This window comes from Nycticebus coucang, chromosome 2, assembly GCF_027406575.1.
Source record: "Nycticebus coucang isolate mNycCou1 chromosome 2, mNycCou1.pri, whole genome shotgun sequence".
Classification (NCBI taxonomy): Eukaryota; Metazoa; Chordata; class Mammalia; order Primates; family Lorisidae; genus Nycticebus; species Nycticebus coucang.
In genome coordinates, this window is record NC_069781.1 from 93390022 (window position 1) to 93534200 (window position 144179).

General features: G+C 41.9%; 2 protein-coding genes and 1 pseudogene across 12 annotated transcripts; 1 reads left to right on the forward strand and 2 right to left on the reverse strand.

Annotated features, from left to right (window-relative positions):
- Window positions 1–9400: 9400 nt before the first annotated feature.
- Window positions 9401–10040, reverse strand: LOC128566839 (myosin light chain 6B-like). Its single transcript, XM_053563913.1, has one exon. It carries the CDS (start codon window positions 10016–10018, stop codon window positions 9407–9409), a length of 612 nt encoding a protein of 203 aa, XP_053419888.1. The 5' UTR covers window positions 10019–10040; the 3' UTR covers window positions 9401–9406.
- A 4699-nt stretch (window positions 10041–14739) lies between these two features.
- Window positions 14740–110698, reverse strand: TLE1 (TLE family member 1, transcriptional corepressor). Of its 11 annotated transcripts, none has more exons than XM_053576164.1 (21): window positions 110557–110698; window positions 109702–109802; window positions 108193–108256; window positions 108038–108082; window positions 81068–81130; window positions 79355–79429; window positions 63627–63831; window positions 62875–62891; window positions 50101–50217; window positions 43235–43288; window positions 42580–42732; window positions 41068–41212; window positions 40364–40465; window positions 39848–40038; window positions 37451–37527; window positions 24349–24598; window positions 21812–22059; window positions 18763–18910; window positions 16554–16704; window positions 15491–15567; window positions 14740–15352 (listed from the first exon to the last, which is right to left on the reverse strand). In XM_053576164.1, the coding sequence occupies exons 1-21, from the start codon at window positions 110578–110580 to the stop codon at window positions 15245–15247; spliced, it is 2415 nt and encodes an 804-aa protein (XP_053432139.1). In that variant the 5' UTR covers window positions 110581–110698; the 3' UTR covers window positions 14740–15244. The 11 variants fall into 11 exon arrangements, with proteins under 11 accessions (XP_053432139.1, XP_053432130.1, XP_053432120.1 ...); XM_053576155.1 differs by having other exon boundaries at window positions 39848–40035; window positions 79325–79429; XM_053576145.1 differs by having other exon boundaries at window positions 79325–79429.
- A 7289-nt stretch (window positions 110699–117987) lies between these two features.
- LOC128575018 (mitochondrial carrier homolog 2-like) lies at window positions 117988–118887 on the forward strand (annotated as a pseudogene).
- Window positions 118888–144179: the final 25292 nt, after the last annotated feature.

Here is a 144179-nt window from a genome sequence, read left to right on the forward strand (position 1 = left end):
TAACCTGCAAATCTAACAAATGCAAAATGGACAAATTATAGATGGTAAAGTCAACACTGTGAGCTCTGGATGATAAAGAAAAATAAAATGAAAAGTAGGTAGAGCAGTAAAATTAAGACTTTGGAGTTCCCAGACCCCTCAGAAATCCAAAAAAACAGGGGGGAGGAGACAAGATACCTGACTGAAGCCAGCTTTCCACAGAGGCTCCCATCCAGGAGGAGAGTTAAAGGACAAAAATTTAGCAAGTAACCTGGTGGATTTGAGCTGCACTAAGAGAGAAGGTTGAAGAACGCACGTCAACCCCGCTGAGGCAACCTGCGACCACAAGGATACAAACAAAAGGTACAAAATCCATCACCAAGAGGACGGGACTCCCCTCCCCCATGAGAACGGCTCAGAGTGCCCCACAAACAACCGGGAAGAGTTCAAAGGTCCTCCCACTACACTCCATGGGAGAGACCCTCTAAAAACTGGACCTACCTCCCCTGCTAGGGTGTCACGGCGTCCTCCTGCCAGGCATAAAACTGTATAAACTGTATATAGTCTCTACTGGAATTCTGAGCTCCCAGCGCTCCCCTTCACTCACAGAGGTCTGGAGGCCAGTCCCAGTGGGCGGAGAGGGGACCGCACGGGAGTGGCTGTTCCCTGAGGCGCAGTGCGACAGCCGTCTTTTGGTGACAATACAGCCAGGCATAAAACTGTGTAAAGCTGTGTGTGTTCTCTGCCCACAACCCCAGGCTCCCAGCGCTCCCCTCTGCTCTCGCTCCAAGGTCTGAAGGCCTGTTCCCCCAGGGGTCCAGATTCTTGGGCGATTGCTCAAGGGATGCAGACAGTGCTGGCCTGCAGCCGGTCGGTGCAGACTCTGGGGTACCGGAGCAGAGAGAGGACGGTTGGCTGGAAGGGAGCTACACCGGAGCAGCGGTTGCCTGACCAATAAAACAGCAGCCCTCTTTTGCTAGCAATACGGCTCACTACCGAATATTCTGAAGCCACACCCCCTGTCTCCCTGGGCAACCAGAGACTCCGAGTATAGGATTTGCCTAAGGCAACTCCAACTTGCAAACTGGGTAAACTCCCAGGGCGGGGTTGACCCAGAGGTCCACTTTACTAAACCTAAGACGCACCTGGCCCTCAGGGGATCGTCAGCCTACAGATGATACAAGAGCAAAGACAAGCTGATTTGGAACTCAATTCAGCTTCTCTTCTGCAGGGGAACTGCAGTTGTTTTGTTCTGTTCTGCCAGTAACATTAATCAGGGACGAGACTGGAGCTGAGTGAAAACCCCCCAACCTTCATCAAGCGCCCGAGGTTGTCAGGCCTCACCTCCTCCTGCTAGAGAGAGGCAGAGCGCAGCGGCCTGGCAGACTTCCTTGTGATTCAGGCAGGTGCAAACTCCTGGAGTACCGATTCACTACAGGCAACTGGGTCAGCCAACTGTAGGGCTATCAGTGACTGGGTGTGACAGTGGTACAAGATGAGGTAGGAAGCAGCAACCTTCCCAGACTGATCTATTGGCTGGGTGGCTCCTCCTGACTCCACGCAGCACTGGAGCAAGCCACACCAGAGTAGTCACCAGACCCCTGTGATCCAGTTCCCAGAGACCTCTTAAACTCTCTCACCTGAGACAGGTGCAGACTGAGACAATTGATTTGGACTTTTTTAACTGAACCAATTGCCTCAGGACAAATCAGGTGGTGCCCTGGGTGCACGGTGGTAGGAAGGTTTGATTTTTCTTTTCCAATTGTTTGCCTGTGGGGGGTGGGGTGACTTAATTGCTGATATTTCTCCACAGCTGAGACTTCAATCCAGAGTATCTGTTTCACTGGGGTGGAACAGAAACCAGCTGAAAACAAGACAGAACCACTTAGCCCCACCACACCAGACAGGGCCCCAGTTTCTCAGGCTACAACACTGTACAGGCCCTCGACAAACCCCCAGGGGAAAAAAATCAAAGGGAGTAAAACAACCATGGAGTGGAATCAGTGGAAAAACTCTGGTAACATGAATAACCAGAATAGATCAACCCCCCTCCCAATGAAAGATACGGCAGATGTAATTGAAGATCCTATACATAAACAATTGGCTGAGATGTCAGAAATCGAATTCAGAATTTGGATTGCAGACGAGATTAACAAAGTGGAATTAGGAATTCAAGGAGAAATTCAAAAGTTGTCTCAAGAATTTAACGAATTTAAAGACAAAACCACCAAAGACTTAGACACACTGAAGCAAGAATTTGCAGCCCTCAAAGATATGAAAAATACAGTAGAATCCCTCAGCAACAGAATAGACCAAGCACAAGAAAGGATTTCTGACATTGAAGATAAAACCTTTGAATGTTCCCAAACTCTCAAAGAGGAAGAGAAATGGAGAGCAAAAACGGATCATTCTCTCAGAGAGCTCTGGGATAATTCGAAGAAGGCTAATATCCAAATCATTGGAGTTCCAGAAACAAATGAAGTGGCCTCACTGGGAACAGAGGCCCTTCTGCATGAAATTATGAAAGAGAATTTTCCAGACATGACAAGAGATTCTGAAGTTCAGATAGCGGACAGCTTCAGAACCCCAGCACGACTCAACCCCAATTAAGACATCGCCAGGCATATCATAATTAACTTCATTAAAGTTAATATGAAGGAGAAAATCTTCAAAGCTGGCAGGAGAAAGAAAACCATTACCTTCAAAGGGAAGAATATTAGAATGACTGCAGATCTCTCTGCTGAAACTTTTCAACCCAGAAGAGGGTGGTCACCGACTTTTAATCTCCTAAAGCAAAATAACTTTCAACCCTGGATCTTGTACCCAGCTAAACTGAGTTTCATTTATGATGGAGAAATTAAATACTTTAATGACATTAATTTGTTTAAGAAATTTGCCATAACAAAACCAGCTCTTCAGGATATTCTCAGACCATTCCTCCATAATGACCAACCCAATCCTATACCTCAAAAGTAAACTCACTCAGAAACTTCGGATCAAACTCCAATTTCCACACTGGCGAAAGGATTAAAAATGCCCACTGGACTTTTGAAAAACTCGATACCCAAAACTTCACCACACTTATCAATATTCTCCATTAATGTGAACAGCTTAAACTGTCCTCTAACGAGGCATAGGTTAGCTGACTTGATACAAAAACTCAGGCCAGATATTTGTTGCATACAAGAGTCACATCTTAACTTAAAAGACAAATACAGACTCAGGGTGAAAGGATGGTTATCCATATTTCAGGCAAACGTTAATCAGAAAAAAGCAGGTGTTCCAATTTTATTTGCAGATACAATAGGCTTTAAATCAACAAAAGTAAGGAAGGACAAGAATGGTCACTTCATATTTGTTAAGGGTAATACTCAATATGATGAGATCTCAATTATTAATATCTATGCACCCAACCAGAATGCACCTCAATTTATAAGAGAAACTCTAACAGTCATGAGCAACTTGATTTCCTTCAGCTCCATAATAGTCGGAGATTTCAACACTCCTTTGGCAGTGTTGGATCGGACCTCCAACAAGAACCCGAGCAAAGAAATCTTAGATTTAAACCTAACCATCCAACACTTGGATTTAGCAGACATCTACAGAACATTTCATCCCAACAAAACTGAATACACATACTTCTCATCAGCCCATGAACTTACTCCAAATTCGATCACATCTTAGGTCACAAGTCTAACCTCAGGAAATTTAAAGGAATAGAAATAATTCCATGCATCTTCTCAGACCACCATGGAATAAAACTTGAGCTAAGTAACAACAGGAATCTGCATACTCATACAAAAACATGGAAGTTAAATAACCTTATGCTGAATGATAGCTGGGTCAGAGATGAGATTAAGAAAGAAATCGCCAATTTTTTGGAACAAAATGACAATGAAGACGAACTATCAGAACCTCTGGGACACCGCAAAGGCAGTTCTAAAGGGAAATTTATTGCACTGCAAGCCTTCCTCAAGAGAACAGAAAGAGAGGAAGTTAACAACTTAATGGAACATCTCAAGCAACTAGAAAAGGAAGACTATTCCAACCCCAAACCCAGTAGAAGAAAAGAAATAACCAAAATTAGAGCAGAATTCAATGAAATTGAAAACAAAAGAATAATACAACAGACCAATAAATCAAAAAGTTGGTTTTTCGAAAAGGTCAATAAAATAGATAAACCTTTGGCCAACCTAATCAGGAAAAAAAGAGTAAAATCTCTAATCTCATCAGTCAGAAACAACAAAGATGAAATAACAACAGACTCCTCAGAAATCCAAAAAATCCTTAATGAATATTACAAGAAACTGTATTCTCAGAAATATGAAAATCTGAAGGAAATTGACCGATACTTGGAAGCACGTCACCTTCCAAGACTTAGCCAGAATCAAGTGGAAATGTTGACCAGGCCCATATCAAGTTCGGAAATAGCATCAACCATACAAAACCTCCCTAAAAAGAAAAGCCCGGGACCAGATGGGTTCATGTAGAATTCTACCAAACTTTTAAAGAGGAATTAGTACCTATATTACTCAACCTGTTCCAAAAGGTAGAAAAGGAAGGAAGACTACCCAACACGTTCTATGAAGCAAACATCACCTTGATCCCCAAACCAGGAAAAGACCCAACAAGAAAAGAAAATTATAGACCGATATCACTTATGAATATAGATGCAAAAATATTCAACAAGATCCTAACAAACAGAATCCAGCAACACATCAAACAAATTATACATCATGACCAAGTTGGTTTCATCCCAGGGTGTCAAGGCTGGTTCAATATACGTAAATCTATAAATGTAATTCAGCACATAAACAAATTAAAAAACAAAGACCATATGATTCTCTCAATTGATGCAGAAAAAGCTTTTGATAATATCCAGCATCCCTTCATGATCAACACTTAAGAAAATTGGTATAGAAGGGACATTTCTTAAACTGATAGAGACCATCTACAGCAAACCCACAGCCAATATCATATTGAATGGAGTTAAATTGGAATCATTTCCACTGAGATCAGGAACCAGACAAGGCTGTCCATTGTCTCCATTGCTTTTTAACATTGTAATGGAAGTTTTAGCCACTGCAATTAGGGAAGAAAAGGCAATCAAGGGTATCCATATAGGGTTAGAAGAGATCAAACTTTCGCTCTTCGCAGATGATATGATAGTATATCTGGAAAACACTAGGGACTCTACTACAAAACTCTTAGAAGTGATCAAGGAATACAGCAGCGTCTCAGGTTACAAAATCAACATTCATAAATTGGTAGCCTTTATATATACCAACAATAGTCAAGTTGAAAAAACAGTTAAGGACACTATTCCATTCACAGTAGTGCCAAAGAAGATGAAATATTTGGGAATTTATCTAACAAAGGACGTGAAAGATCTCTATAAAGAGAACTATGAAACTGTAAGAAAAGAAATAGCTGAAAATATTAACAAATGGAAAAACATACCATGCTCATGGCTGGGAAGAATCAACATTGTTAAAATGTCCATACTACCCAAAGCAATATATAATTTCAATGCAATCCCTATTAAAGCTCCACTGTCATACTTTAAAGATCTTGAAAAACCAATACTTCGTTTTATATGGAATCAGAAAAAACCTCGAATAGCCAAGACATTACTCAGAAATAAAAACAAAGCAGGAGGAATTATGCTACCAGACTTCAGACTATACTACAAATCGACAGTGATCAAAACAGCATGGTATTGGCACAAAACCAGAGAAGTAGATGTCTGGAACAGAATAGAGAACCAAGAGATGAATCCAGATACTTACCGTTATTTAATCTTTGACAAGCCAATTAAAAACATTCAGTGGGGAAAAGATTCCCTATTTAACAAATGGTGCTGAGTGAACTGACTGGCAACCTGTAGAAGACTGAAACTGGACCCACACCTTTCACCATTAACTAAGATAGACTCTCACTGGATCAAAGATTTAAACTTGAGACATGAAACAATGAAAATACTAGAGAAGAGTGCAGGGAAAACCCTTGAAGAAATCGCGATGGGCGAGTATTTTATGAGGAGGACCCCCCGGGCAATTGAAGCAGCTTCAAAAATACACTACTGGGACTTGATCAAACTAAACAGCTTCTGCACAGCCAAGAACACAGTAAGTAAAGCAAGCAAACAGCCCTCAGAATGGGAGAAGATATTTGCAGGTTATGTCTCTGACAAAGGTTTAATAACCAGAATCCACAGAGAACTCAAATGCATTAGCAAGAATAGAACAAGGGATCCCATTGCAGGCTGGGCAAGGGATTTGAAGAGAAACTGCTCTGAAGAAGACAGGCACGCGGCCTTCAGACATATGAAAAAATGCTCATTATCTTTAATCATCAGAGAAATGCAAATCAAAACTACTTTGAGATACCATCTAACTCCAGAGAGACTAGCCTATATCACAAAATCCCAAGACCAGAGATGTTGGCGTGGATGTGGAGAAAAGGGAACACTTTTGCACTGTTGGTGGGAATGCAAATTAATACATTCCTTTTGGAAAGAGATATGGAGAACACTTAGAGATCTAAAAATAGATCTGCCATTCAATCCTGTAATCCCTCTACTGGGCATATACCCAGAAGACCAAAAATTACATCCTAATAAAGATGTCTGTACCAGAATGTTTATTGCAGCTCAATTCATAATTTCTAAGTCATGGAAGAAGCCCAAGTGCCCATAGACCCACGAATGGATTAATAAATTGTGGTATATGTACACCATGGAATATTATGCAGCCTTAAAGAAAGATGGAGACTTTACCTCTTTCATGTTTACATGGAAGGAGCTGGAACATATTCTTCTTAGCAAAGTATCTCTAGAATGGAAATAAAAGTATCCAATATACTCAGCCCTACTATGAAGCTAATTTATAGCTTTCACATGAAGGCTATAACCCAACTATAACACAAGAATATGGGGAAAGGGCCAAGGGAAGGGAGAGGTTAGGGTGGAGGGAAGATAATAGGTGGGTCCACAACTACAGTGCATCTTAGAATGGGTACAGGCGAAACTTACTAAATGCAGAATACAAATGTCTATATACAATAACTAAGAAAATGCCATGAAGGCTACGTTGAACAGTTTGATGAGATTATTTCAGATTATATATGAAACCAGCACATTGTACCCCTTGATTGCACTAATGTACATAGGTATGATTTAACAATAAAAAAAAAAAAAAAAAAGACTTTGGAGTTTGACCATCTGGGTTAAAATCTGACTCTATAATTGCTGCGCAATGTCAAGTTAGTTACCTAATCTTTGTGTACCTCCATTTCCTGTGCATTGATCTGACCATTTCATTGCCAAGTGAAAAGGGGACATCCTTGAGAAGTGAATGTTCAGCAAACATGAACTGACTACCTCATCGGGCTTTTGTGAAGATTTAGTGAGGTAATACAAAGTGCTTAAATTGTCCTTTGACATGCACTCAACACTCAACAAATTGTCAGCAACTATTAATAATTGAGATTATATCTGACCTGAGTGACAGAAACTGATAATACAGTTGTAGGTGGAAAAATTATGGGCTATTTTCTTTATTGTGCCATGTAGTATTTCCCAAATTAAAAAAAAATGGAGGTGTATGATCCTTTTATAATTGAAAAAAAGTATCACTTAAAAAAAAAAAAACAAAGGGAAATGTTTTTATTAGTACATGGGCACATCTAGTAATTAAATGTAATTAAATGCAAGGACATATGGCAGCCCTTGGCATAGTGCCCAGCACACAACAGTCCCTCCAAACACTTGCTGGAATGGCACCAGTGGGTGTCCCAGCCAAGGGCCAGCCAGTTGGTAACTCACATCCAAGATTGCTGAGAGCTGCCTGCCCATCCTTACTGTTGGTTTCCTCAGGAAAGTGCCTCACTCACCTCCTCCTCTCCATTATCATTGCGGACTCTTCCCCAGGCTCCTCTGCTTAGAATAATTCCATCTTAGTCACCAGGCCAGGGGCCACTTCCTCAATAAATTCTGGTTGGTTGACTGATTCTAATATGATAATTTAAAGAATAAAACACTCTATAAAGTCAGCAGCTTATTATTTCACAGGGTTAAGTATTCAAATTTTCAAAGAATGATTTCTAACTTTTCACTATGCAACACCACTCCCATTAAACGCCACACACATTCCTGCGGCCTCTACTACGTGAAGTCATTGTGGGATGCCTTCTGAGCCTTCCAAACTGACACTTTTTGTTGTTGTTGGAAAAAAATCTTCAAATGTACAGAGTTGTTTTTCTTGGCAATTAAAAAATACATAACAACTTAAAAGGAATGCACATTGAGTGCCTTATCCTTACTATAAAACTGTTATTTTAAGGAACGGCTGCATTCAGTTAAAAACCTAATGAACACCAAGAACCTTTCCTGGCTTGTTTTTCTGATCAGAATTACTATGCAATTTTGTTACCTTTTTAAAAATGCTTAGAAAAATTATAATATTGTAGTTTACATAAAGCCCTTTAAAAATCTCATCATATTGCTTTTTATGACTAAGCAAAGCAACTTTAAGAATTCAAACCCAGGGGCGGAGTCTGTGGCTTAAAGGAGTAGGGCGCCAGCCTCATATACTGTATATACCTGGCAGTGGCGGGCTCAAACCCAGCCTGGCCAAAAACTGCAAAAAAAAAAAAAAAGAATTCAAACTCAGTTTAGAACTATTTTAATACTCTACTTCAAAAGCTAGTTTTGGGAACAAAGACTATTCAAAGAACAAATATCAAGTAACTTCAAAACAGTAAGTCTTGTTTTCACTTTTCTTTTAATCCTTAGTCCCCAAACTTAAAATATGGGAGGGTGCCAGTCCTAAGAAAATATGAATAGCCTCTAATTGTTTTTTTTTTTTTTCCTCAATACTTCACTTCCCAGTTTATTTTTATTTCAGGTTAAAGTGAGGGTACAAATAACCAAATCACAATATTTGAATTTGTTAGGTAGATTCCCTTTTGTAGGTAAGTCCTGCACCCAGGAAGCGTGCCATGCACCATGTTGTGCTCATTCAGTGGCAGCACCCCAAAGCTCCCTTCCCCTTTCCCTCCTCTCATTCCTCTTCCCTCCAGTTTAAATTGAAATGAGTTTTTCTCCTATGTGGATGTGAATTAGATTATCTACTGGCCTCATATTAGTATTGAGTACATTGGATACTTGCTTTTCCATTTTTGTTTTCTTTCAAAGGAGGAACCGCATCTTTATTTTGAAACAGTAAGTGGCCTCCTGGTGGCTGGACCGTGCTTCCGCGTGCAGGGGCCCGCTTGGTCTGTGGGGAAAAAAAGAAGTTGCCAAGCCCTGGTGCTAGCTCAGCAACCCCACAAGAAAATGCACTGCCTTGGTTTCTCTGCGGGCTGAGGGAAGGGATGGGGACTTGCCTCTCAAGACAGGAGGGGTGGGAGGGCTCACCCGCAGAGCTCAGATGCTTAGGATGTGTTTCAGGAAGGCCTCATAGTTGATGCAACCATTGCTGTCCTCATGTCCTGCCAGAACAGTCTCCACCTCCTCCTCAGTCATCTTCTCCCCCAGGGTGGTGAGGACATGTATGAGCTCTGCTCCTATGACTTTGCCATTCCCCTCCTTGTCAAACACACGAAGCCCCTCCAAGTAGTCTTGATATGTGCCTTGGTCCTGGTTCTTGGCCACTACCTGGAGCATGGGCAGCAAAGTCTCAAAGTCCACACGCCGGGACTTCAGCTCGTCACTTTTGGGGTTCCCCAGGATCTTGAGCACCTCGGCGTTGGTGTGGTTCTGGCCCAGGGCTCTCATCACATCCCCACACTGGCTGTACAGGATCTTACCATCTCCTACTCCGTCAAACAGCTCAAATGCTTCTTTGAACTCCTCCAGCTGGTCCTTATTAAACTCGATCACAACTTTGGAGAGATTGATAGGGGGCTCCTGGGTTTTCTGAGGAGCTTGGGGAACAGCTGGCTCAGCCTTAGTCTTGACTGGAGGGGCCCCTGCTGCTGGCCTGGAGATGAGGGGCCCTGCTGGTTTCTTCACTGGAACATCCTTCTTGGGAGGCATGATGTCCGGTGGCCAAAGGACAGTGTGTGGATGGGGGTACCCATCTCTTGCAAGGGGCGCTTGAAGAAGGGTCCAATTGAGGGCATTTGGGAATGGGGAGGGGTTGCTGGCTACTTTTGTTCCTGCAGGGTCCACATAGGGGAAGGGGATGGGGTGCAGCACAGTGCCCTGCCCTGAAGAGTTCTGCTTTTCCATTCTTGTGATACTTTACTGAAAAGAATATGTTTCAGCTTATCCAGGTTAATACAAAAGATGTGATGTTACCATCTTTTCAATGGCTGAATAGTATTCCATGGTATACATATACCACAGTTTACTTATCTATTCCTCAGTTGATGGGCATTTAGGTTGTTTGAACATCTTGGTGATTGTAAATTAAGCTCCCATGAACAATCTAGTGCCCATGTTCTTATGATAAAATGATTTTTTCCTTCTGAGTAGATGCCTAGTAGTGGGATTGTGGGATCAAATGAGGGATCTAATAGTTTTTATTAAATTGTTAATTCTACTGTAAAGATTATTACCTAGACCAGCACTTCTCAAAGTGTGGTCCCTAGACCAATAGTCTCAGGATTAGCTGGGAACTTGCTTGTTTTAGAAGTGCAAATTCTTAAGTCTCACCCTGGTCTAGTGATCAGAAGAAACGCTGGGAGTCAGGCCTACAAATCTGAATTTTAACTGGTCTTCCCAGGAATGCAGATACAGACTGAAGTTTGATGTCAACTTCTCTAGAAACTCAAACCTTGTGAAGAATAAAACATTTAACTGTTATTAAGTGCTAGTTTAAGTATGCAGGCAAAGATGATTTGTCAATCTGTATAGAAAATGCCCTGGGGGCAGAACATGACCCTTACACAAACTTCACCTTGCTCTGGGAAGCCTGAAAATATGGTGACCTGATTTCACTGCCAGTGGAGAGGACAGCAATATCCTCCAGAAGTAAACGATCCACAGGCCCAGAGCAGCTTTGAAAAGTCACCATTTAATTTCCTTCCAAAGATGACAGAGGCAGCGGTCTTCTGATGGAATTAACAAAAAATGCTGAAATTAAGACTTCGATCTCTCTCTGATCTGCTGGAAAATTTGAGGAAAATCAAATTTTTAAATCCCTATTTGAATGTGCTACAGCTCTGAAGCCAGTTGCTACTTGCTGGTCATGGTATCTTAAGATTTTTTGTTTTTTGTTTTGTTTTTTTGAGACTCTCAATCTGTTGTTCTGGGTAGAATGCTAGGGCTTCATCATAGCTCAAAGCAACCTCCAAGTACTGGGCTTAAAGCGATCCTCTTACCTCTGCCTCCTGAGTAGCTGGGACCATAGGTCCCTGCCACAATGCCCGCCTACTTTTTCTACTTTAATTTTAGTAGAAATAGGGTCTCGCTCTTGCTTAGGCTGGTCTTGAACTCTGAGCTCAAGCAATCCACCCACCTTGGCCTCCCAGAGTGCTAAGATTATAGGCATGAGCCACTGTGGCTGACCCAGTATCTTAGGATAATCCTCTGGGTGGCTGAGCGGGATTTTTGGTGGGTATCTTAAGAGTTAACCTACCAGGGTGGCACCTGTGGCTCAGTCAGTAGGGTGCTAGCCCCATATAACAAGGGTGGCGGGCTTAAGCCCAGCCCTGGCCACACTGCATTAAAAAATAGCTGTGCGTTGTGGCAAGTGCCTGTGGTCTCAGCTACTCGGGAGACTGAGGCAAGAGAATTGCCTAAGCCCAGGTGTTGGAAGTTGCTGTGAGCTGTGACACCACTGCACTCTACCTAGGGCGACAAAGTGAGACTCTGTCGCTTAAAAAAAAAAAGTTAACCTACCAAAAAATCTCATGGCTCAGCCACCAAGAGATTATCATAACTCATGACAAACCCTATCACCTCGCAAATAACAGAAACATAATAAATGTTAACGATCATATCAATAGATCAGAGCAATAAAACATTTTTGTGCTTAATTATAGAATAAGTACTAGAAACATCTAGCTGTGAAAAAAGCATTACAAAACTAATCTCTCTAGGACCTTGATATTTTAAAATTTAATTCCACAGAATTACATGATAGAAATGTACATACAAGGTCTAAGACTATGAGTGATTAAAAAACCATTATTAAGGCGGCACCTGTGGTTCAAAGGAGTAGGGCGCCAGCCCCATATACTGGAGGTGGTGGGTTCAAACCCAGCCTCAGCCAAAAACTGCAAAAAACCCCCCCAATATTAGATATGTTTTGTTGATTTAAAAAAATGAGAAAAACAAATGTTTATACTAAGTTATAAATCAGTGAACACAAACCTATCTATGCACCTGTAATATTGCACAGAGGTGGCACAGAAGGGCCCTGTGCAATCACTGTCCACTCTATGAGATTTGAAAGAACCCCAACAAGGTTTGTAGTAAAACCTGAGTTTGGTCTATCTCTCTTGAGACCAAGGGGACACAGCTTCCCTGACCTTTGGTTAAATAGGGATAATGATAATCATCTCCCCACACATTTCTATGTGAAACTGCCTCACATACAGAGGCACACAGAGGGCAACAGTGATGAGCTGAACCTAAATGTGCTGTATCCTGCTATGTAACCATGTTCAGGGCAAGAACTATCTGGCTTATTGGGTGTCAAAAAGTGGTGTGGTTCCAATCTCCTGGGGTAGTGGCAACACCTACAGTCACAGCTGAGGAGGAAAGGAGCGCTCATTTGTGGGGTCTATTACACACCTAAATGACAGGAATATTCAGAATGAGTCCTGCAGCCTTCAGGAGGAAACATGCATGATTGCAGCTCACAGCTCTGTGCATACCCCCACTGCTGAGTCTCGACCCGGAAAGGCAGGCATGGCGACTTTCTTTGTTCCTGTCTTCCAAGGGGGAACCCCCAATTGTCTGGACAATTCCCCCCAAGATTCTAATGCCCTGGTCATTGAAGATTCCACTAGAAAACCCCTTCCAGGACTCTTGCCACCAACCCAGTGTCTCATCTAAAATCAAACGGAACTGGCTTCATCAGATTTGAGATGATCTACGAGTCGGTAAAGCCCACCTGAGCCTCTCAGAAAAACCCCATTGGAGAAAGACTATCAAAAGCTTGGGAAACTATAAAGCATGAAGGGAAATAAAGGGAGAAATGCTACCAACAGAAAATAGGACTTTCACCCATACTCCATAAGCACGTAGCTACACAGCAGAACATAGCATTTTCCAAGCTCTGTTGTAACCACCATGTGACAAAGTCCCCACCAATGGACTGGCAGATGGAAGTGATGGAACTAATTCCAGTCACCTGCTTGGAAGCATTTCCTTTAACTGGACTTCCACTGTTTTCCCTGTTGCTGGCTGGAAGTGGGGGCAAGCAGAGCCAAATGGCTGGCCTGGGTCCCCAGGTCCTAGGTGGGAGGGAGAGAAACCCTGGTGGTCTTTAAGTCACCGCGTTTTTAGGTCTCTAACATTCTTCTATTAGAGAAAATAGTGAAGTCAGGCAGGGAAGGAGAGAACAGAAAAAGTAAACACTCCATTAATAAGCCATTTGAGTCTGTAGGATAGAAAGCTACTTCATTATACAAGGAAGGGATGAGAGCAAAATCAGCTTCAGTAATTAGGGGTTTGCCATTTGCTTAATGAGAAGTGAAAATATTTAACAAACTCCGTACATAAACAATTTTTTTTTTTTTTTGGCAAAAAGCAAACGAAGTAATGTTTTTAAATATACAAAAAACAAGAAGGTCTCAGTAACAAAAAAGATGAAGACAAACTGCCAACAACTTGCTGGATCGTAAGAAAACAAGAACATTAAAAATTCCTTAGGTGCTATTTTTAAACAGCCAGGAAAATTGGCTTGAAATTATTAGCCATTATTTTCTAAAATATAACAATAAGTAATAGGAACACAAAGAATGAACCATGTAGCTTTCAGGAAGAAACCATGCACAGTAACTTCTGAAAAGCCCAGGGTTACAGATTTCATCTCATCAACTTCGTAAAAGCTTGTCCACAAAGATACAGAAAAATAACAGATAACAATGGCTGAAGCTGCCAGGAAAGCCTTAATGGGAAGAACAGAGGGAAGGGCTGGCTATGGTTGGCTGAAGTATATTAATACCCTGTTTCCCCGAAAATAAGACATCCTCTGAAAATAAGACCTACTTACAGGAAAGATAAGACGTCCTCTGAAAATAAGACCTAGCACATCTTGGGAGCACACCTTAATATAAGACACTGTCCTATTTTCAGGGAAACAGGGTATAATAGATCAAATAAGTATTAGTGAAGACACAACCAGCTGACTTCCCACCTTTTTTCTGCAGGGTAATGCACTCCACAGCTTTCTGAGCATCACAGGTCATAACACAAAACCCAAGTGAAGCTAGTAAAGAATGAATATAGATTTGAAAAGATTGGGGCCTTCTTAGAGAAAAGAATATTCTGCCTTCTAATGAATCAATAGGAAAAAGTAGAGCTTTAACTTGTGAACTTGAATCAGAAGAGTATCACAACAAAAGAAAGAATCTTGATGGAGTAATTTTAGTTTCCTAAATAAAACACCTTTAATTACTTACAGTTCCTAGCCAGAAATGTTTGATGAATTAGGTTCAAGTACAATAGGCGTCTGCAATCAAATATAATTAAACCTAAGAAGTGTGTTTCAAAACTTCCCCTATAAATGTATAGACTTATAAAACCCACATCGATGATCTCAAAGCTTTGATAAAAACCATAAAGAAGGAAGAGGAAAACCATTTATTGGTACTAAAGCCTTTACTGTAATAAACCAAATATATTTACAATTTATACAAATGTTTAACCTTCAACAAAAATACAAAAAAACATTTCACAAGATGCAAAACCAGGAAACAAGGTCATTGGAGACACCACTGCTCTACGAAGGACGGAACGTGAGGTGAACTGCAAGGAACAGAAAGGTAATCTCACACTCGGGCAAGGCGTGATCAATAGATCACCCAGGAAGAGAGGGCTCTGACAGGTCAGCCATCCCTCCATCCCACAACCCTTGGCCCTCTGTCCACTTGGCCTCGGTGCTCCATCTGGTCTAGGTAGACAGGTGACCTTTTGCTGATGGACTCGTCCACACGTCTTTGTAGACTCAAAGTAGTTTTGTGTCAAGGTTTGGAAACAGGTTTTTCTAGGTGTTTTTTTTTCTTTTAAAGTTACAACTTTTCTATTTCTACAAATTCAAAACATTTTGGCCCAATTCAACTATAAATGTTAAACCACATAATGTTTTCAGTAGATGACTTCATAGACTGTAGCCTTCTTGTCCCCTGAGCCAGTGACGATGTACTTATCATCCACAGAGATGTCACAGCTCAGCACCGACGAGGACTCTTTGGACTGGAAGAAAAATAATGGGGGTGTGTTCAATGTGGAATAAGGACACTCTGGGGCCCTGCTCCCTCAGAGGCACCCTTATTTTCTAGCTTCAAAAGTGACACCATGGTTAAACTGTCATTCCAGGTAAGGGGCACCTACCTGGAATATGCTGGCTCCGTAGGGGGTCCGCCAGGCATTGAGGAGGTTATCTTTTCCAGTACTCACAAACCATTTACCTACAATTACAAAGGCATATGCAGTCTCAGCAAGATTAAAATTCATGCTATGTCCAGCCTGGGCAACATGGCAAGACCCCATCTCTTACAATAAGCAAATAAATAAATAATTCCTACTATACTATTAGTAAGTTGGACTTAACCAAACTGACAGCATTTTTAATGCATGAACTATTATGCCCAAAGGGTTGGTCTAGGACATGAGCAGAGGTTTTAAATTTGGACTCCTCAGTAAATCTCCTGTGTGATCTTAGACATAATTCACGAGATCTTGGCCTTATTAGCCACTTAAGACCAATAACATCACATCCAACACACAGTAGGCCCTTAGATATGTAGCACTGAATCGCTGATGTCGTTCTACTTTAGTCAGACTTCTCACGATAAAAATGGGATTAGGAAGAATTAAATATCTTAGTAAGATGCCAGTCACATCATATGGCATACAGAAGGCGCTCAGTACGTGACAACTACTCATCCATGATATTCACACATTCATCTATCTTCTGAACAAGTATCTGACCACCTGCAGTACAGGAATAGTCTCCACATGAATGTCTCCCCTCTTAATCCTCACTGCAGACTGTATGAGTCTGGAGCCAGCTAAATGCCCCACTTTCTGACCCTAGGTCCCTCATCCTGGCCAGTTCATAATTTCCACTGCTCCTGTCCTATTCTATAAATCCCCTCCCACCCCTCTTCAGAGTGATAAATAATTCCCCCCACCATGCCCATTAAAAACAAGCATGTGTCCAAAACTTGTATAAGACAATTTCATTGCCTGCTGACTTTTCTCAAATTAGTAAAACAAACTGAAATAGACATTCCTGTGCTCTGAAGAACATGTTAAATAAAACAATAGAATTATTGCGTCCAGCTGCTCAGAGAACATTTTTTCCGATACGATCTCTACTATATATTTTATTTTACAAGTATTTTCCATTTAGGCCATCAATGGCCTCCAGTTTCCTTCCAGCTGAACTCACCACAATAAGCGAATTTCAGGGACAGCACACAGCTCTCGTGGAGGTGCAGCTGGTACTTGTCAGGCTTATTCACGTGCAGCACCTCCACATTGCTGCTCTCCATGCCCACGGCCAGCCACTCCCCGGTGGGGCAGTATCCCAGGGAGAAGATCTGTAAGAGGCAGAACAGGCTCCTTGGTTATTTTGTCCAATAATGCTTGGAAGTGAAAAGGCAATAAGAAAGGTGGTGGGGGGGAGGGACAGCAAGAAATGGTGTGTGTGTGTGTGGGTGTGTGTGGGGGGTGGTGGGAAGGAGCAGATCAGCCAAATCTGGACCGTGGGGACGTCTACAGGGTAAGAGGCTCAATCCAGAGGAACCAAGTGTCAAAAAGCTTTATGAAACAACTAAAAAAGTTGGAATGTTTCCACCCTAAGTGGGCAAAATTAAGAAATTATTCCTAATAGCAATGATACTTGTGTGTGCGTTTTAAAGGAGGCCTTATTTTGCAGAGATACTAACTGCAATACAGTCATGCATCACTAAACAATGAGGATAGGAAAATGTTCTAAAGAAATGGCTGTGAGGTGATTTCGTCGTTGCATGAGCACCAGAGTACACTTACATGCACCTAGACAGCAGAGCCCACTGCACACGCTGAGGATACATAGCGCAGGCTACGGCTCCTAGGCTAGAAACCTGGCACTTAGCACTGTGCTCGACTAGGACTCAGTGGTAAAGTATCTGTGTATTTAAACATAAGTAAACATAGAAGTGGTATGGTAAAAATACACTGTTAACTGTTGCAAACAGTCTACTATTGATCCAAATGCTGCTGTGTGACACATGACTATACTTAGGGATAAAATGATGTCTGAGATTTACTTTAAAATACCCCAGTTTGGGGGCATGGGGATGATAGAACAGATGAGATAAGAATGGCCATGTGCTGATAACCATTAGAGTTGGTGACAAGCATATGGGGTCTATTGTACAATTTTCCATACTTTTATATATGCTTCAATGTTTTCTGGATATATTTGAGAAATTCCATAAAAAGTTCCTTAAAAAACAAAACAACAAAAAAAAAAAAAACCCAACCAAAAATAGTATCTCACTTATGTTGGGAAAAAGAGAGAACATGGAAAACTCTGAGAAGCTCAATAAAATGTTAATATCAAAATTAAATTTAGTAGTGTGTGTATATATATGTATGTATATGTATGTGTGTATATGTGTGTGTTTTCTTCCATTCTGTCTGAAGTTTTCTGAGTCAAATTGTTTTTATTACCAAAAAATAAGGTAAATAAATGGCAAATCATGATGAAAAAAACAACTCTACTGTCAGAAAGCACTTACAATGGCAAGCACTATCTTTCCCAAAATATGTGACTCAATTTCCAAATATTTTCACAAGCCACAAAGTTACCATTTATACTATTCCAAAACTCTGTAAATCTAGTCAGCCATGAGTTTGTTTTTTAAGGGATGAGGAATAAAGAGGGCATCCATGGAGATACCTCTGCATTTTTTCTATTAAAGCTCCCTGATACTACCCAGTACTTTCAGGGAGAAGGACTGGAGCTCAGGGTTGGAGACCAGCCTGAGCAAGAGTGAAATCCTGTCTCTAATAAAAATATAAAAACTAGCCAGGCATTCTGGTGGGTACCTGTAGTCCCAACTACTTGGAAGGCTGAGACAGGAGGATCACCTGAACCCAGGAGTTTGAGGTTGCTGTGAGCTCGGCTGACACCACAGTACTCTACTCTAGGCAACAGAGTGAGATTCTCTTAAGAGCAGAGGGGGACTCGCTAATGCAAGTGAATAAACTTTCAGAGCCGTTGTGATTTTTCTCTACTCCTAGCACTATCACTGCACACTTCTCAAGCTCTATTTACATGGGAATCAAATAGTCATCCCTCACTCTGCATCAGGTGATGACAGCATGCACAGCAAATCAAACACTGCTAAAGGAAACCTGCATGTTGTCACTCGTATCAACTCGTATGTAAATAAAACAGCCAGCACGCCTTAACCTGCAGGATTTTTAAAACCATTAAGAGTTTGAGGGTTGTTTTTGTTTGTGTCATTTCAAGAATCAGTTATCTCTAATTTTCACCCTGATCTGTTTGTCTCTAGCTACTATTACCCTGGGTGGGAAGGGAGGGAGACAAGGGCAGCACACCCAGGCCACCTCACAGCTTCTGGGCCAGGAGAAAGCCAGCTGGTCACCTGGGAGGTGAAGTCGTGCTGTTGCAGCTGCCGGCCCTCGCGCAGGTCCCAGGACCTGACCGTGTTGTCCAAGCCACCCGTCCAGAGCTTGGTGCCATCATTGGAAATGTCAATACAGCTGGCTCCGTCTGTGTGGCCCTGGAATTGCCTGATAAAACAAACCAGATTGAATAATTATTTCCTGCCAGAGCTCAAGGTAAACACTGTTGTGTTGTTAGGTTTGGACCCTGTGCATGCGTGTCATCTCGCCAGCGTCTGCTGATGTGCAAGATCAAACTAACCTTCCCTGGAGGAAGACAGGAAACGGCACCTGCAGATTGTCTTTTTCCACAATCTGAGTGTGAAAGAAATGGAATGCCACCGCAGGTCACTGCCCAGAAGTTAAGCATGCTACTCTGACAAATCCATCTGGAAGGTAAACTCCTTCCAGGTCTGGAAGTTGTTTAAGTGTTAAAAGGAAATAAAGGACAAACAGACAAAATCCCAAGTGTAGCCCTTAAGAAAAGATAAAGGCCTGCCCTGCAATTGTGAGGCTTGAGTTCTCGAGAGAAAAAAGTAGCTACATTATAAGCTGTGGATGCATTCCTGTCTTTGTGAATCAACACGGCAATGCCCTTCGTGCCAAGAGAGCATGAGCTCATGTATTTACTCAACCTTGCCTTCTGTGTTATAAAGAGCCCAGCATTAGGAAATCTGGACTCCCAGAGACAATGGGTCATGCATGCCGGCCTCCTGTCCTCAGAGGCATTGAGCAGAGACAAAGGTAACTGCTCAGGCAGATCCCATGGGACCCTCAGTGAGACCCTGCCTCTAACCTGAGCACAAGGCTATTCTTTAATAGGAAATCTTGTGCTTCATCCAAAAAACACCACCAAAAACAATTGCCCAGCAGGGATTTGCTGAGCAAAGTCTGGTGGAAGGAGGTCATTGTAAGTCACTGGAGGGCTGGTGGTTGTTCAGGACTCAGGGACCTGGTGTGAGAGTGGACGGAAAAGATGAGTGAGGTCTGGACCCACCCTCAGAACCAGACAGATGAACTGCTAGGGAATTTCAATACGGAGGAAGGTCTCCATGGCTTTTCTGCCTCTTGGCTCCCCCAACATTATAACCACAGAACTCCAAACTTTAAATCTGAGATTGGAATTTAAAAGAGTGCAAGGGAAGGAACAAGCAACACTGTTGCCCTAAATTATGGGCCAAGAGTGAACCATCACTTCAAAAACTTTCCCCCAGTAAGCTATCCCAACTTCTGCAATTCAGCATCAGGCTCAGTCCTCTCCTCCACTCCTCAACTGTTCCCTCTGAACTTCCCCACAGGTCACACAGACCTGGTACAGTCCCTGCTTCACTGTTCCAAAGTACCACTTTTCTCTCCTTCAAACAGATCAGGAGAGTCAATGATCTCCTCTTCACCCTCTGACTTCTTTTGACCTTTCTGACTCACTGCATGTTCTTACTCCTTGGCTAAAGACATCCTTCCCTGCTGACGTTCGGCACTGGGTGGGTGTCCCTCTGTCCCTTCCCCCATACCCGCCATCCATACAACTTAGCATCACTGAGGCAGAGCCTATGACTATGCACCAGGGTACAGTAGTCAAAGACACCCAATAGGCTTTACGTCGCCCTGTCACACAGAACAGCCACCTGTGGCCTGTCCAAATTTAGAAAGATCTATAAAGTGCTACTCCATCATATCCAACAGGACTTTACTCCCTGGGAGCTGACACAGAGTGGGGGTGGGGTATAGGGCACAGGGTGCAGGTAAGAAAGCAGAACACCTGGGCTCCCATCTCAGGTCCAGTGACATCACGTGGAGCGAGTACTGTGACCTCTCTGTGCCTCAGTTTCCTCATCTGTAAGGTGGGGAGAACTCCAGTACAGATGTTATGAGGATGTGATGGAGCAGTATTTGAAAAGCTCTTAAAATTAATATTTTGAAAGAGCTATTTATTAAGTTAAAGAAAGAAAAAGAAAACCAAGTAGTTTCTGGTAGGCTAAAAGGTCAAAGGAACTTTCAGCTCTGGCTCCATTATTCCATTTTGTTCACTCTGCTCCACGCAGCAAGTGGTAAGAGGAAAATCACTGCTGCACCGTCACCAGTGTGCAGAGATAGGGGTTGGCTCAATGACACTTAATGGGTTTCCACAGAGGAGGTTTGAAGAGCAAGTAAGCTGTCGTGACGACTTTTACGGGCCATCCCTTCTCTTTGCACGTGGCCCTGGAGCATGACAGGAAGCTTGCCAAGTAAGCCACAGGCCTCAGACTGCAGCAGACATAGAGATGGTTTCTGAGCCAAGATGAAATGTGAAACAAAAGGAGACACATGCTAATTTTATCACTGACGTTTCATTAGTGCTTACTTTTAAAAAAGACTTTTCTAAGAACATCTCTGGTGTGAGCACTGATTTCTATAGGGGGCACGTGGTGGAGGAGCCAAGGACAAAGAGCCATGGCAGCGGCGAAGGTTAGGAGAGAAGATTGTAGGAAGATACCCCTAGCTCGTGGGTGCAATGACCCTTGGGCAGGACTCTTATTTCATTATTGAGAAACACAGGAACTTCAAAACCATTCTGTGGGTAAAATTCATGGTATCTCCTCTTCCCGTGTCTCTTTGTTGATTTTCTATTCTCTCTCATCAGTCGGTTCCTGTTTGCACAAACAAGGTGCTAGCCAAACCAAAAACATGTAGCACCGAGGGCCCTTCATACTGTCATGCAATACACAACAGGCTCTCCTTGGCAAATGCCAGAAAATTTTTTAAACATGGTGGGTGGGTGTGTGTGTGGGGGGGGAGGGCAAAGGACTAGAATATTAAGGGAAAAAAAAGTCTCATGATACCGAGCATAGCAGCACAACTGTAAGCCTCCCAAAAGCAGAAACACAACTTTATCTCTGCACCTTAGCGCCTAGCTCCAAGCCTGGCATACAATAGGCTTCCCGAGGGCAAGCTTAGCACCTGCAGGGCAGCCAGAGAAACAGAGGTCACAGGAGATCTTCTGGCCCTGCTACTCCAGGGGGAAGCCTCCCTCAGACAACCATTTTTGCTCACCTCACCAGCGTCTGGTTGTGCAGATCCCACACGGCGATGTTACCGTCACTGCAGCATGAGAAGCAGACCTTGGAGTCGGGGCTGATGGCCAGGGCATAGCAGGCAGGGGCTGAGGATGTCAACTCCGCCTTGATGCGTGGGGTTGGAGCCGCCAGGTCCCAAATGGACAGAGTGCTGGCTTCCCCTCCAACTATGAGAGTGCAGCCATCAGGGAGCAATTTACAGGAACGGATGTAGTTGTCTCTGTTCTGTGAAATAAACATGATCCAACTGTTACAATAATGAATTAGTAAGCAATAACAAGCACTGTATTTCTAACTGCTGTACTGACTTGACTTAAGGAGTGGTATTTCACAGATACTCTAACAAAGCAAGAATTCTGTAACAAGACCAGGGTCTGACTACAAATGTCTCCTTTAAAATAGTAAACAAAACAAACTCCCTATACTGCCCGGGCATGGTGAAAGCTTAGATTACTATTCCTTATGTTGAGCTTCACAGACAGAATTGACCTGGGTGTTAAGGTGGGTGAATGTGTACTTCTCGATGAAGAAACCATTTTTCAAAAGTTTAAGAGGGGCGGCGCCTGTGGCTCAAGGAGTAGGGCGCCGGCCCCATATACTGGAGGTGACGGGTTCAAACCCAGCCCTGGACAAAAACTGCAAAAAAAAAAAAAAAAAAAAAGAAGTTTAAGAGGCCGGGCGTGGTGGCTCATGGTTATAATCCTAGCACTCTGGAGGTCAACGTGGGAAGTTTGCTGGAGTTCAGGAATTTGAGACCAGCCTGAGCAAGAGTGAGACTCCTTCTCTACTAAAAATAGAAATATTAACCAGCTGGTGCTGTGTGCATATAGTTCCAGATACTCAGGAAGCTGAGGCAGGAGGATTGCTTGAACCCAGAAGTTGGACAGTAAGCTAGAATGACGTCACTGCACTCTATCCAGGGTGACTAACCAAGACTCTGTGCCTCAAATACTTAAAAAAAAAAAGGTAGTTTCTGAATTTTTTGCCTCCATTATTTACTGTTTGGGAATTGCAGAACACTGTCTATGTTTTGGTTTTCATTATTCTGAATACTCTACTCAGTGGTAGATTGTGTCTTCATTAGTCAGGACTCTTATCTAAAGATCCATCAACACCTGTGAAGGGGAGTGAGACCTATACACCCCCAAATAATCACTATCCTCCAACTTAAACCCAAATACCCAAATAAGTACGGCTGAGTTCTCTTACATGCTTTAATAATGGCCTATCTTTCAAATAGAAACTTCAAGCACATAACTTCACAAAAGGATACTCCTACTACTACAGAATGCTGAGCTGTATTTAAGTATGAGTTTCATTAATAGAGATATTTTTTAAGTTATCTGATTTTTTAAAAGTACACTAATAACTACCCACAAAGTCTCTGTGTCTCAACAACACTGCCACTTTTTGGGAACACTGTATTTGGAATCCTTACAACTCCAAGCAGGCAGTGGCAAATGGCACCACGTAGGACAGCACAGCACGGGCGGACACCATCCCAGGGGCAGGGGCAGCTGAGACTCTGCTTAAGGCCAACGCTATGTGGTCTGTAAATCCCGGGGTTATAGTTTAGAGATTGGGACGTGCCCTGGTGTGTTCTATGTTCCTGAAAAATGCAAAATAGTATTCTCAGAGGCTGGGAAGAGGCGGCATAGGTGTCTTGGGAAAGCTTTCTCACTGTTCCTGGTTTACTGACGGCTGCCCTGATTTTTTTGCAGTGAGATCTTTTAACTCTTTTTTGAAGTTAAGATACTAAAACCAGCTCTCTTAGGTCTCCGTTAAAAATACAGACCCTGTTCAGAATGGGTTTTTTTTGTGTGTGTGTGTGATTTTATAATTTTATTTGATATGTCTTGACAATCACCAGTTAGTTCTCATCCACATTGACTGTCTGTAGATTTTTGAAAGTAGTAACAGGTACATAGGTAACCAAAGTATAGAGCTTGTTTGGTGAATCTTCATCTTCATTGCGTTTTCTGGATAACCGCACACGGATAGGTATGGGACCTTCCTTATGCCTTTGGCCCAGACAGCTTTGTTAAGCCTGGTATCAATGCGCACATCTGGAGTTCCCATCTCTTTCATGGCAAATTTCCAGAATGGGTTTTATGCCACACTATCAGACGTTTACTTTTCAATATTTATTTGAAGGTTGTAGGGAAATTAAAAATGGAGTAGATGGGAAAAATCAGGGTCCAGGCCTAGCTGTGCCTTACCATCCATTAAATGGTAAACCCTTTCTATTCCACATCCACACAAGGAAAGTTGCAAACCACTGTAAGAAACACTTAAAAAAAGAAATCCATCAAGTCTGGGTCTTACCACTGCAGTCGCAACAAATAAAACGCTCACATTTGTGGAGGGGGTGGAAGTGGTTTAAATAGCCGACACAGGAAACAGAAGGGGCTTCCATTTCCTCATAATGGGAATAAAACCCAGACCTGGACAGCTATTTCCTTATTGAGTCTCCAGGGAGAAATTACCCTTGTGCACCAGTTCCTGTTCACTCACCAGACAGTCAAGCTGAGAGACAGGACTCTTATTGCCAGGGTGGCTGATATCCCAGACCTTGACACAGCCTTTCCCACCCGTATACACGTGTCTCGTGGGGTTGCTGATGGTCACTGCACACACCACCTCCCCGTGGTTGAGGGTGTTGATCTGGCGAGCGTGTCGGGGGATTCCGGGTCCAATGAGGGCATCGGGAGGAAAAGGGACAGGCTGCATCTGACCATCGGCAGTGACATGGAAGGAGTATGCACTTTTGGAGAGGGATCATAGAAGAGAGGAGGACAGGAGAAAAGACAAAAAACACATTTATCACAAAGGAAACAGTCATTACCCCAACGCTGTTCTAGGAGAAAGATGAAGAAAAGAGAAGATACTTGTGTTATGGTTCCTTATGAAATCAATACAAGTTGAAGGTTTACTGATGGAACAGGTTTAAAATAAATACCAGTGGAAATCTAGGGTATACCAAATGACACATGTATTGACTTGTATTTTACATTTTTTTAATATTTAAAAAATTATACTTATCTGTTCTAAAGCATTCCTTCAAATCTTCTTATAAAACACTTATTGTGCTTCCAAATTAACATAAAATACCTCCTTCCATATACCCTGTATAATTTCTTAATTCATTTAAAATGTTTCCAGAGCTTAATAAGAAACCCTTAAAATCTTATAAACAGTCAACAGTGTATTTCAACACTAATAACAACAACAAACAGCATTCTAATCCCCAGTTGAAGCTTGGACTTGAAACTCTCTTTTATATAAACAAGAAAATAAAAGAGATTCTATTAAGTCAGATGATTCTGTAACAGATTTTTAAGTTTCCCACTCAACTGTCTCCCTTCCCTACCTTGGTCATGAATACCAGTTTTACCTACGGCAGCAAAGTTTCCAGCTAATAGACTACTCTTCCCAGACAACTGGAGTTCCTGCAGCCCTTTGGGGACACAAGGTCACTCTGATGATGGAAAGAGACTGCTGGGGGATACAGAACAGAAAGGCAGGATGCAGAGGCCCTGGTGACACCACAGGCTGTGATACCTGCCCTAGGCTGCTGACAATCAGTACCCTTTATAAGAGAAATAAACTTCCATAATATTTAAGCTACTGCTTTCTTCCCCTGTTAAATACAAACAAATCTAACCTAGTTGCACACTTCTATCTCCACACCAAAATTTGAAACATATTTTTTTCCATTGAACTAAATTTAAACTCCAAGAGCTAATATACTGCAGACGTTAACAAAACATACACAAAGAAAAGACATTTTAGAAGACAGAGAAGTGCTAGTATTTTCACTGCTAATATTTTCCTATTATCCCAATTGATAGAATTGTACATATCCCACTTTGAAGACTACTACTTTTATTTTCTTATCTGAGACATCACCAGGAGATCTAGAATTTCAAACCATAAACAGTCGATAAAGCACGTACTGTTTATCTTTCTCGTAACTCTCAAGGATAAGTCTGGACCCTTTTTGGAACTTGTCATTGGCACCTTTACATACATAAACACCATGAGTACGAACACATAGCTTCAATTTTCATTTTAATACTAACTCAAATTTTGTACAGTAACTTAGCAGGCACAAAATTGAAAACTGATACCAGGTATCAGGGCTCTATTTCTCTAAACTTAAAACTCACAAACTTTTTCTTGAAAATAAAATACATGCTATTATTTTTCCCTCCTTAAAAGCAAAATACCAGGCTCGGCGCCTGTAGCTCAAGCGGCTACAGCACCAGCTACATACACCTGAGCTGGCGGGTTCGAATCCAGCCCAGGCCCACCAAACAACGACAGCTGCAACCAAAAAATAGCCGGGCATTGTTGCGGATGCCTGTAGTCCACCTACTTGGGAGCAGAGGCAGAGGCAGAAGAATTGCTTGAGCTCAGGAGTTGGATATGCTGTGAGCTGTGATGCCACAGCACTCTACCCAGAGCGACAGCTTGAGGCTTTGTCTCAAAAAAAAGCAAAATACCAAGTACGTGAAAACTTTTAAATTTCCCCTCGCCTTAACCAAGGGGCACAATCTTAGATACATTATCCCCTGGCAAATTGGTTCCAATAACTAATATTAAATAGCTATTTGGTCAAAATCTTTAAGGTTATTCTTAATTTGAATAATTAAGCACCATGTAGTGAGAACTATGGGAATGTCCTGGTTAATAAATATGCACATATAACAGTACGTCTCAAAGCCCTCATATCACCAAACCATTAAATCTCATTTTTCATCCAGCAGGAGGACCCTTTGGTGTCAAATCCACAAGGCATTTCAATACACACACATAATAGTTGAATAGGGACCTGAACTTAGTATGGTATGTTTGGAGTTGTAATTAAATAGCATTTTCTTGCCCTGTAAGACAATCACAGAACTCGGAGTTTAAGTCTATTTAAATCTATTCGTGTAATAGAATAGAATGAATTCTGGACTTTAAAGAATTCTCATAGGGCTAAGTTCAATAGTAAGTAACATGACCCAAAATCACGTATTATAACCTGGCTCTGAAAGTAACAAACAAACATCCAGGTGACACTGAACAAATGACAAGTGAGTTTCCTTCCATAAAACAAAACAATCGAGTGGCACATACTTTCTAAGAGTGGTCGTTAGGGCAGGAGAGGACCACAGATGCGTGTGGGCAACCTCCAGGTAAGGCCAAGTGTTCTGTGCTGGGTTTTCAGGGGAAGGAAATTTTACCTTGCTTCAACTGGAAGCCTGCTTATTATAGAGTTAAATGTTCCAGGTTAAAATAGACACATTTGAGGTACAGACGGGAGATCTGTGTGCTGGTCTCTGGAAGACACCCACTTGTCTCCCAGGTGTCCCTGTATTTAAACTGCACAGGGGGTCTGCGATCATCACGCTGAGGCAATTTAAAATAGATTCACAGTGCAGCGGACTGCTATCAGAAGCTGTGAACATTCATCCATCCCTGGGGAGACCCATATGGATGTTAATTGTTAATGTATCAGTCACAGGGGACCTCAGAGGAAGCTGGGGCTGCCCGCTGTGCTGGAGCCTGGAGGTCTAATCAAATGAACAAGCCTGAACAGCAGCAAGGGGCTGAGGTCCTGAGGAGGGAGCAACCGGAAGGAAAGAACCACAGGAGTGAGTGAGACCATTCGGAATTATCCCCCTCAACAGTAACAGGAACTTCCTTGATAAAAGGCCACGCTTGCTCAGGGCATTCACATAATGATGTCAAAGACATCCCCAAAGGAAACTCACTTTCTCTATATAGGAACTGAAAAAAGCAAAGCCAACCAGGAAAGGAATTTATAAACAGATAGTATTTATAAATATCCCTTAAACTAGAATCAAGAATGAAGCCAGATAAAAATACAATAGAATGTTATAGTATGACAGCATTTATTGAAGTCCAAATACAGGCAAAATTTACCTGTGGTATTTACTGAATGGCAGGTAGGGTGATGGTTACCCTTGGCAACTACTGGGGCAATAATCCTGTCCCATTCCTTGATCCAGGGGCAGGTTCCTTGGGCATGAGCCCATGGTGAAAAGTAGCTGAACTATACAGCTACGATTCATGTCTTTTTCTGTATGTAGATTGTTATTTCAACTTTTAAAGTTTAGATCCATTTTATTCAAGAAAAAGTGAGGGGAGGGCTCGTAGCCAAGTAACACATGACAGGAGGTGCCAGCCAAGTCCACATCAAATGGACTCAGACGTGGAGCCTGGCACACCAGCCACACCAACTGTGGTCTTGCTAACTAGCCAGGCTGTAGCCTATGGCATGTATGTTCCCTGACCCATACAATAGAAATAATAATAAAATGTAGGGGTCATGGGAGTTGTGTTACAAGGATTAAAGAGGTTAACAGTTACAAAACACTTAACACACCCCTTGATATACATGGTCTTGGGGGAGAAAGAACTCGGCAAAGAGTTGAACAAACGTCTAAAAAGGAGACAAGGACATCAGGTTAGAACTGTGGTAAATGCAGGGCAGAAAGAACAGTCTCTGGATCCCTGGTTAGGGGCAGTACTGCGAGGCCTCCCAATATCTAAGCAAGCCTCAGAATAGGGGCCCTGCCCCATCACACCTGCAGATCGGGAAGGCTGCCGATTCTAAAGTCTAGCTGAAGTATTGGAAAGATAAAGCCCACTACACTTCACAGATTTAAAAATGGAATGAAATCAAAACTCATTTAAAACAAGGGCTTTTCATTTAGTAGGCACACAGCAGAGGTGAAGGAACGAAAAGGAAAGATCCCACCAGAATCCCCTGCGGCGGCAGTGAACAAGACTGCCTTCCTAGGAAGCAGCTTGTTTTTCCTAGCAGACTGGCTCCTGTTAATAAAACTATGCTGCTGTGTTCTGTGGCCAGAGGAAAACAGGTGTTTACAGAGTTGTTGCGTTGCTGAAAACACAGGAACTGCAGTGGCCGAATCAAGTACACAATAATAAAGAATCATGGACTCTGGAGACAACGGGGCCTGTGGACTTGGAACCCTTGATTGAATGAAGTTTTTACTGTATTAACAAGCATCAAAAATCTGACTGTAGGGCGGCGCCTGTGGCTCAAGGAGTAGGACACCTGACCCATATGCCGGAGGTGGCGGGTTCAAACCCAGGCCCAGCCAAAATCCACAAAAAAAAAAAAAAAAAATCTGTATTAAAAACCTTCATTTGCTCTTCAAGCTCTTTAGGGCTCATGAGGCACTTTATAATTTAGTGCCAACAAGTCTTAATTCATGTGGCTCTAAATGCCTGGCCACATGGGACAAGCAGCCAGTCCCCTAAAATATCACATGCTGTCAAGTCTCCAAGCTGCACACAAACTGTTCCCTCCGGCCTAAAACAACACCACCTCCCTCCCTCTGCCTGCCATGACCTCCCCAGGTGGGACAATTTTCTCCCAGACTCTTAGCTGTTCCTACAGTGTTTATCACACTGTGAACACTTCTGTCTTTCCCATTCGAGAGTTCTTCATGGGCAGCATATAGCGGGTACTCAAGCAATGAATCAGAGTACTCCAAGTCATCTACTGTTCCCTCATCACTTAGACACTGAGACATGAAAGGTTGCTCTGGCAAGATGACCTGAAACAAGGCTTGGGGCCTATAGCTCAGCAGCTAGGGCGCCAGCCACATGCACCAGAGCTGGCAGGTTCAAATCCAACACTGGCTTGCCAAACAAGGACAACTACAACCAAAAAAAAAAAAAAATATATATATATATATATCTATATAGATATATATAGATATATATATATATGTATATGAGCATTCTGGTGGGCACCTGTGGTCCCAGCTGCTTGGGAGGCTGAGGCAGGCAACCCTCTAACTGCCCAGCTTGCACCAGCCACCTTTTCCCAGGCCCTGTAGCAGTCACCCCAAATATCACTAAGAGATGGCAGCAACTTTCCCAAGGGAGAAAAGCAGTCCCTATAGAATGGATCCAGACCACTCAACAGACGACGAAAGCAACTATAGCAACACCAAGCGACATCCACAGCTTTTCCCCAGTTGGCTAAATCAAGGGGGTGCCAGCCCCTTCCAAAGCCGGCTGTGGCAGAAGCAACCATAGTTCACATGGAATAAGCTCGACCCTGTGCCTGGGCTTTGGAAAGCATGGCCCATAGGTAAGGTACCGAAAGCAAGGACACTCAAGTTACTGCTTTAGTTTAGTGGCCAGTAGGTTGTGGGGACCATGTTTACCTTGTGTGGACCTCATTTCCCTACGTTTACAATATGCCCTGAATAAACTTGCCATATGCACAGGACTGCTGAGGGGTAAACAAAGGCACATGGAAGGTACTTAAGGAAATGCACGTAGCATAATTCTTATTCAACTGCTGCTGACCACGTGCAGGAGGTAGTATTCTATCCCTTGGTACTTAGAGATGAGGGAAAGTAGCCCAGAGAAGCTGAGTAACTTGCCCGCGCCTGCCCAGCTAGTTAGTGGTTGAGACACCATGCTGGTCCAGCTCAGCGCCAACTGCATGAGTGGAGCTCTGAACTCTTCCCTTAGCCTCCTCCTCAGCAGTACCTTCAACATCCCCGCGAGGGGGGACCACCAGGATGGAGATGCCGACCTTGCACATGACAAGCAACATGAGTGTGTGGATGTTGTCGGCACGGTTTCTTACAGAGCAGAGCCCACAATCAAGAGACCTGGCACAGAAGACTCTGGCGTCTGGGGGCACCTGGCTTCTTCTAAGATAAATGACAAAATGTAATTTATGATTTTGGAGAATATTCTTAGTCTGAAAACTGAAGAAAGTGGTTGCTGGAGGGGGGCAGGATAGTAATAGTGATGTGAGAAAATCAGAGCCCTATCATTCTAAGGTTGCAGAAGAAAAAAATAGGTCTTTAGGTGTATAATTCACCTTCTTATAATGGGTAAAATCTCCCTCTGCCAATACAGGAAATTTTACCCTTTAAATTTTGCTTTTTAGGGCCTGCACATCTAACCCATAAAATCTATAAAATTCTTTACCTCTGGCCAAGATTTTTCCAATTTGGAAAAATCATTCCCTTTAGGAATCCTTGCAAATAGCAAATATGCAGATCATGGTACAATTTGTATCTTATTTAAAAGATATCACCTCTATATCAATGAAAGATTTTATTAACAAATTAAAATGTAAGTAGAAGATTTTGAAAAATAGCCGGGCGTTGTGGCGGGCACCTATAGTCCCAGCTACTTGGGAGATGGAGGCAGGAGAATTGCTTGAGCCCAGGAGTTGGGAGGTTGCTGTGAGCTGTGATGCCACAGCACTCTACCCAAGGCAACAGCTTGAGGCTCTGTCTCAAAAAAAAAAAAAAAAAAGATTTGAAGCATTAGGATGGGAGATGCTGTTTCCATATTTAGTTGGATACATTTCTGTTCTCACTTTTTAAAAACACAAATACAAAACTTCTTAAAATGGATATGAAAAAGAAAATTACAAGCAGAGAAAATGACAAGAGATGACCTGGTTGATAAACAAGGAGATCCTCCAGCCAAAGTCAGCATGTAAGAATCTAAGACCTACTTCCTCCATCAATGAAGTGCTTCTAAACCTCTAAATAAGCTGGGCCAGAAACAAGGGCCCCCCGCAGAAGAAAGGTACAAAGTGAGAGACTCCTGGAGGAAAAGGAAAATAGAGAGAGGTTTAATATACTGCTGTTTCAAAGCTCAATTCAAAATTTGAGACAAACACAAGCATTATCCAAGTATGACATATACAAACTACATTTACACCCTATAAGCAGAATGTCATTTCTGAGGAAGGAGTGTGAGAAGTAAAGGGACGCATAATTGTAGCTAAACATCACTGACATTAAAAGGGCCTCACTTCAACCTAATACTAAGAAATTAAGCTACACTTTCCTAGATCATCAGAGGGTAGAAAAAGTGAAGTTAAACTAAAACATATATGGCAATAGTAAGACACAGAACAAGCCTATTACTCTTAGCATTTAATAGACCAAAAAAAAAAGTACCCAAATATCTAGTGTGGTTTAATTTTACGTATCAAGTTGGCTGGGCTAAGGGATGCCCAGATAAAGCATTATTTCTGGGAGGGTGTTTCTGGAAGAGATAGCTGTACACTGACTAAAGAGCCACCCTCACCACTGTGAGAGAACATTATTGAGAGCCTGAACAGAAGAGAAAGTCACAGGAAGGATAAATTTGCTCTCTATTAGCACAAGGTCATCCATATTCTGTTCTTGAAAACCAGTGCTCCTGTTTCTCAGCCCTTTGGACTCTGAGTAGAATTGCACCATTGGGTTTCCCGGGCCTCCAGCTTGCAGACAGCAGATAGTGGGATTTCTCAGTCTACATAATCATGTTAGCTGATACTTCATAATAAATCTTTATGCAACTCTATTTATCTCTCAGTTGGTTCTGTTTTTCTGGAGAAGCTAACTAGAATCATGCAAGTAAAAAGAAAACTAATTTCCGAAACCACCAAATAAACTAGCTGCAGAATCCAGACATAGTCAACAGAAGAAAGATCTGGAACAGAAAAGTGGAAGAAAAAAGGGAAATGCCCCCGAGCCACTAAACTTCTCCTTGGCCAGAAACCTGGGAAAGCCTCTAGTCACTGGTGCAAAGCATGTTTTCCTAACAGGCAATTTTACCCCACAGGTAGTTAGGATTTTCTTTTCCATTTATAGACTCTAAATCCAAAAAGATACTTAAAAGATTTATTTAAACACTAAACAAGTAGGTAGATTTCTAAATTATATGTCTGGCATTAAAACACAGGATGAAGGAACCTGGAACCAACCTAGAATCTTAAGCCAAACTATTGTTAGTCTGAGTTATTACTGACCTCGAGGTGCTACTACCTGAGGTAGGTAGAGCACAGCCCGCAGGCATTTACAGTTAGAAAAGCAGCACTACAGTGCCAGAAAAAAGGCTAACTAAGCTTTGGAATTTCTATTACCAATGATCTATTCCACAGAGCTCAGGGGAATAAATGTCCTAAAACTAAAAATGAATGAGTTAAGCTGACTAAACAATACCAATTAAATTTAGCCTTGAGGGTTTGAAAACAAACTTGAGGTTATTGCTTATAAAATCACCACTACTTAATTCTGAAATGAAAAATGGGAATCTCCTTTGGAAAAGGATTAATTGCAAGGTCTGGTACAATCCTACACTTATCTCCTACCCATTCAATGCAACAAACATTGATTTACCAGTAAACATTGATTTACTTATCTGTGCTTTAAGGGACAAGAACCTTCAGGAACTTCCTTTCTCCTGGGAAGAAGCAGATGGAAATAAGACTTGTACGCATGATTATATAATCCAAGGCCAAAGTGTGAAAGTGCCACAGACATTACAAGGTGCCACTGGAGAGAGATCAGTTTTATGGGAAGGCATCCACCAAGGCTTCACGAAGACGGCAGTAACTGAAGTGGGCTTCAAAACACAGAAAATGTTTCAACAAGAGATGAAGACAAACTAAGGGGCATCCAACCTTTTTTCTTCTCTGCTGCAAATTGAAAAAAGAGCTGTTGTGGGCCACACATTAAATACATAAACTAGAATGAAAGCTGATTAGTGGGGCCAAACTCTTGTCATTTCTTCACAAATTTATCATTTCTTTGCATACAAAGTATATAGTTTATAAGCTGTTTGCTTTAGTCACTTTTATTTGGGTCTTCATTTTCTTATGAGAACTTCCATGTACGAGTAAAATTTTAATAAAACTTACATACTTGTCTCCTGTTAATGCCTCTTATGTCAGTTTGATTCTTAGGTACACTCTAAGAGAGTAGAGAAAGAGTCCTCCTCCCCTATACACCATCCTAGGTGATGAGCTCCCAATAGGGTCTCTTATGCCTATGCAGGAGGTATCCCTGACATCTGGGGAAGCATGGACGGGGCAGAGACTACAGTGTCTACATTTTAGAAAGCAGGTGACCTGGGAGTGCAAAATCTTATCCCACAAGATAAGGTTGAAGCAACAGACAAACTGAGCCAGAAGCAAAGCTGGAGGGTAGAGTGGAGGGCTCCAAAAATATGAAGAGCTGCTGTGAGTGTGATGGATTAACAGTGCACTTTGTGGTCTCAGGGGCTAGGAAAGAACTAGGATTAATGGGTCAAGGTTCCAGGGAGACAGATTTCAGCTCAAAGACTGGACGAGTTTTCACACAGCCACGGAAAATGCATTGCTCTGGACAGCAATGGGTCCCCGGTCTGGACACGCATGGCCAGTGGCACAGAGGCACGTGGTGTGGCTATGAGCACTTATACTAAAGGACTTTAAGGTCCCCTTCAGTCCTGACTGAACTTTTCTGGCTGTAAGGTGCTTGCCCTCTGATGCGCATCCCTCACACTCTCTCCCTGTGCATGCCTGTGCTGCCCTGATCTGTGGGCTCACTCCGTCATGCACACTCTCCGGCGTTCAGTGCATTCTCTGCACCTCAGGACTTCTTTCTCACTCTACTTTTGGTCACTTCTTCACACACATATTTACTTCCCTATCACCCACTGCTCTGCTTCAACAGCACTTAGCACTAAGTAGTTTACGCAGAGATATCCAAGCTTTTTTGTTTCTCTTTGGAAAGGTAAGAGTTGTGTTGGGCCATGCATTAAATACACAAATACTAACGACAGCTGATGAGCTACCCACACATACAATATCACAGATAAGCAAAACAGCCCTCAAGTAATCATCATGAGGTCCATGGGCACAAGTTGGACACCCCTAAGCTATGGTATTTACTGTGCTTTCAATGACTGGGGAACAGCCTCTTTCCTGCAGCATGCTCAGCATCTTCACAAAGCCAGACGCACAGTTCATGCTTCCCATCCAGGACAGCCATTGTGCCTCCCATCCCTTACCCACACATTCCATGGTGGGTATTTCTCAGAGAGTTATTTGCATAGCATTTACTGCCTTGTTCACCCTACCCTGGCCATACTGGTTTGTCCCCTTTTCTCTTAAGGGCCTCAGACCAGCCCCACTCAACATGTAGTCTGCAAACATTTGCTACTGTTTGCAATGAGATGAGCATAGTTACCAAAGGTAAGCACTTAGAAACTTTAATAGGGCAACTTGACAGTTTATGGCTGTTGACTCTTGTAACAAAAAATGGAGACTCTGGATTTTCTCTCTTTTCACCAATATTCATTTCTATTGTATGTTACAAAAGTATCAATCTTTGACATACTGGGAATAAACTGGTCTGTCACCATAAATGGTTTGAGGGCAGTGGTTCCAGAGACACTGCCTGAGGTAACATTACTTTAAGAAATGAGAAGAGCAGCAAGTCTCCTTGTACTGATTAGTAGATTAACACGGTAGTAAAACTATAACCTAGTTCCCAGTGACAACATGAAGTTTATGTTTCCCTCTGACACTAATTCTACCTTTCTCAGGTAATATGGCTCACCTCAAACATGTAAGAGAGTCCTAAAAACTGTATTTTTAGTGTTTTTTTTTATTTTTATTTTTGGCGACAAAGTCTCAAGCTGTTGCACTAGGCAGAGTACCGTGGCGTCACAGCAAACTCAAACTCTTGGGCTTAAGTGATTCTCTTGCCTTAGCCTCCCAAGTAGCTGGGACTACAGGCGCCCACCACAACACACAGCTATTTTTTGGTTGTAGTTGTCATTGTTGTTTGGCAGGCTCAGGATGGATTTGAACCTGCCAGCTCCGGTGTTATGTGGCCGGTACCTTAGACGCTTGAGGTACAGGCACCAAGCCTATTTTTACTGTTTTAAAGCTAGCAGTGACCTCTCAGATCCAAAGGCCAATAGCCCCTTTGGCTGAGGTAAGAAAAGTGCCCTTACCCGTGAGACCCCAGGCGCACTGTAACTCTAGTTTGCATGGCTTTCAACACAAAGAAGTTCAAGGTGCTCACAAGCCATGGACGTGAGTATCTGGCTCTAGGATGATGCTACTACTGTCTTGCATGTAATCACATTAACACACATACACACAAGCAAGTGTACACAAGGAACAGGTCCCAGTTAACATGCCCTGCACACTGATGACTTTCCACACCAACTCTGTAGCTCACAGCTCAGCCCACCACCCCCAGCTGAAGTCTTCATCACACTCAAGGTGGGGTCTTGATAGCTGAACCCACCCTCACGCCTCTGGATTCTTGAAGCTAGCTTTCCTGAAGGGTCAGCTGAACTTGACCTGATTTGTCTATTATTCCTCCTGAAGATCTATCAGCTGCTATTGTCATCACTTCTTAGCACAATATCACTAGTTTGCCCTCCATCCATTCACCAATCAGTAGGACACAAGATAGCTACATGGCTGGGAACCACAGATAAGAAGTGTGCCCTGAGGTGCCCGGAGAACATCCCAGGTTGGAGGGAAAGGGGCATTCCCAAGAAAACACACACTGGAACTCACAGGCATCCTACAGAAAGAGACCAACTGATTAGCTGAGGACGCATCTGGCAACACTGCTGCCCACCTCAATCCCACTTCTTCTCTGGGCTGAGATGTCACCTTAAATTCTGAACTCTGATCCTAATTCCCACTGCAAACAAGACCTCACTTCATCATCAATCAAATTGCCATAAAATAGATACTCCAGTGCACGAAAAGTGGAGCGATGGGAAATCTGCTTTCCTAAAAAGCAGGTAATGGGTAAGGAATTTACTCTTTGCTCATGCTGGTGGTTTACTTGAAACAAGGCTCTCACCAAAACCATATAAGGATGACTGCGCAGCAGATGGACCACTCAAAATAACACACTGACGTGATATGCAAGTGACACACAAAGGTACAGTGTATGATAAAGACAAGCTAAAAGCCTAAGCCATGTACCACCAGTACCTCGATCCAGAAAAACAACATTTAAAAAGACCACCTGCCATTTTCTAGCTTGAGAAAAGGCAGAGTACTTTCTGGGAAATAAGACAGACCCTCATATTTCAATTTTGCTGTGTATAAAACTTGAGAATTTTAGGAATTCTTTAAAATCATGCTTCTCATTACTAACAGTAGGGAAAGCAAGCGATTTTTTAAGTGACCTGGGAAGAATAACCCACTGACTTTTTCTCAACTTCTGAATGCTTCTATACACTTTAAACCTTCCCTGCTTCCCCACAAAGCCACTTTCCTGGTCACCGTTCTACATTTCTCAGGCTAAGGCACTAATAGTGGAAGCCACCCTTTAAGTAACTCTCATTTCTACCATAATAAAGAAGAGGTGGCATTGAACTGGGTAAAAAGGTGACACATTTCAAATTTCTGAGATTTCCAGACTTGTGACAACTTAACCACCTACACAAAGCACTGCTGAAAACGTCTGCCTGCTGCCCTTTTACCCACACTGCAAAATGAAGTAGCCTTCAGCAGGGTCAAGCAAGAAGGGCCAAGCATCTCCATCTCTTCCCTCCCACCTCACAGTCATTGCCAACAGCTTCTCTCCAGAAATAACCAAACGTATAAGATCGCCCACAGGGAGAAGATGGAGGCATGACACCTACAAGCTGCCTATTTATAGAAAGTGTTAACACTCCTCAGGAAAAGACACCAGAAATCTCCTTGGAAACACCCAAGCCCATGCTCCCTTTGGAATTCTAGTCTGCTAATACCAATGACTGAGTCACCACCACCGTTACAACAAGGCTGAGAAGTACTTACGGCTTCCCCCCAGGGATCCCCGCCAGGTTTGGAGGGATGGCAGGAACTCTCATGTGAGGGGGAGGGTCAAACCCCACCTGTAAACAAAAACAAAGCATTGCAGGCTTAGTCGATGTAAGGCAGGCACTTTGACAACATCAATAAAGACTTTCATTAGAAATTGAAACAATAACAGAGCCTAGTATTTTAAATAAATAAATGCCAGGCATGGTGGCTCTTATCTATGATTCCAGCACTTTGGGAGGCTAAGACAGCAGGATCACTTGAGGCCCCAAGTTTGGGATGAACTAGGCAACATAGTAATACCCCATCTCCAAAAAAATTTAAAAAACAGCTGCGCCTGCAGCTGGCAAGCATCTGCAGTCCCAGCTACTCAGGAGGCTAGGGCAGGAAGATCGCCTGAGCCCAGGACTTCCAGGCTGCAATGGGCTATGATGGTGCCACTGTACTCCAGCCTGGGTGATAAGACCCTATCTCCAAAAATAACAATAATGAGGTCCAGGTGTGGTGGCCCACGCCAGTAATCCCAGTACTCCGGGAGGCTGAGGTTGGCAGACTGCTTAGGCTCATGAGTTCAAGACCAGCCTGAGCAAGAGACCCTGTCTCTAAAAACAGCCAGGTGTCATGGAGGGCACCTGTAGTTCTAGCTACTCAGGAGGCTGAAACAGAAGAATCACTTGAGCCCAAGAGTTTGAGGTTGCTTTGAGCATGGTACCCTAACAAGGGTGACAAAGTGAGACTCTGTCTCCAAAAGAAAAAAACAAAAACAATAATGCCGAAAATAATATAACCACCTCTAAACATCGTAAGACACGCTTTTAGGAGGTATGACCTGTCTGTGCATTAAGAACTAGCTTCCCATAGTAAATAAGTCCATAAACTTAAAGTGTTCTGCCTTGCCCAACAGAATACAAAAAGCATCACATTGTATAAGAATTTCTCCACCTCGGGCGGCGCCTGTGGCTCAGTCAGTAAGGCGCCGAGGGTGGCGGGTTCAAACCCTGCCCCGGCCAAACTGCAACCAAAAAATAGCCAGGCGTCGTGGTGGGCACCTGTAGTCCCAGCTACTCGGGAGGCTGAGGCAAGAGAATCGCTTAAGCCCCGGAGTTGGAGGTTGCTGTGAGCTGTGTGAGGCCACGGCACTCTACCGAGGGCCATAAAGTGAGACTCTGTCTCTACAAAAAAAAAAAAAAAAAGAATTTCTCCACCTCCATACTATTGGCATTTGGGGCCAGATACTTCTTTTCTTTGTTGGGGATCTCCTGGGCACTGCAAGATATGAGTAGTATCTCTGGCCTCTACCCTTTAAGTGTCATTAGAATTTCTCTCCCCAGTAGTGATAATCAAGTGTCCCCAGATGTTACCAAATGTCACTAAGGGATAAAATCCCCCCCCCCACATTGCATACCACTGGTCTAAGTTAGCCCTTTAGAGTTCATACCAGATGTCCCTGTGCTGTGCACTTAGGAGAGCAGCTAGTCCCTCAGCTGCCTGCCTTACTCTCTCACCCTCCCCTGCACAGCCTGGGCTGTAGGTGCAACATTTAAAAAAACAAACAAACAAACAAAAAAAAAATCAATGAATTCTAATATCACCCCTAACTATCAGTGGTAATGCTATGTGAAGAAGAGACAAGAGAGAAAGGTACGTGACATATTTTAGAAAGCAGAAATGATTCTGGGACTTTAATTTGCTACGGGTGATCATCTACATTATTTTCCTGATGCAATCAATGACTATACAGTCAATTTTACACTTCAAATGTGGTTCTGTATATTCTTGGTCAAAAATTAAGCCGTTTGCATAGTGGCAGAAGACAGGGTGAGACTATACAGAGAGCCTCCCCTGTGGTTTCTGTCCGTCTGTCTGTCTCTCTACCTGCTATACAAGAAATCACTTCTTACACTTAAGTTGGGCTGTTTGTTGGGTTTAAGGTATAATATAAGCATAGGGGAAAAAAGCTGAGCCTTCCCTAATGTTTTTTCCTAAAGTTTAAAAAGCAGGGGAGTGAAGGAGAAACTCAAGAAAACGAATGAAAAGGCTTCTGTGAGCCACTTGAGTCATTTCATCACCTTCAAATGAAAAGATCTACATTCGTGGGAGAAAACCAGATGTCCCTTGAAGCACTGAAGGAGCTTCTCAACACTGCCTTCTTCATCCACAGAAACAGTAAAAGGAAAAACGTTTGGCCCTCACCCAATGAAGTAGCGTGTTGACGGCTGACAAGAGGAAGGCAAGTATGCAGGCTGGACACTGGGCGTCTTTGTTTCTGAGGTGTGTGGGGCTGGCTACTCCTGCCTAGGCAGCACCCAGAGGACTGCCCACCTCCAGCCCCACGGTGCTCACTGAAGCACGCAGATCTCCTGACCCCCCAAAGCCCACCCGACCATGGCCTACCATAGGGGAGCGCCCATAGGCCACCACAGCAGCCGCAGCCGCTGCAGCGCTCATCTGGGGAGACATGTTGTGCAAACTGGCGTACGCAGCACCGGGGCTGGTCAGCTCGCCGTTCATGCCCGTGTGGGGGACCATCCCAAAGGGAGCGGGGTATGGGCCAGGAACTGCCAGGGGTGTCCTCAAACCAGCTGCTGAAAGGAAACGTAAGACACACATGAGTCAACTGACCCACTGGAGTCAAACTTGAGTAGCAATTCTAGTGTCATTTGTCAGCATCATTCATTACAGGGAGGGAGACAAGGGTAAGGGGGCGGGGGAATCATCTCCAGTTTATACACTGGATCCATTCTTCCCCAGAGCTGAATTCATCTCCAGAAAACAAGGGCCCCAGGGGGAGCCCAACCCACACATCTTCTCATTGGTGCAGGTGGCAGCACCAGGAAGCCAGGACGATTAAAACAGCATTACTGTACCCAATTCACAGAGGGCAAACCAAGGAAGGCACTAAGTGTTTACCTGACTTAATCTCAAAAGAAGATTTTCTTGATAAAATCCAAGATTTCTCCTTCAGTCCGAACTTTCCATTCCCTGGTACCAATTCCAAATGAAAACCCAATCCTGGATTTATGTAAACCAAAGCACGGGTTTAGGAAGAATATTCTGGTGCCTATTTTCCTTTGGGCCCACGCTGTTACTTTTTTTCTTTTCCCAGTGAAAAAGATCAGGTTGCAAGTTACGTGTTTATTCATGGGCTGGAGTCTCAGTGAAACCCTCCCGATTTCTACTGAAGGAGAGACCACTAATTCCTGAAGCATGCACCAGCAGAAAGCCAGCCAACTGCAGTCGACCAGAAGTATACTTGAGTAGGCCAAACCAGCCATTTCAGTCAGTATCACCAAAGTCAGATGCCCCACCATAGTTTGGTAAGGCGCTTGTGTTTGGAACAATTATCAGGAACTTTACTAAAGTCCCTAGGATTTGGATTATTTGGAAATAAAAAGAAAACCTGAATGTAAACAGTTGGAGGCTGAACAGGGTACAGCTGCTGAAACCCAAGGACAAACATCTGTTTCTTATCATGGCTTTTTCAGAGCTAGGAAGGGGGTGGACACAAGTGCATCTCATATTCACGGGGAAATTGCATCACGAGATTAACAGACAACAAATCAAGCTGAGAAAGGGAGAAATAAAACAAAGCAGCAAAAGAGGCGATGCTCTACCCGCTTGGTTAACGAGGGGGTCCACAGCTGGAGGCTTGCCGAGGCCTGGACGGAGTCCTGGAGTGGCGCTGGTGCCCGGCGTTGGCATGTCGCTCCGAGGCGTTGGTGTGCTGGATTTCAGAATAGGCGTGCTGGCTTTTTCATGCTGGTATCATTAAACAAATTAAATGAGTATTATTTTTAATCCAAGCCATATTACACAATTTATCACAACAGCAGCTGGGACACTGGGCACCTTCTTGCTACTCCCTCAGCCAATTTTCATAAATCCACACAATGTTGACAGCATTAACTTGTGAGCGAGAAATGTTGACCTTTCCTCTTCCTGCCAGAATTAAAACTCAAGCTAGAGATACAGAACATGATCACACGTCTTCCTCCGCAGATTTTATTTTTAAAAGTATTTTCCATCAGGCTTGTGGACTTTGGGTCCGCGCCAAGCAAGAAAGATGACCACCCAGAGAACAGTTCCCAGTCACAACACATGCCCCGGCCACCAAGAATGTCCAAGGGAAGATACCTTTTCTAATTTCACCTTAGGTAGCCCTGAGAGTAAAACAAATGGGTGAAAAACAGCAGAGCCAGCATCCAGAGGCAAAAGCCCTAAGGCTATCCCTGCTGTTCTGTTTGAGATAGATACATTAAACAAACAAAAAAAATCACTGCCTACTTTCCCACAGAACCAATGTGAACCCACCAGAGCAGATGAGACTTAACACCAGCTAGGAGCCTTTAGGAGTTGAGACAATAACAGGGTTACAGGGCATCTTCTTTTGTATCACAAAGTTTCACGACCTCTACAACACAGTCCAAGAACTGCTATGGCGTGGCAAAGAGCACAGGCCAGAAAGATATCCCAGCTCTTTCTGGCCTTGGATCATGGGCCAGGTCTGTGTAGCCTTGTCAAGGTACACGAGTTTTCCTCCCCATCAGTGAAATTGGATATTGCCTAGTGGGACTGGGTAAGGATTAACCTCAAGGTTGTTACCATTCAGAGATGACACACTCCACGAAGTTGGTTGGTTGAATGAATGAGCACATGAACAGGCTCTGATGCACCCTTCACCCCATTCCCCCAGTTCCAGGCTTCCTCCAAGGTCTCCTCTGTATACCACCATTTTGAGGAGCTCTATAATACAGGGGCATGTTCCACAATATGCTCTAGTATTATGAATCAGTCTACCAGGTAAATGGCCAGCCTAAGAAAATGAGGACTACTTAGAACCTAAGAGATTTGAACGGTCTGCTAACTGAGAAGTTGCAGAGAGCTATACACCATGGAAGGCAATGAAGCCTGCTCATCCCCACTGATCATGGCCCAAAAGGCATAACCAAAAAGGAAAAGTAAACCCTGCATGGGGCAAAGAACAGAAGGCTGAGTTGCGCTTTTAAACTCTTAAAAATACAACCCTTGCAGCAAAACTCCCACGTTTCGAGCATTTCGGAGTCCCCTGGTTCACAAAGAAAAATACACTGCTGCCCAATAGGTAAATGTGAGTTTTGTTTACCTACCAAGCTCATTTCTTTGGATTTCAAAGAAGCAGAACTTCCCGAGGAGGCGGTGGAAGCTGGGCTGCTAGAAGCATCTTTCTTTAGCAGGCGGTTTTTGTCAATTCCGTTTTCCCGGGGCGAATGGGCAGGACTTGCTCGTGGAGAAGAAGGGTCCTCAACAAGCACAATCAAAAGTTTTCAGTGACTTTACTTACAATGGATAGACTTTTTCCCTTTCCACATGCATCCTCTAAATTAAAAGAGAATGCTCAAAGTCCCTTAGGTTGAGGGTGGGCAAGGTGTCTGACCTCATTACATGTATAACAAACATGTTGTCTGCAAACATACCCACAAACATACCATAAAGAAAACAACTCCACTGTCAATTGTATCCATCGTTAGGCACACATATTTTGCTTAGAGGGCACGGGAAGGGAAGGGGGTGGAGGAGGGCAGACACCCAACTGAGAAATCCGAAACAACTAGAGAAATAGAAATTTTTTTTAATGGCTGTTAGACCATTATTGCTCCATACATGAACAACCAGTAAGCTCTTAATGTACAAGTGGAAGAGACCAAAATGTCATGGCTGTACTTCCTTCATTTACTGTGAAGAGTTTTCCCTGACACCATTCAAATCATTCTGAAGATAGAGTTTGACAAAAAGAATGGTTACCTCATTAGACACATCCACAACTAAGTTGTCATCACTTTTGTCACCATCACTGTCCTAGAAAAAAGAAATTTCAGCTCCATTTAGTAAAGGCTAAAAAAGCGTTCAAGGTCCAGTTAAATTTCTTTCCATAATTCTGGGTAGCAGATAGCATCTATACATATCACCTTGAAGACAGCTACCCAATCTGGAGCTAATACACAATGCATAGTTACAGAGATAAATTTATTTAAACCGTTTTTCCACAGGGTTACTAATCGCTACAAAAAAACAAAATGAAACAAATAAAAAACTAAAAACAACTAAGATGGATACTGGATGGAGTATAATCTCAGCACTCTGGGAGGCCAACCTGGAAGATCCCTTGAGCTCAGGAGTTTGAGACCAGCCTGAGCAAGAACAAGACCCCATCTCTACCAAAAATAGAAAAATTAGCTGAGTGTTGTTGCAGGCCCCTGTAGTCCCAACTACTCAGGACACTGAGGCAGGTGAATCTCTTGAACCCAGGAGTTTGAGGTTGCTATGAGCTAGGTTGAGGCCATGGCACTCTAGCCTGGGCAAGAGCGAGACTGTCTCAAAAACAAAACACAACAAAACAAAAACAAAAGAATAAACCTCTTTAGCAATGAGCTTGGGATATTTTATTTTTGGAGAAATCAAAGAAAGATAGATGGCAACATCTGGAGGGCACTGGAATCCTACAATGGGCTTTTACAGTCTCTTCATAAAGCTATAAAACTTAATCAGAGGAAACTCCAAGGTTGCACTGCATTTGGAAAAGACCCAGAAAAACTGTTTAATTTAATGAGGTACCCACTTCTATAGCAAGTTCAAGGCAGGCTAGAAAAGTCTACTTTCTTAGCCAAAAGGCCACATGTTCTTTAGTGCAAAGTAATATAAATAGGCATATAGAAAATATAGGTCGTCTCAATGGATCTGAATTCTTAAAAAAGGAATAGGTCTCTAATTTATGATCTAAACAATCCTTTTACTTTTGTCTTTGTCAATTAAGAATACACACATAGAGTCTAAGAAATATTAGTACATAAAATGCAAATCTTATCTATGTTGCCTTTTGTGAGCCCATGAGTCTAGGCTTCAAAGTTTGCTCTCAACTCTAAGTTTGGGTCTGAAGTGTTTTCTTCTAATCATACCCAGAGCACTACAGGTGGGAAATTCAATTTACTTTCTTCAACAGTGTATTACAAAATATACTTTAGCTGTTGTTACAAAGGCCCTATGCAATTCAGTAGTAACAGCATAAATGTACAACCAATGAGGAAGCCTGAGCAATCTACAATAACAATCTATTAAAAAAAATATTTTCACATAATCAAAAAAAACCTACTATTAACAAAAATTTGTTTTCTCTTAGTAAAGCACATAGAAAAGTATAAATGTTCTTAGGTGTTAAGTGATAGTGGTGAAAAAATATAAATTAAGCGTCAGGCATGGTGGCTCATGCCTGTAATCCTAGCACTCTGGGAGGCTGAACCAGGTGAACTGCTTAACCTCAGGAGTTCAAGACCAGCCTGAGATAGAGCAAGCCCTCATCTCTACTAAAAACAGAAAAACTAGCCGGGTGTTGTGGTGGATGCCCGCAGTCTCAGTTACACAGGAAGCTAAGGTAGGAGTGCTTTAGACAAAGAATTTGAAGTTGTTGTGAGCTATGACTCCATAGCGCTCTACCCAAGGAGACACAGTGAGACTCTGTCTCAAAAAAAAAAAAAAATATATATATATATACACACACACACATACACATATATAAACTTTAAAAGGTTCTCTTTTAGCAAAAATAAAAACAGCTAATGCAGTGTGTAGACTGAACCAGCAAAAAGTAGCAAACAATTACTTTATTACAACTCTGAAGTGGGTCCTTCAATTTTCTTTAATATAAATTTTTGCTTCCTATTAGACCCTTCTGCAAATATAAACCTTCACGGTATAGTATATTCCTGTTATTGATGAACTAAGGTCTAAGGGCTCTGTCCCAGATTCTCCTATATTTTCTCAGTATACTAACTCTGACCACCTTATCAGACATACCTAGTATATGTAGGGTACAAAACTGTCATGCCAATGTATGCATTCTAAATCATTTATTACTAACTTTTTTTTTTTTTTTTTTGAGGCAGAGTCTCACTCTGTTGCCCAGCTAGAGTACCAGGACATCAGCCCAGCTCACAGCGACCTCAAACTCCTGGTTCAAGAGATCCTCCTACCTCAGCTTTCCAAGTAGCTGGGACTATAGGTGCCCACCACAACACCTGACTAATTTTTTCTATTTTCAGTAGAGATGGGGTCATGCTTTGCTCAGGCTGGTCTCTCCCAGCTCAGCCTCCCAGAGTAGGATTATAAGCATGACCACTGTGCCTGGCTCTACATAACTTTTATTTTTTTTATTTATTTCTTTTTTTGTAGAGACAGAGTTTCACTTTAATGTCCTCGGTAAAGTGCCGTGGCATCACACAGCTCACAGCAACCTCCAACTCCTGGGCTTAAGCGATTCTCCTGCCTCAGCCTCCCGAGTAGCTGGGACTACAGGCGCCCGCCACAACGCCTGGCTATTTTTTGTTGCAGTTTGGCTGGGGCTGGGTTTGAACCCTGCACCCTCGGTATATGGGGCCGGCGCCCTGCTCACTGAGCCACAGGAGCCGCCCTCTACATAACTTTTAAACACAAGCCTCATGAAGAGCAACTCAGAATTGTGTATTCGCAACTTTCTGTAAATCATGAGCCTTCCACCTGTTAATTAACAGTTGAAGTAACAAATGAAAGTACATGCATGGGATATCAGCTCTGGGCAACAGACAAGAGGAAAGTGATAGGTCCTAAAAAAGGCTTGGGCTTGGATGGGAAGGGCCAACAACTTTTTAACAGAGAAAGTGATTAAAACATGGTGCAAAGGGTGGATCCATTTGAGAATCTGCTACAAAATAGAGATGGGTTTGGAAATCTTAACACAGTGATTAAGTGCAAGGATTTTGACGCAGGGCTGCCTTCTAGGCTCTACCACCAATGGTGACCTTCAGCAAATCACTTAAATGCACGATGTTTCTATGGCATCAGTCAATGGGCACTGTAAAAATTAAATGAAATAATCTAAATAAAAGCACAGGGTTCTTGGCCCTAACCCCAGTTAGAGCTCAAGAAATGTTATCTACTGTTAGCTTGAGCAGACAGCAGGAGACACAGAGAGGCCAAATGTTTAAAACTCTTCAGAGTCTGCACAACAGACACCTCTTCCTCCCAGGGCAACGGGGAAGTGGCCCAATTCAACATTCTGCTTTCATCCTGTCCCCGACAACATACCCATCCTGCAACAGACACTCAGGGACACACCAGGCAACTCTGGGACATGCCTCGGCTGTAATTTCTGTGACCTCAAGACCACAGCCAATGGCCATTTGGCTTGATTCTTTTCTTCCTTCTGCTCATGGTTTTAGCTGTATGTAGAATAAGAGTCCTCACTCTACCAACCAGCTGGGTGAGTTCATCTGCAGATTTTGAATAAGATGCCTCTGGCGTTCTTCCATTTTTATCATGAACTCAGATCATTAAAATGCTCACTGTGGAAGAAGACAAACTCTCTACCTTGAACACTAGTAAGAGCCTGAACCTGGACCTAAGCATATTATCAGAATAGCGTCCAACCAGGTGTTTTGTGACACCAACATTTTTATTTTGTTTTAGCAGGAGTAGTCACCAAATGTGAAGGGCCCAAGACAAAATAGGAAAATGGAGAGCCCTTGTTCACAAATTGAGAATTCAAAGATCAGAACATTAGTTAGCAACAGCTCTCCTGGGAAGGAGGATGTGTCGGTGCCATCAGGCCCCCATCTCAGTGCTTACACCTGGGGAGGAGGGATCAACCTACCAATTCTGCAAAAGTATGTAAAAGACCCTCTAGCCCAGCAACATTTACAACAGTCTTTAAAAATGACCTTGCTCTTAATCACGGTGTTAAGATTTCCAAACCAAACTCTTGGTTTAGACAAGAATTCTAGCGTGCAGTCTGAGATGGCGAGAGTGGAAAAGTGAAAGCCAGCCAGTACCTGGGAGACTTCAACCGTGCAGCACCACCTCAAGCGCTGGCCTCGGGGCAGGAGAATTCAATAATAAGAAAATCTTGAGACTAATTATCCTGTCATTAGCTTAAATCTACATTGCAGTCCACACCCCCAACACACATGGTTCTCAGAGAGGCTCCTCGAAGGTCAGCAAGCTCAGTAAGACTCTGGTCTCAAGGTGACCTCTGAACCAGGAAGCAGGTCAGATACAGACAGTATAAAAGAGAATTGGCGGCCATGACCCAACCCTTTTTCCTTGTTGTGACAATGGGGGCTCATTCATAGCCTATGGCAAATCTATATTGCTCTGTAAGCCTACATCTTGCTCTTGGATCTGTAAACCTGTCTTACTCTTTCTCAATATTACCTTTGTTTCATGGCTGCGGTATCTGGTCATTTTTCAACCAAGAGCACCCCATGAACTGAGGACCCAGGCAGCTATCCGAAACCCTGACAGGCCTTGAAGCCCCACATTTTTGGTGCTGCAAGACTTGGATAAACTTGGGAGAATTCATTCTGCCAATAAAACTAGGTAAGCCCACTCTTATTTTGAATTCTCCTGCCCTGTGGCCAGTGCCTGAGGTGGTACTGCATGGTTGAAATCTCCCAGGTACTGGCTTTCACTTTTCCACTCTTGCCATCTCAGACTGTAGGCTCAAATTCTTGGCTAAACCAAGAATTTGGTTTAGAAATCTTAACACAGTGATTAAGAGCAAGGAGTGATGAGGAGTTTGAGGACACACCCCTCGTGATAGGGGAGCAGTCTTTCATTTTATTTATGTGCTTCCAGGCTGTACACTGGTTTTAATAATGTACTTTTCTTTCTAATTTGATGGGATGCTTACTTCCTTTCTCGTGTTGGGACTGGATAACGTTTCCTCCACTGGCTTTTGCCCACACTAAACTGCAATGTCTCCTTCACAGGCAGTGCCGTCCAACCTCCCACGTGGGGTGGGGCCCAGGTGAGCATAGCACAGCCTCCGTGGCTGACCTCCTCCATATGCTGGCCAGCGTGCTGCAGCTCCATGCACAGTTAACTTATGGAGGTTCCATTGTACTTAGACTCCTGGATGTATCCAGCCTTTCTCCTTCATCTTTAAATTGCTTCTTCTGCTCCAATCCGGGAAATGCCTTCCTTGTTGTGGCTGGCCACCCAATTGCTGGTGCTATTAACAGTACTGATATAAATGACCAGGATGTTAATATGTACATGTCTTTGTCCTGGAGCTTACTTTTGGGGGAGAAAAAAACCTGAGAGGGTCTTAGTGAGGGGCTGTACACAGCCCCTCTTTCCTACGAATCTGAAAGATGTCAGGACCGACGGTGGGGCTCCGGCTGTCATCTGGCAAAACCCAGCTCTAACAGGCCTCAGAGTAGCCCCTATTCCTCTCCTTACTTTTATTCTCTCAAATTGAGACAAGTTTAATCTAGACACTCTAAAGAAAAAAAAACATTTACTCTTCTACATGACGGCCTGGCCACGGTACAAGCTGGACAGGAAAGAACAGTGGCTGCCACACAGGACTCTAAAATCACCCCACCATCTTACAGTTGGACCTTGTTTACAAAGGAAAAGGAATATGGGCCAAATGCCATACATACAGATTTTTTACGGCTATGGTGTTAAGAAATCCTCCTCTGTGGCTCACACCTGGAGTGCTAATCCTAGCACTCTGGGAGGCCGAAGTAGGTGGATTGCTTGAGTTCATGAGTTTGAGACCAGCCTGAGCAAAAGCGAGAGCCTATCTCGAAAATATAGCCAGGCACTGTAGCAGATGCCTGTAGTCCCAGCTACTCAAGAGGATGAGGCAACAGGATCACTTGAGCCCAACAGTTTAAAGTTGCTGTGAGCTGTGATGCCACGGCACTGTTCTGAGAGTGACAAAGTAAGACGCTTTGTCTCAAAAAAAAAAATAAAAAAGCAAAAAAGATAAAACCAGAAATCCTCCTCTGGTTCCCACCCGTTTCATACCATCCCCATACTTGGGAGGCCCGAGGGGGTGGTGCCTTCTCTATCTCTACTGGAGAAAAGGCAGCTTGGCCCCCACCTTTGGTAGAAGCAGCAGGGGGGTTGTGACCAAGCCCAATCCATAAGCATTTTCGTTTAATAGAATTAAAACAAATAAAACACATCTGGGAAGCTATACCGATTGCCCTGGGAACTATATAGTGAGAGACACTTTCCTGCATTTGTGCCTAGCCTATGATATGGCTTGGAAAGACGTATATGTTATTCTACACCAGACTTTAAATAACCATGAGAAATCTAGGGTGTTGACGGAGGAACAAAAGTTTATCACAAGGTTACATCTTTCAAATTCAAGATACGTAGCAGGTAAAATAGCAGTGTCCAAGACTGACCCAGAGTGGAATAACAGTTCCTTGGAAGAGAGGTAAAAGAGAGAACATTCTCTAGTATGTGTCCAGGCTGGTTTCAAGGCTGCCAGGCAAAGGTAGTCCAATTATTCCAAGGTCTCTGCCATAACCCAGGGCCCGAGGAAACCCTGATAGCCTTCCTGTATAGACTCTGGGAAGCAACAGAAAAGCATACCACTCTTGATCTTGACTCTTGTGAGTAAAAAGTGATATTAAAGGACAAATTCTTGATTTGTCAAGCAGCGCCAGATATTAGGCATTCCTAAAAGTAATATCCTATACCAGGTAAGAATCTATCCTCTTCATAGGATTATTTTTAAGGTATGTGGAATTATCAGTCAAGATCTTAAGAGTAACTTGGGTACTCAAAGAGTGGGCAATAAGCAAACAAATATTATTTCAAGTCCTTTAATTACTTACATAATGGCTGGAGTCCTTATCATCCACCTTCCTTTTCTTGATGTCATTGGAAAATTCAGGCCCATTTCTGCGTTTATCTGTGCCTCTTAGACTGTCTGGGACCAGGAGGGAATTACTCTGCAAGACAAAAAAAAAAAAAAAAAAAATTAATCAAAGATTTCTTCCCAAGCCTCTTTGTACACATGAAAACACAACCTGGATGTGAGAACTATTTTAGAAAGGTGATACCTACACAGCCTTTCATTCCATTTAATTCATCTCATCTAAAGACTTTGATGGCAAACATTTATAGAGGTTTATGTACTTAAAAGGGGGATCCTGACTTTACAATCAAACCATCCAAAGCCTGGTGGATCCTTCGGGCCTCGTTCAAAATATGCTTCTGTTCTATTTACAGTTAGAGAACAGGAGCTTGCTGTGTTGTATGTGTGTGTTTTTATTCTTTCCCACTGCGACTTCCTGGCTGGGAATACGCAGGCCTATGAGCAAATCTTGAGATTACTCTATTAGACATATTCTTTAACTGTAAGAGTCAATGTGTACCACTCTAAAAAGGCACAAAGGACGTGGTGAGATTAACAGCATGGTCTCCTAAAAGGCAAATCACATTTTCCGCAGCAACAATGAAGGAATTCTTTTGAATTCTTTTAATTTATTGTTGAAAATAAGGTTTGGTGTTCCTCGCCAACAGTACTGAAATTTAAGACCCAAAGTGGGAATTTCAGCCAGTGAATCTTCAATAGCGAGGCCAGCTCCCACACACAAAAGCAGGAACAAGGGACTAATCTTTTCCACAAACCACACAGGATACTTTCATTCACATATGCTGAGTACAAACTGTTGACCCAAAGAAAACAGGCATTTTAGATATTTGGGGGTCACATGACATGCTCTGACATCCCTTCAATTCCCATCTCCCCTTGGACTAAAGCATCAGAACATGTTACAATGAGTTCTTTTAAGTGTGGGATTAGCATATGCAAGGGGGCAATTTGTTCAGTGGTGTGTTACTGCCTTGAACAATGCTGAATGAGCTGTGGAAAAACCTTTCACAAAGCCCAGAAAACCCCAATTTCTGAAAGATGTTTGAGAACTAAGAAGGAGGTGTCCAGGGCCAACAGATAATTATGTTACCTTTCTCTGCCACAATTTAAAATAGAAGGGGCTGAGGGAACCTTTTACATGAGATCACATCTAATAAATACAGTGCTATGTACCAGGAGCAAATAACTTGATGGTACCAGGGGTAATCAGCCAGGTGGCTGGCTCTCAAAGCTCCCCCCCAAAACACAGACCTCATCATTGGGGTGTTGTGCCAGCTCAACCATATGCAAGAGGAAATCAAAACTGGGGAGCAGAAGGCAATCTGAAGCCTCTTGGCCCACTTCAAGGGCTAACTCTAAAAGAGCTGAGCTCTTTTATTCATGACAGTTCAAGCTACACAAATGCTAGGAGGCTTAGATAAAAGAAGGTGGGAGGGACCAAAGCTATTCAATAGAGAGAAGCTCAAAGTAATGTCTTTACCACAGTGTTTGGGGCTGAAAGGTGAGCTGGCTGGATCCCTGAACTAATTACCTAGATAAATGTCTGCTAAAAACCAACCCCTCTGACCCAGACCCACGGCCTGGCAGAGGCCACAGGAGACTTAACTCTTGCAAAGTGCTAATACGCACTCTGAAAAGCTGAGTTCCAGAAGCAGCTGCTTGCTTGCACATGGGAAAAGCGTCTCTCTTCTAGATTCTTTTAGCCCTGAAGTCTCCTCCCACAGACTCTGAGCAGGTGTGTCCAAGATAGGGCTGTTTCTTACTCAGGTTTACATCTGTCCAAGTGCCCAGCCAAATATGGCATACATTCTGCGTCTGCTGGTGATTTTTAAGTGAAAAGTCTCTCTCCACCACCTTCCAAGCCCTCCTGCTGTAATTAGCACTGGGAATCCGAAACACTTGGCCATCCCCAGACAGCATTCTAATGTCTTATTTTTTTAATGATGCCAAGTGGTAATGTGAACATATAAGGAAACTACATTTCTGTTAGGAACAATCCGACTTCTGTTAGAAATAATAACATCTCCACGGCTGGACACTGCAGACTGTCAAGCTTTGAGGCCTCTGCGTCTAAGTTACTACTGTAATTTCCGCTTGAGCGACTTAAATAAGGCCTATAATCTGAATGGGTTTTGAAAAGCTCTGAAAGTTTCTCCAAATTTGGACAGGGCTAGTAATTAGCACCCCTGCTTATCTGAAAATTGGCTCCATTCAACTGGCAGGCTTGGACAAGTTACGAAACAAAACGTCTCATCGTACCTTTGATGCTATAAAATTGACTCAAAACAAGGCAGCTTGAAGAGTGTGGGCTAGAAAGGCCTGGGAGAGCCAGTCAGTCCCGGGAATCCCTGGCTCCTGCATGGTACTTGGCAGCTTTCTACTTAAAGGCCACTCTTCCCAAAACGCGCTGCTTCGTTTTACCCCTGTTCCCACAAACCCAGTTTTCTGTGCAAAACTGCCCCTCACTTCTTCCAGCGCTGATGCTGCTCTCACTGTTGTTCTTGACATAAGCAAAGAGTTCCAGCTTGGTGAGCTTCCCTGGCAGCAAGGACAACCATTTTGGTTTTTTAACATTTGTGTATCTCTTACTGACTCCCAAAACCCAAAAGGGACTTCATAGGATTAGTGCATGTCTTGAAAAATTTTTCCCCTCATGCTGCGATTTTCTTTCATGCACCACCTACTGTTTTGTTCCTTATGGCTCAAGGGTGGAATATAGCCATTCTGTATTATGAGCCATAAATTTTAAGGATTAAGAGATTATACCTGGGTATTGACTGAACAAATCCTTTTGCCCCTTCAATAGAATTCCCCATTATCCAGGTCCAAATCTAACAAATCAAGGCAACATTTAAGAAGTGACCATTTGCAAAAGAATGAAACTGAGGTTGCTTTGCATTAAATTATTTAAAAAGTCATAAATTCAAAACACAGAAATATAATCAAATCTGAGGAGAGGCCAAAGAAACTTTTAAATCACCTACGCTCTCCCCCATCTCCTCTGTCCGACACCATAGTCACATACACATTCTCTCTCTTTTCTGTATTATCTGGTTAGATGCCTATCATAACAAAAATGTAAACACATAATGTTTTAAAATGAACATTTCATAGCCTTCTTTAAAATGAACTATGAATAGTCCCAAATTCTTGCCTTTCCATGCATGAATCCTTCCACCCAAGACTGACCCTGAAAAAGACCTCAGCAGAGTATCAGAGGAGTCCAGGCACCCGCAGCTGGGGTTCTGTGGGTGCCAACCGCTGCAGCTAACAGTTCTACAGGCCTACTTGTCACCACAGACACCACTTCCCACAGTCGCTATTTTGGAAGATTTTTAATCTACCACACAGCATTGAAGTAGAATTCATTTTCCAAATATTTATTTACTAAATAAATATTTCATCATGAATCAGAGGTTTTTTTGATCAACGAGAACCAGTATTACCACACTGACCGATATCCTATAATCCTAGCCAAGAAACTCAAATGCTTTATTTCACCTTGCAGCTGGTAAAGTTTAAATGTCTGCCAGGATTTTTCAAAAACTGTAAACACTGGGAAAACTGCTATTACAAATGTCCTGAGGACTGGGATTTCCAGACAGTAAGTTTTCCTTTGTTGTAAAATTTTCTTAAAAATAAACAAAGTCATCTCATTTACATCTTCTACAGCCAACAGGGGATATTATAAACCTGAGCAAACCCACACACTGTTTTCAAAACAAACTAAAATTCTAAAACCATGATTTCCTATGCACACACTTAAGCGTATGGAGTCAAATAAAACGATAAAGGGAGAAGAATGTCTGAGAAGACTCAAAGAAAAGATCCCCCCCTCAGAAAAGTCTGTTCAATACTAGAGGCACGGGGAGGCTTCAAAAGCTAGCATTTAGCCTAGCTGGCACGACTGTCTCTTCATTTGTCTGTATAAACTACACAGACGAGGTACAGGAACAGAGAAAACAAATTCCACAAGAAGGAATCCCTCCCTCTTAGAAAATCTAGGATGCTATGAGAAGATCAAATCTCAGAAAGCCATCTTCACTAACAACAAATTGGTATTACTGAAATGCTCCTCTTAAGAGTCACATCCACTTAACAGTGATGACAGAACAAAATAGCTCTGACAGTTAGCAAAAGAACCAGCCTAAAGAAAAAAGTGGGCGCAGTGCTGTTAGCACAGTGGTTATGGTGCCAAACACATACACTGAGGTTGGCAGGTTCGAACCCAGGCTGGGCCAGCTAAATAACAATGACAACAACAACAAAAAATAGCCGGGCATTGTGGCGGGTACTTGTTGTCCCAGCTACATGGGAGGCTGAGGCAAGAGAATCGCGTAAGCCCAAAAGTTGGGAGGTTGCTGTGAGCTGTGACACAACAGCATTCTACTGAAGGCAGCATAGTGAAACTCTATCTCAAAAAAAAAAAAAGTGACAGGGGCGGCGCCTGTGGCTCAGTGAGTAGGGCGCCGGCCCCATATGCGGAGGGTGGCGGGTTTAAGCCCAGCCCTGGCCAAACTGCAACAAAAAAATAGCCAGGCGTTGTGGCGGGCGCCTGTAGTCCCAGCTACTCGGGAGGCTGAGGCAAGAGAATTGCGTAAGCCCAAGAGTTAGAGGTTGCTGTGAGCCGTGTGACACCACGGCACTCTACCCGAGGGCGGTACAGTGAGACTCTGTCTCTACAAAAAAAAAAAGTGACAGATTTTCCAGTATTACAACCTGTGTGTAACTCCTTTGAGTAGTCACACCCAGAACACAATTACATAATTGTGAGAACCATATTTTATTAAAGACATATGTAGTACCAAGACCTTTCCCTGCTGTAGCTAATGGGATGCAGGTTAACCAGATAATTGGCAAAGTGTTTGAACCTCGGGCACAGAGAAGGTCAAGATTTTCTTTCAAAATAAAACAAAACTAAACACATCAATGCAATGATGAAATCATACCCTCACATTAGGAATTTGGTGGGGCACACTGGCTCACGCCTGCAATCCTAGCACTCTGGGAGGCTGAGGTGAGAGGATCGCTCGAGCTCTGGAGTTCGAGACCAGCTTGAGCAAGAGTGAGCACGAGTGAAACTCCTATCTCTGCTAAAAATACAAAAAAAAGAGCCGAGTGTTGTAGTGAGCGCCTATACTCTAAGCTGCTCAAGAGGCTGAGGCAGGAGAATCATTTGAACCCAGGAGTTTAAGGCTGCTGTGAGCTAGGATGACTCCATGGCACTCTAGGTTGGGCAACAGAGTGAAACTGTCTTCAAAAAAGTGTAGGTAAATCCATTAAACATAAAAGACCACCCAGAGGAGTCAAAAGCAAAATGCCAAGATTTGGACTGCCGGACCATTTTGGAAAGTGATGTGTCTACAGAGGGTGCCCCCAAAATGTATACACATTTTAAAAACAGGAAAATTTGTATTAAATTTCTAATACTCATGTCACATCCGACTTCTGCAATTATAAGAGGTACTCAACATGACTTGTATTCATCTTTTGTTATCAGTATACATTGAGTATTACAATTTTAATACTCAATATATAATATTAATACTCCAAACACCCACTCAAGACTAAAATAGTGAAGACCCAACCACTTCAATAAGAATAAAAAACAGTCTTTACAGTCTTGTTTCAAGAATTTTACTTTTCTTTAGCCATTTAATCATAATGCTCATTCACTGGTATCTTCTGGTTTTTTTTTTTTTTTTTTTTTGTAGAGACAGAGTCTCACTTTATGGCCCTCGGTAGAGTGTCGTGGCATCACACAGCTCACAGCAACCTCCAACTCCTGGGCTTAAGCGATTCTCTTGCCTCAGCCTCCCAAGTAGCTGGGACTACAGGCGCCCGCCACAATGCCCGGCTATCACTGGTATCTTCTGAAAGGTAACTCCAGAATCTACAAAAGAAAGCCAAGTCTAATGAAACATTACACCAGTGATTTTCAACTGGTATGCCCTAAAAACTTTTAAGGCTCAGTAATTAAATTGTTTTCAAAAGCAGTTCAAAGCACAGTAAGGATATTCTTTTCTTTACTCTTTTTTTGGATCAACATAATTTAAGTGTGCCACGGAAGTTTAACTATAGGTCTATAGGTTCTAGTGTGCTGTGAGATAAAAAAGGTCAGTGCTACCAAAAACTAGTTACAGAAGACTTCATGAATCCTGAGACAACCAAGCAACTCTTCTGCCAATAAGTCTAAACCGTGAAAACACCAGCAGCAAATCCAAAAGGAAAACCCACTCATGAATACAGCAAAAGCTAGACAGGTTTCCCTAATGTGAAAATAATGCACATTATTCAAATGGATTTCTTTAGCTACCATGCTGATTCCCCTTGGGAACTTTCTCCTCCCCGCAGGAAAAGTGTTTGTGTCAGAGGTACAGATTGGAAACTCGTGACACCTCATTTATCCTCAGTTACATGAAGGCAGTAGGAACCTAATTTGCCAGCACACTCCATACTGACAATTAACTTCTCGCTGAACATTAAAACAATTAGGTAACGCACCCCATCACATCTGTGTGCCTCCTCCATCTACACCTGGTACCAATTAAGCCATCACCCTGCGCCTGCTTTTTGCTGCAGTCCAATTGGTCATTCACATGTTCTGCAACCACAGGATGCCTTCATTGTTACGCTCTCATCTCAGCTGGCCCCTCTACCTTCCTCCTCCCAGTAAAAACAAGACAAATATAAACCTTAGAGCAAAACATAAACACAATATTTTAAAGTAATTTTTAAATGACCTCATGACACTGTCATTCTCCAACTCATGACCCAATCACAGTGAAAATCAAATTTGTCAAGTCAAACCTTTATTTAAAAGCATGTTTTCTAAGAGCTACTTAGTCTTTGTTCCTCTTTGCTCCCCAGCTCCTACTGAGATACTTTCTAATGCAAAAAAGGCCCTGAAACTAGCAGGTATTGGGTCAGGAGTTGTATTGGGTATCTGGTGGCCCTTACAATCCCATCTCCTCATCTCAAAGATGAGGACACAGATATTACTGCTTACCTAGGTTCCAGTGAAGAAGTGATAGAAATGATTAGAAGTCAAGGAAAAAAATAAATGAACCCTGCTCACAATGACAGGCATTAAGTTTTCTCAGTACAGAAGACAAACTGAAGTCTAAAAAAGGTTTTGAAGAGAAGAAAAAAAAAGTTTTCTGCCTTTTTTTTTTTTTTTTAAGAATAAAGATGCCCTATTTTTATAGTAATCACAGTGAGACAAAATCTGAATGTTAAGCCAGTTGCACAAAGGTCCCAGTATCCACCTGGTAAGTTAGTGCATCCACAGTAAACAGACGCCTCAGCCTGGTGCAGGTACACACCCCTTCCAAAAAAAATTTTTTTTTTTCCCAGAAAAAGACCAACAGTATTATTCTCCAAAGCAAGCCTCATGCCTTTTCTCCTCCTTGCCTTCTGTGTTTACTGTCGTTTGGAGAAAACATGAAGTGAAAAATCGTACTGAACTAGGATCTAGTCCTACCCCCTGCCAATTAACTAGTCAAGAACAGCCAGAGTAGAAAAACAAAATAAAAGACCGTATTATACTAAATAAGGTCATGACCGTCAGAACCACCTTTAAGAAGTTATAAATACGAACCCCTGGTTATCTGATTAGTCAGTTACAGAGTTAACATGGTCTCTGAGACAACCTTGGTTAACTAAGTAACTCTGTGACCAGACCTACCCAGACTCCTTGATCTTGTTATGTCACTGACAAATGATGGTGCTATGCCATACGCCTATAGAGTTGATGAATGGTGCTTAAGACCTTTCAGGGTCAAAAACTCCTTTTGAGAATTTGCTGAGTTATAATCTCTCCCCAGAATTATGCAAAAGAACATAGACCTACAACACTCTGCATACATTTGCAAAGCCCATCCATGAACCTTAAGTCCACACACCCTCTGCTCTGAGGTCTCACTGATACCCCCAGAATCTCTTCCCTTTTCCACATGGGTTAGGTGTTTAAGTGTTTTATACTCCACAAATATTTAACTATGACATTAAAATGGACCACTGCAAAATGACAAGTACATGTAGTATCTCAAACAGTGCATAGCACACAGTAAGTGCTCAACAAATATGTGTTACATGAATCCAAGTAGGTAAATAAATACGTGTTCCAGCATACGTTTTTAAAAGCTATATAATTTTTTTTGTCAATTCTCTAAGTCCGACTGTTTCAAGAAGATATATTTAAATGCTATTCCCTGTGGCTGAAAGTTAATTCAGTTTATCTTTAAATTAATGGAAATACCTAAAGTTTTTATTACTAAATACTACTGCAGCAATAAATGCCTTTCCTAAGTCCCTTCATATTTCTTTGCTCAGAAAATAAGTTTTTATGAATTAGTAAAAAGTCAAATCTTAATTTAAAAACAACAGCTAAACTATGAAAACCACAGCAAAGCCATCATTTCTTCCTTTCAGAAACAAATTTTAAAGTCATTTTCATATTTTCACTATTCTTAGTACAGGCAAGTGTCACTTAACAACAGGACTACTTTCTGAGAAATGCATCGTTAGGCAATTTTGTCATTGCGGGAATATCAGAGTGTGCTTACACAAACCTGGAGGGCACAGCCTACTGCACACCAAGGCTACATGTATGGCCGATTGCTCCTGAGCTGCAGACCTGTGTAGAATGGCACTGTACTGAATACTGCAGGCAGCTGCATCACAATTAAATATGGGTGTATTTTTTTTAATTATTTGTGTGTTTAAACATATCTAAACATAGTAAAAGGTACAGTAAAAATATTTTATTATAATCCTATGGAACCACAGTCATATATGTAATCTGTCACAAAAGCAATATTGTATAGCACATGTACTTTGATTTTCTAGGTTTATTTATTTATTTATTTTGAGACAGAGACTCACTTTGTCACACTCAGTAGAGTGCTGTAGCATCATAGCTCACAGCAACCTCCAACTCCTGGGCTCAAGTGATTCTCTTGCTTCAGCCTCCCAAATAGCTAGGACTACAGGCGCCTGCCAATGCCCAGCTATTTTTAGAGACAGGGTCTCGCTCTTGCTCAGGCTGATCTCGAACCTGTGATATAGGGAAATCCCCCACCTCGGGCTCCCGGAGTACTGGGATTATAGGCATGAGATACTGCACCCGGCCTCTGTTGCTTATATTAAGGTACATTTATTTTCCTTTAAGTAACAAATTCTATTGGTTTATTTGCAGTGACAAAATTAATCAAACTACCAGCCAGCTTTAGGCTCATAGATAAAAATCCATACATACCCACATTCCCTCTGGATCTGCATGAGCCTCTGATTTCTGCATTTGGTATAAATATGCTCCATTCAGAAATAAGAGCAAGAAAAATAATAAGGAAGCCTGAGTCTTATTTCTGACTGAGGTTCTCAGAGTTCTCCAAGTACTCTGAGTGTCCCAGAGACCCTGACAAATCTCTACAAGGTCAGATTTTCTTCTAAACTTCAACCAAAACAATGAGTCACAACAGATTAAATGCAAAAGCTAATAAAAACCCAACTATTCTCTTATAAACCAGGTATTAAAGACATTTGCAGACATGCAAAACAATGCCACTATTTTGGAAAATAGTTATTTTTCATTAGTAATGTTATTAACACTTAAATAAAGTAGCTCTTTATTTCGGTGATTTTAACATTTGTTTTATGCTAACCCAGTAAGTATCAAAATATGTAATCCCAGATAAACAAAAGTTTTGGAGGGACATAGTAATTTTAATTTAGGGGTGTGAAAATCTGAGACCACAAGGGTTTGAAAATCACTGGCCTGGGCCTGGCACAGTGGCTCACACCTGTAATCCTAGCACTTTGGAAGGCCAAGATGGGAGGATTCCTGGAGTTCAAGATCAGTCTGGGCAACATAGAGAGACCCTGTCTCTATAAAAATTAAAAAATTCATCTTGGCATGTGGTGCACACCTGTAGTCAGCTATTTGGGAGGCTGAGGTAGGAGAATCTCTTGAGCTTATAAGTATGAGGCTGCAGTGAGCTATGATCAGCCACAGCATTACAGTCTGAGTGACAGAGCAAGATACTGTCTCAAAAAAAAAAAAAAAAACCACCTGCCTATAGCAACTGTCAACTCCTCATTGGGCAAAACAATAGCAATACAGAACAATTAACTGACTTTATCTGCCAAGAAAAATTAGACTTTATAATTCAAGCCACTTTATTAAGTAGATGAGTACTATAATATTTTAGGTACTACAAGTACACATCATCTCATTATCCATTGCTTCTCATACTTAATTTGGTATAAAATTTGAAGAGCTACTTAATTTTTTATGACTGCAGCAAAATCCCACTTTTGTGGACAGAGAACAATTTAATTCCTCTCTACAGACTAATAATGTTTAGGTTATAATTAGTATCGTTTTCCTACCTTGTATCATCCCCCAAGAGTTTTCTGCAGTAATTAGCCAGGAAACATACTTATGTATACTTATTCTGAAAATGCTCAGTTAAATGATCATCAATAGTTGCCAAAAGTTTGATACGCAAAAGGGTATATGCCACTAATACTTAATTTCACTGAATTTTGATAGCTAAATTCATTGATTGCTAACTCATAGCTGCCTGAAAACTCAAGAACTATTTTGTACTTTAAGGGTACAACCACACTTCCTCCTCCCACTCCAACAAACCAGTGAATTAAGTACTTGCATACATTTTTCAGTCAAAAATACAAACAGGACATTATTAAACATATTCAGAAACACATATGAAGGCTCAGCATCTGCAGCTCAGCAGCTAGGGTGCTGGCCACATACACCGGGGAGGGCAGGTTCGAACCCGGCCCTGGCCTACCAAACGACGACAACTACAACAACAAAAAATAGCTGGGCATGTGGCAGGCACCTGTAGTCCCAGCTACCTGGGGAGCTGAGGCAAGAGAATCACTTAGGCCCAAGAGTTGGAGGTTGCCGTGAACTGTGACGCCATGGCACTCTACCGAGGGCGGCATAATTAGACTCTGTCTCAAAAAAAAAAAAAAAAAAAAAAAAACACGCATATGAAAAATGCCTCTAATAGCTTTAGCACACAAACTTGTACTCATTCATGCTTCCGGCATTTCAGAGGCACAGACCAGACCCTGTGGCACCACTCTGCCACACTGTGATATCAGTAAGCTGTTGGGCTTCTGTTCAAACCATTGAGAGCCTTTGTCTTCCAGTATTTTTGTTACTTTGCCACAATTCTCTAAGGAAGGGCTTGACTCCTCTAATTATAAATGTATGTCCCACTCTGCCTTACATGTAGTAAATACTCAGTTAATATATGGTCATTTAAGGCAACAGAGCAGTAAAAAGTTGAGTCCCAAAGCTAGAGTAAGTCCAATAATTAAAAGTATGTAACAACCAAAAGAGTGTGGGTTTTCCAAATATTTTCTGCCATCTGTTTTCTGATCTGGGTTGGGTTTTTAAAAATTTGACACTCTGCTAAATGAACACAGCAGAAAAAATGACCATCAGTGGGGACACTGAAACACCAAGTCACCTCCATAAATCAAAACCAGTTTGCTAAGTTTGTACTTTGTGCCTAAGCTATAAAACTACAGGTATTTCCTAGCTATAATTGTTCTGTACTCCCTTCATCTGCTCACAACATTTTCCATAGAAAACTTACAGCTCAAGAATTTAAAAACTAGCTACTCTCCCTTCCTGTAGCCATTACCCACTCTTCCATCTAATATGGAATACTTCCACATATATGAAGTATGCTAAGACCTAGCTCAAAGATAGGTAACCACTATTCTTCACACACACACAAAAGCCTAATCTTTTCAAACTAAAAAGATTTAATAACTTCCTCAAACTCTTAACAAAAAAATTATCAGAATGATTTAAAAGTTTAGTATTCCTTTTTTTTTACCATACCAAACATAGTCAAAATAGTATGTTCTGAAAGAAGGAAAGAGGCAAAACCCATAGGCAGTTCTATATAAAAGGGGCCTAATTCTAGTTGCTCTATAACGTTTCAGAGACGCATTTTAGATACAGGGCGCCCCTATAGGTAACTGTAAAATACAAGGACACATTAAATGTGCATCTTGTATAACAGGTACGACTTAGGCTGATGACAAGATGAACTCTGTAAGCATACAGCCCTGTCCGCTGGATTTCCCTGTTTTTAAGAGCTTACTTATACTCTCAGTTCTTAGGTCTAAAATAAATTTTAAGTTCAAGTTCACACTCCAAGGACAGTAACACAAAGAAAACTAGAAATGGAAACCTAGCAACTAAGATGCATTCACAGCGGATAATGAATGGTTTAGGTAGAAATAATACATTACTAACCAACTTCACATACAGATTGCAATCTCTTGCCTGTAAAACTGATTTAAGATATAAAAGTGAATACTCTTTTAAACTCCAGGCAAGTAGGATTTAGAATGCAGCAATAAACATTTTTAAAGTAGGTCTGGGGCACATACAGACCAAAGTGTATTTCTAAGTAAGGAATCACAGCAAATAGCTTTGCCTCCAAATTGTGCCCCTCTCATCTGAGGCAAGATTTATAAAAAGGACAAGAGAGAGGCAAGTAGGCAGATGAGAAAAAAAATTAAAGAAAGAAAAAGTGTAAGAAAAAAATAAATGAGGTCACTGAGAGACAAGGGAAGTGTGTGTGTGTGCGTGCCTGCCTATGTTTAAAGAAAGGCAGTATGGGGACGCTTTGGTAGAAGGGGTCGGCGTTCGTGTGCAGCAAGCGTTTGTACTTACTGTGCCCGGCTCTCTGTCTGCTCCCGAGGTTACCAAGAAACGCACAGACATGCCCGTTCAGACACAGAGGCAAGAACAGAAATAAAAAAAAGGGGGGAATAATTAGAACGCAAGCCCCAAACAGTTTTAAAAATGGCTTTTATTTATATAAGTCATTGCACATTCCTAATACAGTGATTTCCTGAAAATTACAGTATTTTGTAAACATAAGATTTACAGTTTATCCATACACAAAACCTATTTTTTTTATTTCTTGACAGAATAAATTACTTTTCTTCAAAAAATTAGTCAAGTGCAATTTTGTCCAATATTTAATGCATACTAGAATTAAAGCCTATGAAACTAAGTAGTAACAGATGCAATTATCAAACCTTTCATTTGAACACATTCACTTTCAAATTTAACTTCTTAGTTCGCCCCATTTAACAACATTACTTTCTTTGAAAATTACCCAATTAAGCAGTTAACAGTTTTCCATAATATCGTACAGGCCACTGGCATTAACTAGGCAGTTGCCAAGATGTCAAGATGCCTGCCATCTAACGAGATCGAGAAATCTACAGATGCCCACGGAAAACCCTGCAAACTTCCAGGGTGACCTGGGTTTCAGTGGAAATCTTTGCGACAGTTCCTCTTATCTCATTGTTTGCTCTCTGTGTATGGGTTGGGGCTTTCTTTAGCGATGCACACAACTTTGCGGCACTGAATGAGTATGAGGACAAAGTCCTAATCTGGCTTGCCCGGCCTCTCACCTCTGTGGTGCTCGGCATCGTGGTGCTTCTTGTCATCTTTTATTGCCAAGTGAGACTGCCCACTCAGAGCACTAGACAGCGCGAGAAGGCCGGCACTGCCCCCGAGGGGCGGGATTCCAGGAGGCTGAAGTCCCGAAGGGTGAGGCGTTAGGGGTACTGGGGGTCCGTGGCCGTGAGAAAGATGCTGGGCTTGCAACTGCTGCTGCTGTTGGTGGTGGTGGGAGAGGAGGTAGAGGAAGGAGAGGAAGAGGAGGAGGAAGCGGAGGAGATGGTGGCAGCGGTGGTGATGGTGGTGCAGGAAGAATCCAAACAGGACAGGACAGAAGGTGGAGAACACAAAACAGCAGGAGTGACACACACACACACGAAAGGAACGGAGAGAGGGAAGAAAGGGGAAAAAATGCAATTAGTGCTTTCAGTTGATCAAAAGCTTTCATCTACTCACAGTTACCCTCTTTCTACCTTCCCAGAATATAATCCTCACATCTACACTGCCACTTCCTGGTATAACTTGCCCCCTGAGAGCGTGGCAAGGATGACATTAGTAAGCATGCTGAGTTAATTCCATCTCTAAGCATCTCCAGGGATAAAATCCAGTATTGTCACTGAATCTAATAGGACACCACAGATTTTAAAACTCATCCCGATTTCAGGGAGGTTAAAATTAGGGCGTGGAGGAAGAAAGGTGACATGCATCTAAAAACTCAGTAGCATCATCCCAACTGGTCCCAGTTACTAGGTGACTACATTTTACCTCTGCATTCTTGCATTAATGTACCACCATGGTATGATGAGACAAAACCAAAACACCTGTATTTTTAGTGAACAGAATTTGCAAAGGAAGAACAAGTATCTGGGTGTCTTTTAAGTACCACCCAGGTACTTGTGTGTCCTCATTTCTTGAAGCCCTCTTCTGCACTACAAAGAATTACTGATATTCCCATTTGCCAGAAGGAACAAAGGCTGAAAGACATTGAATAGATGGCTGGGGCTCTCCCCACTGATAGGATGGGACTGCAGCCAGTGCAGGAAGGACCCTTACATCTGCTCTCTTTATCACACTGCCACATACGGTGGGGGGGCAGGGGGGGGCCCAGGGCTGATGATGGCTGTAGAAACCTTAGAGATGAAACCCTTCATTCTTGGCCTATCTCCTGAGTTCCACACCTTAAACTCACTCCTTCTAGGTCACCAGTGAAAACACTGAGACCATGGAGGTTAAGATCCTTGATGAGGAAAGTACCTTTCAATAGTTGTATAGGACGCCAACAGCAATGACCCAAGACCCTATCCCTAATGCCCTTTCCCCTACACCACTTACAAGCCTCTGCCCATACCCAAAGTTCTAAGTCTGCTCACAATAAACAGTGTCACTGCTCTCATATATACTGAAAAGCACATTGTCTGAAATGAAAAAATACCCAAGAAATGGCTCCTGCACTAGGAACTTGGCCACATTTCATCTGTCCAACATAAAACTTGCTTTTGATGAGACAGTAAAAATGATTAAAGCTCCATTTTCTAAGGTACAATGTTAGAAAATTCTTAAGGTTCTGATTTGTGCTCACTTCCCTGGGACTCAATTACCTGTTTTATTTATTACCCCCTTGAGTGTAATGAATATATTAAATCTTCACACCAGATCTTCAGTGATTTCCACCCAGCCTTCTGATTTTTAACGAAATCTCAAATACACTTCCCACCCACAAGAGTAAAGGAAAATAGCATCTTAAAATCAGAAATCAGTGTCTGCTGTTAACTTTACAACAAATTTTCAACCACTCCTAGCAACTTAAAAAAAAATCTTTAGAAGCCAACCTTCTTTTTAAACTTCCGTTCCTTCTTCCAAAGAGAGCATAGTTCTAATTAGAGGGAAAATGGAAACAGGGGTGAGGTCAGAGCAGGCAGCATTCATAGTATTCTTGGAAAGTATTTATAAACTACTCATTCACCACTTGAGATCATAATAACAATTTCTTTACACATAAAATCACCTTCCTGTCATCCCAAAGACACTAATTCTTGCTCTGTCACCTTTTAAGAGCTTGGCAATAGTGAGACATAAAACTGAAGAAGCTTGCAGCAGCATCACGGTCCACTAGGCGTGCTCATTAGCACTTAATTAGGAACTAGACACCTGCCATGAGAAATGTGTTCGGAGAAGGATGAGGAACAGGTCTGCCCTACCAGCAATTACCATCATTACTTGGAGTGTAAGAGCTATGTCCGGCTTCTGGGGGGAAAGGCAATGATGCATACACAAGCAAGTGCAGTGGGGTAATTAAGCACGGCACTAATTAAAAGAAGATGAGAGAGGGGAAGCAGAGGGGAAGGAATCTAACTACAGGGTGGAGGACACCACCTCTCAACCCCTCTCTGCTTCCTTCACTCCCCCTAAAATCCAGAACAGAGTCACCAGAAGACAACTTTGGAGGTGGAATTTTATGTCACAGCAAACACATATTCGGGTCATATTTGGAAAGACAAAAATCCAAGTTAGCTTTCAGAAACGATGAAATGGAAAAAGCAGGCTCTGATAGACAACTAAAAAGAGGGACTAGTTTATATAATAACGGGGCTTCGCCACAGCTGTGAAGCAGAGCTACGCAGTTAAACCCTACAGTTGGGCTAATAACTACCAACAGGACAGAGTAACTGGCCGCAAGTAACTCCCTCTTCTTCCCTGCTTGGCTTCCCGGGCCTCTTGACGAAATCACAGTCAGAAGAGGTAACTGGGTTCTTCCATCCAGAGTTCCGGCATGATGAAAGTGGCTTTTTTTTTTTTTATAAAATCCTGGTTAAACTGAAAGGAGTACTACTAAGCAGTGCAGGGATAGATCAGTGCTGTTGAGGATGCTGGGATCCAAGGAAACGTGGATATACCACCTCACCATCTCCCTCTGTTCCTGCCAGCAATGCTCCTAGACAGTGTTTGCATATCCATTATCAGGGCTGAACCCAGGATGGCTCCCATTTCACATAGGAGACTAGTTTCAAAGCAAAGAGGCCTGCCCATGGCTCAGAGCCAGGATGAGGGCTGTGAACCGTTTGTTTCCTAGAACATCATTTCTCCTATAAGCCCAGCGTCCCAGTCATGTTCCCAAACACCAGAAAGGAAAACGGGACCCATCTCTTTCTCCACTGATGGCTTCACATTTCATTCCATGCCCAGTTAACAAGATGCTCTGGAGAATGCGAAAATACCAGGTACCCAGGACAAATCACCTTCTTCATCAGACTTTAAAGGGGATGACCTGTTTTGTTTGTTTTTTTTTAAAAAAACAGAGCCTCACTCTGTTGCCCAGGCTAGAGTGCCACAGCTTCAGCCTAGCTCACAGCAACTTCAAACTCCTGGGCTCAAGTGCTCCTCCTGCCTCAGACTCCCAAGTAGCTGGGACTGCGGGCATCCACCACAACATACTGCTAATTTTTCTACTTTTAGTAAGTATGCGGTTTCACTTTGCTCAGGCTGGTCTCAAACTTCTAAGCTCAAGCAATCCTCCCACCTCGGCCTCCCAGTGTGCTAGGATTATAGGCATGAGCCATTGTGCTTAGCCAAAGTTTATTCTTATGCCCACTTCTATCGTCCCCACTTAATGACTGTCCCTACAGCTGAAAAAACAGAATATCATTTGCTCTCAGCTTTGTTCCAAGGAAGCTCGTAAAGAAAATTAAGCCTAAAAGGAGACGGCTCTGGCTTTTCTCAGAAGTAGATGCTTAATATTATAAATAAAAAGTGTCATTTCTAAGATAAAACATTTATTTAAATGAATGAAAGCCCATATCTAAAAGAGTAAAAGAGCTAACTCCAAAAGGGCTGCCCACACCTGACCCATCTGTCCTTGCAGGCACATTTTCTCTCAGCAAGACTTACCTGAGACCATGTGGTACCCATCACCTTCACCAAAAGGAAAAAGCAAGGATGCTACTTAAAGAACAAAAGTGACACTGACATTACCACATAGCCAAAAACTCAAAAACTATGTCAAGTAGGGAAATGTGTATGCATCTGTCCCCTATGACCAAAACGGGCACCTAACATTTAGAAAACTTATAAATGTTTTTCAGCATGACAGTAAGGGTGGAGAAATTTATCCTTCCACCTAGCCATTATGGTAATTAGGAAACTTTTTTAAAGTTAATGTTTACAGAATTATATAGCACAGAATATACAAGCAAAATAGTTGGTAAAGCTACTAGAAAAGGTATTTTTGATGAGCAATGGCAGTTTTTAGTAATCTAGCTGGTTTCTCAGGGAGTCAATGTAGACTCATGCTTCTCAAGCAGAGCCAATTGATATCCTACCCCCTGGCCCCCAAGACATTTGTCACTAGTGATATTTATGATTGTCACATGGGGGAAGGACAAATGGGGCTAGAGGCCAAGGATGCTGTTAAACACACTACGATGCCCAGGAAAGGCCATCCCCCACCCCCGGAGGGAATCGCTGAGCCCAGGATGTTAGCAATGCTGAGGTCGACAGACTCTGTCTAGACCTAAGCTGAATTCTGGCCCCTTGCATTAGAATTCCTGTTCTTATATGCCAAGAGACTTACCAAATTGTTGCTTTAAAAAAATGCTTTTCCTCAGCATGAACATGTGCTCTCCAGTGGGGAAACCTTGGGAGAGACCTAGGAAGTTGGTTTGCATGGTGGTGAAGCCCAGGGCAAAAAATAAAATTAGCTTTGCCCCCCCACACACACACACACAAAAAAATGCTTTTCCAGCATTCAAGCATTCACTGTCCCTTCATCACCATCCAAATATACTGTCACAACTCAAAACACTGAACATCTGCCTCTTCAACCCAATTCCATTAACAATTTCAAACTTAAACAAGAACACCTCATATTTTACAAAACAACTTAGAGAAGAGCTACACTGAGAACATTCACATACTGGAGTTTTGGTCCCCCAAAGGGAATTATGAAAAAGTTTGGATTTGGGAATAAAATAATAAATGCACTTGCTCTAACAAAAATAATCTAATATCTAAATAGGGTGAGACTGAGACAAAAAAAAAAAAAAAAAGAAAGAAAAAAAACCTGAGTTAATGATAACAGAAAACCCACAAGGAATAAAGTCACCTCAACCGTGTGGAACATCCACACATTTAGAATTTTAATTTACATTTAACTTAGTATAGCTTAGATCAATTATGTTACTATAAAGAAACTGTGACATTTACATTCAAGTAACTGTGTAGTTCACGGTTTCTACATTTCTGTTTCTAAAACACAGGTATAGTACACAACATTGCCATCAAGGTGCCTAATTTCCACCTTTTCCTCCCTGGACGCTAAGCTCCCTACTACCAACCACTAATCAACTTTAATTTCTGAAATTTAGCCCATTTTATAACCGCAAGAGAAACTATGCCAAAAAACTGTCACAAAAATCGCACACTTAACCCAACCTGAACTAAAAACATGCCCCTAAGTGGAATCTCTACTGCTAAGAGTTGACAGTGAGTGGCCTTTGAAAAGGGGACAAAAATGTGTAAAGTAGCATTTGTTGACAGTTCTCTCCAAATCACCCTTCCTTCATTTCTATTTTCCTGTCCTTTACAACACTCAATTCTTATCTTGGGAGGCTGCAGAAAAACTAAAATTGATATGCAACCTTAAACCAGTGGGAAAGAGCCATCTGGCAACAGAAACATCAAGACCTCCACTAGAAGAGTTATCTGAAAACCTCCCATTATGTGAATGGGCTCTCCCATGAAGAGGGTCAAGGCTGATAAACAGGTAGAAATTGCTTACTGGGGCCAAGAGTTCTCCAGCTACTTGAAGACAATAAGAAAATGAAGTAAAATGACAATTCACCAAATGATCCTATCTCAATGTAGGAATGCAAACAAAATGACACATGGGCAACTTAAGGAACGGGAAAAAATGGCATCCAGTAAGAGATTCATATCCAAAATACATAAGGAACTCAACAGCCAGAAGATAGCCCAGTTAATAAATGGACAAAGGACCTAAACAGACATGTCTCCAAACAAGACATGTAAATATGGTCAACAGGTATATGAAAAAAATTCTCAATATCATTAATCATCAAGAAAATGAAAATCAAACTTCAACGAAGTATCACCTTACGCCTGTTAAAATGGGTAGTATCACAAAGACAAGCGTTTGGCAAGAACATGGAAAAAAGGGAACACTGTTGTTAGGAATGTGAACTGACACAGCCATTATGGAAAATGGTACGGAGGTTTCTCAAAATATTAAAAATAGGTCTATAAGTTGAGTATCACTTTTCTGAAATGTCTGGGACCAGGAGCATTTCAAATTATCGAATTTTTTTCGGATTTTGGGATAGGGACATTATACTATCTGAAACAGTCATGTTAACGTTCAAAAAGTCTCAGATTTTTGAAGCATTCACATTTGGAATGCTCGACTTGAATATGCTCCAGCAGTATCACTTACAGGTATATATCCAAAAGACATAAAATCAGTATGTTGAAGAGCTATCAGTATGTCAAAGACATTACCCAAGTCCATTACAGCATCATTCACAACAGTCAAGGAACAGAAACAACCTAACCGTCTGTTGATGGATGGATGCATAAACAATGTGGTACATGTACACACAGCAGACTAATATTCAGCCTTTAAAATGAAGGGAAATAAGCCCGAATCAGAAAGACAAATCCTGCATGATGTGGAATCTAAAAGAATACAACTCATAGAAGCAGACAGAAGACTGGTGGTTGCAGTAGAGGGCAGTGAGATGTTAGGCAAAGGGCACAAAATTTCAGCGAAGTTCTGGAGATCTAACTATGACTGTACCACTGCACAGAGCAAGACCCTGTCTCTCTAAAAAATAGTAATACCATACTGTATACTTGCAATTTGCTAAGAAGGTAGATCCTAACGCGTTCTCACCACACACACATACACAAACAAAAAGTACCTATGTGAAGCAACGGATATATTTACTAATTTGATCATAGTGACCATTTCCCAATGCACAGTACAATTTCTATTTGTCAATGATACTCCCATAAAGCTGAAAGAGAAAAAGACACATGCAAATAAAACTGGTGGCATGTACACAGGCAGGCACCAGGCCTAAGAGCCAGCATCTATGAGAGGGAGACAGTGCTTCACACCCACCAGGATGGCTGGATTCAGAAAGAAGGACAATTGGCTCCAAGCCTGCAGCTCAGTGGCTAGGGCGCCAGCCCCATACACCAGAGATGGTGGGTTCAAACTGAGCCCAGGCCTGCTAAACAATGACAACTACAACCAAAAAACAGCCGGGCACTTTGGCAGACACCTGGCAGTCCCAGCTACAGGGAGCCGAAGGCAAGAGAATCACTTGAACCCAAGAGTTTGAGGTTGCTGTGAGCTGTGATACCACAGCACTCTACCAGAGGTGACAAAGTGAGACTCTGACTCAAAAAAAAAAAAAAAAAAAAGATGGATAGTAAGTGCAAAAATGAAGTAGGGAAACTGGAATTCTCATACTCGGCTGAGGGGATGTAAAATGGTATAACTACTTGGGAAAAAAGTTAAGCAGTTGCTCAAAAAGTTGCATATAAAGTTGCCATATGACCAGCAATTCTACTCTCAGGCAAAGACCCAAGAGAAAACTGGTACATGAATGTTCACAGAAGCATTATTCATAATAGCCAAAAAGTAGAAACTACTAATTAGTGGTTCTCAATCTTCCTAATGCTGCAGCCCTTTAATATAGTTCCTGTGGGTCGCGACGCACAGTTGAGAACTGCTGTACTAAATGCTCATCAACTTACGAATGGATAAACAAATGTGGCATACTGATGAGTGGGATATTATTTGTCAATAAAAACTACTAAGTAGAGCGATGCCTGTAGCTCAGTGAGTAGAGCGCCAGCCACATATACCAAGGCTGGCAGGTTTGAACCTGGCCCGGGCCAGCTAAAATAACATTGACAATTGCAAACAAAAAAATAGCCCAGTGTTGTGGTGGGCGCCTGTCGTCCCAGCTACTTGGGAGGCTGAGGCAAGAGAATCGCTTAAGCCCAAGTTTGAGGTTGCTGTGAGCTGTGACGCTATGGCACTCTACCCAGGGCGACAGCTTGAGACTCTGTCTCAAAACAAACAAACAAAAAAACACTAAGTACTGGGGCATGCCACAACATGGATAAGCATTATGCTAAGCAAAAGCAGCTAGACAAATAAAGCTACATGTGTCATCCCATTTACATAAAATATATATAGGGTAGGTAAATCCAGAGACAGACTGGGAGTGGCCAGAGGGGGCATGGAGAACAGTAATAAAGATGGATCTTCTTTATGGAGATGATAAAAGTGTTCTAGAACTAAGACAACACCAATAGTTGCACAATTTTGTGAATATATTAAAAAGCACCAAATTGTATGCTTTAAAAGAATGCATTTGATATATACATTACATCTTAATTTTGGAAAACAAACAGAGGTGTAACTCCTAAAATGGGGTAATCTACTCTCTGCTCTGGAGTCTTTTTCCCCTCGGGTGGGGGGGGGCAGGGAATATATAAGACCTTGTTCCAAAGAATCCAGTAAAACTCATAAGAAAATGTGGAAAAACTAAAAAGTAAACAATGCTTCAGTAATGCACCAAAACAAGTAACTAAAACGCTTCTTCTTGTTATTCAGAAGAACCTAGACATTGAGTCAAGCTCTGCATCTGTCAGAAGCCTAGTTGTACTTTTAGTTTAAAAAAGACAAGCAACAACAACAACAAAAAAAGAATATACATAACCAAGGGGAAAAAAGGATGCACAAAAGACTTCCTTACAATATTGCTCCTTCTCTTTGGAAATTTAATAAAAGGGCTAGACTATACTGGAAATTTAAGTGGAGGGTAGTCACTAAATTTAAGTCAGCAGAGGCAGGAGATCCAAGTTCTTTGTGGCCAGTCTTCTCTCTCTTGGTAACAGGATATGCATTATTCTCCTTGGGTGAATTTGTTTTATAAAGAAACTTACAGCTGGGTTACTGATGGGCTTTCCAGGGATTAAGGGCATACTCATAAGAGGCTAAACTCATCCTCTTAAACTTCACACACTACAATCCCATAGATAGCTGACAGCTATAGCCAAAGGAGAAAAATAATCCAACATTTTTGCTAATCCTTAAACCCATCATTTTATGCAACAGTGGAGAGTCCTTTAGGTCTACAACTCAATCTCTCAGGAACAGAAAGGCTCCTTTACAGACATGAAGAGTTTGTATTCACAGCCATCTCCTACACAAACATAGGTAGTCAGGCATCACTAAATACCTCAGACTTTTAGCTCATATGAAGTTGTCTTAAAGTACAGAGAATTATAAATCTGTCTATGAAAAAGGAATATACAAATTTGACCAATAATCTGGAGTTGCATGATTCCTGACCAAAATTCATAAAAATGATTCAAACTACATTCAAATAAGTGAGAGGAAAACAAGCCTGCCCAGATTAAACTCAAACGTACTGAGCTCCTGAAGTTCATACGCACTGCTATTGGAAACTGCTCAAATTTTCTTACACCCAACAGTCTGCACTGAGGCCACTATCAGAAATGTGGCATTCTGTGGATGGGTTAAGACCATCCCCATTGGTCATCTGGCCTTCTCTTTTGACTTTCTTGCCTTCCACCTTTGTTACAAGGACACCTGTAACCTGTCAGTGCCAGCAAAGGCCGTGTCCATCTTCTTCTAGTTAAGTAAGGAAACCAATAATCTTTGTCCTCCCATTTTTACTCTGAACTCTGTCTCCATCTGTTCCTAAAACTTAATTTTTTCCCCTCTGTTTTGAACTTTTAAATTCTCAAATCAAAAGCTAAATGGCAGTGCTTTTCCACTGCTGTGTCCTTATTAAAAATCATTCATGCACAACAACTTAATGGCAGGAGCATAGCACCTTGCTGGGTCCAATCTCAATATCCATATCCATGTAACCACTAGAAAAGACAAGGAAGGGGTGACCTGCTGCTTAGAGCAACCACCCCCACAAAGGCTTGGCCAACTGGACCTACATATCTGCTACAGGCCTGTAAAAAACCTAGGCAGACAAAACTACAGAGTAAGGCACCTGTAGCTCAAGCGGCCAAGGCACCAGCCACCTACAGAAGAGCTGGCAGGTTCAAATCTGGCCTGGGCCTGCCAAACAATGACAACTACAACCAAAAAATAGCCAGGCGCTGTGGCGGGTGCCTGTAGTCCCAGCTACTTGGGAGGCTGAGGCAAGAGAATCCCTTAAGCCCAGGAGTTTGAGGTTGCTGTGAGCTGGGACACCACAGCACTCTACCCAGAGCCATAGCTTGAGGCTCTGTCTCAAAAAAACAAAACAAAACAAACAAATAAGAAAACTACAGAGTAAGGAGTCAGGACTACATGATCAATTAAGACTGTCAGCCAAGGTCTTATCCAGCAAAAGCTGTGAAGGCAGGTGATATTACCATTTACAGACGGGGACACTGATAGAGATTGTAGGAGATCACCAAAGTGATATATAAGGGCAGCCAAATGTCCCACCCAAGTCCATCCTGTCCCAGGCCCAGGCTTTGTCCAAGGTAACAACAAAGCAAGTGCTCTTGTACAGATTACCACAAGCACCAGGAAGCTGGGCAACAGATGCTGAGAAATAACATATACAACCATGCAACTACTTTCTCTAAAAAGTAACTCTAAAAAGTTTGCTCAATATTTAACTAGTTACTAAAAAACTAGTAACTAGTTTTTTTCCCCTTGGAGAGTGGGGAAAAACTGATAGAAAGTGTGAGGAAACTTGCAGAGAGTAGGAAATCAACCTGTCAGAGGTCCTTAAACTTTTTAAACAAGGGGCCAGTTCACTGTCCCTCAGACCGTTGGAGGGCCTGACTATAGTTTAAAAAAAAAAACAAAAAAGAACTATCAACAAATTCCTATGCACTCTGCACATATCTTATTTTGAAATAAAAAAACAAAACGGGAACAAATACAATCACACCATCTCATGTGGCCTACAGGCCGCAGTTTGAGGACCCCTGATGTAGAGCGTGGGTTACTGGGTATATCCAGATGTCCAAAGTAATCAAGTCATACATTGAAGACCTATGCATTTCACTACATAAAAATTATATATCAACTGAAAAACCAAAACCAAAACTGTGTGTGTACAAATAGGTATCTATAGTTATACAGGAATATACATATATATAAATATGAGATATATATTATTTGTAGTGTCAACCTGATAAACCAACTCTTTGGAATCCCAATCTCAACAAAAATCAATTATTCAGTATCTTTCAGAAGTGAACTTTAGCTCCAAACTACCCAAATATTAATAATAAGGGCCAGGCGTGGTGGCTCACACCTAAAATCCTAGCACTCTGGGAGGCCAAGGCAGGTGAGCTGCCTGAGCTCACAGGTTCAAGACCAGCCTGAGCCAGAATGAGATCCCATCTCTAAAAATAGAAGGGTGTTGTGGCGGGCGCCTGTAGTCCCAGCTACTTGGGAGGCTGAGGTAAGAGAACTGCTTAAGCCCAAGAGTTTGAGGCTGCTGTGAGCTGTGACACCACAGCACTCTACTGAGGACAACAAAGTGAGACTCTGTCTCAAAAAACAAGAACAAATGATAATAAAGTAGGGAGCCATATTGAAGAGTCTTTCAGTTAATTCTGTGTTCAGGTAGCCATTAGTCATTCTGTAAATAAGACGTTAGAACATTTAATGACCACTTTTGTTTTGATTATTCCTTTTCTTTTTTTCTTTTTTTTTTGAGACAGAATCTCACTTCGTCACCCTGGATAGAGTGCCGGCATCATAGCTCACAGCAACTTCAACTCTTGGGCTTAAGTGATTCTCTTGCCTCAACCTCCCAAGTAGCTGAGACTACAGGCAGCCACTACAATGCTCCCCTATTTTTAGAGACAGGGATCTCACTCTTGCCCAGGCTGGTCTCCAACTCATGAGCTCAGGCAATCCACCTGCCTCAGCCTCCCAGAGTGCTAGGATTATAGGCGTGAGCCACCACCACCCAGATTGATTATTCTTAAAAGAATTTCAAATTAAAAATGACTTTTCCAAAAATAAATAAATAAATAAGACTGGTCAAGGAATGTTGCTTAAAGGATAAAGACAGATCCTGATCTAAAAACTCAAGGTCTCGAACGAAGGTCCCTTTCCACACTGCAACTTGTCTTCCAACACCTAAGTGATCTGTGTGTCTAATCAAATAAACAGTGTCTATTAAGATGTCTGCACTATTAAATACCCTTTTAATTGTTACAAGGGCACACCACGTTTAATAGCAAAAGAGCTGGTTAGAAATAAAAATCAAAAAGCACAGTTGCAGTTATTTATTCATCCAGTCACCAAATTTGCTATCAATCTAAAGCTTTTTTTTTTTTCCTGAGATGGTCTCACTCTAGGTCTCACCTAGGCTCACAACAACCTCAAACTCCTGGGTTGAAGAGATCCTCCTACCTCAGTCTCCCAAATAGCTGAGACTACAGGTGCCGCCACCACCCCCAGCTAAATTTTTCTATTTTTAGTACAGACAGGGTCTCACTCTTGTTCAGGCCGGTCCTGAACTCCTAAACTCAAGGGATCCTCCTGCCTTGGCCTCCCAAAGTGCTAGGATTACAATCAAAACAGGCTACCACACCTGGCCCCAAAAGCATTTGTTTTTTAAAAAATGGTCAAACAACAACAAAAAGTCAAACAAAAATACTTCAATAGTTTCTCCAAATATCTAAGTTTATCTCTCTTAAATACTAGTATTCTATGTAAGCTGAAAGGCAGGTGCTGTGGTAGGAAAGAATTAAAGTCAGTGTTTCTGTCAGCTATGAAAACTGTAATTTCTATGCTGGTGAGAAGTGGGCAATACTACTTCACTCAACAAGGATGGAAAAAATATAACCTCTTTCTTCCTCCTCAATGGGCACCCACGGGCCCAGAACACACACCTTGAGCTTACCGAAAAGCTTGATGTCCTTGAGAAGATTTACTTTTGCCAGGTTTACTAAAGAGAAATATCTTTAGCCCTGTCAAGGAAGTAAGTAAGCTCCAAGATTGTACCTTGAAGGGAATAAGAATGTTTCGGCTCATTTGCATTTTAAAGGGTACTCTTTGATGATCTTTCACACTTGTAATAGATGTCTAAACCGTTAAATTACTATTTCTTTTCTTAGCCTGAAAGTCTATGCAGACTAAGAGCATGGCCTGTCCTATTGTTCTCTACCCTAAGTCGGTCCCTGAACAATACTGACAGCTGCTATCAAACCAGGCTGCATTTACTCTGCCAGCAGCTGCTGCTTGTAGTAACAGACAGTCTCCTGGTCCCTCCTCCCCTCTGGGGAGACAGGTTGACACACTGCATGTTCAATGAAGGGGTGCAAAGGTCCACTGAATTGTCAACCCAATTTTATGCTACTTCGATTTTCCAGGACGCACACAATCCCTTTCAAGCAAGAATCAAGCATATGCCAGAGCATGAAACTTACGGTGCGTGATAATTATTGATCACTACAAACTTGAAAAGAACCCTCTGACATAAATTAATATACTGATCCAAAAATCACAGTGATAAAAACCAGACACGCCAGTATGCTGAAGACATGCAATGGGCGTAAGTCTCTTATCAGGCCCAGTTCACCAATTTGGGTGACTGTTGCCAGAACTAATCTGCTTTTGTAATCTCAACTTTTTTCCTGGACTAAAGCTATTTATAAAATTAGAGATTCATCTGCCTTTCTAAAACAGCCCCTATTTTTATTTTCTGATTTAGCTCAAAACAGGTTTCACCTATAAACATCTGTTTAATGCAATTTCCTCCTTTCCAAAGTGTGGGCCCAAAGGAGGAGATTCACAAGGCCAGGCTGTACCTTAGAGAATTTAAACGTGAAGAGTTTTACCATCCAGAAATTATATGTAAAAATGTACAGCCTATCAGAAAACAAACATGTTCGCTAAATCTAACTGGGTACTTGAGAACTGCTTTGCATATGTTTTCCTTTAATCAAAACAGGCTTTTCCATCCTCATTCATTTGGGTGAAAAAATTCTGTGCTGGAGCTACAAGTACAATTCACTATTAGTCTTTGCTAATCAAACACGGTACATGTGAAAGTACCAGTGAATATTTGATTTGATCTCTGAAATAAAGCAATTCATTACATAAGAAAAAGGTACAGAAGGCAGCAGACAAATGCAGATGTAATTGTGTTTTTTGTTGAATGTGATTAGAGAGCTCACTAAGTAACAGTCAAAAATGTGATACTGAAGGGGGAGAAAGGCAATGCCTGGATGGGGGGGTGGGGAGGAGGAGGGAGAATTGTTTATGCAGAGCTAAGCTGTCAAGTGTAATAAAGCAGCTTGAATAAAATTTAAGCTGAAAATCCACTGAAGCTCCCCATTTCAGGGAGGAAAAAGCTATTAAAAGGAAATGAAGGTCACCCTCCCAGTTTATTTCACCTAATTGACTGCCAATAGCTTACCACAGACAACCCAACTGCAGATCTGCAATTGAGAAACTGATGAAAGGAGAGTTTTCAAGCTGAGGCTCATTCTTTAATCCTCCTTAGCTCTTATGTTTTTTCTGCATCTCCAGTTGGGATGTAATTTTAAGCCCTGATGGATTAACTGGTTCCATTGTCTGTGGCCGTCATTGGACTATGGCACTCTTAATCCATACAGCAGCATGTCTAATTATCATTACAAAGTGTCTGAGGGAACTATAAAGACCAGCAGGGCATCTTCTCACAAGCAATTAACATAAATTGATAAATGAGTGATTTGAATCCGCTCAAGGCACTCACATATGAATTAAAATCAGAAAGGATGGTCCCTTGTTTCAGCTACTTTTTTCACTTGGTCTGGAAGGGGTGGAACACATGAGAACCATCCCCGGTCCTGCTGTGGTGGGGTGGGGGACAAACTCACAGGGGTGGAAGGCACGGTTCACCGGGCCCCTTAATGCAGAGCAAATGACTTGTGATTGACAACCAGTTGCCAGCACAGAGCACTAACTGAACTCGACAGAGGAGAGCGCAGCCTCATGAAAGGCTAGAGAGCACCAGGGCAGACAATTAACACTTCTTCCTCAGCAAGAGAGAGTTCTTTTCATAGGTGTGCCGCTTAAAAATTCATGAAAGAGGAGCAAGAAAGAAGAAGAGCAAACAGTTACACAGGTTCGAATACCCTGGAAAGCAAAAGGCAAAAGCAAAAATAACTAAATGAAATGATAATTCACAGACCCGTCTTAACGTTATTTTAAGACAGAGATAAGGAAAGTATTTAAAACACTAGACTAAAGCTTTTACTCGACTAATGGAGGAAGGGTGGTTTTAGGTGTCACAGGACAAACTACATTTACTTTCCTATTCACAAGCACATTTAGGACAAGGCATGATGGTGTGTACCTGTAGCCCTAGCTACTTGGGAGGGCTGAAGGCAGGAGAATCACTTGAGCCCAGGAGTTCAAGGCCAGCCTGGGTAAGATGGTGAGACCACATCTCTTTAAAAAAAATTTAATTCACTAATTAAAAGTAGATCTATTTTTCTTCCCCTCTGAAAATGTTTCTTCTGTCAACTTTATTATGCTAATCTCTCTTCCCCTACACATGTCAGCACATCCCAAACCCTCAACCCTTATCAAATAGGTCAACATTAAGCTACACAAAATTATACATATGTACATATATACATGCTAAGACCATCAAATTAGTAAGAAATGAAAGCTGGTTATACACACTGTAGGAGGTAGACCTGGTAGGCCACGTACCCCGATGATGGCATTCAGCTCTGCCATGGTCACCTGTTTGGCACGTTCCACAGCCTGGGCCACCTGTTGTTGATGCTTTGAAAACAAGGAGAAAAATAGGTGTTAGCAGCAGCTGAGAACTTCATCCTACATTCTAACAACATCAATAAGACAAATGCAAAGCAGGTTGAAGTACAAGGGTGTGAATACGTTCTTTCACAGAACACGGGAGAAGAGTGGTGCTTCCTCAACACCAGGAGTCCCTACGGCTATAATGGCTCAGAAGAGCAGAAGCTGACAGGGACATCAAAAATAACAACTTGGGGCATTAGGTAAAAAATAGGACAAGACTTGGAAGATCACTCTGCTTCATAGAAAGCGTTTGTACTGGGAAGTTTGGGCAGAAGCAATTTATGGCAATTTTAAAGCACCCATTCAACACAATTTAAACAGCAAACCTGCAATCACTTCTCTGATCAATGAATTTTGACCCACAGACAACTTCCTAAAACTGAGAATTTCTCTCCTTCGTTTAGCCTTTTGATTTTTACCCTCCAGAGGGAAAAGGAAGAACCCTACCCTCAGTTCAAAACGTGGAAACTCACCCAGTACTCCTCCCAACTCCACCCACAAATAAAAACAAAGCCACAAATTTACTTTGGGAGCATAAGAATGAAGCAGAGACCTGGATCACTAAAGTCAAACAACTAGATTCAAAAGGCCAACAAATCTATATTGTTAACACCAGACCAATGTCATGCTGGAAGAGGTTGCTGCAACAATAGCAGAGATGGCGACTAACCAGCATGGAGCAACAGATGCCAAATAGTGCTGACACCCAGCATTTTCACTGCTTGTTCAATGAACTTTCTGCCCTGCCTCGAGACACATTATAGCATTTATTACCTTGCATCCAAAAGGAATGTAAACCTTGCCAGGCAAAACTAAAATATAATAGTCTTGAGTCAATTTTGTAGATTACTCATATAGAGAGCTATTCCTCACAAATATTAAAGTTAAACCTCTGATGCTGTAACTAAATAAAATGGTATATGTGTGTATACACACACACACACACACACACACACGGGGTGGGACATAAAGTTCATGTGCAGTTTTAATAGTTATACACAAACTATATGGGCCATGTATATGTGTGTGTGTGCACATGATTCAGTTAACATAACATGAAGACTTATTTTGGACTATTATCACCTACCCCCCCTCCATGGATAGCATTAAGTCTAACGTACTGATATACAAGGACAAAAGAAATACCTGCTTCAATGGTAAAGTCAATGCTGATAGAGCCATTTTTAGAAGTCAGTACAAGAATAGCTGTCTACTTAAAAGGTGTAAAGGACATCTAATCATCTGTAGCTATCAACCTTATACTACTTGAAAACAGCGAAACCTTATGTTTGATAGTCATTTTGCAGTTTTCCATAGGAATAAAAATTAATTTCGGAGTTGAGCTATTGTCGCCACTTCTACAGTGTGCCCTCAGATGTGTTAGAGCAGTGGTTCTCAACCTTTGTAAGGCCATGGTCCTTTAATACGTGACCCACAGGTGGAGAACCACTGTGTTAGAGACAAGCAGGGAGTGTACACACTTCATCTGTAACAGATGTTCTTCACACTTGTTCCTTGTGATAAAATTAACATCTTAAAACTAGCTAATTTGCAAACAGAAGCAACATAATTGCATTTTAACAGCTGAACAGTTTTACTTACTTCCTGAGACAGAAATGGGATGACCTGTGCACAAATCGTATTCAATCTCTTGGCGATTTCAGTCTGTAAAGACAAAGCCATACAAACATTTAGAATACTTCACATTCAGTTCATAAAGGTAAAACTTCATGCCTTCAACACTGTAGTTCTCTACCTAACTTTGGAATGCATTTGATTGATTCCCCAGGTTATGTTACCAATATTTATCTTAAGAGAAACAGTAGATATCAATCCCACTTGCAAAGTGAGGCACAATTGCATGCTGTTACTGCTCACTTAAGAGGAGACAATGAGTAGTTAATGGAGCTGGAAAATCTGCATGATAGAAGGCTATGTGATGATTCAATCTGGGGATTGTTAAGCCTCTTAATAGACGTTTCAGTGATGGCACACCTTGGCACATCTACGTAGTTTTTAAAGCAAGTTCACTCAAACTGGTGTCAAAAGCCATTGGGGACAACAGAGCAAAGTCAAAGCAGTCCACCTGGCTGGGTGCGGGGGCTCATACCTGTAATCCTAGCACTCTGGAAAGCCGAGGCGGGTGGACTGCCTGAGCTCACAGGTTCAAGACCAGCCTGAGCCAGAGCGAGACCTCATCTCTAAAAAATTAGCCAGGCATAAAAAAAAAATAAATAAAATAACCAGGCATTGTGGCAGGAGCCTGTAGTCCCGGCTACTCGGGAGGCTGAGTCAAAAGAATCGCTTGAGACCAAGAGTTGGAGGTTGCTGTGAGCTATGATGGCACAGCACTCTAGTGAGGGCACACTGTGAGACTCTGTCTCCAAAAAACAAAACAGAAAGAAAGCAGTCCAACTTCCAAAGATAAGGCCTAAGATGACAAAGAAAGGTACCTGACCTCCTTTCCACTCTTATACCACTGAAACAGGATTTTAATGTTAGTAGCCTTCATTAAGTCTCAAGATTTCAAATTAAACCAAGAAAACAATACTAAAAATACTGGAGCAGTGGTTCTCAACCTTTCTAATGCCACGACCCTTTAACACCATTCCTCATGTTGTGGTGACCCTAAACCACAAAATTATTTTCGTTGCTACTATGAAGTAGCAAAGGAAGCAGGTATTGCTTTTGTCCTTGTATATCAGTTGTTATATGAAGTAGCAACGAAAATAATTTTATGGTTTGGGGGTCACCACAACATGAGGAACTGTATTAAAGGGTTACGGCACTAGGAAGGTTGAGAACCACTGTACTGGAGTCTAGAATAATGGTCAAAGCCCAGCGTCCTCAGTATCTGGAAAGTCTCATCAAAATTCTCATCAAAAATCAAATGCAAAGACCTCACTGATAGGGCCCATGGGTCAGCTGAACAAAACAAAAGGTGACTTCAGTGTCGTAAGCTGTTCTAAAGAAAGCAGGAAAAAGTTCTTGCTCAGCTCTAAATGCACAGCAATTCCTCTGCTACAAGGGACAATCTAGCAAGAGGGTCTACTTCCCGCCTAAAGGAGGATCCGCCTGGACGCCTCCAACATCCGGCAGCAGTGCAAAGCAGCTCTGCTTTCCTTTAGCTCTGAACAACCAGTTCTGCTTTTTGTAAAAGAAAAAAAGTCATCTATAAAGAGGCCTAGCGCTGACCTTATTTATTTCATCATGTCCTGTCAATGCTTACCAAAAGCCACCTCTATTACTGAATTAGGCAAGGAAAGGGATCACAAGGAGAAAATTAAAAAGCACTGCAGTCCATGCCCTTGAAAAATAGAGAATGGAATAATCATGATAAAATAGAAACACCGAAAACTTTACAATCAAGTACATAAAAAAGAGCCTCCCTTTTGTCCTCTAAGATGACTCCAGTTAAGTAAGCAGGAAAAGTCTGGATTTTTTGGACTGGATGTAGGCCAATCTAACCCAATTCTCCCCTATCCACCAATGAGGCAGAGTTACAGACCAGGGCATGAAAAATGTGTTCTAGAAGGGAAGATGACTGATAGAGCAAACCCATGCATGACCCTGCTTTAGCCAATGAGGCAAACAGACACATGCAAAATGGGTGCAGCTGTAGCAGGTACAAAAACAGAACTGGGTCAGGCCTACCCAGTTCATTTGTTCACAGCCACCCACTCAAGCTACCACAAGGTCATGCTTCTCCTAGAAAGCATAAGCATCTCCCCTTTGCTTTGCAACAGGGTTTTGAACTCTATGGGGGTGCATATAAAGTAGGGATTCCTTTCAGGGGCTCTATATGGGTCCTTGCTCCCCAGCCCACTACCTACCATACGTTCCAATGGTGTTCTACACTTTCCTCTTCTCCAAAATTCACACTTAAGATTTTCTAATTTTAAAACCAATATATGCTCACGTTGAGCACATACACAGATGAATATAGACAGAAAAATATAAAAGAATATTGACCCCAAGTCCATCACCCATATATGCTCACGTTGAGCACATACACAGATGAATATAGACAGAAAAATATAAAAGAATATTGACCCCAAGTCCATTACCCAAGGATAACCCTGGGTAACACAGTGGTGATTCTGGGATACCATCATTCCAGGTTCTCACTAGAGCCCAATAGTAATAGAGGGAACATGCTTTAATACCAAAGGATCCCATTCTCTGCACTACATTTCTGTGATTTGTTTCCATTCAAAAATTTGTCATGGACACTCTCTCAGTCAGTAAGTAAGTGTATTGACATATATTATGCCATAGATGTTTAAACACTCCTGGTATCAGCAGATATTTATGTTTCACCTAATTTTCCTCAATTATAAAATAGATCTCCACACAGATCTCTAAAATAAATCCCTAGAATTGCAACTGCTAGGTCAAAGTGTACATATGCATATTTTAAAATTGTAACATAGCCTGCCAAGTGCCCAGCAGGAAAGCTGCACCAATTCACATGGCTACCAGTGTAGGAGGGTGCTTGCTCTCCCACCCAGAGTCAATACTGGGTTTTGTTGATTTTTTTTTTTTTTATCTTCATCTATCTAATAGTTTTTTTTTTAAATCTCATTTTTATTTGCATTACTTGAATTCTTCCTGAAGTTAAATAAGTTTTCAGATATTTATTGGTCCACTATATTCTTCCTTTCACTACTCTTCTGCTGATTCTTACTTTTTGGCAGTAATTCTTTACATAAAACAATTATTAATACTTTATCACCATTTGCACAGTTTCTTACCTGTCTTTCAACCTTGCTTGATATGAATTTGTTTTGGTTTTCTTTTGAGACAGAGTATCACTATGTCCCCCTCAGAGTGCCGTGGCATCACAGCTCATAGCAACCTCAAACCTCCTGGGCTTAAGCAATTCTCTTGCCTCAGCCTCCCAAGTAGCTGGGACTACAGGCACCCACCACAACACCTGGCTATTTTGTTGTTGTTATTGTTGTCATTGTTGTTTAGCAGGCCTTGGCCGGGTTCGAATCCACAGCCCCGATGCATGTGGCTGGCGCCCTAAACAGTCAGCAACAGGCACCAAGCCTGATATGGATTTCTTGATGTATAAAAGTTTTCAGTTTTTATTTGGTCAAGCAAAAAGATACTCCTGGACTTTAGGTAAGAATTCAAACATATCTAGATTATAAAAGCCATTCTTAATTTTCTGCTAGTGGTGCTATGGCTATACATTTTATACTTAATTACTTGATCTTGCTGGAATTTATTCTGCTTTAAGAAGAAAAGATGATCTTGTCTTTAATAACAACTCCGTGTCATTACACAGAATAACATCAAGGTAAAACTGAACACTGTTACAGAATAATTAAGACCAGTCTGAACAGAAGGAACTTGTAAACGTGTCATAACATTAAAGTTATCAAAAGAAAAAATAAATACAGATTAAAGCAAAGACAATACAGTCATACCCTGGAATCTGTGAGGGATTGTTTCCAGAAACCCCTAAGGAGATCAAAATCCACAGATGCTCAAGTTCCTTATATAAAATGGCATAGTATTTGCATGTAACTAACATATATTTTTTCGTCTACTTTTATCTTTAGATTACTTATAATACAATGTAAATGTTACTAAACAGTTGTTATGTTGGTATTGTTTAGGGAATGATGACAAGAAAAAAGTCTGTTTATGTTCAAAACAGACTCAATCTTTTTTTTTGTTTGTTTAAGTATTTTTGATCCACGGTTGGTTGACTCCATAGCTCCAGAACCCACAGATATATAGGGACAACTGCACGGTATTAGAGTTAGACCAAGAAGGGTTAAAACAAGAGGAAGGAAAGTTATAGCTCATAACTCAATGATAAAGAAGCATCAGAAGCCATACGTCATATGTCCCAGAAATTCTAAATAAATGTGCTGTAGAAGAAACAGAAGTAGGAACAATCCTCCCTCTGCCAGGTCTCTAAAGCCTCATCTAGAACTATCCTGACAAGTGAGCTTGATTTCTGAACCAGAAAACCTCAATTCAAGTCTCACCTTTTCTACTTATAAACTGGTTTAACCTAGACAGGACAATGAAATTCTCTGAGCTGTACAACTTAAACAAGAACCACCCACCACCTGGCAGTGTGAGGATGCAGAACTCACCTGGCTGTGAGTGCTTTGTGGATTCTAAGGCATCACCACTACCTCCCCAGGAGGGCTTCAGGACCATTGTCCCTATCCTCTAAAATAGTCTACATGGCAGCCGCACAAAAACCAGCAATAATTCCTACTTAGTGCTACCTCTTGTTTCAACACAAGGATTTTTGGTAATTCTTAATGTGGCACAAATTAAAAGATAGTTTGTCTCCCCTCTGCTCCTATTCCCAATTAGGGACTGCTGGCAGGTTAACCTGGACAGGTGATGTTGCTGCTGCCTTACACCTCTTCCAATCACACTTCAGACAATCACAGTGAAAAGGGCGTGAGCTAACTTGGTCTCTTCCACCTAGAAATCATTTTCCTGCCCAAAGATGAAGGTGTATTGGGTATCTGCTAAATCACAAGGTTATAAATAAACTTTTCCTGTGTGTGGATTTATGGCATTGTATATGGCAACAACAATAAATCAGCATTCAAGAACTATCCTCAAACCAAATCTGAATGGAACCCTCCACCCAGAAACACGAGGCCCTAGCAGCACCAAAACTGACTTCACAGCCAGCCAGCACCTACGGAGATGGAAGGAAGCCAGAGTCCAAATGACCCATCCAGAACAATTTTATTCTCCTTGTCCATTCCAAGTCCCCTCTCTGATTTGTGTATGGTAATAGTTGGCTTTCTTAATCCAAAAAGTATGACGTTTGGTTTGTTGTCTTGGTAAAAAAGTACTAGGTGTTCAAAGTCAAGTCACTTTAACCGCTGCATTCCAGGTCTCATCTGCGTAACAGACACGCCACCAATTACTTCAGAGATACGTTAAGCTATAGGTATGCTATTCCAAAATGCTACATAAATATAAGTAATCTCCCCAGTCCTTCAAGGCCCACCTGAAATCCACTTACAAGCTGTCTTTCCCTGCCGAACCCCAACAGACACTTTTCTCTGGGCCCTTCAAGATTCTCCATTGCACTTAGTATCATTTGCCAAACTAAACCTATATGCTTAAAACTCCCATGTCACAGAAAGCTTCCATACACTGTGGCAGCTGCCTGCAGTCTTCTCAACACAAGATGAGAAGTATTAGGAGAACAAGACTCCTACTAAATACTTGTCCCCACCGAACATGGTATCAGGATATATATTCAACATACTTTCCAAGTCACGCTTCACTGAACTAAAACTGAACCTCCATGCATCCCTAAACTGTTCCTCAACAGTGCTAGAGAAAAGGTCCTGTTTACAAAAAGAAATCATGTTAGCAGGCATAAGACTCATATACGTGTATATGTTAACTGAGCTAAAATATGGTCAAATACCTCAGGGACCAGCAATCAATCAAATCCTGGTTTATCTTTCAGGGTTTTCAAACTCAAGATACATTTCTGTGGGCATCTGAACTTGGAGTTTACAGATTCTATAATCCCTAAAAGCTAGTCTTGCCACCTTTTCATACTCCTTACACCTTGTCTAACTACAGTATTGCAGAGCCCACTCCTCAATGCCCACCTACACACTTCCCCACTACACACAAAGTAATGCATAATGAGTGTCTGAAGCTCAAAACAGGGCAAAGAGTGAGTAATTGCCCATCAGTCTCTCAAAGCAATCCAATGGCACTTTGCCCAAAGTCAGCTTAGGGAAAGGAAACTCCACCAGCATTAAATTGCAAATTGATGGATCATAAAAAATCATGCTTATGCTGAAGGCTGGCAAACTGATCTTATGGTTTCTTTGAACCAAGTGGGAAGCCAAGATAAAAACAGAGTGAAGTGTCAGTAAGAAGTGTCTGGCAACAGATAAATGGGCAAGAACATGAAAACCAAAGTACACAAAGGAAATAAATAGATAACCTCTAAATCTCTCTGACCAGAAGTTTCTGAGTCTGTGAAATGACGACCTTAAACACAGGAAAAAAAGTTCAACAGCAGCAGCAACCAAAATTTTGTTCCTGAGTAAGGTGAGTCTTTGAGAAGTGGTTAAGGTAGTTTAAAAAAAATTAATAAAATTCAATCATGATGAGTCCTTGGGGAAACTGGAACAATCGTACATGACTGATGACAGAGTAAATTGGTACAGTCATCTTGGAAAGCAACTGGGCAACGTGTTTCAAGAGCATGAAATTATTCAAACCCTTTGGTAAGGCTTCCCACAGCTAAAAATTTATCCTAAGGAAACAGTTCAAATGAAAAGTATTCCATGCATGAAGCTGTTCACTGCAGCATTTGGTTTCAAAGCAAAAGAGAAAAAGCCAGGTGATAAAGATGTAACAGTAATTCAACACATCACAACCATCTGCTGAGTTTTTGGAAAAACTTATCATTTGCTCTCCTGATAAATCAGTTGTCTGATACTAGAACACCTAAGTACACTATGCCAACCCACAGGCATGGTAAGCAGCCATTAAAGTCATATTTATTATAATGATGCCAAAACTGCAAACACATTTGCTAGATGTAGTAGGAGGGGAAGAACAAAGATGTGGTGTTAGCATGTCTGTGGTCTTTTTTTTTTTCTTAAACACTATGCTTGTGGCCAAACACTGTAAGCTGATACCCAAAACAAAAACAGTGATTTCATGCTGAGGTGGCAGGGTAGCTGGAGAGCTTTTTTTTCCTTCCAATGACCTTGTTAACACTGCCCTTGATTTCTTGTTTAATTTATTAAATTTGGGAACAGAAGAGTGGTCAGGCCTATCATGCTTGCGAACCCAGGAAGCATTTGGGTAGCTGGCCTTCTTAAAATCTTTAAGTCACACACAAAGAAGCAATCTTCGATCAGTGTAACCTGGTTTCTTATACCCTCAGTGAATCCCTAACAATAAAGAAAAAAAAAAGCAGCTTTTGCCTAAAGGACATGATTTGCCCAAGACTATAAAGCAAGATTAGAAACCACACTCCCTGCCTATTCCCTTCTCCAGGATGCAGAAGTGAGAAACTGGGACATACTCAAAATTAGAGACAGAGTGGATAGACTCAGCTTTGTCTGCAAAGCAATACAGTTGAGCAGCCACACAGCCCAAAGGACTGCAGCAGCATGAGGCCCAGGCGAAGGCCACACCATCCCTCAGCCAGCAACAGCAGTACCAGAACTGACTAGTCTCTCAATGACAGGGTCACTGTGCTCTTGCTACTCCAGCAGAGCTCTGTACTAAAGAACAGGCATTTTAGGCTGGGCACAGTGGCTCACGCCCGTATTCTTAGCACTCTTGAGAGGCCAAGGCCAGTGGAGTTTCAGGACCAACTGGAGCAAGAGTGAGACCCCCATCTCTACTAAAAATAGAAAAACTAGCCCGGCACAGTAGTGCACGCTGGTAGTCCCAGCTACTCGGGAGGATTGCTTTAGTCCAAGAGTTTGAGCTTGTTGTGTGTGAACTATGATGACACACACTCTACTCAGGGCGACAGAGACTCTGTCTCAAAAAGAAAAAAAGGCTTTTATAAGACACAATTATAAATTGCAAGTTTCGAATAAACTGAGTTATAGCCAAACTCACATTGGTATTCTTCTTTACAGGCAGATTGTGCAGCAACCCTAACATCAGACCGCCCAGCCCAGTTTTCAAAGTTGATATCTGATAAACCTAAAGAAAATTAGAGATGTGCATACAAAAACTGTACCATGATACACACAAAACACTGCAAATGATCTTCCAATGCTTCCTTCTCCTTCACAGAAGAAGAAAGGTTCTTCTGTAGAGGCCTCTTTCTGATTATCTGCTACTCACAGACTTAACTCTCTCTCATCATAGTGCCTTGCTCACCAATTTGCTCATGGAAAGGTAAATTTATCTTCAATTCTAACACATCAGGGTAGCTTTGGTTTAAAATATAATTACATTGATAAAACGACTAGTCACGTTTTAGGGAATCCAAATTAAAATACTGTGGGGTATCTTTAAGTTGAAGTTATAATGGTTAATGAGGTTATCAGTGCTTCTCAAACTTGAGTGTGTACTGGGATCACCTGACAGTCTTATTAAATAAAACACAGACGGTGGGCCTCAGCCCCAGTGCTTCAGATCTGCATTTCTACCAAGTTCTCTGCCAGTTGATCCTAAGGCTTCACTTTGGAGAACCACTGCCACCTATTATCATAGTTATCACCGCTGGGCACCTGCCAGGCCCTCTGACATCTACTCTCTAATCTTCCCTGGAACACCAGGCCCTCTGCAAGAATGAACTAAAAGGTTAAAATAACTTGTCTAAGGTCAGAACAAGCTAGGGGGGAAGAGGTCAGGCCTGTCTGTCTCCAAAGCCTTGCAACAATCAATCCGAGGGTTACCTTCTCCACACATTTCTACAGAACAAGGAAGCAAGAACGCAAACTGGGGGCGTAGGAACACATTTGCCTCCTGTGGAAAACCTCCAACAAAATGCATTTAATCATTCCACCCCAGCAACATAATCTTACCCTTTCTTAAAACCTATGATTAAAACAAAACTGAGTACCAGACCAAAAAAACCCTTTAGTGGCTCGACTAATCAGAACATAAGTCACAAATTACCAGCAGATAATAACTCCTATGTTGCATCTCCCGCTCATTTGGCAGCTCCTGCAGCATTCCAAATGGAAGCTCTTTCCTCACTCTATCCTTTCACTGCTCATCTTTCACACTCACAACTTCTCTGAAAATGAGGAGGGGTTAAAAGAAGGGAAGAAGGAAAAAAAACTGCAAAGCCTGCTCTGGCAGAGATAGCAACACTAATTGCTCCCATTCTCTGGCTCCTCACGAGGCAGACTGCAGAGGCCTGCATCTCCGGAGAAAGCTCTCCTATCTTCACAGCAGCTCTCAGCAGAGCAACTCAAGTGCCCTTAATTGTTTATGTTCTTAATGCAGAGCCTCTTGAATGCATTCATTTTTAATAGCAGGCTTGAGTGTGGGGCCCCATCAAAGAATGACAAAGCAACTCTATTCATTGGTTCTCCTTCCTGCAATGATGGTCTTTTGATTTATTTGCAAATGACAAGCTTGCCAGGCCCCACTTGAGAGCTGCCCTCATTTTTTTTTTTTTTTTAAAGAATTGAGTTGCATTTTCCAAGATGAAGTTGAGTCTGCAATGCTGTGTATTTGTGTAAAATTTTCCCCCTTCAGTTCCTTCTAATTAATGACTTAAATGTTTTGACCCAACTGTTGCCAAGCAGAGCATTTGGGCTTTAATTTGTCATTTTGGTAAAGATGCATCTTTGACAAAAGCATCGCAGCTGTTTCAGTTCCTAAATAGCACATTTCCATTATTCAGAAACCCTTTTTATATGGAGTTCAGAAAGGGCCTGTTCACAGGAAATTGTATTGACTTGTCCCGGGATGGAAAAAGGACAGTTTTTGGTGGCCTTAAAGGAAAATGCACTCCATGAGCCAAGAAAAAGGTTTTCAAGACAGACTCGGCTGCATGAATCACAGAACTTCACCATGAACTTATCACCTATTGTTCTCCATTGGAAAGTAAGCACGCCTCTCCCTGGAACACACCCCAAGCAAGCCTACACCTTTAACCCTCTTCACAGATCTTAGTCATTAGGGAGCTCATAAGAAATTAGATAATACCACACAATAGCAGGATTAGTGGGAGGAAAAGCAGACTACATCATTATCATCATTGGATGAAGGTTAAAATTACAATTCTGAAACTAAAATATGCCCACATAAAGACAAAGACTGCACAAAAATCTGCAAAAATCAAGTTACTTCTGAATGTTTCCTTAACACATTGAAATTGTCAGTCAATCTAGATGGCAGGGAAAGAAATTTCCTGCTTGACGTGGCCAAGAGCCAGTGGTTGCCTAATTTTAAAAACATGCCACAGCTGAATGACCCACGCCATACACACAAATAACAAAGAACAGCTGAGCAACTCTTAGTGCGAGCAGCTACTCCACAAGGAGACCTAGGCCAAAACGCCACGTAAGGGCTGTAAGTTTGATGTATGTCAATATTGGTTAAGGCCCTACAGAATGGTTCTCAACCTGTGGGTCATGACCCCTTTGTAACAATGAAAATACATGGGGCTTTAGGAAGGTTGAGAACCACTGCCCTAGAGCAAAGCCACCATTGGACCCTCGAACTCAGTGCTGAAATCTGAACTGCAAAGTCCCAGCTTCTGAGTTGCACCATTGGGGAAGAGGTGGTCCTATGGGAACGAAGAGGTTTCTGGCCTTCCCAGCTTGAACCTGGAATTCTCTTTTCAATCAACATCCTATGCCAAGAAACTTACAAAGCTCCAGAATTTACTTTCAGAGTAGCCAAAAGAAGGATTAGTGGGTAGGGCCACTATTTCAAAAGGGGCACCAGAGCCTGCCTTAGGAACAGTACTCTGCCATGTCCATGAAATTGTGGGAGGGGGCAGAACTAAGGTTGGGGGCCTGCCAAGGCAGACAAAAGAACCTGTCAACAGTTAGCAGTCAAGAAAAAACTTACTTTCTCAAAAGCACTTAAGTCATGATTAAAATGAAATCTGGGATGCTGACTAAAATTTTCAAAGCATAACCTTTTGGAAAAGTTTATTTTAAGTCTTTAGAAGAAAGCAAGCAAAAGGATCCTAGATGACAGATGTCATGGTGTATAGATTCATTGAATATCTACTCTGTTATGCATTTGTAGGCAAACAGGGGTATCATTTTAAATACAATTACTTCTTGCTAAACACCCCCCCTCATTGCATCATAATGCAATCCACCGAGAAATCTAAGCAAGAGAAAAATAATCCAAGATAACAATCAACCTACTTTCTCGAGAAAAAAGTGTGTTGTGGGAGAGAGAATCTATTTAGGGTTACAGGGAATGACCAAAAATATACCTAATTAAAAGTATGCCAGCTGGTCACAGTGGCACGTGCCTGTAGTCCTAGCTACTCAGGAGACTGAGGCAGGAGGATTGCTTGAGCCCTGGAGTTGAAAACCTGCCTGGGACATACAGCAAGACCCTATCTCTTAAAAAAAATTACAACGAAGAAAAAATCCTGAATCCTCTTATGCTCAGTCATGTCAATTTATAATTTTAAAATCATACAGATGACAGTGTTATATCTCAAGCATACTGGGAAAGCGTTAAACAAGAAGGGAAGAACAAATAAGGGTAAATAAAAAAACAATTTCTGAATCAGGGACCACCAGAAGTTAGCACTCCTACAACCCACAAGTTATTTTACAAGTGGACAAATCAATTTATGTGCTAGTGTGTGTTTTTAGAAAACATCCTAGATTATCTTCCATTAATTATGTGGGTTCCAGGACATGTCAATTCTCGTTTCCCCGAGCACCAGAAACCAAATTTAACCCACGTATTCGGTTACACTGGTCTGCACTTGTGGTTCCCACAGGACTGGCCTGGCTCAATAATGCTGCACTCCTTCTGGAAGAACAGAATAGACTTCCTGCCATTTGGACTGTGAAACACAGTAATCCACCAGGGAATAAAGGTCAATGTTGCACTTTTGGTCATTACTGAATCATTTGAGATGATCTGTGGTGAGGATGAGAAGAAAATCGAAGGCTGTGAGAATGCTGCAAATGGCTTGACCTCAGACCAATTTTCATCTCCATCTAATAGACATGTGGGATAAAAAGCCCTCCCTCCTTCTGGGCCATTCAGCTGTTTTCAAATCCGTGGCACAAGCCAGAAACCAGTTAAACAATATATTAATAAGGAGAAATAACCCTCTAAGACTCAGACTAATGCTTATTCAGGTTTTAGGTCATCAGCTGAAGTCTGGAATGCAATTTTCTAGTCTACAAAGCAGTACTGCAAAGCAGAAATTTTAACTAATACAGAAAATTATCTGCAGTGCAGGGGAATATGCCAAAATCTCCTTCCTTGTAAATGCCAATATATGCATGCTTCCACCTCCCCCCCCACCAAAAGACATCCACATACAAAAAACAGCAGTTCCGAAAACTGTGTTACTGCTAAATAAATCTTTTTTTTTCCAAGTGTCCAATTAAAGCTGCTTAATCATTATTAAGGCATTTCAATCCTTAAATACAAAAATATTCTTGAGAACCAGAGCCTAATCATCATTTAAGCCATGGAATAAATGTTAATATCCCTCCACTTAATACCATCACTCCCCTTTATGGGTCTGACCAAGCTACTTTCTTAAGGTAATGCTATATTATATATAAGTTTAGGCCTCTACAGTATATCAATGTCAAACAACATCGTGTCAAGCTAAGATTCAATTCAGGTAAGTGCCACTGCCAAATTTTCTTGTTCCCAGACGGGCTTTAAGATTATTTTATTGCTTAAAATTTAATTTGTTCCAACTCATGTCTCCATGACAACGTTGGCTAACCCTGCAAATCATTTGGGTAATTGGATATCTTATCTTTCTATTGCTCTCAAATCGAATGATTCTGCTAGAATTGTAACAGCCAATCAAATTTACAGTCCTCCTGAGTAATAGACTTGGAGAAGTAGCCACATTCATCTCCTTTTTACAGCCATATTAACCAATATGCGACAAACAGTAGAATCCGGTCTTCGAACTATACCACAAATTATAAACGGTGTCAGTATCAATATTCGGACAGTGCAAAGTCTACTCAAAAGCCCCTTTCTTTTTACATTGCTTTAATCTGAGAAGCAACAACTGGTACTCATTCCACGTACACTTTAGGCAGTTTTAGCACTTTGAGGGAAATGAATAAGACTAATTCCAGAAACTAATCAGGAAAACAAAAAATTAAAATTAATAAACAGCCTGTTGGAGATAACTGACCTGGTGATAATAACTACCAAATTATCATAATGCACTGACACTGACTTGTCAGGGGCCCTTTAGGTAGGTAAGCCATACTTAATAAACTAGTCAGAAATGAATATAGACCTAAACACACGTTCAAGTCTCTGTACCCTTAGAGAAATCCACATAGACAAAATCTGACACCTCTTTGTCCTTCATTTAAATGCACAAACATCACAGCACCCAGGGTAGTCAATTATGAAATACAGATTTCTTGTAAGATTTAAATGTCAGCAGTTCCCCTCTCGAGTTAGTGTATGATTTTGGCCGTTGGTCAGCTAAAAAGTACAGAAGTTGGATACATTTCAGTGGTCCAATTCCAATCTTCTCAGTAGCTGTGCAAAGACACTGGCTCCAACCGAGCTCATGGCCCAGGCACTGTAAAAGAGCCAGCAGCTTACAAATGGAAAACCCTCTGGAACTCAGGCCAACTGGCAAGCAAGGAGGCTGTCAAGAATCTAGCTGCTTCCCCTACAGATCCTCAGGACAGTCAGGGCCACTTCTCAAGTGAAGCAGGAGGAGATGTAGGTGGAGCTTCTCAGCACACCCACATCAGATGGCAGCTGAGCTTTTAAGAGCTCAGCTTTTGAGAGCAGGAACCGGCACCACTTGTCTGAACCGTACCCTGCTTTATCCCAAGTACAAAGACATGTAAGGAGTTTTTACTGCATTGTGCTTGGCAGTAAGAGTCACAGCCTAATGTCCAACCAGAATGTCCAACCCCAGTGGCTCTGCTTTTCTTCTCCCTCATTAAGATCTGGGGTTTTTTTTGTTTTGTTTTTTTTTTTTACTTCCCCAAATATTAACACAGAAGCAGCAGGTGCGAATGTGATAGTCAACAAACATCTCAAGCCTATGGAGTAGATGGAGAAATATAACACAACTACTCTACTCAAACCTCTGCATCTTAATACTCTGCAAAAAGTAACAAGAAAACACTCCCAGGTGTGTATGTATCACCTCATCAAGGTGAGACTTAACTTCTTTCCTAACCAAACAACCTGAACTTGTAATTCTACACACCCTCCTCAAATTAAGAGTTGGATTTTCCATGTTAAATTAAAAACAATCCGAAACGCACCTCCCACCCTTTATTCTGCCAAAATGAACTTCAACAGAAGGAAGTCCTCTTTGTTGTTCATCCAATCCCCTTAAATGAAAAAACTCAACACCACTTCACTCTCACTGGCAGTTTTTATATATATATAAATATATGTATATATATAAATATATATATATGTAACTTAAAGCTATTGCCTTCTAAGGACACATTTTGCTGTTTAGCCTAAGTAAGGCATTTTGCTTAGATTCCTTCGACAATAAAGACTGCCAACAGGGGCCTTATTTTATTTTTTAAATTTATTTTTCTTTTTGAGCCTAATGATAAATGCTTATGATCTCAGAAGGAAACAAGACTTCGTAATTGAGGAGAGGACACAACAAGCAAATTAATTCAGATGTAGGGAGGAAAACAAGATGAAAATTGTATACAAATGAAGCAAGGCCTACTAGTCCAAAAGAGGTGGGGGAGTTTTGAAGAGACTGCTAATAGGTACAGCTAACAGCTATCCCTGAGTGGCCCCATGCCAGGAATAGCCTGTGGTGGATGCTGTTGTCATCCCTAACCTTACTTACCTGTTTTCTCTTTTTAAAGAGGGAATAATTAATATCTGCACAGAGGGAGGCTGTGAGAGTTGACAGGGACCACCTACAGAATTCCTAGGGCACATGGGAGCTCCACATCTGGGGCATGTCCAAAATAAAGCTTACTCCACAATAAAGATGACTTCTGAAAGCCAAAGAGCTGCAAAAGACAGCCACGTGGGAATGGAGCGGGCACCTGTAGCTGCAGGCTGCATGGGGACTGGATGCCCTTTCCCCATCTGGAGGCCCATCCTTCATTCTCTCCATGCCAGATCAAGATGCTGATCAATGTTCAGACCCCCTTTCCTAAACCAGAAGCGACCTTTTTACTTTCACTCACTAATCCATAGAAGCCTTTCAAACGGCACAAATAAAAGCGGCTGCATTTTGTTCTCTAAATCAATTTTCTCCCCAGCCATCAACTAGATGTTCCCGCACAGAGAAAGAACAGCCCTTCCCTTCTAATTCAAAAATCCATACTGCCATTGCCCTTGCAAACTGCTAAACAAGCAGTATCGGCAAGTCACTTGTGTTCTGTAATATATTTACTGCAAATCCCAATGGCTTGCCTCCTAATGCAGTTTTCTATTGTGTCTGTGTGTGTCAATACACTGGCTGGCCACTGTACTTATAAGAGGCTCTGACCAGCTGTTTGCTCAAGGCATCAAGAGGGCACAGAAAAGGAACAAAGGCTGTGCTCCTGAAGAGCGACCTAGAGGCTAAAGCCTGGGAGAGCAGCTCCACACACTGGGTCCTCAAAGAGTTTTGCTGCTGGTACTTCACACCCCTGTACCACCCACACCCACAGAGGCCAACTGAAATTCTCCAGGAGGACAGTTTCTACAATACAAAGTTGAATACAATCAGAATCCTTTTGCAAAATTACTTCCCACTTTCCTACCCATCAACACAAAAGCTGTTTGCTATTTCCCCCCCAGCAAATACACTGGTCACATCTTCAAAGTGCACTATAAATGAGGTCTCATTAAAAGGCGAAAAGGAGGTAGTGTCTGTGGCTCAGTGAGTAGGGCAAAGGCCCCACATACGGAGGGTGGCAGGTTCAAACCCAGCCTGGGCCAAACTTCAACAAAATAATAGCCAGGAGGGCGGTGCCTGTGGCTCAAGGAGTAGAGTGCCGACCCCATATACCGGAGGTGGTGGGTTCAATCCCAGCCCCAGCCAAAAACTGCAAAAAAAATAAATAATAATAATAGTAACAACAACAACCAGTGTTGTGGCGGGTACCTGAGGTCCCAGCTACTCGGGAGGCTGAGGCAAGAGAATCGCCTTAGCCCAAGAGCTGGAGGCTGCTGTGAGCTGTGACGCTACAGCACTCTACCGAAGGTGACAAAATGAGACTCTGTCTCTAAAAAAAAATAAATAAAATAAATAAAAAGGCTAAAAGGAAGGTAGAAAGGGCTTGCTAAGGGAAATCTGGCTTTTCTGTTTAAGAAATCACCTTAACACCATATAATGGTAGACCACTTAATGCTACCACATCACCAACACCAAGGGCAAATCTAGGAGGAAAACTTAAAAATCTGTTAAGACAGGTCGGGCATGGTGACTCATGCCTGTCATCCTAGTGTGCTGGGAGGCCAAAGCAGGAGGATCCCTTGAGCTCAGGAGTTTAAGACCTTGCCTGAGCAAGAGCAAGACCCTGTTTCTACCAAAAAAATAGAAAAAATTTAGCTAGGCATCATGGCAGCGCCCTTAGTCCCAGCTATTCAGGAGAGATAGGAGGGCTTGGTAAAGGAAGGCAGGAGGATCACTTGAACCCCAAAGTTTGAGGTTGCTATGAGCCAGGTTGGCACTCTAGCCTGGGCAACAGAGTGCAACTCTGCCTTAAAAAAAAAAAAAAAAAAAAATCGTTAAGACAAAATTCTTAAAATGTACGTGGAAATCCCTGCTTCACATATCAGTCTAACCTGAGGCTGGTGACTAACCAAAGGCCTGATCCTCTAACAGGTCCTTCCAAGTTCCCTATTTATTTCTCTAGTTTGCGGGTGAGGGGGTTGTCTATGCAAGATACGTGACAGATAATATAATTATGAAATGTTAAATATAGACTCCAGGTTTACTGGGTTTCTCTCTGCTTGTCAGCACATTTGAAATTTTTCATAATAAAATGTTTGGGGAGGGGCTATGTTAAGACTAAATAATCAATGGGTATAATATTATTAAGAAATCTGCAATCAGTGTAACCTGGCTTATTGTACCCTCAATGAATCCCCAACAATAAAAAAAAAAAAAGAAAAAAAAGAAATCTGGTGACAAAATCAAGTTTAATGCCTTGACAGAAGTTTGTAATGCAATTAGTCCACAAGCTATTGGCAGCTGTGGTTCTAGGGACAGTAATACATGCACATATTCAATTCACACAGAGACCCAGGCCTCAGCAATATACTAGGTTTTGTTTTCTCTTCTTTTTTTTCCTAGTACAAACCCAAATATATTAACTATAATTGGACTCCTCATTAAGAAGCCTCAGTAGATATTTGACCATAAATCACTTTTCCAAAAGAAAAGCAACTGAGCACAAGATGGATAAAGTTATTACAACTGAATAGAACAAACTTCATTTGTAATTTTAGCATAAAGAACCATATTGCTACTTTTGATTCAAGTTTTTATTCTGGGTTGCATGGACTTGCTGAAAGATCTTGAGATATACACAAATAACCAAATCATTAGGCAAAGCCATCTTGTGTATTTGTGTGCAGAAATGTGTACAACTGTTATTTTTTTGGGGGGTTGCAAATTGGTTTCACCTGATTTTCAAATGTTCAGGATTCAAAACAGCTACAACTACCACTCTATGGAAGAAATATATGAAACACTAAATGACAAGTGCCTACTCTGTATAACTCTTGGGAAGGGTAGACAGAGAAGCCTCCAAGTCAAGCTGCAAGCAGACTGCAACTGGTCTGAGTGATGAAAGAGACGCAAGAGAAACCACTCTTACAGAACACTGAGCAAAGTGTGTGGTGTGACAGCTGGCTGTAGGAGCAGTCACAGGCGAGCCTGAAGTAAACAGGCGGTGCTGTTGGAACTGGGCCTTGAGGAGACGAAGGCAGGCCACGTCAAGTCTGACAAAAAGGCCTGGACTTTTTATAAAGAAAACTCGAAACATACTCTTTGGCAAAAAAAAAAAAAAAAAAAAAGAGAGAGAGAGACAGAGAGAGACATATTTGACGGATTGAGGGAACTATAGGGAAGAGAAAGGGGCAGTGGCCAAGACTGCAAGAGAAAGTAGTCAGGGGCAGACATAGCTGGCTGTGAGTGACAGACAAGGAGGCCATTAGGGTGAGAAGTCAAAATTAGTAAGAACACATACAGCAGAGAGGCCCAAAGCCCCAAGAAGATGTTTTGCATTTGCTGTCTTACCAGGGCCAGAGTTCTGAATGTGCTGCCAGGCGTGAAATGTGGGCTAGTGGCCACTGAAGGACAGTGGGGACATAGGAGAAGCCAATGGAGCACCCTGCGAATAGGAGCACTTTCAACTCTGTCACTTAAAATGTCCAATTATTTTAAATGTATATATTAGTACAGCAATATATACATATATACATATATGTGTGTATATAACTTACATATTTATAAACTATTCAGATGATTTGTGCTCAGACTTTTTACCAACAGGGTGCACATATTCCTGTACAAATACAGTGGACTACCAGCCTAGTTAGAACAATAATGGTGCTAATATCAAACTCAGTCTCACAGTCCATGTATTTTAGTGATTTAACAAACCGCATGATTCGGACTGTGTTCAAAAGCACCTGCATCCTCAAGGTGGATCACTCCACCTCATCTAATAGATAGTGAGTATCTCAGAAATATGTACACTGGGAATAAATTTCAGGGACACTCACCTAGGCATATACACAACTCTATTTCTCGCAGTGTACATAATGGTGTACATCAACACACTTAACAGTTTTTCTCTATCTAGACAGAAAAAAGCATTCAACTGATAAGATTTTTCAGAATGTTATTTCCTCCCAGGTTTTTTCTTATGCCAAAAATGACCTGTGCCCTACCCTTTTTCTGCTCACATATTTTCTGATCAAAGAATTATTATTATTTTATTATTATTTATTATTATTATTTTGCAGTTTTTAGCCAAGGCCAGGCTTGAACCCCCTACCTCCAGTATATGGGGCCGGCACCCTACTCCTTGAGCCACAGGTGCCACCTATTCAAAGAATTATTAAGCAGCAAGTAATATAAGAAAAGCTAAAAGAAAAAAATTGTTTTATACCTACTGTGAGAGCTTATAGGGAGAGAAGGTAAACAACTGTGCTCAACATTATTTCATACTGCTTCAAAGCAGGTGAATGGAATGAAACTTCATAATTAAAATTTAAATGTTAATAGATAACTGTGTTAATCACAGGTTATTTGATAAACCATGTATTAACGTTCGTCAGATTTTTATAAAAACACATAAAGACAACAAGGTGGTTTATGATGATTCTGAAAACATCACACTTTTGCGAACCATTTAAGAAACAATTTGTTAAATCAAGTGAGTGACAATACATAATTTACGTTAAAATTTCAATGTAAATTTATTTCATTTTTTTCACACCAAACCATGCCTCAGAAAAAATTAGAAAACCTCTCCCACTGTTGCCCACACCTACACACACTCACACATATACAAACTAGTTCCACTTAAAACATCAAATCATATTCCCAGCACAGTCCTATGGCACACGGATAACTACAGAACTCACCAAGTGAGGACGACTTTGAAGATAGAAATGCCTAATCTTGTCAAATAAGCCAACCGACAAAAACAGCTGTCTAAAATTTAATTAAAAACCACTACCCTGGCTCAGTGCCTGTGGCTCAAACGGCTAAGGTGCCAGCCATATACACCTATGCTGGCGGTTTACAATCCAGCCAGGCCACCAAACAACAATGACGGCTGCAACCAAAAAATAGCCAGGCGTTGTGGCAGGCACCTGTAGTCCCAGCTACTTGGGAGGTTGAGGTAAGAGAATCGCTTAAGCCCAAGAGTTTGAGATTGCTGTGAGCTGTGACGCCACAGCACTCTACCCAGGGCAACAGCTTGAGGCTGTCTCAAAAAAAAAAAAAAAAAAAAGGAAAAAAACCTCCAACCTGAATATTCCACAATGAAGTTACTAGTTGTGAGAATTTTAATTTTAAAAAATCGGAGGTGACAATAAGCAATGGCGATGAGAGGGTTTGGGGAACTGAGACAATTAAAAAGCTTTGAACAGAGCCAAGTAAGTTTCCTCAGTTTCCTCCTATTTTAACCCACTTCTAGAGACCACAAAAGGTTTAATAAAAGAGCAAAGATGTAGATTTATGAAAACTTAAAATGGTTCCATGAGCCAGTAATGGAATTTGATTTACTTAAATATTTACTGAAAGAGGCTCGGCTCCTGTAGCTCAGTTGTTAGGGTGCCAGTCACATACACGGGAGCTGGAGGGTTCGAATCCAGCCCAGGCCTGTCAAACAACAATAACAACAAAAAATAGCCGGGTGTTGTGGCGGGCACCTGTAGTCCCAGCTACTTGGGAGGCTGAGGCAAAGAGAATCACTTAAGCCCAAGAGTTTGACGTTGCTGTGAGCTGTGCCACTACAGCACTCTACTGAGGGCGACAAAGTGAGACTGTCTCAAAATAAATAAATAAATAAATAAATAAATAAATAAATAAAAATTGCTGAAAAAAACAGATTTTTATTCCTGTGGGGTTTTTTGAGACAGAGTCTCACTATGTCACCCTCTGTAGAATGCCATGGCGTCACAGCTCACAGCAACCTCCAACTCTTGGGCTTAAGCGATTCTCTTGCCTCAGCCTCCAAAGTAGCTGGGACTACAGGTGCGCACCACAACACAGGCTATTTTTTATTGTTGACGTCACTGTTGTTTAGCTGGTGCGGGCTGGGTTCAAACTGCCAGCCCCAGATACGGAGCTGGCACCATAACCACTGTGCTACCGGCACCGAGCTGAATTCCCTTGTTTCTTAATAAATGCTATTTGGGAGAATATCTTAAGCCCTCTGGCAAAGAACTCTCCTCAATTTACATACACAAGGTGTGTGTGGGGGTGTACGCTGAGACAACTCCAGCCTTGTGATAGCAACAAACGGGCTGTAGTGTAATCCAACCTGTTCATTATACACATAGGAAACTGAGGCCCAGGGAACTTGTTCATCATTTGCCTGGTTGCTAATTTAGACAGATCCCACAAGCCATGGGCATTCCCCACAGGACACTGAACCTCTTCTCTCCATCTAGAAAGGCACAAAGAAAGGGACTGAGGAGCCCCAACTGAATACCCCTCCTCCTACAATGGCCCAATTCTGCCTCCTCTGCCTCACCCTGATCCAGACCAACCCTATGAGACCCTGTCCTTAGAGAAAATTTGTGTATCTGATTCCATCTGGATTTGGGAGGGCATTCATTTTGAATTTTTTTTTGAGAGGAGAGTCTCACTCTGTTGCCCTGGGCAGAATGTGGTGGTGTCATAGCTCACAGCAACCTCAAACTCTTGGGCTAGAGCAATCCTCTTCCCTCAGCCTCCTGAGTAGCTGGGACTACAAGCACGTGCCACTATGCTTGGCTAGTTTTTCTATTTTTAGAGATGAGGTCTTGCTCTTGTTCAGAAGACTGGTCTCAAACTCCTAAACTCAGACACTCCACCCGCCTCAGCCTTCCTGTAGGACAACAGGCATGAAACACTGTGCACAGCCTTCATTTTGAATTTTTTAAATATATGTATTATTTATCACAATTATAAAGTTTTCTGATGCTGCCTTAAATTTCATACCCAAGACCTCTTCACCTTACCCCAGAACAGACCACAGACAAGAAATCAGTCATTAGGCCCCTGCCCAAGGTGACTGCTGAGTGTGAGAGATCAGCCCCGCTTACTGACAAAAAAACAAAGGCTAATCTTACACCTCAAAATCTAGGCTCTACATGCAGTGGGAGCTTTATCTCCTGTAACTTATGCTTGTAAAGGGCAGGCCTGGCTAATGAAGTTGGGAACCACTCCAATCTTGATGACAGCTACCCTCTTTGTATGACAAGGTTATTAACACCTGGTAGAGCTTAACTCTTAAGTGCCTACACTCCAGCTGGTCATTTCCCAATTCAAGACTTTGACTTAGGGGAAAAATAAAAATCTTAACATGAGAAACTGTAGACAAAAATGCCGATGATTAAGAAATGAGAAGAAAGGTAAAACTTACACAGAAAGAGTAAAAAGATTAAATCTAAGGTATTAATCCATGTGTGAAAAACTAAAAGTTCCATATAAATATATGGGGGTGGGGGGAAGTCATGCTGGCTTTGACAGCACATACACTAAAACTAAAAAGGTGTATGATTAGCATACAAGGATGACATGCAAATTTGTGACAGTCCATTAAAAAAAGAAAAATAAAGCCCACTAAAAAAACACTGTATTTTTCTAAAAGAATTTTACAGCCCCCATCAAAATTGTGAAAGCAGTTTCTTTCAAAAATATACATGATCTAAGTTGGACACGATGGCTCATGCCTGTAATTCCAGCACTTGGGAGGCTAAGGAGGGTCGATTGCCTGAGCTCATAGGTTTGAGACTTGCCTGAGCCAGGACGAGACCTCGTCTCTAAAACATAGCCAGGCGTTGTGGCGGGCACCTGTAGTCCCAGCTACTTGGAAAGCTGAAGCAAGAGAATCGCTTAAGTTGAGGATTTGAGGTTGATGTGAGAGCTATGATGCCACGGCAACCTACTGAGGGCAACAAAGTGAGACTCTCTCTCAAAAAAAATAGAAAAGTACATGATCTGAGACATGGTGCTTCCTAAAATATCACATGAAGCTTGGAAACACTACCCCCTTTCCTCTTCACCACCCCAAAATCAGGATTGCAGAATACATCATATTTCTTCCAGCGCTGAGCCTTTCATCTATTTTTTAAATTCTTCACTGCCTAGGAGTGGCTCAAGCATTGGTCTGTGCCCATTCTTCAGCAGAACACAGGCAAGACAAATTGATCAAACTCACTCCTGACGTATTTCTTCTGTTCTTCAACATATTTTAACCTGAAGACAAGATGGCTCAGTGGGATACAACTTCCTACCTACTCAGTGGGATACAACTTTCTACCTACCCACCCCCACAAACCAGTCATCAGCACTGCTAATTTTCCTAACTTTTTTTTTTTTTTTTGAGGCAGAATCTCACTATGTCACCCCTGGTAGAGTGCCATGACATCACAGCTCACAGCAACCTCAAACTCTTGGGCTTAAGTGATTCTCTTGCCTCAGCCTCCCAAGTAGCTGGGACTACAGGTGCCTGCCACAACACCCAGCTATTTTTTTGTTGTTGCAGTTGTTTAGTTAGTCCAGCCAGGTTCGAACCCTCCACCCTCGGTGTTATGTGGCTGGTGCCATAACCACTGTGCTATGAGCGCCGAGCTGTTTTTGCTATCTTTTAGAACCTAACTCTGATGTGTCTTGGGGGTCATGAAGTTGATTAGCACCAAGAGTAAGCACCAGAGAGACATGTTAAGCTGGGGGGCCACCTCACACTTCCACCTGCAGCACTGGCAACCTTGGACCAGGCAAGCTAAGCTTAAGCTTCAACAGAGGCTCAGTGTTAAGTCCCCACACTCTGAACATGTGCCCACAGCTGCAGGAATAGCCAAACTTCTACCAGTCTACTTCTTGGGATGCCTGTGGAGGTCACAGAAGACAAATCACTATTGAAAACTGTTAATTACTGTGCAAACTGAAGCCACCAATGACAATTTATAGCATGGCTTTGTCAGTGTGCTGAAAAGATACACCAGCAAGCTAAATAAGGCTTATGCATGCATTTACAGTGCATCTTGTTTCCAAAAATATCAGATGAAGTAATACCAAGCCATATGACAGAAAAATAAATTTAAAGATCACACAGCCACACACACTAGGCACAGCTCTGGAAATAACCAGATTCACATCAATATGCTATTTTTTAATGCACCTACTACTCTGATGGGATCAGAATTGGCTGTTTTTCATGAGAGGTTTCCACCTCTCTCTTCTATAGAGACAGTTAGAGTTTACCATCTACACAGATGAGAGAGAGGCAGACGGGGATCTATAAAAAGGCTCTAAGACAGCATTTCTCAACCTGTGGGTCGCAACCCCTTTTTAACAATGAAAATACATTTTGGCATTAGGAAGGTTGAGAACCACTGCTCTAAGAAAAAAAAAAATTCTCAGGGCTACAATAAAAGATTTAAGTTATCTATTACCAATCCCATTCCATTGCCTTTTCAGTAACCAGCCACAAATGAAAGCGGAACATATAAGGGGAAGGCTTATCAGGAAGTGTTGACACAACATAAACAAGACTGCAGGCACCACACCAAGGGAGGAAACCACAATTATACCATTCTTGACTTGGATGCACTTTCACTTTATAACTTCCAGACGGAAAAGTCAGTGGTGAGATTTGACACTGAAATCTCTAAGACTCATTCCTTCAACAAACCCGCTGAAAGGTGGGAAGGGAGAGCAGTCGTCACACTGGAGACAAACCTTAACAGCATTAAGACTCTCTGCTTTAAAAGTTTCCCCATCACTGCATTTTTTTTTTTTTTCAGTAACAAAGATGTTGTCAGAAATGACAATTTTTTTTGTGTCCCCTGATGATGCCTCGCTAGCATTTGGTTATAAGCCATAAAGCAGGAATAATATCAGCCTGTCAGGAGTCTCGCTAATGCCCAGTTTCCCCCTAGAGAGAATTCCTGTCAAATCTAATGAGAGCTCCAAAGGCCCTCTCTACAATATAATGAGCACTTAGGCCATGCTGGTGATCAGGCGGCAAAAAGCATCAATTTGAGCCTGGCTACACCCTGGGGGCCAGACGTCACCAGTTTTAATAAGAATTATGATTACTAGCTGCACCAAATGCCTCCTCAGAACTTATTATTAATGTGTGACATTCAGAAGGATGTTTTTCAAATGTAAGGCCACTTTAAACTGAATTATAACACTACTTTGCACACCACTCTAGTTAAGGGTCTGTCAGCATTTACAATATAAACTAAGTTTCAGGGGGTTTAATACCCAGTTACTATGAAGAGCATGGTATCTATCTCTCACATTTTTACATTTTTCAAATTACTGAGCCAATTATATATTGCATATTATCAATGCATACAGGCTCGCTCATACACAGACAGTATATACTCACAAATGCCTGACTCTGAACAGAAACTCATTAAGTAAACTATTTTCACACCATGGGGCTTCTGACCCACCTTGATCCTTCCCCTAGCCCACAAAGAAGAGGTCATTCTCCACGTTACCTCTAAGAACCCAGAAAAATTACACATGTCTTTTAGTTCTCCCAGTAAACCCAGCACCAGCAAACAACACCACATCGAAGTGGTATTCCCTAGTAAAAGTCAATGAGGTTACTAAATCCTTTGAATTTATGGCTGGAAGAAAAAGCTCAGTCTCCTCGTAACTCTTCCAGAGTATTTGTTACCAAAAACATATCCTTCAGGATAACTTAAAAAAAAAAAAAAAAAAAAGTTCTAGGTTAGAATTCTTAGCCCAAGTTATTTGCATAATTCATTTAAATGACCATACATGCTAGTCATAGATCTTCTAGCCCCTTTATTATCAGCAAGTTACAATTGCCTCAATAAGCCACTAGCCACTGAAACACACAAAAACAAAAGCATACACTCAACATAAACCAGGATACCAACTTTGCAAATCAGGATAAAATCAGTACTTTAAAGGCCCAATTATTTTATTAATGAAAGGCCCTGAATGTGTAACTATCTCTCTTTCCAAACACATATCTGAGAACAGATCTAATGTACATGATGATAACTTAACACTACGAAATCTATGATGAATTAAAAATCAAAGAGTGCAGAGTTACAAAAGCAGAATTCAACTCTGAAACATACTTGCTTAATGAAAGTCTTTGAATATAAGGAAGATCTGAAGGCTGAACTAATCAATTTCTCCACTGTGCCCCAGCCGGTCAGCCATGCTCTTTAATTTAATGAAACAAGGGTTTGAGATGAAATAGCACATATACATCAAGTAAGAATTGTATTGTTGCACTTTGAAATGTGTCCAACTGTGCAACTTCATCTGATGATAATTTTTTAAGAGGCAATCGATTTCTAAAAGACTTATTGTACCAGCCAGCATCTTGATGAAAAAGTGAATGTCAGCATATCTCCAGAATACTTACACCCTGCCATTAATGCTTTCTTTGGCAGACAATGACTACTCAATCGAGGGTCCTTTGGGCTGAGCAATCATTTAGCTTTTCTTCTCTTATGAGGTCCTTAGTGCCTTGTTCCAGCTCAATACTCTTTTTATACACCATTATAGTAGCCATAAGTGTGAATTTTATGGGAACTTGCAAACTCATAGTCATAGCTAGAGCTTTCCAGTCACTAATCTTTTCATGCTTTTAAAACCACCAGAATTGAAGCAACTTCCAACATATGCTCTGGCCATAAAAGGATGCTTTTTTTCACATCAAAACCTGCAACAACTGAGAAATTTTTCAAAAATTTGCTTCCTAATAAGCCACTAATAATCCTGAGTGTTGCTACATGCTGCCTCAAAGCACAGTCCGCCACAGATAGGAATATTTGTTTACCCTGATGAAAGAAACTCCTCAGCACTCTTCTTTCCTCCCACAGGTCCACATTTCCCTCCAAAACAGCACAAAAAACATTACTCTGAACTTCAGCAACTCTACAGAATACCCAGATCTTTCAAGAGGAGAATAAATCTATCTAGATGGAAGAAGAAACTTAAGAGTCTTAACTCCTCTCTCCCTATAAACAGGCTAGTTTACATTTCCAAAATGCCTCTCACTTAGTCACTTAAACTCTCCATAATTGTCTAGAAGTAACCCTTGCTGCAGACTACTACCAAGTCATAAAAAGAGAGAAACCAAAGCAGAAAAACTGCATACGTATCCCATCCCCTAGAGCCCACTATTGAGAACAAAGCCAATATTGTAAAATCAAATGAACTGATTCCACATTTGGGCTTGATGTTTAACTAAAGCTTACCTGTTTATGCATTTCGATGTTTAATCCATATGACATTTCATAGTACTGTAAAAAAAAAAAAAAAATCAAGCATTTCATTAACTTGCATTTTTAGAATGCTAACACGTTTGCTAACATCACATGGAAAGGGGACAAGTACGATCTTTGATACTTACCATAACATAGTGCCTCTGCATTTCTGTCTTTTCACTTGCCAGTTTCTCACATTCCAATTTAAGGCTATGAAAACAAAACAGGCAACTTAATGTAAACATTATGTCACTTGTTTTAACATCTGCCTCACATATTTGCACTTCAAGTAAAAACACAGACCAATTTGGAAAAAGCCATAAAAACTATCTAGGTAAACACCCAAAAGCTTTGTCCTTACATTTAATAGGGGAAAGGAATAATGTGAACAGTACAGGGTATCCCTTCAGCTATCATTCTTTCTCTTCTTTTTTCTTCTTGATCAGATGCTAAGAATGAAAAATCTGTCAAAACCTGTCTGATTCCTACTCATGGTCATCTGTTCTCTATCTCCCTGGATCAAAATGTGTTTTCTGGACTCCAAACTTGGGTCTTTGCACAATCTTCAGTCTTAGGCACAGGGTGTATGTATCATTTTTCCTAACTCAATCTTTAGGTTTGAAAATCTTATCTGTTAAAGTTACTTCAACAATTGCTAGTCCCTTTCAAAATCTTCGTTTTTTTAAATCCCTGCCAAAATATGTCAAGTAGCTACTGCAATAAACTGGGTTGAAGTTCTTCCTGCTCCGTAAACATAGTGTGCAAGTATGCTTCCAGCTGCAGAGATATTATCTACAAGTAGACAAAAGGTCAAAAATCAGAAAACCCCTAAGAAAATAAGAAAATTCACACCCAGGGAACGGAGTCTCATCTATATCCTTTTTCACAAGCAGGATAAAAGTAAAAATTGCCATTCATTTATTTCTTAGCTCACATCAGCTACAAATTCATAAACGCAAGGGAAAGAAACTAACTTTTTGGGGAAGTTCATTATGGACAAGGTACTTTACAAATAGCTTTCATTTATATAAATCCTTTGAAGACAGGTATCATAACATGAAAAAACTAACGTTGAGATGGATAGAAATGTGACTCCACTCTCTTGTTCTACCCAAGTCAACCCAGAATGACGCCAAAGCAGATGAGCTCCCCTCACCCTATACACCTCCCCATCATCACCAATGATGGCCACTGCTGAAAGCATCTAGCCTTCCCTACTGGACTTTGCCTCCAACAACCCAATTCTCTCGTATGGCAAACAGTGATTTCAACATGGCTTTGCTTGCCTGAACCCCTACTTCAGGGCTGAAGCATCGATTGAACCAATGTTTCAGCTCCGCCTGTTGAAAAATAAATAAATGAAGTGCAAATATCGACGGTTCTCATGCAACTCCTAAAGATACAAAAAAGGACTCTCTGGAACAGCAGCAAAGAGGTAAAAAGGAAACAATGGGAGGAGGAGGAGACAAGAGAAGGGGCGCCAGGGAACAGCCAGGGAAGGGGGGTAATGTGAATGACAGGTCTTAACTGCGACTCCACACGCCACCGCCTGGACGAAAGAACTAAGTACAACCGCCGCCACCGCCACTAGGCTGGGAGACAAGGGGCACCGGGCTGCCCGCGCGTTCACTCGCCGGGTACAGCCGGACACGCACCTGTGATACTGTGCCTGCAGAAACTGGAATTCCTCTTTAATCCGGTCCAGGGATTCCGGGATAGTGAACTTGAAGGGCTGGCCTGCAGCCTGGTGCGGCGTCTGGAGGCGATCAGCGAGAGGGACCGAGGGATAGGAACGCGGGCAGATAGATAAAGTAGTAAGTCAGAGAAGGATCGGATGGGACATAAACAAAAATAAAGTTGGAAGTGGCAGAAAATGGAACCCCAAACACGTGTCTGCGCTTCATTTTAGGGCCAGAGAAAGGAGACCTTCCCCTCAGCTTCTAAAGAAACTATGAAAGTCTTCCTGCCCCCGGGTGGATCGCGCTAAGTGCGCCAGCGTCACACTGCCAGAGGGAAGGGGGCTCCCCGGAGGCCAGGAAGGACCAAGTCAGATAGTCGTCGCTGATGTCGGCGCTCCCTCCCCCACGGGGGCGATAATGACCCCAGGAACCCGGGGAGAAAAACAACTCCTTCAACTGTCCCCATTCCCAGTCACCCGGCCACTTCCAGGCGCACCGGAACGGGGGCTGCATTGACATGTAAATAGGCGAAACAAGAAACAAAGGTGGGGGGCGCACAACCCATTTCAGGGAAGGGGGAGGATGTGGCTACAGGAAAAAAACCCAGCCTCCCGCAGCGCCTCAGTCCTAGCAATCCAGACTTCAAGTAGGAGGGAACCCAGAGGGAAAAGAGGTAATTTAGTGTTTCAGCCCACTCTGAACCCCGGGAGGAGGACCCTGCACCTCTCTGCCTTACACCGATGGGGAGAGGGTCGGCCGGGTAGCAGCAGCCACTCGACTCCCTGAAGCAGAAGAAAACCGCCCCCCCCCCCACATAGGGCCGCGCCTCACCGGGTGCCGGCTCTGCGGGAACATCGCTCTGGTGGCGGCCGCGGCTCTGCTCCCAGGCAATTCAATTCTCCGCTCAATTTCCAACTTTAGTCCCGCTGAGGGAAATTAAGCCAGGGAGCTAAGCAGAAGCGCGGGATCCAAGGGACGCGCCGGCCACGCACACAGGCGCGCTCGGTCCCGCGCGCCGGCCACTCGGTGCCCCAGGCTTCTGCTCCGGCTACCGTCGGTGCCGGCTTCTGCCCTCAGGGCCACATCTCAGAGCGCCTCTGGCCCAGACACTCCAAGAACCTGCTGGCGCTCGGAACTCCGCGCCAACACGCGGGCCTCAGTCTCCGCGGCGGGCAGTGGGGGCGAGGTGCCTCCGCAGCACTCCCCTCGGCGATCGGCGTGCGCAGCGCCCGTCCTGGGCAAACAAATCCTGGCGGGCAGCTTTTCTTCGCTCTACTCCTGGTCTGCTTCCCCGCTGGGTGTTCCTCGCGGCGGCGGCAGCTGGCTAGGTGCAGGTGGAGCAGCGGCCCGACTAACCCCACACAAACCCAGTGGTTTCGGGACCGACACCCGCGGGCTCCGAGCCGCGGCGAAGAAAGAGGCCGCAGCGGAGGCTCCGGGCCGCGGAACGAAGGATGACGAGGCGGGGGGTGGGGGAGGGAGTGCGGAGGGCGCGCCGAGAGGCGGCTAGGCACGCCCCGTGCGACCAGCACTCGGTGTTCTCCGCGGTTGCACAAACCCTCCTGGCCCGACAGGGCTACTCCATGGAGGGCAGTCCTGAAGCCGCCCGCTGCTCCGCGAGCCCGGGGCGCATCAGGGCGTAGCGCCCCGCGCGCACTGGTCCCGCACGGCCGACCCGGCCGTTCTGGACCTTTCCTCCTCGGTCGTCTTTCTTTCCTTTCCTACGTCTGCCTCTCGCAAAGGACGCTCCAGCCCCCTGCAAAGTTCTCTCACGAGACGATGGACGACATCCACGAGATGGTGGAAAGAAGTGCGCTCCGCCGCTCGGCCTCCTTCTTGAGCCGGCAAACTCCGCGGGAGAGTCTTGGAGTAGTCACCGCGGCGGGGCCAAAAGAGGTTTAGTCGCCGTGGGACACCCGAGGTCCGAGCTGGTGGCGCGGGTCCCGCCCGGCCGTGCGGGGACGGGGGTGGAGCAGTTCGCTGCCTTAGGGACGCGGGACACTGGGTACCCGCCGCTGCTGCTGCTCCTGCAGCCGCCGCTCCCACCGCCGCCGCCCGCGCCTCTCGCGCCGGTTACATTAACACGCGGTTTCACACTCCGGAGCTAACCAGCGTCGGCTCCGCCCAGCCCCGCGCGGGCGGGGGCCGAGAGCGCCGAGCCGGCGGGGGACGTGGGCCCGGGCGGCTGGGAGGGGGAACGGAGGCCGGGTCAGCCAATCACGTGTCCGCACCCAACGTGGGTCGCTGACGCGACACCTTCTCAGAGCCAATGGAAGCGCAGCACCGGACAGGCCGTTCTTCCTCCTCTCTTCCACAGCACTCGCTTCCATCACCGCGGTCTCCTCGGTCTCTCCTCCCGCCTCCTGGCCCCTCCTCCTACTGCCGCGTCCTCGGGGCTTGGTGAGGAACTGTTCTGGAGGAGCCGCGGGACTCCAGAACCAGCCAATGGGAAGCGGCGTGTTACGGAGATTGGCACTGGGGATGGGAAGGTCGGTGGGAAGGAGAGCGGCGGGGCTGGGCTGTCAATCAAAGTAACGTGGGGAGCCGGCTAGGGAGCGCGCGGGTGCGCGCGAGCGGGAGGGCCTGCCGAGCGTGCCGCTGCCCGAGCTGGGGGCTCGAGTTTGCAAAAAATCTGTCACTGGTCCCTTCATTGAGAATTCTCACCTCTCAGTGAAAGTAACTCAGAGATTAACCGCGTAGTTTCTTATTGGCTGCAGAGAGGGGGGTAGTTGGTAATTCGAGGAAATGCATTTTTCTGTGTTGGCCCCATGTTTGATACTGTTCTTTGAAAGTGAAGCCACATTTTACAGAATTCTCAGAGGTTTGTTTTTCCTTGAGCTGCCTTTTTACAGATGCAGGAGAAGTGGACTGTGCACTTGGTGGGAAATGCATAAATGAGCAACGCGTTGGCTGGCGTCTGTACACCACCCGTGTAGGACTTGACTATAATGCTTTCCCATCCCACCCACTCCTCAGCACCCAGGGTGGTAGTATTTTCGTTTTATGGGAGGGTTTCAAACCACTATGCAAAAAAGGTCCTCCTGCCTTCATTTGGTGGGAACGATATCCAGGGTGCCGCCAGAATAAGGCACACGCGGCCGGGGAGCAAAAGAGATGCTTTGCCCGCGGCGCGAAATACCGAGTCTCTGTTCTGAAGTCCTGAGTTCTACTTGTGGAGGGAGGAGGGGAGTGGCTGAGATTTTCAGGAGAATCTCAGCAACAGGACCGCGAGTCTGTTTCCAATTCCTGGAAACAAAGAGAGACAATGGAATAAACTGGCTTTGAGACCTGAAAAACCTGTCCTGCCTAACCTACCCCCACAGCCAGGGTGGTACCCCTGGGCTGAGCTGTGTAAGGAGCTAAGTGGGAAGAGTTGGGGAAATAACGTCGCTAAGGTTATCACAGGGTGGAACTTGAGTCAACAGGGATTTTGACATTTTGGATAAACAAGACACGCTGTATAACTATGGAGCATTTCCATTTTTTGTATATTTCCCCGTGTACATCACACAGCAGAAAACCTTCAATATTGCTGTATTTACGGTTTTGCTTAAAGGACGGTTCATATAAGCAGTGAGTGAATAATGCTGTTTTAGCCAAATGGTGATAACTTCCTCCATTGGGGCACATCTTCCACAAGTATGCATATTATGTAGGAAAATGGTTTAAAAAGTTTTGGTATTAATAACCTTCAACTTTCCATTATTTTACCTTCAAGAGACTTATGGGAAGGAGTTTATTTAAACAGACATACATTTTATTTGAAGATCTGCATTTACAGAGATCTTTTTCTTGAAATATTAAAAGAATTAGATAGTACATTTCACTGTTAGAATTGTTTTAAATATGTATGATATTGATTTGTCTGTAATTGCATCAATCCCAAATATCAATTATAAATGAAAAATAAAAGCATGATTTTAGCCAGTATGTACAAGACCACAGTAAATTCTTAAACAACTTGAGCATTGTAGCTTTACAGTGTTCTCTTTAAGCGGAGTTGGGAAAGGGGTTATGTTATTCTTTTTCCTAACATGGAGAAGGAAAAGAAAAGAAGCCTTACATTTGCTGATGAGAGCAATCTTACTCCACATACAGGACATCTTGAAATTGTATGATCTGCGAGCGTCTAAGCTTTGTCCTTTGCCAGCTTGTGGTTCTTGAAATAATCTGGTGGTGACTGGGCCACAAATGACAGTCTGTGGTCCATTCATCCCATATTTGGTTCCAAGACTGGGTAGAAAGTGCTTAGACGCCACCGGAATGCATTTGTACATGTTGCGATAACTGAAGCAACTGAGACTTCTCCCTGGCTTACCCAAACTTTACCTGATGCCGGTACCTTAACTAACTGCCACATTCTGGCAATTAAGTTTAAACAGAGCAATTACAACAGCATGCTTTGGAACAGGAGCAAAAGTGTTGTTCTGTCTCTTCTTTCACTAATCTACCTCCCCTCCCCAATCAGTTCTAACTCAGTGTCTTTAAATATTCTCTAATATAACTCACAGAAAATGTGCCTGTTCACCATTTTTCCCAGTTGGCCTGGAGTAAAAACTGGAAATTCTCTTTCAACTAGTGTTTACTTACCAGTGGAGTTTGAAACACCAGGCCTTCAGATTTCCTTATAATGGTATTATCTCCAAAAAAGAAAAAGCGTAATGATTTTAAAATTGAAAGACCTTTAATTGTGCACATAAAAATGGATGGCTTTTGGTTTTCAAAGTCTTCTTTTCCATTTAGAGCATCCTCCTCTGTGAGAGTGGGAGAAGGCACTGCTTTTTTTCGAGGTCATATTCTCTGTGATTGTCATGTTGTAATAATTATACTACAAAACTCTCATCAAACTGCATTACAAATCATGGTGTTTAAACAATCAAGTAGCTTTAATCTTATGTTTTAAATAAATAATATATGTGCAGATTGCCTACAGCCTGTTTAAAAGAATATAGTCCTCCTCATGAAATCTGTAATTTTGGTCTTCTATTTAAAGTCTCTTAACCATAATCTTCTTTACCTTTAACATACACATATGTCGATGTTTTTACATGAAGTAATATTGTATGGTGCTTCCATAGGAAATTGTCTCTGAAACAAAAGTACTCTATCTTCTACTAAAGAAACAAAAAGATTGTCAGATCATTCATTTTATCTTGATGCATGTATGGGAATATTTCCATTCATTTGTTGCTGATTATCAAATTTCAACTCACCAATAGCATAAATAATTACAAAAACTAAATGTTATATAGAATAGACTAGACAAAATGGGAAAAATTATGGATACTGATCATAGAAATTATATATCTCTTAAATCTATTACTTTTTATTTGAAATAAATGTGGCAATTTTTTAAAGAACACTTTTATCATTTTCTCTTCCGTTAGCTGTGAGTTATTGCTCAGACATTTCCTCATTTGACTTTTTTTCTTAACTGAGAGTTTTCTTAAATCTAAGAATGCAGAGTCTAGAAGAATTTTTCCCAGCATTGCTTTATAACTTTTTTCTCCCCCACCCTTTTACCAAAGAAAGGGGCAGGATGGGCGTGGAGGTGGAGGAGCAAAGGCAGAGAGAAGGGAGAAAAAATCAGTAGCAGATTCATGCAGCAGTAAAACCTCAAATAAAATCACATCCAAAGAATCTCTTGCGGTTTCACACAATATGGTAAAATTAGAGATTGCAGGAAACCAACTAAATTAAACTGGGAGCATTTGAAGAGAAACGAGCAGACTTTATGAAAATGACACATTGACTGACCAGCATGCTTTTTTTTATCAACAATTTCTTTGTTAAGACTCACATCAAAGGAACCTGCATGTGTTTTCATTTTGTTCTAACTAGAAAATTACATCCAGATGTTTAATAGGCATTTGGTTGGTTTTTCCACATTGATTAGATATGTTGGTTCTGTTTGCTTACAAGTGTAGCCGGATCATTAGCTAATGCAAAGAAATGTTTGCTGTGAGTTGCTAATTAGGGCTTTTGGAAACCCTCCATGCTCAAGAACAATTTGTACAGTGGCCAGAAGAACTTGTGGGACTTGGGAAGTTGTTTTCCCTTATCTGTCAGGATGGGGAGAAGCAGACAGCCCTGTTCCCTAATCTCCCTTTGCCTAGGGGGATTGCGATGCGATCCCTAAGGATTGGAGTGCAAATAAATTAGGAAGAGACCACACAGGCACTCCCAAACACAGAGATAAATGTACTCTTTCTGGAACTTCCACTGTGCGGTCTTTGGGAGGACGGTTGGGCGGGGGAGGGACGGGGGGACGATGAACTTCTAAAATGCTGAATATTACCATGTAGAAGATGCTTGGTGCTAATGTTATCAAATACACAGCATTTTTAAGTATACTTTAGAGACAGATGGGAAAGCCCTTTATGATAAACAAGTGTACTTGAATTCATTACTGTAGTACTTATAATTAAAAATGTCTCCTTTGCAAATTCAGTACTTTTACAGAGTACAAGAAACCAAGCTTGGGAACTAGGAGGCTGGGGTTAGTGAAAGGAGTGAGAGAGAGGAATTTTGGAAGCTAGGAGGAGCCTGGGAGGAAATGCAGTGTTTACTTTTGCAACCCAACCATTTGTTTACCTTGTTAAAGCCCCCAAACTTGTAGAAGATTAGCCATTCACTCAGTATTCAAATAAACAGTTTGAGAATTTGAGGCACTGGGTGGGTAAACTTCTTAGCTGGCCGGTCACGTTTTTAAAAACACTTGCCTGTGTCTAAGGCCTACAGAAGAACCTCGTCAGCCAGGGCCGAACTTTTGTTTATTTAAGACTATATTTCTAGAGAGATACCAGTGCAAGATAGCATGTGTTTATAAGCCATCAGAGCAGCCTCCTAGCATGTCCTTCTGCATCTCAATGCCCCTTCTAAGCCCGCTTACATCTAATACACATGGAGGGCACACACCTGTATATTTTTGTAGTCTGATTAATTTGGGATTTTCAAACCAGTAGAATAGATTCGTGCTTAGCTTCTTTGAAATAGTTCAAGCAGAGGGCCTTTCCGTCAAAGCTTTCCCTGCCCACCAGTGAGATGCCCTGAAAAAGCAAGGACAGTCTTTAGGTGTATCAAATACAGCCTGATGTTCAAACCAAAACAGTGAATCTCGGTGAAGTTAGAACTCTCTCTTTTTTTAACCTATTCTAACATCTGACAAACATTGGAATAAAACTTATTTTTCATTCGTTTAGTTTAGCATTTAGCTCTACAGAGCCCAAAGAACGTTAGGTAGGCAAGGCAAAAAAGTAAAGGAAGCCTCTTCCATGCTCCTTCCTACATATTCACATAACAAAAGCAGACCTGGGCCCCTTAATGGTCTCTGCAGTGACCCACCTTTGCTGCAGGCCAGGGACTTGCTAGGAAATCAACATTAAACAGAGATATCTTTACTTTTTCTTTAAAAGTGTTTGCTTTGGCAGAATCATTTAAATAACTTTTTTCCCTAAAGCTAGCCATGTCTTTGCAAGGTTAAAGCTTGAGTTCAATCAACTGATGATCTCTGGGTGTTCATAATTGGAGACAAGTGAGCTCTATGGATGGGAAGCGGACTTGGAAGCAAGAGTGTATTCCAGAGTGGAAAGTTTCCATGTTTCCAAAATGGAAAGTTCAGTTGTACATGAACAAGCTAAATGCTATAAATATAGAAATGTCAGAACATTCTATAAGAAAACTATCCTGGGTTATTTGAAAAGTCAATGTCATACAAGAAAGGGAGAGATTATTCCCTAAAAACAGAGTCATATAATGAACATGCAATATGTGAATCTTTACTGGCTCCTGGATAAAAAACAAGTATGGGAGAAAAAATCAACTATGGGAGATGTTCTTGGGCAATTTTAATGTGGACTGGATATTAGGTAATATGGAATTATGGTTCTTTTTTGGTGTTAAAATATTGTGGTTATGTAGGAAGATGTTATTCTGAGAAGATGAATGGTACAGCAGGCAACTTCAAATGACTTCTGCAACTACAAATAAAAAGTATGTATAGAGGGGAAAAGAAAGCAAAACTGGCAAGGTGTTATCAGTTATAGTATTTATGGATAGAATCTACAGTTCTTTCAATTTTTCCATTGTTTTCCATGTTTGAAAATTTTTCATGATGAAAAGCCTCGGAAAACAATTCTGGGTTAATTGTCTACATCTTTTTCTTCCTATGTTAAATGGAATTCACTTCATAGTCAAAAGATTGACTTATAATCTTTTTCTTAAAAAAGATGAAAAATGGTCCATCCATCTGCCAATGCCATCATGGCGGACGCGGCCAGTCAGGTGCTCCTGGGCTCTGGTCTCACCATCCGGTCCCAGCTGCTCATGTACATGAACATGCTTATCCAGGTGGGATACTAGCCTCTTCCTCCTGCAATAGGATGAAATATTTTTGGGTGGCAAGTGTGTCAGCTTCCTGGTCTCTTTTGTTATGCTCAGCATATCACCAGCATCAGTGGGAAGCATGGTTTGTTCACAGGCTTACCTCCATGACTGTGTTCAGGAGTCCTTCGGACTGCGGTCCATGGTAAAGTGTTAGAGCTTCACCAGGAGTATGATAAGGATGAGGAGTTGGGACCTGGAAATGGATAGAAAGAAGTTTCATCTTGCTTTGACAGGGTTATCAAGGAGACAACCCAAGAGATGATTGCTCAGTCTGCTGCTACCCTCATCACACATCCCTTCCCCGTAATCATTCTGAAGTCCATGGTACAAGACTATACAAGTACTGTGGATTTTGTGACTCCATAGTAACCATCTATCTGGAAGAGGGCCTCCTAGGATTTTTCACGGGTCTTGTTCCTCGCCTTCTAGATGACATCATTTCTTTGTGGCTCTGTAACTCACTGGCCTGCCTCATCAATACCCATGCACTGGACAGTGGGGTTTCCACCATGAATGAAATGAAGATTTATTCCCAAGCTGTCACAGGATTTTTTGCCAGTATGTTGACCTATCTCTTTGTGCTTGTCTCTAAACTTATGGCTGTGAACAACTGTGGGCTTACTGGTGGATCTCCTCCTTACTCCCCAGTATATATTTCTTGGCTAGATTGCTGGTTCATGCTACAAAAGGAAGGAATTATGAGCTAAGGAAAGCTTGTTTTTCCAGAAGGTCCCCTTTGGGAAGATGTATTGTTGTGACCTGAGAAAGTTAATTTGAAGATGTGGGACAGGGACAGTGACATTACTGAGTCCCCGATGCCCAGAATTATGGGAGAGAATATTGATTTCTATACAGTGTGGCATGCTTTTTAAATAATCATTTAATCTTGGGGGGAAAAAAGGATGAAAAGTGAATGAAAAAGTAGATTTTTTTCCCTGATCATTAAAAAACTCATATTAATAACCAAAATATTATTTTAGTCTGGAACTTTTAGTATTTTTATTGCTGTTATTTATGATATTTTGGTTTTGTTTGATTTTTCTCTACAGTCCCAAATATCTATTCATTATCAATCAATATAAAATGGAAATCTTTAAATACATTAGGCTAGGGAATTACGTCATAGGGAATTAATGCACTGGAACTAAAGCACTGTTTTATGGACCATAAATCTCAGAATCACAAAAAGAATCTACTATAAAGAGGAAAACTGCTTATATGTTAAGAATAAGGCAATAGCAAATTTTAATTTCTTTATTCCTGTTAAGAATAGTTGTTCTGCTAGCCTTGAGCTAGCAGTGAAACTTACAATTTGTTAGTTTGATTTTAAAATTTCCTTTATATTATTATTATTATTTTTTGAGACAGAGTCTCACTATGTCACCCTCTGTAGAGCGCTGTGATGTCATAGCTCACAGCAACCTCAAACTCTCTGGCTTAAGCGATTCTCTTGCCTCCCAAGTAGCTGGGACTACAGGCACCCACCACAATGCTCAGCTAGCTTTTTTGGTTACAGTTGTCATTGTTGTTTAGCTGGCCCAGGCTGGGTTTGAACCCCACCAGCCTTGGTGTATGTGGCCTGTGTGGTAACCACTGTGCTATAGGCACTGAGCCAATTTCCTTTTATTTTAATATAATGCTGATACAGATTATTTCTCTGTGTGCTGAGCTTTAAATATTAATCTTGAAAAAGAAATGGAAATAGCACCAAATCTTGGACCCTGATGTTATGTTTATTCAGAATTACAGAAGCATGTATTTATGATGAGCTAAATAATTTTCCAGAAAAGTTGTGAAGAGTGACAAGGCATGATCTGAGAGTTGACAGTTGCTATGTCCCACCTATCAATTGTTTTCTCTTTAATCATAACTATTTAGTATGTTTTTGTTTTTTCCTATCATTATTATGTGTATTGAAGTAAAAACTTCTGTGATATCAGTAAATAGATTTTAGTTTGCATGTGAACAGATTAGATCCTCGACGTGTAATGTAAAACTTAAGGGTCTTAAAGGGAGGCAAATATGAAAATACAGGGAAATCAGGACTTTTCACACACCGTAATAATCAGCCCATCCAATACTTCTAGCCACCATCCATCCACCTAATTATTATGCAAAATGAAATGATGGAAAGAATTTGTGCTTCAAAATGACAGAAAAAGCCCCAGGAACAGAATTCCCATTCTAGTTTCCCCCATTTGTAGCCTCCACACTTCAGAAGAACTGGCAAGCTACAATTGACACTTGAAAAAGTGTTACAAAACACGGACAAGTATTAGAGAAATGTTGATTAATGTAAATAGGCTGCCTCAAGGATTAATACCTTTCTGAAGAACACTGGTTTTCAGTTAGCATTTCCATGTTCAAATAACTTCCTCCAGTGAGAGTTTCCAGAGAAGTTATTTGCCTTTGCTGGAGAGAGGTGGTTTCATCATACTTACATCTTAAATTTCTGAAAATTTGGAGAAAGAATTAATAGGTTAAAAAGTCAAGAGACTTTAAAAAAGGAAGGAAATCCTGACATATGCATAACATGGAGGAAACTGAAAGACGTTGTGCTGAGTAAAACAAGCCCATCGCAAAAAGACAAATACTAAATGCTTCCACTCACACAAGATACCTACAGTAGTCAAATTTTCTTTTTTCTTTTCTTTTTTTTTTTTTTTTAGAGATAGAGTCTCACTTTGCCACCTTTGGTAGAGTGCTGTGGGGTCACAGCTCACAGCAACCTCCAGCTCTTGGGCTTAGGCCACTCTTTTGCCTCAGCCTCCTGAGTAGCTAGGACCACAGGTGCCCACCACAATGCCCGGCTATTTTTTTTTTATTGCAGTTTGGCTGGGTCTGGGTTTGAACTTGCCACCCTTAGTACATGGGGCTTCCTTCTGCCTCTAGTATTAAACAGTCTAGGTACAGGGGTCCTCAAACTTTTTTTTTTGGAATAATGAACGTTTATTACATGAGCTAAGACAGGAAAGAGGAAGGCTTCTTGCCTGTGTCCTCAAACTTTTTAAACAAGGGTCCAGTTCACTGTCCCTCAGACCATTGGAGAGCCAGACTATGGTTTAAAAAAACTATGAACAAATTCCTATGCACGCTACACATATCTTATTTTGAAGCAAAAAAACAAAATGGGAACAAATAGAATCACACCACCTCATGTGGCCCACCGGCCACAGTTTGAGGACTCCTGGCTTAGGTGATTCTCTTGCCTCAGCCTCCCAAATAGCTGGGACTACAGGTGCCTGCCACAACACCTGGCTATTTTTTGTTGCAGTTTGGCTGGGGCCGGGTTTGAACCCACTACCCCTTGGTATATGGGGCCAGTGCCCTACTCACTGAGCCACAGGCACCACCCAGTAGTCAAATTCTTAAAAGACAAAGAATAGAACTATGGTTGCTAGAGGCTGAGAGAAGGGAGTTATGGGGAGTTATTGTTTAATGGATATGGAGTTTCTGTTTTGCAAGATGAGACAGTTCTGTGGTTGGGTAGCAGTGATGATTGCACAACAGTGTAAATGTAGTCAACACCACTGAAATGTACACTTAAAAATGGCTAGAATGGGAAATTTTATGTTATCTATATTTTTACCACAATCTAAGGGAAAAAATAAGTCAATAGGATTACATTTTTTTCATTTACCAGTTTTGTTTTGGATCTGTATTCATTTTCTAAACTTATGCATACCATTATTTTTTACTGAACACTTACTATGTGCCAGACACAAGTGATCCTCATATCATTTCTGTTAGACAGGTACTAGTATCATCCCCTTTGTCTTTGCTGACAAAGAATCTGAAGCCCAATACTTTTCCAGAATCTCATGTGGGAGAGCTGCAGTTTCAATTCTGGAGCTCCAGAGAACTCACTAGTGGCCACTGGTCACAGCTGAGTACTTATCCTTCCAGTGCCATTTTTTACTCTACTAAGAAATGGCATGGATCTACTAATAGAAAAACATATATGTGTTTTGCCCATGAATGTGATAGGATTTCTCTTGGTACTTTTGGGGTGAAGTTGATACTTTAAGAATTTATATCCCTGAAAATAAAACAACTGTCTCACGGTTCTGGAATTGTGTCTGCCAGCCGAAAAATGCAGCCATTTTCAGTGGTGTGCTTTCTGGTGGCACCTGATCCATACCCCAAATTGCCGTCCAGTAAATAAAGGAAGAGCTCAATAGCCAGCTAAAGCAGGTAAACGAGGCAGACTGTAAGTCTTAGTTTCAACTAAGACAGCAAAGCAACTGTCCTGAGTTATAACTTTGCAAATGCTACAGTGCTGGGTGTTGTGGTGGGTGCTGCTGAAACAGAATTTCCTATTGCCACCCTCGGTAGAGTACGGTGGCATCATAGCTCACTGCAACCTCAAACTCTTGGGCTTAAGAGATCCTCTTGCCTCAGCCCCTAGTAGCTAGGACTACAGGCACCCCCCACAACACCCATCTATTTTTAGAGACAGGATCTTGCTCTTGCTCGGGCTGGTCTTGAACTCATGTAATCCATCTGCCTTGGCCTCAGAATGCTAGGACTACATGTGTGAGCCATCATGCCTACCCAGTGAAGTTAATCTTAAATTCCAAATCAGTAGACTTTAAAGCTCTTCAGAGAATTTTTGAATAATTCTTTTGTTGCTCCCTTCTCTGAGGGCCCTTTTCTGCCTTGAGTTCCCCACCCCTCTCCATTCTCAGCATCCCCTTTCCATCTGCCATATCTCATGGCATTACTAATAGATCTCCCTGCACATTCACACACCCCAAGCCTAGAGTGTTATAACAAAAGGAGTACCAGGTTCAGAGAGAGGGTCCTGAAAGGAATCCCTCCTTACCTCTTGCTACAAGTCCTTGGGCAAACTACTTCCTCTTTCTGGGTCTCAGTTTCCTCACTTACAAAATGAAGATAGTAGCATAGATGTCTCAAGGTGGTGGACTGGAGGAGGTTAACTGAGAAAGCTAGTAGAGTACTTGACACAGCACTTGGCCTTGTGAACATTGTTTCCTTTCTCCTTTTTGCCTGGGACTTGTTGAAGGCACTAGGTCAGTAGGAGCTGGGGAAATACAACCCTTACTACAGATGCATCTTGAAAAATCAGAAGGCAGCATGGATTCTAAAAGCATGTTCTCCAGAATTCTGGTCCAGATATGGACCAAAACTCTGGAGCCCAGGAAAGACATCATCATGGGGGTTTCTCAGAGACAGGATAAGTGGATCTCAGGGAAAGGCATGAGCCAGTGACCTTGAATGCCCTCTCTCATCCTGCCCCTTCACAGATTGTTTTATACTTAGGAAGAAACAAGACTTGTCCGCATATCTTTTTGGAATTAGAAATGTAAAATTCCAAACTTCGGTTGAGAGGGCTATGAAAACAAGTATGGATAACACATAATATCTGGTGGCTAAATGTCCTGAGTTGTCCTAAATTTTGGTGGCTAAATGTCCTGAGCTGTCCTAAATTTTGGTGGCTAAATGTCCTAAGTTGTCTGCCTAGATAGTAAAAGAAAAAAATGTAGCTAGCCAGTGTGAGAGGTTAATGGAATAAGGTCTTAGATATACTCTCCTTGAATATCATGCCATCACACCCAATGAAAATGAACTTGTGTGTTGGAAAGACCTTGAGAAACACATATAGAGATTAGGACATCAATGAGATATCAGCTTGACTCTTTTTAAAGATATGATCTGGTGTAGGATTATTTTTGAACTGGGAATTTCCACGTTTCCTCCTGGAGACTTTCCTTTCACACCATCAATTTTATTAGCAATAACTGAGATCTCTCAAATCTATGAGTAAGGTTTAGTGAGAATTGATGAGCCCTGCTTAAATAAGAATCCTAACGGCTATGGGTTGCTGCTATGTGGTAGAAGTCAAACTCAATTATCTTTTAATTCAACAATTCTCTGTCTACCAAGAGATTCTCTAGAACTTCTTGTGTCTTTTTTTTTAATTTGAAATATTTCCTTTGAAATTAGGCCTACTTTAGAAAGACCCCTCCCCCCCCCAAAAAAAATCTAAGTACAAAACCTTCATTTATGAGGAGAGGGAAAGAAAAAGAGAAAGGATTTTTCTCACTAGTTTTGGCTTTTTCCAGTAAGGATATACTAGGTCATTAGGTAAATAATCTTGGCTACTCACCTCAAGCTTAAAAAAAAAAATCACAGAATGGTTGGCATTGCTGTATACGTAGACCAATTCCATCAGCTTTTACCTTGCTATTGCTCCCCTCCCCCACTGTAGCCATTAAGAGAAGTTATATTTGGAAAGACAGAACAAAATCTATCTTTATGCTGTGAGCAGTGCCTCACTCCCAGAGTTGGAGGAAGGGAGAAGAAAAAGGAACAATGAATGAGGAGGAAAAGGCAATACTTAGCCAGCGGCCGTAGCTCAGTGGTTATGGCGCCAGCCACATACACCAAGGCTGGCGAGGTCAAACCTGGCCTGGGCCAGCTAAAACAAGGATAACAACAGCAACAACAACAACAAAAATAGCTGGGCATTGTGGCAGGCGCCTGTAGTCCCAGCTACTTGGGAGGTTGAGGCAAGAAATCGCTTGAGCCCAACAGTTTGAATTTGAATTTCGCTGTGAATTGTGACACCATAGCACTCTACCAAGGGCAACATAGTGAGACTGTCTCAAAAAAAAAAAAGCAATACTTAGTTCTTAAATTTTACTTATTAAGAATTGCTTACATGATCCTTCGTATTAACCTGAATGGACGTAGAAGACATTATTCTTAGTAAAGCATCACAAGAATGGAGAAGCATGAATCCTATGTACTCAATCTTGATATGAGGACAATTAATGACAATTATGGTTATTGGGGGGGAAGCAGAAAGAGGGAAGGAGGGAGGGGGGTGGGGCCTTGGTGTGTGTCACACTTTATGGGGGCAAGACATGATTGCAAGAGGGACTTTACCTAACAATTGTAATCAGTGTAACCTGGCTTATTGTACCCTCAATGAATCCCCAACAATTAAAAAAAAAAAAAAGAATTGCTTACATGGCTCGGCACCTGTGGCTCATGGTGTGGCTCACCTCTAAGGCACCAGCCACATACACCTGAGCTGGCGGGTTCGAATTCAGCCCGGGCGGCCAAACAACGATGGCTGCAACCAAAAAATAGCCGGGCGTTGTGGCAGGCGCCTGTAGTCCCAGCTACTTGGGAGGCAGAGGCAGGAGAATCCCTTGAGCCCAGGAGTTGGAAGTTGCTGTGAGCTGTGATGCCATAGCACTCTACCCAGGGTGACAGCTTGGGGCTCTGTCTCCAAAAAAAAAAAAACAAAAAAAGAATTGCTTACATGTCAAATGAGGAAGGCATCTCTAGGATTTTCAGTATGTCAACTATTTTCCAGTTGATTTTCTTCAAACAAATCCTTAGAAACACACGTCTCTTTTTTCAATACACATGTTCACATGTCAACACACTGGGAGACATTAGGACCAGCATGGCTTGAAAGGTCCACAAATGTACCAGGCTAGAATTAGGAAACTCTTTTCATAGACAGGAAGTATTCTCATTTGCATTGTCCTTTGGGTTGCATATAGCAGCCAAGATAGTACTGAAGACAGATGGGAAGGTCGTGGTGAGAATTTTTATTTCTAATGCAAAAAGAGCCTGACATGCCCCTTTTGTGAACCCTAACATTCGGTTATTGAAAAATATTTTGGGCTCGGCATGGTGGATCACACCTGTAATCCTAACCTTCTGGGAGGCTAAGGTGGATGGATTGCTTGAGCTTAGGAGTTAGAGATCAGCCTGAGCAAGAGCAAGACCCCATCTCTACTAAAAATATAAAAACTAGCCAGGCATCGTCATGCATGCTTATAGTCCCAGCTACTCAGGAGGCTGAGGCAAGAGAGTTTGAGTGTGTATGAGCTATGGAACTCTACTGAGGGCACAAAGTGAGACTCTGTCTCAAAAAAAAAAAAAAGGTAAAATAAAAAGAATAAAAATGTTCTGGTAGGATACTGCCTAGTTCTACAATCTCAACAGATAAGCAGTAAGAACCCCAAACTGGATTTAATTTCATTGCGTTTAGCTCAGTCATCTGTATAAAAAACAAAAGCAACAGTTCTTGCACATATGGAAGAAATGGTAGGGAAGCAGCCTTTTCAAAAATTAGCTTCAGGACTCAGAAAAGTGAAAATACAGTAGTTTGTGATTTGCTAGTGATGGCCTCCAACAAGCCTTTAAAATTAAGGGAATTTCTTTGGTGAAACACTTGCTTTTCTTTTCTTTTTCTTTCTTTCTTATTTTTTTGAGACAGAGTCTCACTTGGTCAACCTCGGTAGAGTGCTGTGGCATCATAGCTCACAGCAACCTCAAACTCTGGGGCTCAAGTGATTCTCTCACCTCAGCCTCCCAAGTGGCTGGGACTACAGTTATCTGCCACAATGCCCGGCTATTTTTAGAGATGAGGTCACGCTCTGGCTCAGGCTGGTGTCCAACCTGTGAGCTCAGGCAATCCACCTACCTCGGCCTCCGAGAGTACTAGGATTACAGGCGTGAGCCACCATGCTCAACATTTTCTTTTCCATAAACAACCACAACTCTGTTAGGGGCTAATGCCCTACTCATAAAGGTCCAGCTGTCAACTCTTCTTCACTCTTCTAGAATGTGTTCTCTAGGGCTGTTGGTCCTTGGTAAGTGCACATTTTCTAATTCCTTACTTAGAAGGGGGTGGGGGAAGGGAGTATTAATGGAAGTTAAAGTTTTGAAGCATAATCCATTCTAGGTAACAAGTTATTAGTCTATATGTTCATTTAGATTTATTAAAAAATACACTTCTCTTTTAGGTACCGAGGATATAAGGAACTATTACATAAACGTTAATACCTCTCTCAGAAAATATACGGTGGTACCACGTATAAACTAGTAACCAAAAACTATGCTGTAAGTGATGAATAATAATAAAAGACTATAAGAGACCATATGCTAAGGGCGAAATGAGGGTTACACTGAGTGAGGGCTGTGAGAAGTACTGGGGCCATGTAATTGGAAATGGTGTCCCAAAGCCTTCAATGTCTTACGTAGGGACTCCGATTTGTCTGTGTGGCACTGAACCTTGATGCTATGTTTCTTGTGGAGCCCAACCAAATGCTGACATATTTCATTTTCTCATACAAATAAAAGACTAATTTTATAGGTGGAAAATGGCTTTCCTGTCTACATAGTCTAATATAAAATCCGTGAGTGTGTCTTCATGAAAAATAATCTGACCACTGAGCTAGGCCTGAGCAACTGTTTCTCAGCCTTTCCAATAGTAATTGTTTTCTATTTCTTCTTAATTCCTTCCAAACACTCATTAGCACCAAAGGCATAAAATCTTATGGGATGAAAATTTAAATTTGAAATTTCTATTCACTAACTTAATTTGTTCTGCAATTGGTCAGCAAAATGGGTGGTAAAGGCTGTCAGTGTTAAATTTTAGCAATAAATTACTTTGACACTATCATCCCTGTAACGTACTTTGGGGACCGTTTTTAAACCAAAGGAATGATCAGAGGGGGAATTTTAGGTACTGTGGAAGGTGGAAGGAAGAGGATAGTCATCGTCATCATTTTCTAACCGTTGTTCCTGAGTTCACTGTTGTATTTTATAGATGGATTCATGTATTCCTCACAATGATTCTATGAAGTCAGTACTATTGCCTCCATTTCACACAGGGAGAAACAGTGGAACAGAGAGTTGATAGTCTGCAGCTGGTGATTGGCAGAGCCACTCTAGAGTCAGCATTGTCAGCCAAGATGCCTGCACTCTCAGAGAGATTATTGACCACCCTTAGAGTTGAGGCCTAATCTCAGAGTTCACCTAAAGGAGCTGGATTTAGAGAAGTCTGGTCTGGAGATTTTGTGAGGTCTGTTACCCAAGAGCATCAGAAAAGCCTGAGAAGGAAGAGCTTTCTCCTGAGCTCGCAAACGGTAGAAGCAACATGGTATTAACACATTTTCAGACAAGTACACAATTGGTCAAGTTGAACAATATCTATTCTGATTCTTACCTGACACCTTCCTCTTCACTTAAGGATATTACAACAGATTGAAGCAAAACTTGTTCTTTTAAGGGCCTCAGTTTCTTTTGGAGTTAGTTGGGGTGTGCAAATGTGGGCCCTCCCATGGGAAAGAGGAGGTAAACATGGTTGGAGGGTAGACCTGGTAATAGATTTGGGAGGGGGAACTTCTGATCCCTCTTGTCACAACTGGCAACTCTGGGAGAGCCCTTTTTGCTCTCTGCTGCCTTCCTCCATTTCCCCCAATATGCTGATCAGGGCCACATTTACCAGTGTGTGTTATTACTGTTCATTAACATCCAGAAACTATGTTCTATCCTCTCTCTCACCTACTGCTATCTGCTGGACCAGGCTAGCCTGCCTTGTGCATTCTGATGATGCTTAGACCCAGCAGCGAAACAGGTGGAATGCCCTGGTCAGGAGTCCATGCTCAGCCACATCTTTCTTTAAAATTAGCCAGAGCTGCACTGACTAGAAGAGGAGCTGGGGCTCGGCACCCGTAGCACAGTGGTTACAGCACCAGCCACATATACCGAAGGTGGCAGGTTCGAACCCAGCCCAGGCCAGCTAACCAACAATGACAACTGCAACAAAAAATAGCTGGGCATTGTGGCAGGTGCCTATAGTCCCAGCTACTTGGGAGGCTGAGGCAAGAGAATAGCTTGAGCCCAAGAGTTCGAGGTTGCTGTGAGCTGTGACATCGCAGCACTCTACTGAGGGCAACATACTGCGACTCTGTCTCAAAAAAAAAAAAGAGGAACTGATTATAGCACTTGCCAAGCTAGTTCTTTTTTCCCATTCAGCTCTTGTTCACGAGGTGTCTATTCTCTCCTTCAGCAAAGGGCCCTTGAGGACTAGAGTGGAGAGTGATGGGAGCTGTGTCAGAATTCTCCCTGAAACTCTTGTATTAGAGGACAGTGTCAGACAGTGCTGCTGCTTTTGGGTTAGCAACTGACTGGCGGTGAGAGGAGAGGGAAAGGGATATAGTCCTCACAGACCCCAAGACTGGACTGGTTGTACCTTTGTCCTATTGAACCAAGTGCTATAAAATATGTCAGTTTTTCTAATCCAATAATCCCACTGCTAGAGCTGCAACCTGAGGAAACAATTCAGAGGAAAACAAGAGAATCCCAAGGACACTTGGAGCCCAGATCTTAGTTTTTAAATACCATTATCCACTAGAAGATACCAGAGCTCCGTGGAGAAATGGCTGATTCAGATGTGAGGTGTTATGTGTCAGAAAGAAAAAATGGTGCTTAGGAGAGGGACAGTTTTGGGTAGACAGTGAGTTCTGTTTTAGACTGAGCTGGAGACACTTGGGAAATGTGCAGCCAGCAGTACTCACTGGGTACTACACAGACGTGGATGGGGAGGTAATCTAGGTGTTGATACAGATACTGATGAAGACGCAGTGCATATGGAAAATAGTGTCAAAGAGTTCCTGTGTCACTCTGCACAAGAATTCTCTCAGGGAGAGGCGGAGCAAGATGGCAGCCGAGTAACAGCTTCCTTGCATCTGGGCACCGTGAGTCTGGGGAGATAGGACTCCAGGCATCTCTGGCTGGTGGGATCTGCCTATCATCACCCCTGAGAGGATACAGGGAGTCAGCGAGAGACTTCTGGACCCCAAGAGGAGGATTAAAACAGTGGAAAACCGGCAAGTGGTCGCGTGTGTTCAATCCATCTAAACCCCCCCGCAACTGTAAGTTCAGTAGCAGCGAGACTGCAAACCAGAAAGGCCTTACCTGTGAACTGTTTTGGTGTATTTGGACTTGGCACTCAGCTGAACTGCCTTGGGGAGAGCCTGAGCGGGAGTGCGGAGAAGTTTGGCCTTTGTCTAGGGCCCCAGTCTGAGCCGTTGAGCAAGACGGAGCTAATAGTGTTTGGCTCTGGGTCACAGGTAGCCATTGGGAGCGATCTGCCCCGGCAAGCTCCGCCCTCAGGGTCGCAGAGCTAGAATTGGGTGGGAGCTGGTAACCCAGCGACCAAGTAGCCTAAGGGCGGGGTCTGAGCCACTTTGCAGCCCTAACCCTCGGGGGCAGAGGGAGACCAGTTTTGGCACACAGGGTAGGTGGATAGCCACTTCAGCAGTGATTCCAGCGACAAGCACTTCCCTGGGAAAGCTTCTGCTCAGCAAGTGAACAAGCTCAAAGTGCCTTTTAAGTGGGCTGAAGTGAGATTTAGGGTGTCCACCTGCTGGGGTTTGAGAAACTAGCAGCCTCCAGTCATATCAGAACTGTGATTAACATCTCATACCCCAGAAGACCACGTGTTGCCCAGATAATATTCAATAACATATACATACTGCTTTGTTTTTGGTTGTGCTTTTTTTTTTTTTTTTTTGGTTTGGTTGTTTTTTTTGTTTATTTTGATGTTGTTGATGTTGTTTTGTTTTTTAAGTTCAACCTTTTCCATACAGATCCTTTTTCTTTCTCAATTTTTCTAGTTTAATTATAATTTCCCATTGCTGCCTATTTCAATAATTAGAACTTCATTTTTGTTAGTGTTTCTACTGCTATTATTTGGTTTTCCACACAATTTTATCCCGTAAAGTTTTCTGTTTGCTTGTTTTGGTTTGATTTATAGCATTTTTGTCTTTCCTCTCTACTTGGTGGAGGTGGGGTACTGTGTCTGATCAGGTTAGCAAAGAGCTGCTGACCTCAAGGGAACCACCCAACTGGGCACCCCCAGAAGGTGGTTTTTTTTTTTTTAAGGTTGTATCAAAATAACCTACTGTACACCTATATTGCTCTGTCTACCTCTTTCTGTGCCTCTCTTCTTTTTGTCAATATTCCTTTTACCCACCCCCTCTCCTTTCTCTACTTTTCTTTTTTTTTTCTTAACACTCGGTCCTCCTTTCTTTCATCCCTTTTTTGCTCTTCAACCTTCTTACCCTTCTGGTCCTATAACCCTTAGTCCACAGGCACGAGAACTTAAAGGGCAAGAGGAAGTGAAAGGAAAATTAGGGCAAGGAAACAGAAAAAAGAAATCACTCAGAGGAAGAATCAGCAGAAAACTCAAGGCAACATGAAGAACCAGTCCAGAACAATGCCACCAAGGGACCATGAGGTAGCTACTGCAAAGGATTCCACCTATAAAGAAATGTTAGGAATGACAGAAAGGGAATTTAGAATACACATGTTGAAAACAATGAAAGAAATGATGGAAACAATGAAGGAAACTGCTAATAAAGTGGAAAATAACCAAAAGGAAATTCAAAAACAGAATCAAATAAGAGATGAACTATATGACGAACATGAAAAGGATATAGCAGAGCTGAAGGAAATGAAACAGTCAATTAGGGAACTTAAAGATGCAATGGAAAGTATCAGCAACAGGTTAGACCATGCAGAAGAAAGAATTTCAGAGGTAGAAGACAAAGTTCTTGAGATAACTCAGATAGTAAAAGAGGCAGAAAAGAAGAGAGAGAAAGCAGAACGTTCACTGTCAGAATTATGGGACTTTATGAACCGTTCCAACATACGAGTTATAGGAATTACAGAAGGGGAAGAAGAATGCCCGAGAGGAATAGAAGCCATACTAGAGAATATTATAAAAGAAAATTTCCCAAATATCACCAAAGATTCTGACACGCTCCTTTCAGAGGGCTATCGGACCCCAGGTCGCCTCAACTCTAACCGAGCTTCTCCAAGACACATTGTGATGAACCTGTCCAAAGTCAAGACAAAAGAAAAGATCCTGCAAGCTGCCAGGAGTAAGCGCCAGTTGACCTACAGGGGCAAATCCATCAGAGTTACCGCAGACTTCTCTAATGAAACTTTCCAAGCAAGAAGACAATGGTCATCTACCTTTAATCTACTTAAACAGAACAATTTCCATCCCAGAATTCTGTACCCTGCTAAGCTAAGCTTCAAAATTGATGGAGAAATCAAATCATTGACGGATATACAAACATTGAGGAAATTTGCAACAACAAGACCACCTCTACAGGAAATACTTCAACCTGTTCTGCACACTGAACACCACAATGGATCAGCAGCAAAGTAAGAACTCAGAAATTAAAGAACAGAACCTAACCTGCACACTGATGCAAAAGATAAAACTAAGCAATGGACTCTCACAAAATAAGATGAATAGAACAATACCACACTTGTCAATTATCTCAATAAATGTTAATGGCTTGAATTCCCGACTGAAGAGACATAGATTGCCTGACTGGATTAAAAAACACAAGCCATCCATTTGCTGTCTGCAAGAAACACACCTGGCTTCAAAAGACAAATTAAAGCTCCGAGTCAAGGGTTGGAAGACAATTTTTCAGGCAAATGGAATTCAGAAGAAAAGAGGAGTTGCAATCTTATTTTCAGATACATGTGGATTTAAAGCAACTAAAGTCAAAAAAGACAAAGATGGTCACTTTATATTGGTCAAGGGAAAACTACAACAAGAAGACATTTCAATTCTAAATATTTATGCACCCAATTTAAATGCTCCCAGATTCTTGAAACAGACCTTACTCAGTCTGAGCAATATGACATCTGATAATACCATAATAACAGAGGACCTTAACACTCCTCTTACAGAGCTGGACAGATCCTTTAGACAGAAATTAAACAAGGATATAAGAGATTTAAATGAGACCCTAGAACAACTGTGCTTCATAGATGCATATAGAACACTCCATCCAAAAGATAAAGAATATACATTCTTCTCATCACCCCATGGAACATTCTCCAAAATTGATCATATCCTGGGACACAAAACAAATATCAACAGAATCAAAAGAATTGAAATTTTACCTTGTATCTTCTCAGACCATAAGGCACTAAAGGTGGAACTCAACTCTAACAAAAATGCTCTACCCAACTGAAAGGCATGGAAATTAAACAATCTTCTGTTGAATAACAGATGGGTGCAGGAAGAAATAAAACAGGCAATCATTACCTTCCTTGAACATAACAACAATGAAGACACAAGCTACCAAAACCTGTGGTATACTGCAAAAGCAGTTTTGAGAGGAAAATTCATCGCTTTAGATGCCTACATTCGAAAAACAGAAAGAGAGCACATCAACAATCTCACAAGAGATCTTATGGAATTGGAAAAAGAAGAACAATCTAAGCCTAAACTCAGTAGAAGAAAAGAAATATCCAAAATCAAATCAGAGATCAATGAAATTGAAAACAAAGGAATCATTCAGAAAATTAATGAAACAAGGAGTTGGTTTTTTGAAAAAATAAATAAAATAGATAAACCATTGGCCAGACTAACGAGGAATAGAAAAGTAAAATCTCTAGTAACCTTAATCAGAAATGATAAAGGGGAAATAACAACTGATCCCACAGAGATACAAGAGATCATCTCTGAATACTACCAGAAACTCTATGTCCAGAAATTTGACAATGTGAAAGAAATGGATCAATATTTGGAATTACACCCTCTCCCTAGACTCAGCCAGGAAGAAATAGAGCTCCTGAACAGACCAATTTCAAGCACTGACATCAAACAAACAATAAAAAATCTTCCAACCAAAAAATGCCTTGGTCCAGATGGCTTTACTCCAGAATTCTATCAAACCTTCAAGGAAGAGCTTATTCCTGTACTGCAGAAATTATTCCAAAAAATTGATGAAGAAGGAATCTTCCCCAACACATTCTATGAAGCAAACATCACCCTGATACCAAAACCAGGAAAAGACCCAAACAAAAAGGAGAATTTCAGACCAATCTCACTCATGAATATAGATGCAAAAATTCTCAACAAAATCCTAGCCAATAGATTACAGCTTATCATCAAAAAAGTCATTCATCATGATCAAGTAGGCTTCATCCCAGGGATGCAAGGCTGGTTTAACATACGCAAGTCTATAAACGTTATCCACCACATTAACAGAGGCAAAAATAAAGATCACATGATCCTCGCAATAGATGCAGAAAAAGCATTTGATAAAATCCAGCATCCTTTTCTAATTAGAACACTGAAGAGTATAGGCATAGGTGGCACATTTCTAAAACTGATTGAAGCTATCTATGACAAACTCACAGCCAATATTTTACTGAATGGAGTAAAACTGAAAGCTTTTCCTCTTAGAACTGGAACCAGACAAGGTTGTCCTCTGTCACCTTTACTATTCAACGTAGTGCTGGAAGTTCTAGCTAATACAATTAGGCAAGACAAGGAAATAAAGGGAATCCAAATGGGAGCAGAGGAGGTCAAACTCTCCCTCTTTGCTGATGACATGATCTTATACTTAGAGAACCCCAAAGACTCAACCACAAGACTCCTAGAAGTCATCAAAAATACAGTAATGTTTCAGGATATAAAATCAATGTCCACAAGTCAGTAGCCTTTGTGTACACCAATAACAGTCAAGATGAGAAGCTAATTAAGGACACAACTCCCTTCACCATAGTTTCAAAGAAAATGAAATATCTAGGAATATATCTAACGAAGGAGGTGAAGGACCTCTATAAAGAAAACTATGAAATCCTCAGAAAGGAAATAGTAGAGGATATTAACAAATGGAAGAACATACCATGCTCATGGATGGGAAGAATCAACATTGTTAAAATGTCTATACTTCCCAAAGCAATCTACCTATTCAATGCCATTCCTATCAAAATACCAACATCGTACTTTCAAGATTTGGAAAAAATGATTCTGCGCTTTGTATGGAAACGGAAAAGACCCCGTATAGCTAAGGCAGTTCTCTGTAACAAAAATAAAGCTGGGGGCATCAGCATACCAGATTTTAGTCTATACTACAAAGCCATAGTACTCAAGACAGCATGGTACTGGCACAAAAACAGAGACATAGACACTTGGAATCGAATTGAAAACCAAGAAATGAAACTAACATTTTACAACCACCTAATCTTTGATAAACCAAAGAAGAACATACCTTGGGGAAAGACTCCCTATTCAATAAATGGTGTTGAGAGAACTGGATGTCTACATGTAAAAGACTGAAACTGGACCCACACCTTTCCCCACTCACAAAAATTGAATCAAGATGGATAAAGGACTTAAACTTAAGGCATGAAACAATAAAAATCCTCCAAGAAAGCATAGGAAAAAACTGGAAGATATTGGCCTGGGGAAAGACTTCATGAAGAAGACTGCCATGGCAATTGCAACAACAACAAAAATAAACAAATGGGACTTCATTAAACTGAAAAGCTTCTGTACAGCTAAGGAGACAATAACCAAAGCAAAGAGACAACCTACACAATGGGAAAGGATATTTGCATATCTTCAATTAGAGAAAAGCTTGATAACTAGGATCTATAGAGAACTCAAATTAATCCACATGAAAAAAGCCAACAATCCCTTATATCAATGGGCAAGAGACATGAATAGAACTTTCTGTAAAGACGACAGACGAATGGCTAACAAACATATGAAAAAATGTTCATCATCTCTATGTATTAGAGAAATGCAAATCAAAACAACCCTGAGATATCATCTAACCCCAGTGAGAATGGTCCACATCACAAAATCTCAAAACTAAAGATGCTGGCGTGGATGTGGAGAGAAGGGAACACTTTTACCCTGCTGGTGGGACTGCAAACTAGTACAACCTTTCAGGAAGGAAGTATGGAGAAACCTCAAAGCACTCAAACTAGACCTCCCATTTGATCCTGCAATCCCATTACTGGGCATCTATCCAGAAGGAAAAAAATCCTTTTATCATAAGAACACTTGTGCTAAACTGTTTATTGCAGCTCAATTTACAATCGCCAAAATGTGGAAACAGCCTAAATGCCCACCAACCCAGGAATGGATTAACAAGCTGTGGTATATGTATACCATGGAATACTATTCAGCCATTAAAACAAATGGAGACTTTACATCCTTCGTATTAACCTGGATGGACGTGGAAGACATTATTCTTAGTAAAGCATCACAAGAATGGAGAAGCATGAATCCTATGTACTCAATTTTGATATGAGGACAATTATTGACAAGTATGGTTATGGGGGGGGAAGCAGAAAGAGGGAAGGAGGGAGGGGGGTGGGGCCTTGGTGTGTGTCACACTTTATGGGGGCAAGACATGATTGCAAGAGGGACTTTACCTAACAATTGCAATCAGTGTAACCTGGCTTATTGTACCCTCAATGAATCCCCAACAATAAAAAAAAAGAGAAAAAAAAAAAAAAGAATTCTCTCAGATGCTTGATGGAAATGCAAATTTCATGAGTCCCACCTCAAGGAGGAAGATAACTGCATTGTGAAGATGGTTCCCAAATGATTTTTATAAGTAGACATTAACTTTTAAAAGATTTATCTAGGCTCAGCATCTGTAGCTCAGAGGGTAGGGTGCCATCCATATATACCAGGGCTGGGAGGTTAGAACCCAGCCTGGGCCTGCCAAACAACGATGACAACTACAACAAAAAAATAGCTGGGTGTTGTGGCAGGCGCCTGTAGTCCCACCTACTTGGGAGGCTGAGGCAAGAGAATCACTTAAGCCCAACCGTTTGAGGTTGCTGTGAGCTGTGATGCCATGGCACTCTACCGTGGGTGACACAGTGAAACTCTGTCTCAAAAAAAAAAAAAAAAATATATATATATATATATATAAAGGCTTGTGAAAATGGAGGGAACCATGATGGCAAATTGAAATGAGTTAGACAAGCAAGAAGAGTAACAGGAAACTGGGGCCTCCCAGCTAGGAGCAGTGCTTCCTAAGAAGCACCAAAATGTGCCACTGAAAGGAGAGAGAAAATGTAAACAGGCAAGGCATAAACCTGCCATGATGTGATACACCTGTAACCTCAGCTACTGGAGGTGGAAAGGTCTCAGCTGCATTGAACTATAATCACACCACTGCACTCCAGCCTAGACAGACAACAGAGCAGGACCTTGTCTCTAAAATAAACAAACAAATACAATGATACTCATATAAATCTGTATTTTCTAAAGTCTTTCCAAAGGTTAGTAAAAGGATACTAGATGCCAAGCAGTAACAGAAGTGAAGTAGGCTGGATAAGTGGAGACATGGAAAGACCAATTATGCATTTCACTTTCCTTTTAACCCAATGTAAGTGCAAGTGAAATTGTAAATATAATTGATAATCTCAGATGGAGAATAAGGGTAGGGACTTCAGGGAAACAGAGAACACAGGATCACCTGCTGTCCAGCTCTGCACTGAACACTTGAACACTGTGTGAGCCAAGAAAACCTATTTATTCACCACCAATTTACTCTTTTCTTTTATTTATTTTTTATTTCAAAATATCAAGGGGGGCAGGTGTGGTGGCTCATGTCTGTAATCCCAGCACTTGGGCAGCCAAGGCAGGTGGATTGCCTGAGGTTCCAAGTTCAAGACCAGCCTGGGCAAGAAATAGCTGGGCAGGGCAGCGCCTGTGGCTCAAGGAGTAGGGCGCCAGCCCCATATACCACAAGTGGCGGGTTCAAACCTGGCCCCGGCCAAAAACTGCAAAAAAAAAAAGAAAGAAAATAAATAGCCAGGCATTGTGGGGGGCACCTGTAGTCCCAGCTACTTGGGAGGCTGAGGCAAGGGAATCTCTTGAGCCCAAGAGTTTGAAGTTGCTATGAGCTATAACGTCCTGGCACTGTACCGAGGGTAACAAAATGAAACTTTGTCTCCAAAATAAATAATAAATAAAGAGTTCAAGGGTGGCGCCTGTGGCTCAAGCAGTAGGGCGCTGGTCCCATATGCCGGAGGTGGCGGGTTCAAACCCAGCCCCGGCCAAAAACCACAAAAAATAAATAAATAAATAAAGAGTTCAAGATTAGTCTAAGCAAGAGTGAGACCCCCATCTCTACTAAAAATAGAAAAACTGGCAGGGCATTGTAGCTGGCGCCTCTAGTACCAGCTACCTGGGAGGCTGAGGCAAGAGGATCTCTTGAGCCTAAGAGTTTGAGGTTGCTGTGAGCTAAGATGAGGTCATGGCACTCTACCCAGGGTGACAGAGTGAGACTCTGTCTTAAAAAAAGAGAGGGAAAGAGAAAACAAAATTTTTATTGGAAATAAAATTTTGTGTGTGTGTGTGTGTTGTTTTGTTTTTGAGACAAATTCTCACTGTGTTCCCCAGGCTAGAGTGCCATGGCTTCAGCCTAGCTCACAGCAACCTCAAACTCCTGTGTTCAAGCAATTCTCCTGTCTCAACCTTCGAAGTAGCTGGGACTACAGGCCTACACTACCATACCCGGCAAGTTTTTCTATTTTTACTAGAGATGAGGTCTTGCTCTTGGTCAGGCTGGTCTCCAACTCTTGAGCTCAAGCAATCATCCTATCTCAGCCTCCCAGAATGCTAGGATTACAGGTGTGAGCCATCACACTCGGCCACTAAGAAAATATTTATAATTGTGAAGTGAAAAAAGGTAGGTTACACTGCAGTAGTGTATATGTACAGTAGAATATTAAATTTGATGAATATTGTGTGTATTGGTGTGTATGTGTAAATAACTCAAAATGTGATTTTATGTGGGTTTTATGATCACAGCTGTTTTCATCTTTTTCTTTAATACATGTATTCTCTGAATCCTGCTCATTTTTTATAACAAATTCATATGTATTACTTTTTTTTTTTTTTTTTTTTTAAGAGACAGAGCCTTGCTTGGGCTGGTCTTGAACTCCTGAGCTCAAGCAATCCACCCGTCTTGGCATCTCAGAGGGCTAGGATTACAGGTGTGAGCCACTGTGCCCAGCTATATGTATTTCTTTTACTTTTTTATTTTTATTTTTGTTTTTTTTTTTTTGAGGTAATCTCACTATGTCACCCTTGGTAGAGTGCCGTGGCGTCACAGCTCATAGCAACCTCAAACTATTGGGCTTAAGCGATTCTCTTGCTTCAACTTCCCAAGTAGCTGGGACTTCAGGCACCCATCACAACGACCAGCTATATTTTTGTTATTGTAGTTGTCATTGTTGTTTGGCAGGCCTCGGCCAAACACACGAGCCCTGGTGAATGTGGCCAGTGCCCTAACCACTGAGCTACAGGTGCCAAACCTATATGTATTACTCTTGAAGGAAACAAACTCAGCTCAGTGCCAGTAACGCACAGTGGTTAGGGCACTGGCCATGTATACCTGAGCTGGTGGGTTTGAACCCACCTGGGCCTGCTAAACAGCAATGGCAACTACAACCAGAAAATGGTGGAAGGTGTGGCGGGCACCTGTAGTCCCAGCTACTTGGGAGGCTGAGGCAAGGGAATCACTTAAGCCCAAGAGTTTGCTATTGCCATGAGCTGTACCATCACAGCACTCCACTGAGGGCTACATAGTGAGGCTCTGTCTAAAATAAATAAATAAATAAATGAAAAAGTTTAATAAAACAAAAGTTTATTTTGAAAGTACTCAGTCTCTCAGTCTTAACACCCAAGAAGGATGCTCCTGAAAAGCACTGAGTCCTGTTTAGCAGTAGCGTTGTCAGCTCTTGACTGGAGCTGCATCCAGGAGCCTACTTATTTTTGTTATTTTTTAAGGTATTAAAAAAAAAAATTTTGCCTGCGCACAGTGGCTCACACCAGCAATTCTAGAACTCTGGGAGGCTAAAGCAGTAGGATCCTTCAGATCAAGAGTTCCAGACCAGAGGAGTCTCCAGTCACAGCCACTGCTATTGTAGCCGCAAAAAGCTACTGCACAACTCATTTGCTTGGCAGTGTCAGCGGAGCCTGTGCTGCCTCATCATTTTCACTAATCTTATAGGAGAGCAAGATGGCGGCTGAGTAACAGCTTCCTTCCATCTGGGCACCGTGAGTCTGGGGAGATAGGACACCAGGCATCTCTGGCTGGTGGGATCTGCCTATCATCACCCCTGTGAGGATACAGAGAGTCAGCGAGAGACTTCTGGACTCCAAGAGGAGGACTAAAACAGTGGAAAACCGGCAAGTGGTCACGTGTGTTCAATCCGTCTAAACCCACCTGCAACTGCACGAGAACTTCAAGAGCAAGAGGAAGTGAAAGGAAAATTAGGGCAAGGAAACAAATAAAAGAAATCACTCATGAGGAAGAATCAGCAGAAAACTCCAGGCAACATGAAGAACCAGTCTAGAACAACCCCGCCAAGGGACCATGAGGTAGTTACTGCAGAAGATTCCACCTATAAAGAAATGATAGGAATGACAGAAAGGGAATTTAGAATACACATGATGAAAACAATGATAGAAATGATGGAAATGGAAACAATGAAGGAAACTGCTAATAAAGTGGAAAATAACCAAAAGGAAATCCAAAAACAGAATCAAATAAGAGATGAATGATATGAAGAATATAAAAAGGATGGAGCAGAGCTGAAGGAACTGAAACAGTCAATTAGGGAACTTAAAGATGCAATGGAAAATATCAGCAACAGGTTAGACCATGCAGAAGAAAGAATTTCAGAGGTAGGGCGGCGCCTGTGGCTCAGTCGGTAAGGCGCTGGCCCCATTTACTGAGGGTGGCGGGTTCAAACCCGGCCCCTGCCAAAATGCAAAAAAAACAGAAAATAGCCGGGCGTTGTGGCGGGCGCCTGTAGTCCCAGCTACTTGGGAGGCTGAGGCAAGAGAATCGCTTAAGCCCATGAGTTGGAGGTTACTGTGAGCTGTGTGAGGCCACGGCACTCTACCGAGACTCTGTCTCTACAAAATAAATAAATAAATAAATAAATAAAGAATTTCAGAGGTAGAAGACAAAGTTCTTGAGATAACTCAGATAGTAAAAGAGGCAGAAAAGAAGAGAGAAAAAGCAGAACGTTCAGTGTCAGAATTATCAGACTTTATGAAGCGTTCCGACATACGAGTTATAGGAATCCAAGAAGGGGAAGAAGAATGCCCCAGAGGAATGGAAGCCATACTAGAGAATATTATAAAAGAAAATTTCCCAAATATCACCAAAGATTCTGACACACTGCTTTCAGAGTATATCGGACCCCAGGTCACCTCAACTCTAATCGAGCTTCTCCAAGACACATTGTGATGAACCTGTCCAAAGTCAAGACAAAAGAAAAGATTCTGCAAGCTGCCAGAAGTAAGCACCAGTTGACCTACAGGGGCAAATCCATCAGAGTGACTGAAGACTTCTCTAATGAAACTTTCCAAGCAAGAAGACAATGGTCATCTACCTTTAATCAACTTAAACAGAACAATTTCCATCCCAGAATTCTGTACCCTGCTAAGCTAAGCTTCAAAATTGACGGAGAAATCAAATCATTGACGGATATATAAACATTGAGGAAATTCGCAACAACAAGACCAGCTCTACAGGAAATACTTCAACCTGTTCTGCACACTGACCACCACAATGGATCAGCAGCAAAGTAAGAACTTAGAAATTAAAGGACAGAATCTAACCTCCACACTGATGCAAAGGATAAAACTAAGCAACGGACTCTCACAAAATAAGATGAATAGTATACTACCACACTTATCAATTATCTCAATAAACATTAATGGCTTGAATTCCCCACTGAAGAGACATAGATTGGTTGACTGGATTAAAAAACACAAGTCATCCATTTCCTGTCTGCAAAAAACACACCTGGCTTCAAAAGACAAATTAAAGCTCCGAGTCAAGGGTTGGAAGACAATTTTTCAGGCAAATGGCATTCAGAAGAAAAGAGGAGTTGCAATCTTATTTTCAGATTCATGTGGATTTAAAGCAACTAAAGTCAAAAAAGACAAAGATGGTCACTTCATATTGGTCAAGGGAAAAATACAACAAAAGACATTTCAATTCTAAACATCTATGCACCCAATTTAAATGCTCCCAGATTCTTAAAACAGACCTTACTCGGACTGAGCGAAAAGATATCTGATAATACAATCATAACAGGGGACTTTAACACTCCTCTTACAGAGCTGGACAGATCCTCTAAACAGAAATTAAACAAAGATATAAGAGATTTAAATGAGACCCTAAAACAACTGTGCTTGATAGACGCATATAGAACACTTCACCCCAAAGATAAAGAATATACATTCTTCTCATCACCCCATGGAACATTCTCCAAAATTGATCATATCCTGGGACACAAAACAAATACCAACAGAATCAAAAGAATTGAAATTTTACTTTGTATCTTCTCAGACCATAAGGCACTAAAGGTGGAACTCAACTCTAACAAAAACGCTCCACCCCACCCAAAGGCATGGAAATTAAACAATCTTCTGTTGAATAACAGATGGGTGCAGGAAGAAATAAAACAGGAAATCATTAACTTCCTTGAGCATAACAACAATGAAGACACAAGCTACCAAAACCTGTGGTATACTGCAAAAGCAGTTTTGAGAGGAAAATTCATCGCTTTAAATGCCTACATTCGAAAAACAGAAATAGAGCGCATTAACAGTCTCACAAGCCATCTTATGGAATTGGAAAAAGAAGAACAATCTAAGCCTAAACTCAGTAGAAGAAAAGAAATATCCAAAATCAAATCAGAGATCAATGAAATTGAAAACAAAAGAATCATTCAGAAAATTAATGAAACAAGGAGTTGGTTTTTCGAAAAAATAAATAAAATAGATAAACCATTGGCCAGACTAACGAGGAATAGAAAAGTAAAATCTCTAGTAACCTCAATCAGAAATGGTAAAGGGGAAATAACAACTGATCCCACAGAGATACAAGAGATCATCTCTGAATACTACCAGAAACTCTATGCCCAGAAATTTGACAATGTGAAGGAAATAGATCAATATTTGGAATCACACCCTCTCCCTAGACTCAGCCAGGAAGAAATAGAGCTCCTGAACAGACCAATTTCAAGCGCTGAGATCAAAGAAACAATAAAAAATCTTCCAACGAAAAAATGCCTTGGTCCAGATGGCTTCACTCCAGAATTCTATCAAACCTTCAAGGAAGAGCTTATTCCTGTACTGCAGAAATTATTCCAAAAAATTGATGAAGAAGGAATCCTCCCCAACACATTCTATGAAGCAAATATTACCCTGATACCAAAACCAGGAAAAGACCCAAACAAAAAGGAGAATTTCAGACCAATCTCACTCATGAATATAGATGCAAAAATTCTCAACAAAATCCTAGCCAATAGATTACAGCTTATCATCAAAAAAGTCATTCATCATGATCAAGTAGGCTTCATCCCAGGGATGCAAGGCTGGTTTAACATACGCAAGTCCATAAACATTATCCACCATATTAACAGAGGCAAAAATAAAGATCACATGATCCTCTCAATAGATGCAGAAAAAGCATTTGATAAAATCCAGCATCCTTTTCTAATTAGAACACTGAAGAGTATAGGCATAGGTGGCACATTTCTAAAACTGATTGAAGCTATCTATGACAAACCCACAGACAATATTTTACTGAATGGAGTAAAACTGAAAGCTTTTCCTCTTAGAACTGGAACCAGACAATGTTGTCCTCTGTCACCTTTACTATTCAACATGGTGCTGGAAGTTCTAGCCAATACAATTAGGCAAGACAAGGAAATAAAGGGAATCCAAATGGGAGCAGAGGAGGTCAAACTCTCCCTCTTTGCTGACGACATGATCTTATACTTAGAGAACCCCAAAGACTCAACCACAAGACTCCTAGAAGTCATCAAAAAATACAGTAATGTTTCAGGATATAAAATCAATGTTCACAAGTCAGTAGCCTTTGTATACACCAATAACAGTCAAGATGAGAAGCTAATTAAGGACACAACTCCCTTCACCATAGTTTCAAAGAAAATGAAATACCTAGGAATATACCTAACGAAGGAGGTGAAGGACCTCTATAAAGAAAACTATGAAATCCTCAGAAAGGAAATAGCAGAGGATATTAACAAATGGAAGCACATACCATGCTCATGGATGGGAAGAATCAACATTGTTAAAATGTCTATACTTCCCAAAGCAATCTACCTATTCAATGCCATTCCTATCAAAATACCAACATCGTACTTTCAGGATTTGGAGAAAATGGTTCTGCGTTCCAGTTCTTTCTGGAACCGGAAGAAAACCTGTATAGCTAAGGCAGTTCTTAGTAATAAAAATAAAGCTGGGGGCATCAGCATACCAGATTTTAGTCTGTACTACAAAGCCAGAGTGGTCAAGACAGCATGGTACTGGCACAAAAACAGAGACATAGACAATTGGAATCGAATTGAAAACCAAGAAATGAAACTAACATCTTACAACCACCTAA

What these genes read in the sequence shown, in the direction of transcription:
- LOC128566839 (XM_053563913.1), bottom strand. Translation starts at nt 10,018, where the DNA reads ATGCCTCCCAAGAAGGATGTTCCAGTGAAGAAACCAGCAGGGCCCCTC.
- TLE1 (XM_053576145.1), bottom strand. Translation starts at nt 110,580, where the DNA reads ATGTTCCCGCAGAGCCGGCACCCG. An exon ending in TCCCGCAGAGCCGGCACCCG is followed by an intron (nt 109,803 to 110,556) that starts GTGAGGCGCGGC and finishes GATCGCCTCCAG; the next exon opens with ACGCCGCACCAGGCTGCAGG. An exon ending in CCTGAAATTCGCTTATTGTG is followed by an intron (nt 15,568 to 16,553) that starts GTGAGTTCAGCT and finishes TTGTAATTGTAG; the next exon opens with GTAAATGGTTTGTGAGTACT.